Source organism: Chelon labrosus (genome assembly GCF_963514085.1).
Source record: "Chelon labrosus genome assembly, chromosome: 13".
NCBI lineage: Eukaryota > Metazoa > Chordata > Actinopteri > Mugiliformes > Mugilidae > Chelon > Chelon labrosus.
In genome coordinates, this window is record NC_140346.1 from 2,593,829 (window position 1) to 2,728,263 (window position 134,435).

Sequence of the window (134,435 nt, forward strand, 5' to 3'; positions counted from 1 at the left end):
GATTTGGGTTTATCTAGAAACAACAAGCAGGATAATAAGGGCTAAAGAGAATGGAGAAGATAGTACTGGGAGGACAGAGGTTAACGGATTAAGTTCAACTCTCAAATACTTCAGAGAAAAACTGAATGATAAGCCAATATTATCTTTTGACTGTTGGGGAAAGGACTTTATAATGGGAATATGAGGAGTTTTGAATAACCCGCATTTAAATAAATATGAAGCACTAGCTGTTGAGCAACTGGGACAATTTGCCTAGTCATTGTTAGGGTTGTTCTTACAACAGCAACGTGGAAAATAGTAACTCAGCAGTAACGCAGTGATTAATCACACTAACCGTTTGCACAAGCGCATACATTACGCAATTTTCAGTGTTTCAAAGGGAAGTGGTTGCTGTGTGTTTACACCTCAAGGTAACTGAAAATCTCGATTCAGATTTACTCATGAAATAATTAAAAAAGAGCAAAACAGATCAAAACAACATGTACAAACACACTGTTGGAAAAAAGGACACGTGAAGCAAAAGCTATTATTGAGACTAATAAAAGGCAACGCCGCTTCATTCAGCATCAAAGCTGTGAGTGGACAGCTGCAAATCTGCCTGCGCCAAGAAAGGAATAAAAGGCTGCACATTACTACAAGGCTAAATACTAATGAAAGATGAATATGTTGTTTGTATTTTCACCATTTAGGAGAACAAGACTGCAGCATAGCCATTAAAGCTGAGGGATCATTTATTATAATGTCAGGTTTGACCTGAACTGAAGTGTTAAGGTCCATTTAGTCTCCAACACATGTTTACTCCCGTAACCCCAGAGAAAGGCAATATGCAGAGCATGTGGGATCAATGCTGAACAACACCATAAAACTGGCCCCCTAACACAGGCTGCTCTGCGAAGTGTAAATTCCTGATCAAAATTTAAAACAAGCCTTTGCCCTCCAGCCCCAGCATTCCTAACAACGTGAGATCTGTCTGAACTGTTATCAGCCCAGACTGCCAGCCTCACCGGCCCCACGGCCACTCAACAGGGAGCATTTTTTTTTGCGCTAATCAGACATCAGCAAAGCAACCGAGTTCAAACTCTGCACAGCACCTGATTACTGTTATAATAAATGCAAGTATATCAAGCACATCTAAAACTAAAAACTTAGCCAATACAGGATTTCTTCATCACCAAACCAACTAATGGCACCGACAGGATTTCATTCGAAACAGCCCACTCTCAAACTTCTGTCCATTCCTTGGTCATTTCCCAGTTTGATAGTTTTTTTTTTTTAATTAATTTTATTGCATGTATTCCTAATGAAGAATAAAGTAAAGTAGATTTTAACTTAAGCACCCGACATATTTAAAAGCCAAGAAGTAGTTTCATTATGTATAATGAACATCATCTACACGGTTTGCATTGCTAAGATATGCCCCTAAAAAAAAAAAAGAAAAAAAAAAATACATAAATAAATCTGCAATGGCTTTAGCTCTACATAAAACGTATCTCTGACATCTTGGTATTTAGCTATTGTTCACAATATTTGGACCAAACTGTAAACAAACCTCATGTTTCATACACTGGAAACTGCATCAAAACTTTCCGTTCATTCATACGTACATAAACTAATCCTTTCAAACAAGCACACTGACTCAGTTTAGTCCTCCTCTGCAACACGGGCTCAATTAAACACGGCCATGTTCCTATGATGTAACAATTAAAGACATGTTTTTCCCCCCATTTTATGACCAGACTAATCATTTAAAAGATAAATAACATGGAAATCAAACCTTAATCTAAGTTTGTTTAGTTAAAAAAGGCTGGAAACATGAAAGTGGCATGCAAGGTAAATTACTTCAGGCTTGCAGAGGAAAGGAAGAGAGAAAAACAGAACACTCAATAATTAAATTGCCAAATTGTGTTTGTAGTCGAACAGATTTTATCTCCATCTCTCACACAACCTCCTGAGAACGTTGCATGGTTGCAGATACAACCGTCTTTTCAGTGTTATGGAAACAAGCCACTAGCTCAACACTTGCAATTTATTTAGATGGTGTGGTTAAAAACTTCCCAAGTGTGATCTGGGCTATTTAACTAAATAGCAGGATTAAACAATAGTTGGTGGTAAATGGTGAGGGCAATTCCAAGCAAGCATTATTAAAATATACTTTACTGTACTATGAAGCCATAAATCAAAGACTTTACTGACCTCTCAGCAGCATCTCTCCTGTCCTCTGGCAAGGAGAAGACACAGCCCATGGCATGCAGCCCTGTTGCTCACCACTGCCACTAGCACCACTGGCTAGGCCACGGCAGGAGATGCCACAATCAAAATCAAAAGCAGGACGTGAACGCTCCCAAACAACCACGGGATGGAAAAGTAATGCCAGTTGAGAAAGGCAGACAGTCACTTTCAGGATTAGAAGAGCTGCCTTCACCTTAAGGGCTCCAACACGATCTGAACTCTGCCTCTTCCTGTGCTGCTCTCTGAAACCAGCAGCGTACGCTCTCCACACACACACACACACACAAACACACACAGAGCACAGCAGTCTACGAGCCCTGTCAGTGTCTGGCAACCGCTGAGAACACAATGGTGGGAAACTGACTTTCCCATAAAATGTAGCCGAGCTGCAGACGCACACTTTTCACTCACACAAATACACACTGGAATGATCTTGGGCCTAAAATGCCTTCCTCGTCATCCACGCCCCTTTTCCTCTCCAGTCTGAAAGGTGTTAGGAACGAAAAAGTCTACAAGATCCATTCTGAGAATTTGGCTAGTTATCAGAGCAACTCCTCTGTGGACCACTGAAGAAGGGGGAAGAGCCGTGAATGGTAGTTTTTTTTTTTTTCTGAAGTAACCCCCGCCCCCTCCTCACTGGAGGAGAGAGGGGAATGTCATTGCTATGGCAACCTCATTTATCATAAAAGGATTCCATTTGTGACATGGCCCTACTCCAATAGCAGAGCAGCTCAGGCTGCGCGCTCACACACACACATTAAAAAGAAAAACAGGGGAGTGGGGAAAGAAGAATGAAAAAAGTAACTCAAGGCAAAGAAAGGATTGCTTGTCTTTTGCCTCAACTTTCCACCTTTGGAGAAGGCTCACAAAAGGAACTTGGCTCGCCGTCCACATTTGCTCTCCAGGGATCTCTGGAAATGGGTTCAGGGCCAAAAACAAAAGCACAGGAAAGACATGGAGGACTACGCCCCCTTCATAACAGTTAGGTAATCACTGCCCCTTTAAGGGGAGGGGAGAGCAGCTTGGTGCTTGTGTTGCTCCATGTTCCCTTCCTGTAACCCTGCAATCCACTGATACATACTCTTCTCCAGAGGTCTGTTTTCACACAAAGGGTCGGAATCCCTCTCACCATTCACACAACCACACAATAAGCGTTGCTACCACTGCTAGTGTCTGCTGGTGTTAAAAATGTGTGATTAATTCAGTGTGCACTGAATTAAGCCAGGCCTCCACACCTCCATCGATAAACGATGAGGAAAGCACACAAGGGAAGGAGGGAGGGTTTGCACACTATCATAGACTGTACAAGGAAGTGAATGTAGTCTCTACGTCTGTCCTGGATTTGCCAGACAAATGCACAGATCCGATTAGTTTGGAGTCTCTTTCTTTAATCCACGCTGGGGTGCACTGGGAGCAGTGTCTTGCTCAAGGGCACTTCAGCATGTGATTGAACTGCTAACCCTCCAGGAAAACCTTCAACCTGCATTATCTGCAATGGCCAGCAGGAGTAGCTCCACAACTTAAAAAAACAAATCCAAGGAAAAATTGACATTGACTAAATACGTTAACATTTACCTGAAACAGGAACTTTGTCTTTTTCCAATAACTTGACAAATAATCGTCCCATGTAGAACTAAACTAAACGACAATGCAGTGACCTATAAACCAGGATAGAAGTAGAGCACTGTGTACCCTCCAATAGCCTTTAACCCATTACAGTTTTCAGGTCACAAAAGTATAACATTTTTGTCTTGTTCAGCATGCATTTGCTCTGATACTACATTAATAAAAGGCAAATTAGCACAAGCTAACAACACAAAATTCGAAATGCTGTGCAAACTCAAGGCTTTCGGCGGTAGTCCACTCAACAAAGCAGCCAGAGAGATCACCAGAGTTTGTGATAGGACAGAGAGAGATTGAGTAAAGAAGAGAGCGAGGGACAACAAAGGTCACTACTGGCTAAACATTTACTAGTTTTAGGCCCTGCACTGTCACACACTTGGTTCAAGGGCTTCAAAGTGTCTATATGCGCAACTTATTTAGGCCCTTTGTTACCGACCCGGTATTGACATGCGTCCAGAAGTGGTGGTCCTGACACATTTGAACACAATGTGCAACACAATGCATCCTTTTTCTGCCAGCAATGTGGTCCTTATGGAAGCTGAGTGGAGGGCCAAATCATTGGCATGCATCAAGCAGAGAAAACATCTAAGGAGATTGCAGAAACTACTCAAATTGGGTTCAGAATTGTCTAATTATGTGAATGCATAATTAAAAACTGGAAGGACAGTAGGGAAACATCGTCTCAGAGGAAGAAATGTGGTTGAAAAAAAAAAAAATCCTGATTGATCGTGACGGGCAACCACTTAAAACTTTGGTGAAATCAAATCAAAGAAAAACAACAGTAGAACTCAGGGCTATGTTTAATAGTGAAAGTAAGAGTATTTCCACATGTATAATGCAAAGGGAACTCAAGGGATATGGACTGAACAGATGTGTAGCCTTAAGAAAACCACTAATCAGTGAGGCTAACTGGAAAAAAGGCTTCAATTTGCTAGGGAACATAAAGATTGGACTCTGGAGCAATGGAAGAAGGTCATGTGGTCTGATGAGTCCAGATTTACCCTGTTCCAGAGTGATGGGTATCAGGGTAAGAAGAGAGCCAGATGAAGTGATGCACCCATCATGCCTAGTGTCTACTGTACAAGCCTGTGGGGGCAGTGCTATGATCTGGGGTTGCTGCAGTTGCTCAGGTCTAGGTTCAGCAACATTATGTGCCCAAAGAATGAGCACAGTGGTCAGACTGTCCCATCATCAATACAAGATCTTGGTGAAAAATTAATGCAACACTGGATGGAAATAAATCTTGTGACATTGCAAAAGCTTAATGAAACAATGCCACAGCAAAAGCATGTGCAAGTGTGTGTGCGAGTGTGTGCGCGAGTGTGTGCGCGAGCATATAAAAATAAAACTGGATACCAGGAAGTTCGACCAATGCCAAATATATGCAAAGTGGCCGCATGGTGTTTACAATATATCAGATTGTAGCTTGAAACAAAATTGCTGCACCAAAGTACAATTGTACTGTAGCCAGAAGCTTAAACGTGTACCCTAGTGGATACTCACGGTGTTTCAAGCTTCTTGAATTCAGGGATGGGCTCTGGCTTCTTGCGGGACATGAACCAATAAATAACAAGGCCAATGATTAGGGAGAAGAGGAAGAGGTCCAGATTGCTGAAAAGAGGCTCTTCTTCATCCGCCATGGGTTCGGTGTGGGTGGTGGTCTCAGTGTCCATGTCTGCAATGTCGACACTCTACATGGGGATGGAAAGAACACAACTAAAGTGAAACTGGTGAAATATTAGACTTAGACAGACTTTATTTGTCATTTAGATTTTCGTCAAAATTTAATTTCGGTGCAAATATTTTATCACTCAAACATTAGAGCATGATTAATCTTAACTAAACATTTTGCCTGTTGGTTAGACATCAGGTCATATGCTCTGGGATGGATATTTGTTATTTCCCAAAAAATATATACATTCAATAAACAACTATAATATAACCATTCACTACAGTATCACAGTTCAGACAGTCTTTCTTTTATTGACCATTTTTCATGAATTTGCATTTTAAAATGTCCATTAAAAAGAAAAAAAAACTGGGGAATTGGTATAAAACTAGTCGCTGTATAGAACAATGTGGCTGCCAACATATGCAAGTAATATTCCACATGCTGTATCCCACAATGACAGCTTTTGTGCAAGCATTATTGGACAATGTGCTTACATTTTGCTCAACATACTATAGCATTGTCACCAACTTTTTCAATGCATGAGGGATTTCTTATGCATCAACAACATCAGCTCTTTTCACCCTAAGCACGATAGGACTTGGTGTTCTGAGCACTCAGGTTTCAGTTTGGTTCAAGGACTGAAAACAATGAGCTCAAGCAGTTTTTTCTGATCCTGTAAACTGGCTAGTCCACAACTAGAGAACGAATTGAACCAGTCAAACAGACACTCGACAAACACACTGGTTACTACTAGACATCCGACTCCCTGATGTATTAAGCAAAGTACTTCTTGAGTAGCAGTGGACCAACCTGCCAAGAACACCGAAATAGCAACACAAATGATCAATATAGTGTTTTAAGCTATATAGTAAGAAACACTGTTTAAAAATACAACTTTTTGCATGGACTCATGTGACAAACATTCTGATAAGGATTGCTCATTTTGTCCAATGACTAATGCTCATTTATCACTGGTTGACAAGCTATGTCATAGGAACATGTCAGGTAGAGCTAGCTAAAATCCTACCATTATGAAAGGTATTAGTATCAGTTTTAAAATCTCTGACATTGCTGACAGGGTTAGCCCTAAACGTTTTATCAGCGAGCTTTCATAGATGTACCATTTTTGCAAACCTAGCTGAAAATAAAACATTTGCAAAAAAACAAGAACCAAGCTGGGGCAAGGGCTTAAAGCAACATCACTTATACAGTACCATTGTTGTGATACAATATCCATGCCACCTATTTGCTTAATGATCTCCCAGAAGATCAATTAGAAGAGCAACTAGAGAACAAAAGTGACTTCTGGCTTCAGCCCAGGATGAGCACCCACTTTATTAGGTAAACCAGTTACAACTAATGCATTGTAAAGTAACAGCCCTGCGCTTTTAAGCTTAGTGTCATGAATGATCCAACTGTCATTTTGAAGCCCGTGCCTTGGGGCACCATTATTATTTAGACAAAATAACAGGAACACTTTGTGATGCTGTTTAACTGGATTGAATGAAACCCTAAACTACATCCTCCAAAATGACCACCCAGCTGAATGACCACCTTTTTTCACATATTAAGCTAAGATTTAGTGTTATATTAGGATGCATTTCGTTAGCCTCATAGCATAATTGCCTAAGTCATTTTTTGGCCACTGTTACAATATCAATATAAAAATACCGATGTGCTTGCTTCATGTTTTCCGAAAACGTTAAAATATGACTTAGGCAATTATGCCATGAGGTTAACGATTTGTGTTCACTAGTGTACTTAATGTTTTGGTAAGTTTAGTTAGCTGCTAAATTCTCAGTGTCTCTGATTAGACATTAGCCATTAACAAACTCATATAAACGCCACAAACTTTATTGGTGTTTTCCTTGTCGAACACAGGAATTCAGTTATTTAAATAATTTAAATAATTCTTCTTGCTATTTTTGTACTATACTTAGTTAGCTAATTTTAGTCTAGATTTATACTTTTTACTATTTCTGCTATGGCTTGAATCGGGACCAGAGAAACTAATTTTGTTCCATCCCATGTACCAACATGTGTTGAAATGACAATAAAGAATCCTTGAATCCTAATAATGAATGAATAAATTATCTCAATACCTTTGCCACAGTAGATAAATATCCCTGGAACATCACTCATATCTTTGAATCACTCATAGTACCGCCCACTGCTGGCTAACAGTGAATAACGTGAGACTTCGGTAAACTGTCAAATAAAAGAAGGTCTAATAGCTGGAGGCACTGCTGGTAGGCCTATATCAGATCAATGTATGAGAAATAGATGAGGTGTACCTGAGAGCCCTGACAGCTCAGCCGGCTCTTCTGATTAAGACAAATTATGCAAGAGTCGAGGAAGTAGCACCGGTTTCCAACAGGGTGTGTGAACTCACATTACACACCACTTCCACTCCATTTAAGTGTCTTTCAGCTCAATTATGATGAGATTTTATTTCTTTTCCTGTTATCAAAATAACTGGCGGTCAGCTAAAATGAAATTGACAGCCAGCTGGAGTGGGCCCAGACTAAACCCTGGTCCGTGACAACACAGGCTAAAACATGATACCTCACAAAAATACAAGTACATTTAGACACATACTAGTGTTTTTCAAGCATGATACGTATAAAGCAGATTGAATCCTACTTTATAATAAACGCCTTGCTCCAAAGTGACAACGTGAGTTTGCGTAACAGTGGAGTCAGCACTTGTGTAAAGCTAATGTTTGACAAAAAAAAAGCTGTATATTTCCTCTATATTTACAGTTTCTTCTTTCTGTGTGAGTCTATTATCATAGAAGTGTACTTCACAGAGACTGCCACAGACTACAGCAAAGCGTAAAACAATTTAAAATGTGAGTTCGGTCTGCAACTTACCTTCGCCTCTTCTCTTTGTGTGTCAGGCTCACACTGCCTTCATTGCGGAAGGAAACTTTACGCCATGTGGGATCGTACCAACTCCAGCCTGGCAGCGGGGGAGCATGTTCTTGGTTCCAAGGGCAAATACACGAAAATTAGCCGTGATTTTGTTATTTGCAAAGTTACAGGTACGTTTTTTAAAGCAAACAATTCAGTTCAAGTCGAGTGTGAAACTAAAGCGTCTTTATTTTTAATTACGCCATTTCCTTTTTTTCTTGGGCCGATCTATAACATCACTGCACATGTAACCGTTTAAAATAAACAACTGGAGGTGCAGCAGGCGAAGGGTCATGGTTATGTAATTCAGCTGGGAGGACAGACCCATGTATTTCTGACAGACTGAAAGACAGACTTATCAAACGTGTCCTCAGTTATTGCGGATTTGTTACCTGCATGTTCAGATCCTTCAGTAAAATCTGATTTACAAAACTTTTAAGTATACTCCTACAAGTTATAAAGGCACACATTGCAAATCTGTGGCAGAAATTCAGAGGTTGTAATTTGGGATTGGGTGCACAGTGACTTGTAACATTTACTCAAGTGCTATACTTATGAAACTGAGACACATAATCAATGTGACATCTGCCCCTCTCCAGGCGTCTTCTTCTTCCACCACTCGTGTGTTTAGGTAAATCATGTGAACCTCTTTTGCATTTTATTATTACAATATGTACTGTGGAGCAGCTGTTCAATTTTGGACTCAAATCTCTTCTACATCCACGGTGGAGGTGCCAAAAACCCCCAAACCCCTCCTCAGATGCTTCATGCTTGGCTGCCCACTATGCTCACCACTGTGCGTACCATTGGATGGGTTAATGAGATGAGTACAATACATGAGTGACTTCAGTTACATTCCAACGCTGTTTTGTCTTTATTTTGGCTGTTTTTTTGTTATTAGCTAAACACAAGGAGACGAACACAACAATATTCTATTATTGCATAATGTGATACAATCTGATGAAGTTAATATAATGAATAATGTATATAATGAAAGCTTTAAAAACTACTAAAAAGGCAATTAAAAGAGACTAATATAGCTTTAAAATTATACACTTTATTGTGGGGTGATTTTATGGATGCATTGTTTTTTTTCCCCTAATTATACAAATATACAAACATAAAGGCACTGTGAGTCATAATTTAACTTTAACGGCAACTGATTAATCATAACACAGTTTTATACAGTATGTATGTATATGTTTTTTAATAACATCTAAAATAAGTTGTATCAGCATATAATTTTACTGAAAGTCATAATGTTGCAGTTTTCATTTGACAAGGAACATGTACAACAAGGTCATGTTATTCATTTATCTTTATGTATCACAGAGTCTTTGGTTTCTGGTTCCTGCTCTTAAGCTTCTGACGAACGACTGCAACAGTGGTGAAGAAATTTCCCATGAACAGAATAAGGAAGCAGAGACCACACGTCAAGACCTGACATCACATGGGACATAAGAACATGAGTAAGCAAAACAGGCATTTCAGCACATCATATTTATTGACATACCATACGCAGGGGCTCAAGTGATGCTAAAGAACGTAACTGCTAAATAGAGTACATTCTTAACCATCTTGAAAGCAGGAACAGAGTGAAACAGTAGACACACTGCGAGAGCACTGACCTGCCATTCCTTACAGTCTGGTAGCTGAGCCATTCTGAATAGAGAAAGGGCATTGAGGAGCTGCCAGAACTACAAGACAAAACACAAGGCCTTGTACGGGGTTTGTATTGTTTAAAAAGAAATGGATGTAGTGTGAAACTAGGATGGCAAACTGAAAAGCAGATGGTTAGGGTCTAATACATATTAAAAAAAACTGTCTGAAATGCCTGAGCTTCTAGAATGACATCAGCATTTTTATCGAAACCATGACACAGTATGACATTTTTTATGCAATAGAGGAAACTTTGCAGACTGTACTCACATGACCAAAAAACAGGAAGGGCAAAAGAAACGTCAGCCCTTTCCACATCCAGGACTGAAATCCCTCTAAAAAAAGAAAGCAGACAAGAGTTTGATGTGTGTGTTTATTATCTCCCCTCACAAATTGACCACAAGAAGTTTCAGACAAGCCAAACGATATTTTCACAAAATATTTTATGTGTTTAAGCTTTTGGTTGTATGTGCTCATCTCTTTTATTATTCTGTGTCCTTCGCGTGTCTAGAGCTATCTCACCCACGGTCAGATCCATGTTGTGTCTTTCTCCCAGGGCTCGCAGCCTGTACAGACACCCACTCTGATAATAGCACTGCAGACACTGAACAAAACCTGTGGATTCCAGACGAAAGAAACACTGTTCACATTTCAGTTATGAAAAGTTTGAACCATGAAACTTTATGGCACTTTGATCTTACTTTGATACAAGGAGTAAGCAAGGAACTGGCTCCTGAATGTGTGGTACAAGTTCCCATCAGGCCTTAGGGTGTAAAAAGGACATTTTGAATGATATTTTATTTTGTTTTTATGTATTGAAATATATAGTTTAGATCTGTTATTTAGGGTTTGTAGCTTTCTCTACTCACCATGTCAGCATTACGCCAGACAAAAAAGCTGACACATAGTGATGAAAAACCCACCATCCTTTGATTCTGTAATGGAGGACACAGTTTAAATTCTATGTTTGTGTAAAATTATGACAAAAAAAGAAAAAAAAAATCAAGCGATGTTGTGCTGACCTGGAGCCATTGGTGATTAGGATGCTCTCCCTGATAGTCAATGTACAATAGTACCACAACAGCAGGAAGTTGAGGATTGCATCAAGAAATCTAAAGCCAAGGACGCAAACTGTGTTATATTTAGATATATAGGGTTGGGGGTCGGTGTAAGGTGATGCACATATCAGATATCACAATATGCTGCATAAGAAGTTTTCTCTACCTGTAGCTCACAGAGAAATAGCATATGAAGGAGAACAGCAGCAGGAGGACTGTGAGGCATAGCTTGAACTTCTCATATTCATCTTTGTAAGCAAATCTGTCAAGGATGAGACACATTCAGAATTCAAAACATCAACTAAGGAAATAAGGAATGATGGCAGCAGCTGAGTAAACATACACCTGTAACTCAAGTGATTAGTGGCTTAAACTTTTTTTTAAGTAAATCACTTTTACTATAAAATAAAAAATGGCTTATTTATTCATCTTACTTTGACTGCTTGCTGAGGAGAGTGACATTGACATTTCCAAGAACCAGACTGAGGTATAAGCTGCAATAGGACACAATTATTTTTATTTTTTCTCTTTTAACTTCATAGATAGTAATGCAGTTCGTATATTATATATTAAAACAACAACAACAACATGTATTTGGGGAGCTTTTTTTCATTACCCATTTTTCTTGGGAAGGAAAGCTTCCATTTCAAAGAAAGCATTTGGTCGCGTCTTGATTTTCTCTTTTATTATGTCCAGTGTCTTACCCTCTTCTTCTGATGGCCCTTTGCTGCAACTGATGAATGATATAACAGCATTTACATATGTGTGTATTTAAGCTGAGGAGGCATTTTGTAAGTGTACGGTATACGGTATATTACATGACATAGTATTTATCTATGCCTGCAAAGTGGACACTTACTTTTTCACAAGTTGGGATATCTCATTCACCCTTTTCCGCTGTCGATGAATGGAGGAAGAACAGCTGTTTTGTAGTTTGGATACTTCATCCAATTTCTGTAAGTACATTCTGTGTGTCTCCTGGATAGCATCAAGAATGGGGTTAAATAAATAACTAAGAACATTTCAACCCTTTAAGCACTTTAAGAAATGTCAGATCAAATCTGTAACAGAACAAAGATATCTGCCATGGAAATAAGAACATTGAGGTGTTCAAGAGGTTGAATTACTGTACATTAAAAACATTTCATCAGGTGATTAGAGAAACACTAAAAAATTGCACACAATTTGCTAACTGCTTTACGTAAATAACCTGATACTGCGAGCGGGTCACAGTTAATTTCTTACCTGAAGTTTTTCATAATCTTCCTCCAGGCTTTTCCACTCTGTGAGAATGTCTGTTAAACCTTGAGGCATTTTGTGTAGGTTTAAAGCAAACGGTGTGATCCTGTTTAATCACCCTGCTTTGTCGAAGTATCCTCGGGCTGTGTCTCACATCTCCACAGACAGTTTATTGCATAATGTGAACTTTGACTGGTACAAATGTACACCTTTTTGGCATGGACATTGTTCTGTGAAAATCTTCTGGTTATCACATTGTTCAGTTATCAATCACAGACCTAAATGCACAAGATTCATTCATTCATTCATTCATCTTCTGTAACCGCTTGTCCTGTGAAGGGTTGTGGGGGCACAAGGTTATTGTTGACTCTATTATATCCAGAGTAAGGATAAGATATCTGCATTTCTAGCTTTACTATGGTATGCCTTCCTCCCTGCTGGCTTGCTTTTGTGCATATTTCGGATCTCTTAGTAGAGTTACACAGCTGCACATTAGCAGTATCTAGTGGAAAAGAAACACTTCCCATCTCACTTTCCATTACAAGCTGGATGGATGGGCGGTAATAATTACATGAATCGATCGTTAATTTAAAAACAATAATTAATTTAAAAATTGTTTGTAATTTATCCAATTAATATGGAGCTTTTATTCTGAAATATCCGAGCGGATATTAAATGTTTGCGTCCTGAAGGCGGGAGTAGACGTGAGCGCATGCGCGTACAAATGACAGCGGCCGGTGTTGTGTGTTTTGTTTCAGCTGGTGCGGAGCTGGAGACAAGAGACCAGCTCAACTCTTTATCTTCATATAGAGTAGTATCTTGTACAGAGCCAGGTCGTCAGTAACTTGGTCAACACAAAAGAAGAACGAAACACAAGAACAATTTGATGACAAAGGTAGGAGTTCATCTTGAGAGTTCACCTTCGTCTCAGCTAGCGTTAGCTTTGTATAGCTAGCAGTAAGCTAGTCCGCCTTATTATCATTTAATAGTTGTTGCATGTGTCTTGTTAGAGATATTATCTGTGCGAACTGTTTGTTCAGTGCTGAAAATAAGACAGTTCAAACTGTTCACTGTACAATAGATGCGAGTCTTCTCCTCAAGTGTCTCTTTTTTTTTATTTGTTTTGATTTTTAGAGCTAGACTTAGATGGATAGATTAGATGTGTAAAGGCAAATCTATTTACGGTGGAAATTGCCCCATTTAGAAATGACATAAATTCCTTTTGTCTTTTATCTGGGAAACACAAACTGGTCCTGTTGGTCATACAATGTTATTTGTTTCCCACAAACTTTATTATAATGTTTACAATTGGTATATAATTCTGTCAGTTCTTCTTTGGAGTCGAGTTAACAAGATTTGTTGATTTAACATCAACAACAGACTGAAATGACTGAATTGTTAAGGGATGTTTTAGTACACAGCTTTTGATCCTGCCTCCCTGTTGACATTACCTGTGTGGTGTTTGTTTTGCAGTTGACTGACAGGAGATGTGTGCCGCTGTGTATGTTCTGTCGACGGTAACGGGCTACGTGCTCACCTCTGCCCTGCTGTTAAAATGCCCAAATCTTTTGCACCGGAGGAAGCGAGAGGTGTTCATCAGCAGGCACATTTCCCACCGAGGAGGTGAGTCAGTGATGGCACTAATTTCAGTTTCAGCATTTAGCCTGTATGCATTAACCATCCATTTCATGCCAAGATCCTCATTTGAATTCAATTTGTGCAAGTTTGTTGGATTTGAATATTTGTATTGAACACATTTATTGCTCAGAGAGCTAGTTACTTAGAATACGAGTGGGTCAGCTGTTCAGTGTTTAACTGCTTTTCCTGCATAATAATAATTATGTTGCCAATGTCTTTATAGTCCTATTTGCATGGCTTTAGTATATTTGAGTGTATATATTACTGTGCTTCCATCACAATGAATAATCATCAGCTATCCATGGGTTCTGTGTTTGTCTTCTCTGCTCTAGTAATTACAAAAACCTAATTGATAAAAAATAATAATAAAAAAACACTGTACCGTGCTTAATATTTATTTTTTTGTCTTGCAGGGGCAGGCGAAAACCTGGAAAACACCATGGCAGCATTCAAGCAGTGAGTACAAACCTTAGTAATAATGATACAGCTCTTTTATTGGATCTCTGGAAATAACTGTTTTTTGCACCTACAGTTGTTGGCAGTGTGAGTCATCTGAGCTGTTGCATTTGTCCTTTTACCCACAATATCATATGCAGGCGATCTTGTCGAGGACATATATGCCATACTTCTGTTACTGCATCTGCATTTGATAAAGATAATAAAGCAGGAAGTTTATAGCTTTAAGTTTTTATTGAATGTGAATGTTATGTTTCACAGTGTAAATGTCCAAATGTCACTGTTGGTGTGTGTTTGTTTGAACTCAGTGACCACAGTCCTGTGTTTAGGTAAATGGACTAAAGTCAAGGGAGGCTCTTAGGTAGAGTAGCAACTAAATACAGTCTGGGTACTGTGTGTTCGTTTGTGCAGTGCTGTCGATCTTGGGACGGACATGCTTGAGTTGGACTGCCACCTGACAAAAGACAACCAGGTAGTGGTTTCACATGATGCCAACCTGCAGAGGGCCTGTGGCATCAACACCAACATCTCTGACGTTGCCTACGCTGTGAGTTATTGCATCTTTTAATTCTTTACAGCTACAGAAAGGAAAGTGCATAAATGTAATACAACCTTGGATGTTATATTTACACACCACTGTCAGCTGTTGATTTTGACTCATTGTGAAACCATTAAACCGTTTTGAGAACTCAAACCACAGTCATATGTGGTGTTTGTGCACATGAGGAACATCATAATTGGATCATGTGCATTGATCAGATGAGTTCTGTACAGGGCCACCTGACTATGTCACATGATGAATTGAGAAAAAAAAAAAAAAAAGTCTATAAAGGGTTTAAGTTCTGTTCTGTTGTACGTGTCTACATTTTCAGTGTACAATGAAACAAATATCATTATTTTGCTGAGAATCCATATAAACTATAAACTATTCAGGTAGTCAGCTGACCTCATTCTTTGGGCACATAATGTTGCTGAACCTAGACCTGAGCAACTGCAGCAACCCCAGATCATAGCACTGCCCCCACAGGCTTGTACAGTAGGCACTAGGCATGATGGGTGCATCACTTCATCTGGCTCTCTTCTTACCCTGATACCCATCACTCTGGAACAGGGTAAATCTGGACTCATCAGTCCACATGACCTTCTTCCATTGCTCCAGAGTCCAATCTTTATGTTCCCTAGCAAGTTGAAGCCTTTTTTTCCAGTTAGCCTCACTGATTAGTGGTTTTCTTAAGGCTACACAGCTGTTCAGTCCCAATCCCTTGAGTTCCCTTCACATTGTACGTGTGGAAATGTTCTTACTTTCACTATTAAACATAGCCCTGAGTTCTACTGTTGTTTTTCTTCCATTTGATTTCACCAAACCTTTAAGTGATCGCCGATCGCAATCAATCAGGATTTTTTACCGACCACATTTCTTCCTCCAAGACGATGGTTCCCCACTATCCTTCTAGTTTTTAATAATGCGTTGGACAGTTCTTAACCCAATTTTAGTAGTTTCTGCAATCTCCTTAGATGTTTTCTCTACTTGATGCATGTCAATGATTTGACCCTTCTCAAACAGACTAACATCTTTTCCACAACCATGGGATGTGTCTTTAGACATGGTTGTTTAAGAAATTAGAAGCTACTCATTGCATCAGTTGGGGTTAAATAACTTGTTGCCAGCTGAAACATACACATCGCCCATGCAGTAATTATCCAATAGGAGGCTCGTATCTATTTGCTTAGTTAAATCCAGGTGTTAACTTTTTTTTTTGGCCAGGCAGTGTATATGGTTAAGTTTTTGGTGGTCATTAGCCTTTGCATTAAAGAGAAGAGCAAAGTCATATGAACACCCTTCATTTCTCCTCTGGACCTGACCTCTCAGGCTCTGACTATAGATTGTATTCTCATCTGTTAACCGCTGACAGCTGTTTTCTCTTTTTAGGAACTCCCTCCATACCTGTGCAAGCTGGGAGTGACTTTTCAGAGGGGTAAGCATCACATATCCGTGACTGATGTGATTAATGCGAAGCTAACACCGTTTATGCATTCTCATCAGCATCTGTAGTCATTGTTCTTTTTCAGTGATGTGTGACATGCATGTTGCCTATTAACTAGAACAGGGGTGCCCATTACGTTGATCGCGATCGACCGGTAGATCGCGAAGGTAGTGCAGGTAGATCGCGTGGCAATGAAAAAAATGTTTTAGATGTTAGTCTGATCATTTATGTGCTGCACCTCCAAAACAAACAGCTAGACAAATGTTTATCTTGATTTATTTTTACTTTATACTTGCAACATGCCCTCAGTTCAGCGGCACACATCCACACCCATGCACAACTTCAACAACAACAGCTCAAGACTACCGTCTTAAAGAGACGCCGCTATTTTTGTAAACGTGCAGTGCACCAGTTTTTCTTGATAAAAATAAAAACAAAGATGGATAGAGCTTTTAACACTGTAGCAATGATTAATATGACTTAGGATATATATATATATATATATGGGTCGATCACTTTGACTTGGTCATTGTAAAAGTACGTAGCTCGCAAGCCAAAAAAGTGTGGGCACCCCTGGACTAGAACAATGGATCTAATTTTTAAATTGACAAAGATCAGTTTAATTTAGTTGGCAGCTGTAATGATTCATGCCCATGGACCAACACAACCCAAGCTGACAGTGTATTCAACCTGTCCTTGTCTCTGCAGAGTTTTGCTGCGAGGGAGGAGAGGACAAACGCATCCCTCTCCTCAGGGACGTTTTTGATGCCTTTCCAAACACCCCTGTTAACATTGACATCAAGGTCAACAATGACACGCTCATCAAAAAGGTGTGTATTTATATCACCTCACGTTATTTTTCTTTTAGTACTTTTAACACCCTTATAAAGCGACTCTGTCTTTTAACTTAGATTGTTTTTATGACCTGTATGGCCTTAAAAATGTCATTAGTGTTTACCTCACAAAACTGTAAGTAACAGACAGGCATTGAAATCATTGTCACTTTGCTCCAGTATCCTGAAAAAAATAATAGGTTCTAATAGTGCAGTTGTTACTCTTTTACTTTAGCGATGGTCGTTTTCTCAGAATCCTCAAAAAGAAAACATATTGTCAATAAGCAATAAAAATGACAAGACAAATGTTCTGAATAATATTTGACACTTTTGTTCTTTTTAATCCTTCCAGGTCTCTGAGCTGGTTGTTAAATATGACAGAGAGCATCTGACTGTTTGGGGCAACGCCAGAAACCAGATTGTCAAAAAATGTTACAAAGAGGTATGTTTAGTGACATAGGTTGTGGTCACATTTAGGTCCAGTTATTTCAGGAGGTAAGTGGGGTGGCTGTGGCTCAGTAGGTAGAGCGGGTTGTCCACGAACCAGAGGGTTAGCAGTTCGATCCCCGGAATGTGTCACATGCCGAAGTGTCCTTGAGCAAGACACTGAACCCTCAGTTGCTCCCTGGTGTTTGAATATGTGAGTGCTTGTGTGAGCGAATGGGTAGATGTGTCTGTGTTTGAATAGGTAGAAAAGCGTTATATAAAAGCAAGGCCATTTACCATTTAAGTCTCAACTGAGTAAAGGAACTGCTCCCTGATAAATACATTGCATGCTTTAGGTGTATCAAAGAGGTGGATTCAGAGATCCATCCATCCCATTGTCTATTACCACTTATGCTTAGAGGGGTGGAGGCTATCCAAGGTCAGGGTGAGAGGCAGGGTACACCCTGTCCTAGTTGCAGAGGTCCCAGTCTTTTGAAAATCCTTTTAAGCGTTGCATTGCCTCACTTCCCACAAACTGAGCCTAAATCAAAATTGTTGCATGTTTTTGCAGAATCCTCAGATTCCAGTGTTGTTCAGCATTTCCAGAGTACTGCAGCTGTTAGGCCTCTTCTACACTGGCCTCCTGCCCTTTGTTCCCTTTAAAGAGCAGTTCCTGGAGATCCCCATGCCCTCTATTATCACCAAGTAAGTATACAAAGAATAACTCAAATGGTCTCAAGTAAAGTGTCCTCCTGCTTTTTGTACAACACAACACACAAAAGTCCTTCACAACATTTTAATAGCAGCAGGACAGAGGGGGAGGTCGTGTTTTACTGTAGCTCAAAGTGGGGCTCAGGTTCCTTACAAAATAACTTCTACATGGCAGGATTTAGGGGGTTCCAGATGGGTTAAAATTCTCAAAACTTCCTCTCAAAAGTTTAGTATTAAATGGAGAACATTATTTCTAATGATTCAAACTGCTCTCCATTTGCATTTAAAATGTGTTTAAATGAGGTTTTCTTTAAAATCTTAGAACAAGGTGTGCTTACAGGGGAATTTCCTGACCTGTCAGTCATGTGTCTCCATCAGCCACCAGAGACAAACTTTGAACAGGTCAACATACTTAAGAATATGAGTCAACTCTGTACACTGGTGAAGGCCATGAAATATGGTGCAAAGTTTACGAGAGTTTTCAGTATGTGTGCCTGTGCTTTTTAGACAAACCTCTGAAGCTCAGAGCTTGAGAGGAAATTGATTCTGTATTTTATAATTAGAATACATTTTGTTGCAGACTGATTTGTATTCATTTTATGGCAGTATTTCACTGCTTGCAAAATACTGATGTTATGCTGGATTTTTTAAAGTTACATACGGGACATGAATTTAACTTGTTTTTTTCCTTTATCTCTAAATTTGTGTGTATATCTTCACTTTGTTCACAGTTTGATGTTTGTGCCCTTTCGTCTGTTATCTGGGTCACAATGGTGCATGAAAGATGAACTAATGCACTAATCAAGTCATTAAAAGAACCATCGACCCTTCTTGTCAGGTTCTTTCCAGACAGGAAATGACGCGTGTTAGTGGATCATGTAGCTCAAGGTCAAAGAGTAGATTACACATGCCAAACATTCATCAAGGATTAAGTGATTTCTTTTATTGAACTCATCTCGTACTTGCTTTAATACACCCTACCCCCCTTACATCTGTGCTTAATAAGTTATTTTTAAGTTAGTAACAGCTGCTGTTTATATGTATGTACTTTATTTAGGGCCACTTTAGTTAATGATTTCCTTCTGTGTTGAGCTGGTTCCATCTAGCTGTTGTGACTTGAATTTGATCAAAGTCAGTTTAGCTGTATATTATAATTTGAAAGCGATAAAATAGAAATGACTGATTATATCAACAATTTTCATCAAGTATTTTACTTTTCTGTGTGAATTTGCAGACTGAAAGATCCTAACAGGATAACTAGGGGCGAGCGATTCATCGCCTGGTTGGCAGATACGTAAGTAACTCATTTGTCTGAATCTACACCGATCAGGCACAACATTAAAACCACCATCTGATGAAGTGAATAACACTGATGATCTTGTTACGATGTAATGTTCGTCTGGGAAACCTGGGTCCAGGTTACCACCACCTGACCTTTGTTGCAGACCAAGCACACACACAAGGGCGTGTCTGTTGCATCCAGGTGGCGTGTGTTCCCCAGATAAGCGATGTTCACACCCAGCAATTCCCATGATGTAACAAGAAAAACGTGATTCATCCGACCAGACCGCCTTCTTCCATTGCTCCGTGGTCCAGTTCTGATGCTCACATGGCAGTTGTAGGCACTTTCAGCAGTGGACAGGAGTTGGGACAAGCACCCTGACTGGTCTGAAGCTACCCCAATACAAAACAAACTGTGACGCACTGTGTCCTCTGACACTTTTCTGTCTGAACCAGCATTAACTTTTTGAGCAATTTGAGCAACAGTAGCTCGTCTGTTGGATTGGACCACATGACCGTGTCGCCAGTTCACTACTGTTCCATCCATGGACCACTTTTGATGGATACTGTCCACTGCAGACTGGGAACGACCCACAAGATCTGCAGTTTTGGAGACGCTCTGACCCAGTTGTCTAGCCATCACAATCTGGTCAAGGTTGCCCATTTTTCCCTGCTTCTAACACATCAACTTGAAAACAAAATGCCTGTTTGTTTCCCAGTATATCCCACTCACTGACAGGTGCCATGGTAGTAAGATAATCAGTGTTATTCACTTGACAAGTGATTATGGTCATAATGTTAAGGCTGATCAGTGTATGAAGTCCCCCTTTATTTTAGCTCCAAAGTGGTCGAATCATTGAAGTAGTTTTGTATTTTTCTATGGCTCTGATACTTGACTGTGTGACCATGATTAATGCAAAGCCTTTACAATTGCGCAACTAAAGCCCTTTCTCCCTTAGCTATGCTTGTGGCTTCTCTCTGCTGATGAGTAATTGTTTTTCTATTACAGTTTACTGATGAGGAAAGCTCTTTTTGATCATTTGACTGCCAGGGGAATACAGGTAAAACTGCTCTTAATATACAGTAGTGCTCACAAATGAGAATAAAACACTGTTGCGTCTCTTGTAAGTTTGCATTTTCTTGAAACTCCAATCTTCTTGTTTGTTTTTTATCATCAGCAAATCCAGTGTTGGCATGCAAGCCTTTCCTTGTACTATCTTTACTTTAAGAACAATTGAAAAACTTTATATATTATTTAAATATCAATACTAATCCTGTATGTGTGCTGAGAGCTGTTTGTTGTAGCTGCAATGTTCTGCTGTAGTCAAAAGCAGGTACTGCGAAATGTCCAAGGTTCCTGTAAGCTCAAATATAGGTTTGAGTGGCCGCCAATACTACAGTCAAAGTACAGAAGCATTCTTGTGTGACTCTCTTCATTGAGTGTGTATCAACTGTACGACTCCTACATGTGGTTTCAGGTGTACGTTTGGGTGCTGAATGACGAAGAGGACTTCCAGAGGGCGTTCGACTTGGGAGCCACAGGAGTTATGACAGATTTTCCCACCAGGCTCAAAGACTTCATGGACAGGAATGGCATTTCTAAGCCCGAGTGACCTGCCAAAATCTACCTCGCCCCATTTCACCACTGATTATTCTTCACCCTGACTGACCTGCCAAACCAGCCCCCCACCCACTTTTACTGCATGCATTCCAGCTGGGCTACTTTCACTGTGTTGTACAGTCAGGAGGCGTCTCAAACTTCTGTGTCCAGCATTAGAATGAGGAGCCCTCTGTTCTACTGTCATTTATTGGTAATACAAATCCCTTTATTTAAGTCACATAAACACTCTTAAAGTTCCCATATGGTACATGCTATGTATTAGTGTTCTCTCTCTTTGTCCCTTTGTTGCAGAAGTACACACCTGCACGTGCAATATCCATTAGTGTGACACACCTATTTAAAACCACACAATCTTTTTAAGTCAAAGGTTATTAGTCTTGAATTTCTGCATACGGTCTCTGTAGGTTATGAGTTAGAAGTTGTTGTTTGTTTGTTTTTTTTTACAAAGGTTACTTCTGTAAAGTTTTTTTTTTTAATGTGTTTAAGTGACAGTTTTCAGTATTATTGTGTTATAGTATTGTGCTTCTAAGAACACCAGCATATGCAGCTTGATGTTAACATGATGGCATGTTAATTCACAAGTTACATCATTTTTTCACTTGGCACATGCAATAATAAACTAGCCTAAGCTGTTATCAGATCACTTTTATATGTGCCTGATGCCATTACAAATTCACTACGTTTAGTTTTTTGTTGAAAGTGAGTGGTGTGACAGCTGAGGTGGGCAGCACCACTTCTCCACATCTACAGGAAGTTCAGGCAGAAGCAAATTTAAACAGTTAAATGTACTGTAGTAACCACTGTTTCTTTTTGCTGTGTCGTGAAGTTTCTTGTTATCTAGCTTTGTACTTGAATCAATTGAAATGAGAGGCATTTTTTGCCCTCTTTTGCACAAAATAAGAAACTTCCTCTTGTGTTTTCCACATGTGTCTTTGTGACTGCAAACAGATATTAATTTCATATTTAATTTCAATATTTAAAGTATTTGAGCAATCCAGCTGGAGGTAGAGATACACAGTGATTAAATGCTACATTACACTTGTTTGGAAATGCATTAAACAATGTTCAAGCAGTTCCTCTCTGTGTGATTCACAGTTTGATTAATCTATGGGATTATCAAATCAGTGTTACAAAATGAATGTCCTTTTGGTTGAATGTAATATTTGTTGTTTGGTATTCAAAAGAAATTATTTGATATTCTTTAAGTTGGATGTAGGGCATTTTTATTAGTGCTGTTAGTGAGTTAAATCTGAACATGTGATTCTTTTTACATTGTTTTCCAATTTAATCTATCGATCATATTTCTAATATTATGAAACTTTTTTGATTATATTACCTGTACTTTGGTTTTGCATGCTCAAACGAAGCTGCCATGTTTGTAAACGATTTGTCAATTGATTTGCCGAGAGATTATTAAAAAGTAAATTTTTATCAAAATCAGTAAACGCTAGATGTGTTGTTATATATTTGGTGTGTGTTCATAGTGGCATCGCAGCTTTATGTCGTTATTTTTGACGATTTACAATTATATGTAAATTTAAAACGAAGTGGTATTTTATAAATACCTACAGAATAACCAGAAGGTGACGCTGCAGACCAGGCGGATTTCAGTAGTTTTCGCTGTACCGGAAAAGTTAAAGATGCTGGACATTTTTTGCTACATAAAAATAATCTCCTCGGTATTTTTTCTACTCAGTTTTACACGAACCTGCGAGCTTTTCCTGCTCTTCTCCATATTTTTTCATGATACTGAAATCACAGGTACCTAACGTACATTCTAGAGAATTCATTGAAAACTATGAAATTCCGCGGAGTTTATTGGTTACTCCCCTCTTCCGTCGACCAATAGGCACAGTGTTGCTATGCCTTATCGGATTTCTGATTGGCTGATACTCCTGTCAGTTATTCATCACGGTAAGTTATGACAAAGAGTTTCAAGTCAAGATGGTTGATTATTTTGTAGAACGAATTCTTTGAGATTTTACCACTGCTTCACTACAAGGTAGTTAAATAATAAATGTAAGTGTTCCAGCAACCGTGATATATAAAATAAAAAGCCTGATAGGAGATATTTCTCATAAATGCGGGGTCGTATTTATTTATTTTTTTTAGTTTAGCTTTGTAAGCGGGAAGTTAGCTTTGTAGGTAACTTGTAAAACACGCCTTTAAAACACTGTAGCCTATATTAACAATATTATCAAACAAAACAATTACAGCCGAATTCATGCACTTATTCATATAATAATAGATTAATAATGATGCGTTCACCAAATGTTAAACAAAACTATGCCCATACTGAGCATGCGTGTTAATGCTCTTTAAAATGTTTAGATATTAATATAAATAATCGTTTAGATATGTGATGTTCACAATTCTGATGTTAAATTTTAAAATGAATCCTAATGAATCCGACGCTTGTCAAAAACGGACTTACTTTGTCCAGTTGAAAAAGGCATGTTGCTCGTGTAACGGGCTTACTTCGAACGCGGAAGTGAGTAGCGGGGAATGCTCTCGCTCCTGCTGTCCGTTTCAGCACTCTCTTTCTCTCTGCCTTTTCTAAACTCTGCTGGGCATCGTTGCGCGTCAAAACATTGCGTCTCCTCCAGGACTTGTCAGGGCCGGGGAGAAGAGGAAGATTTGCCTGGGACAAGGAATGCGAAAGATTTAGGTTTAGAATTGGGCACTGCCACGAGGATAACGAGGACGTGCGGCATTTTCTGTGTGAAGATCTGTGTTTTCTTTCTTTCAAAGGTAAAATGATTTCCTCTGCGTTATTTCTCCACTCTGGTGCATTTTGTTGTGAAGCATTGAGGCATCGACTCAGTCATGTAGAGTCCGTCTGATACTTTTTATTAAAGCCAACTTTTAAGTTAAACTACAGGCACATGTTATATTATTACTACATAAAAGCCTAGTTAATGATGTTCTGGCAACATGCGTTAGAAGGCATTTTTAATGTCTGGATAGGATGGTGTGATCTTCTCTGCAGTGTATGTAGTGGTTGTTTTCAGGACACATGCTGTTTGTGGTGGCAGCCCTGCGCCATCATTCGTGTGCGCGCGCCTGACCGTAACGGTGCACGCAGCAATGATCAATGCGGGTTATTGTCCAATTATCTCACGTGATCACATACTGACTGCGTTCACCTGTCATTCAATCATTGCGGATCTTAAAGCTTTGCGGTGTTGTGTGTATATATATGTGTGTGTGTGCGTGCGTGTGTGTGTGTGTGTGTGCAGCACTGTTGAGCTGAGGCATCCCCGCCATCTGTGCACCGTGTGGTGGCTGAAGTTCTGCCCCAGATAAAGTGCGCCACTGCCTGTGACCTGATTCATAACATTAATCACACACACACACACACACACAGAGACACACACCCACACACTTATTGCAAACCGTAAGCCTTCATGTATACGTGTTTTTACTGATGTGTCACTCCAGTTGATGATGAGGCTGTGTACTCCTACTCCACTGCCCTGTACCTGTACAAGTCTATGCCTGTCAGACCTGCAGCCAACGATGCACCATCAGGGCAGGCAAATGTAGCAATTGCTCGGGTGGCGGGCGGGAGAGACTCACCCACGTGAGTTCATGTGGACAACTGAAAAACAGACACCCTCATCAAGTCACAACCTTCCCCTCTCTCTGCACTCTATTTCCATTGCAGAGCGTGCCTGCAGATAGTTATTGATCATGTGAGGTGGTCGATACGCAGGGATCGAAGATGGGGGACAGAGAGTTGCAGGCCTTGAAAGGTGATCCTTCGCAGACTTGTTTACAAAGCGTTGTGTACGGCGTGTTGTGCCTACAGTTTAGTAGGTATGAGCCTCTTCGTCACATCACCCACTTTGTTTACAGATGGTACATGAATAAGGAATAGAATAGGATAAGGTGATATAGTGACATATGTACATGTTCATGTTCAGCTGCTCATTATTGTGAACATCTAGTGAGCCAATCACACAGCAGCAACTGCAGGCACGTCGACATGTGTATGTGTGTTTACAGCCGACAAATCTCCATCAGTTGCTGATGCTATCATGTCAATATGAACCAAACGTTCTAAGGAATGTTTACAGCAGCTTGTTAAATGTATGCCATGAAGAATTAAGGTCTAACAAGGTGTATCTAACGAACTGGCCGCTGAGTGTAAGCGTCTATAAAGCTGGTTTTCTCGTCCAAGGAAACAAAACAAATGGAGACTGAAGAAGAAGTACAGACAACAGTAACCCGACACGCGTAGACTCGAGAAGCAGGAGCATCTCTTCATCAGTGAGATTTGATCTGAGGTGGGAGTGGAGTGATGTCATCCTGCTGTGTGCTGCTGGCCTTGGAGAAACACTGAATGGAGAGCGGGATGAAAGTACATGAAGTACAGAAATTGTGTCGGTGCAGCTCCTGGGCAATATAAGACGCAGAGCTCAGGGGACACACTCTGTCCATTTCTGTATATTGAATGCGCTCTCTGACGCTGTCTGACTCTCATTTTCACATCGCTTCTTCCCCTCTGTCTTTCCCCTGCTCTTGGTCGCTGTCAGAAACAGCAGCGGCAGCATCAGTGAGTTACATAACAAAGGTTTTTTTGTTGGGATACAAGGGCCCTTTTGGCTGGTGAGACTCGTGGCACGTAGCCTTTTGTGATGACACCCAGAAATGACCAGAATGGACAGCCCGGTGACCTCAAATGACCCGCTTGCAGGCTCGTCTGGTGAATAGATGAAGAGACAGCAGGAAAAATAAACAAACAGGCTGAGAGGCAGACGAATAGAAGACAGAGGCAGTCAGAGAGAAAGATAAACTGATAAAAAAAAAAGGGACACCGAGCAGACAGTCTTGGTCCTGACTTGGTCACTTCTAATTTCCTGCCACTGAAGCCCTGCGATCAGCATTTCTGGTGATCTGATCATTTATGCAGTTCATTTTCTCTGTCAAAGCGGGTTTTCAGCGCGAAGTAGCTCCTGACTGACACTTTGAGTCAGCGTTTTCTCTTGCGTCAGCGTCCTCGCCTCCCACAAACAGTGTTGATATGCAAAGTGATGTCCATGCATGTCCACCCACCAAAATGAGTGGTGCCCTGTTTTTGGAAGTGAATGGAGATGGTTTGAAAATGTCAATTTGCGTCATATTTGAGCCTCGAACAGCTAAGGGACATTTACATCTGTTTGGTGTTGTTCCCCAGTTTGTGCCTGGTTTGTCTCATTCACATCCTGTAAGTTTGCTGTAATTCTTCTTGATTCACAGTAACTTATTTCATTATGAATGTTTTTTCTTTTTCTTTTTGGAGTCAGTCAATAGAAAATGTGCTCCTTAGCATTCTTGTTATATAGTGCTAACAAAATGTCTTTATCAAATTAGAGGTTTTATTCCTGATAAAGCCTTAATATCTCCTGGGTTGCAGCTAAAGATTTTTCATCTGATGATATTTTTGTTTAACTAGTCTATAAATGTCAGTGTGATCAAATGCTTGTCATGAGTTCTCAGAGCCAGGTTTTCCCTTGAAATGTCTTGTTGTATCCTGTAATTTCTTAAAAACTCAGTACATCTAAACAATGGTATAAACCTGAAAAAAACTCTCGCTAGAAAATGTTCCATGCATCATTTGACATCCCTAATTTTCTGATGATCAACTGACCTTAATTAAGTTTCTTGGACATCTATAGGCTCATGAAGCCTAACCTGTAACACATAGATTGTGCTGCTGTGTATTTTTAATCACATCACTGTTTTTATGTATGTCATAAAGTGGTTTCGGGCAGCAGATAATACACACAGAGCACTCCACACAGATTATACACGATCCACGAGAAGATGCGTAGCATGTGCAATACTATATTTCAGCACCGCTGTTGAATGTCAATCCACAAGGGCAAATCAGTATCATAATGCATGATATATGCTGTCAATAAACTGTAACAGCATCCCACGGACTCATGGTTTGATGTTTCTGGTCTCGGCCGTGATGAAAAGGTTCTCATTCATACGTCCTATGTGCGCTTTATACAGTTATCTTGTACTTTTAGCCTGGGTGTAGAGGTTTAAAGGAAGAAGCTTAAATTTAATGGAATTAAATTTGAAGCCTGAAGTTGAAGCTTACGTTTCCTAGATTACACACACTACCAAAGCTAATTACTCAGATGTAATCAGACGGCTTTGTGCAAAAGAATCTTGATTAATAGAAGAATAGTTTGGTTAGAAAATAGCAAAAGGTGTCCATTGCATTTCATTAAAGTCCAAGTTAGCGTCTTCAGATGGCTTGTTGTGTCTCCTCAACAGTTGTTGTATTCAATTTATTGTCACATTACACTTAGAAAAACATTTTAAAAGCTTATTATTACAAAATTACTTGTGTATTGATTGTGAATGGCAGGACGTTCCATTCTGAACACATCTAAGAGTTAAAGCTACACGAACTTCACCCACAAATGACTGAGAGGATAAAACATGGGTCAAACATCAGCCTCACGTCTCTTTGTGCGTGTGTCGGGGGGGGGGTCAGCTCTGACAACTGTACTGAGTGAGTCTTTGTGCCCCAATCCCACGCTGCTGGCATCAAGTCAGGGGAGAGGAAACAAGGGCACGTCTCACTGCCTTATTTATTTATATCCCCCGGTCGTTTCCATCAGCTCTGGAGCCTTTATCAGCCTCCGTCCGACACTAAAAAAAAATCATAATGCAGAGCAGTAAAGTAAAGAGGCCCCCCTCTCTCTCTTTCTCGCTCTCCTGTTTGTCCTGAACGCACAGAGGCCTCCAGCTCCCAATCAGTATTTTATTAGTTTTTCCAGATGGTTCCATGAAGACAGACAGGAAGGAGACAAACTGACAGTGGAACAACATATTGTTAAACAAGTCATAAAACAAGTAGTACAATTATAAAAGAATATGACTGAAGTCATATAAACGAAAGAAGTTGGTGTTTTTATTTAGTTGGAAAGGTCATGTTTTTTTATTTTACTGTAAAGCCTTTATTTAAATTAGTATAGAAGTTAAAATGGGCAGGTAGACAGTAAAGGTTGCTCTTTTGCTGAGACTCCTCAACATCTTTATAAAAAGCAGGGGAGTAAAACAAGATTAAACTTGCGACTGATAGGATCCCTTTAGCAGCAGTGTTAAAATCACAATTAAAGTTGCATTAAGCAATAAAACCACACAGATTATAACTGCACTCCAAGGCAGAGAGCACAGGCCTCCAGCCATTTAGTTTTTCCTGTGCAGTTAGTCAAGATAGTACATGCTCCTGTCCTCGCGGGCCCCTGGGACGGGCTCCCTGGCCGGCTCACTAATCTTCTCAGTCACCAGGGCACACCAGCAGAAGTATTTTAAGGGCTCGATCCATTTGGGTATCATGAAGCGAGCGTTGCAAGATCCGCCACAGTTGTGCTAGGCTAAGCAGATTATCTCTGCAGAGTTAAACACGGAGTGTGAGCTAGCACTGCTGCCTGTGTGTACTGGAAAAAGCATTCAACTGGAGTCAGGGTAGCTGGGTTAGGGTTGATGTGAAGGATATGATGTTCAATCCTTAGTGGCCTAATTGATCCCAAGCCAGCCGCTACCCATGTGGGGTGAGTGTCACAGTGGAAGTGTGCTTGACCAGTAACACAGACGTTGATGGATCAGAGCCATTTCTTTTTTGAGGGGCAACTGTGGCCTAATTGTTAGAGGTGTCGATTTGAGACTGAACGGTCACTAGTTTCAATCCCTTTTTGGAGCTAAGGTGCTTTGAGCAAGCGCCTGACAGCCCGAACCACTACCCACTGCTCCAAGTGTGATCACTACTCATTGGTGGATTTAATGCAGAGAAGAAGGGAAGGGATGAGATTATTATCTTTCCATCATCATTCTTGTCTTAGCATGCTGTACTGTAGAGTATGGGGATTGGACAAATTGCATTCTTGATGATGGCTCTAGCAGGAGAGCCAGGGCTCAGAAAGTCAGTAACATTCATCCTCTGAGAGCCATAAATGCCTCTACAAATTTTCATGGCCATTGATCAAATAGTAGTCGTATCTACAAATGACCATTTATCAAAACATTTAGCTAATAATTTTTTGTCTTTCTATCTGAATCTAATCTCCTAAAGTGCCGCGGGCTCATTAATAATCCACAATGTCTCATTACATCATAGCGTGCTGAGGTTTTGTGAGTTTCACAGATGGAAGTCAGCTGGAGAATCCTCTGAACCCTTGGAGCAGACTGTAATCCCATAAGCAATATACACCTGTGGCTCAGTTTGCAGCACCGCTTTAAGGAAGCAGCACAACAACCACGTAGCCGCCGGCTCTTATCTCTCTTACCCTCCCTGCGCTCAGGTGTTCGCCTCCCGACCCACCGCCCACCACGGCCCTCACCTGTGTGTTGCGGTGCTTCCCTTGTGAGCCGACCTGGGCTGGCAGTCCCTTCTTGCACCGCCCGCCAACTCCGCCCATGGTCAGAATGACGCGCTCCAAGACCTTCCAGGCGTACCTGCCGAGCTGCCACCGGACCTACAGCTGCATCCACTGCCGAGCTCACCTGGCCAACCACGACGAGCTCATCTCCAAGGTAACTGACGGCAACAGTGGCACCCGACTCATCTTGCTAACAGTTGTTGCCCCTGGTAACCACCAGGACACTTACATTCGAGGAGCTAATGATTACAGACATGAGAAGAGAGGATTGGAGTACTCACGCAGATGTACTTTACATCACTTTTTGTGTTATTTTAGATTTCACTTTTTGTCCCTTTCATTTTATAGTAGTAATTAACAACAATTGAAAGGTAAAGTAGTGAAGATTAAAAAAGAGGTGTAACCGATGAGGAATTATGAAAATCAACAGCAGACTGATCACCTGTATGTTTGTGTCTGCCACGCCTGTGGACGGATTATGCTATAAGCTGGTTAGTGAATAGGATTATGAATGCACTATCACTTTTTCCATGCGTGATTATGAAAACATGCTCACCTGTACACAAAGGCCTTGCACTGGGTATAACGCAGGCACACTAAGTAAATCTGTTTAATGTGTCTCTTTAGTAGACGCATCTGCAAATGAAGGTAATTAAAGGCAAGTAAAGAATATAACTGCACTGCTAGCAGTAGGGGGTACTAATTCACTAGAGAACTTATATTTAACGATATTAAAATAGATTTTCTTTAAAGGTTTTAAAATAAGAGCTTCTATTACAGTAAAGGCCTATCTCAGCTCAATGTGCTGACGCCTTTTTATAGGGAAACCAAAGCAGGGCTCTGGAGTCTTACGGTAGCATAATTGCATGCTTATGTGATTTTATAGTTATTACACAAAGTGAGCAGGTAGATTCTTGTTGCAGCCTTTTCATTTTCGTCTCATTTTGTCTCCACAGTCTTTCCAGGGTAGCCAGGGCAGAGCCTACCTGTTCAACTCAGTGTGAGTATTGATAAAAATAAAACAAAACTCTCGTGTTGCATGTCAGCCCACATGTTTTTGTAAAGCCTTACTGGAATAACATACTGTCCTGGTGGAGACAAGTGACCTACCATTAATAATACATGTTGCTCCACATAGCAGGTGTGTTGTAGACAGACAAGTGTGCCTCTGAGTGCTGTTATTACCAGATGAATTGACATTTTTGAAAATGTTTGTTTGAATCTATTCTGCACAGCCTGGTCCTATCTGTATGTACTCTCTGTGTGAGCTGTGTGAACATGTTATTTCACATTTTCTGTCTGTGTCTCTGCTTGTGTCTGCTTCCTCTTTCCTTTCAGGGTGAACGTTGGGTGTGGTCCTGCAGAAGAGAGAGTTCTGCTGACAGGCCTGCATGCTGTAGCAGATATCTACTGTGAAAACTGCAAGACGACCCTGGGCTGGAAATACGTAAGTGTCCTTGGCTGGTTCTTTGCACAGCACCACGAACTGCATCCAAGTTTGGAGGAGGATAAACTGGGAGGGTGTCATTAGAGCATACCCTCATTTTACTTGTATCCTAATTATGTTTAGACCTCTCTTCTCTCAGGGTCACAGCAGTAGCACAGCTGTAGGCTAAAGTGATGATTAAATACTTGTGTGGACTTTTCCATGTTTAGCAGTGTGGTTTTTATTTCTTCTACATGCTGCATACAGTATATTGTTTTATTTTAGCTTTAACACTAGATGTCTGCTTTATGCTTTAGCTGAAATAGCTGTTTCCATCACATTGCTAGGTGTTAATGCAAAAACAGTTACAGACTGATAGTGTAGTTAAACAGTTTCTGAGTTACAGCCATGTTCTGGCTAACATTAGCACGTATATCCAGCTAAAGCTGTTGTATAGATTGTCAACATACACATGCAGTGTGTATTTAGTGCATACAGTATTTTATTCTTCATGTCAGAATGAACTAAACAGGATCCACACATGGTAGCTGTCTCATATATCAACAGAGCTGAGCATGTGCAGCTGTCACCGGTGACCCCAGCCATGGAAGTGAGAGTTTACACTATAGGGCACGTGACTGTGTCCTTTAAAGAGTTAACTCAAACACACAGTCGGCTTGTTGTTTGACTTCTAAGAAGGCTCCATTGATCCGAGCTCTTTGCCTAACCTCTAGCTGTAGCATTCACAGCTACGTGTCTAACCTTAAACCTCATTCTTTGACCTCTCAGCCTAAAAATAACTGTTTTCCTTAGAGAGCCTGGTCAACACCTGGTAAACCAGCTTCAAAAGTAGCTACTTTTCTTGGTAGTTTATTCCAGTCAGGACCCCACAAGTCAGAGAAAACAGAGGTCACATGCACACATGAGCAAACGGGCACTAGATAGGGCTTAATGGAGGGCTGCCATTAATATCTGTGGCAGCAGTGTAGATTTTCTGCCGTCGTCAAAGTTCTATTGAGAGGCTTGACCTACTGCACTTCTACTCTGAGAAATCTGATAACAAGCCTGTGCAGCTCTGATCTAAAATAGCCCAAGACAAAACAAGTTACAGGCGCTGCGCGGTGAAAGAACATTTGTATCGGCCCACTCTGCCACTGTTCTCAGAGCCTTGCAGTGGGAGGGGAGGCATGAACACGAGATTGTTAATGGACTTAGAGAGTAAGCAGAGGTATTGTTTTATGTCCTTTTTAGTAGCACTATTTAGTAAGTCTTTCTTGTATGGCGTGTATTACCAAATGTGAGAAATAGACTTTTGTCAATTTTCAAAACAAGAGCCACATGGATAAGTCCCATAGTTGTAGTCTGTATTTGTAATTCAAAAGTTTGGGGGGCAAAACACAAAACTCCAAATATACTATTTATGAACAAAGCAGCACTTGGTCACCATCATGCTGATAAGTGGATCTTCCACATTTGTATATTGGAAAGTTCAAATGTTCTGCTCAGTCGTCTGTGTTTGCCCTCAACTGTGTCATTTGCTTGATTTTGTCAGTTCCATTATTCACGCATTGGTTCACGAAGCTGAACAGCCAATCAGAGTGATGTCCAACTTTAATTCAATACGCTCAATCTGCCAAAAAGTCGGCAATAGGTCCTGAGAGGCTCACCAACAGCCCAACATTAGTGTATGATGATCCTAAAGTAGAACACAGTGTAATAAGCTTCTTTGGTGGTATTTTGTTTTGAATCCCATTCATATTTTCCAGAGGAATGTTGGGTTGCGCACTTGAGAGTAGAAAAGCATGTGAATGCCTGGCAGAATTAGAGCTGCAGGTGTGATTCCCAAACTGTAGTCTCTTGGTTCTGGCGGATTCACATTCCTTTCTGTGTAAGGTATGACAATCTGGTCTGGTCAGAGTTTTGGTTGTGCAGGCTCCTCTGCAGTGTTTAGTGATTGATGGTTATATAACCAGCTTCCACAGAGCCAAGAGCAGAGATAGGCCAGAACTGAGTCAAGGATTCTTATATACAGCTGAAAAGACTGTCTTGTGCAGTCTGTTTTTTTATGCTGCTTGTAGCCTTTCCTGCAGGATCCTGCTCTCTGTCAAACATACATGTTTTAACTTCTGTCCATCATCTGACTTCAGTGCTGTCTCTCCTGTCCTCTTACACTCCCTCTAGGAACATGCTTTTGAGAGCAGTCAGAAGTATAAAGAGGGCAAGTTCATCATCGAGCTAGCCCACATGATCAAGGACAACGGCTGGGACTGAGGCGGGAGCAGCCGGGTGACAACCGCCGCAGAGGAGGAGGCAAAGGGAGGGACTGGGTAGAGGAATGGGAGGGAGGGAGGGGGGTTGTGTGTGGTGGGTGAGTGTGTGACTTTGGTTTGGCTGATTTACCATTAACCTCTGTAACTTACTGCCCATCCCTCCCTACTGCACCTCTTGATGTACACGCATACAAACGCACGCACACAACAAGGTCCCAGACACCCCAGTTTCACAGAGAGACAGACTAGGCAGGCTTGTGCACAGCTAGCAGGGCTAGGTGACTGGCCAGCAACAGTAGACAAGACAAGATGTCTAATTTCTGTGTTTTTTTTCTCCTGAAACACAATTTGATAGCTCGTAAAAAGGTGGCAACACTCAACTCTGTGCCTGCTAAGAGATATCATCAATGCCTAAAGTATTCTACCTTGTCTAATAACAATGATAAAACCAGGCATTCAGCGGAAGTTTAGCCAAATGGAGGCCAGTTGGTCCGGCCTGGTGGGGTACCTTGGCCTTGGTTGAGGAGCTGACGGGCATCCGCTATGTCCTCAGCGTGAATGAGATGACCTAAGGTGATTATAGCAAATCCAGCCGATCGGGGCCATGCCAGCTGGGCTAGTGATGAGGCCTGGCGCTGAGGCTTGGCACGGAGGCCCGAGCGCATGGGCATTGGTTTGTGGCAGGGGTTGGGTGCAGGGACGCCACCCACCAGGCCACTCACTGAAAACGGTGGGAAAGGGAAGATCCCGTTATGCAGCAGCTTTGATGACTTTTGGCTGGGTCCCACTCCATGTCTCAGTGATGCAGCTCAGGAAGGGCAGGGTGGACCGCGAGTGAAAGAGATACAGACGGACAGCCACCAGCTTGTCCTAAAACCTCACAGGAATTTGCCCTCACAGCAGCAAAAGCAGCTCCCCAGGGTTTTATTCATCCTTCAATACACAGAGTTGTGTAAAATGATGCTGCTGATCCTCACCCGTGTATGTCTGGTGTCGGCGGATACATTGCTGCGTCCACCTTTGTTACATGGCCAGATAGAATTGCAAAACATAAGCATGTCTCAGGTCAATAACTTTGTCTGGGATTCCCAAAGGTTTGCTAGCACTGTGAGCGTCTCTGCTGTTGTAGGGTAATGAGCAAAGGTGACAAGGCTCTGCAGGCTTTGTTCAGAGAGCAGCTAATGATCAGTCAGATCAGTCCCTGCTATCATGCAACTAACAGTTTGAAACTGATAAAGAAGAGGCTGATGCATGCCTGGTTTCATGGGCCAAGGGACAATAGGAGAACATTAACAGTGAGTTATTACTTTTAAAGAAGCGCTGCAGTCGCTCCACGACTATGAAGGTGTGTAATGTAGATTTATATGTATAAAAGCTGTCACTTAGGCTCTCTTTCAGTCTGGGATGACTGCTACTAAATTGCTGTTACCCTGATCTTCTAACAGGCCCTCACAAAACATACTGGGCAACATTATGTAGCAATGTGCTAGACAGATTCATCTATTTTGTTCCTGCCTAAGATTGTTCCTAGCCTTCAAAATATTCCTCCTACAGTATGGGCCTACGGTTTATGAAATCTGAGTATTATTAGAGGTAACATTACCATGGGCATTATTCAAGTACACTGAATCTAAATTTTATCTGTGAGGACAGGTTCCAACTTGATGCGCTGGATGTGTTATTCTCTGATGGAAATGTATTGTTTTCAGATGAGAGAATCGATTACGGCTGCCCCCATCCCATGCAAATGCAACATTAATGCATGCATGATAATAAAGTTTTCTGAGTAGTTTTGTGCTAGGTCCTCATCACGTTTTTGTGAAAAGAACATCTCGTGTGTGTAAGAGTTGAAATGACACCTTGCAGCTGTAATACAACATCTTATCGGTTTCATCTCAGTCCATTTGAGCCGTGAGATCCTTTTGCAGTGGCACAAAAGCATTACAGATTAAATGTGATCCTGGTTTAGAAAAGTCAAATTAGTTGCTCTGTTTGTCGCACACGTAGTTTCCTGCAAACATTGCTCCAGTAGTTGCCCTGTGCATTCCTAGCCCTTTCCAGTTACAACCAAACCTAAACGGTTAACTTGCTTCAGTAACTCTCAGCAGCTGACTGCTTGGTCTAGAGGCTGCAACAGTAAACCCAGCACAACCAAAGAACCCACCCATCAACAATAAATTGACCAAACAAAAGATTTAATTTTGCTTGGGCAACGTGTTGCAAAACAAGGGGTGTGTGTATAGCTGAAAGCCAAGGTTGTGGACAGCCTTTCTCTAATATATATATATATATGACTGGTTTCATGGGCCAAGGGACCATGAAACCACATATATAAATATAAATATATATATATAAATATAAAATGCATTATGATTTTGTAAACAAAAGATCTTAATATATGAATATATTATATTTACTGTATTCATCATGAGGATTACCATTCATGTCAACCTCTGTGCTACAGACTGTAAATAGTGTTAATGTATTGTGTTTTATCTATGATCCATACGATAATGAATGAATATGATTTAGGTCAGGTCATGCTTTCTCTCTGGTACCCCACATTGGCTGTACGATACTACTTTTTTACTGAAAATGTTTCCATTTTAATGTCTTTTGTAAAGGAGGATGCGGATGTTGACTATATATCATTGGATCTTCATCTAATAAAATGCACCTGGATATGGGATTCAGTGTTTCTCTATTTTTCTGCAACCTTATATCTATAAAGGGGCACTCCAGTGACATTCCATAAAGGATTGAAATTGTGTCTGTAGTTAGGCTCTTCCTGTCTGGTATGCCGTTTAAACTTCACCTCAAAGTTCCTAACTGAGGCTTTTTGTTGGAAGGTTGAAGAGAAATGCAAACAGTTTAGAGTTTAAAATCATGGCTGTAACTTTGATTGATCAGCAAGTAGTGCAGCAACAATTACAGAACAAAAATCAAACAAAAAAGCACTAAATACTGAGGAGGTACAACCACAAGAAATTAACTCCAGTCAGAGGTAGCAGGAAGGGCAGTTAAGCTACAGTCTGTAGTTAGTTTTTAGCAGGCCTAGCTTTTTTAGTTTTCTTCACTGTGAGTTTTAGCTACAGTTTCAATCCTAATCAATGACAAAATTAGTAAACGATTGTCAAGGACTTAAGCAACTAACTAGATTTTCATTTTAGTTCTGGGTAATGGGACAAACTGACAAATTGTAACCTTAGCTAGTTACGGCTACTGGAGTTTGGTGTTTTTAACTTAACACAATGGTGGTGCTTCATGTGTTTCCTCCAGTAAATGAAAACTTTATATGGTACAGTAATTTGTATGCTTCCAAAAAGTCCTATTTGGGTCAATTTCGAGCATTTGTACTACACACAGTTGTGATTATGTATTTGCGGAGTAGTCTAGTGAAGTTAGCTAGCATTAGCCACCATGAGCTACTCGTATACCAAAACAAGTAAGGCCATACCTTAAAAAGTGTAATGTATTTATGGTGGGAAAATTTCACATGAATTTTCATTTGTGAGATTAAGATGTGTAATTTATTCTTTCATAAGTAATGGTTTATTAATTTAAAAGCCGATATTACTCAGCGATGGTGAGTAATATCAGTGGGAACCTCTTCATATGACTGATTGATGATGGATGCAAGTGCAGTCTGTACACACTATTAACACTTGTCTAATTAAAACACACCAGTAATAACAACAGCAGTGAGAATGACTCATTCACGCTCATTACGAGGTGAATGTTTGTGTGGATTGACCAGCCATCATCAGGGGACGTGGGCATAAAGCCTGCTGCGACTGATATCTAGTGCTGACATTTCATTGTCCCCATGGTAACGAGTGCATCATCTGTTACTAGTGGGGGGTGGTGGGGGTACGGCAAAAACATCAGTGTGGAGGAGGCCTATGAGTGGGTGGTGCGAGAGTCACACCTATTAGCCATACATTAATCAAGCTCTTCGTCAAGCTTACTTTCCTCCCCTCCCTCCCAATTCTCTGCTCATTTCCCCTCCACTCTCATATTTCTCCTTTCTCAGTTTCAGCTTCCATTAACAGCCTGCATCCCGTCTTCTCTTTCCTCTGTCCTCCTCTGTCTCCCCCTGAATTGTTTCCAATGAGCCTCCTGGGTTGATATCTCTCTCGCTTTCTCTCTCTCTCTCTCTGTCCGACTTGGCTAACCCACTCCAAATCTCACTGCAGCAGATGGTGCTGTGTTTGCATTGGGCCTGGTCTCCTAGCAACCCCGTCTCTCTCTATCTCTCTTTCCTAAACCGGAGCAGTGGAGGAGTTGGTGTCATGCACTGTCTGGGTCTGCCATGCCCATCCCTCCTCTTTCACTCTCTCTCTGATTGACCTGACTGCCTCTCGGTGTTGATGTCTCTGTCTCTCCATCGGATGCAAAAGTAGGACAACGGCTGACTGTCTGGATTACTATACATGTGTAATGATTACATTTGCTGCGCAAAATGAGTAAAGCAGGACACAACGACCAATGTGACCACCCCTATCCCTGTGATTTGTAAACCTGCGGGACCTAGATTTTACAGATGTTCACATATGTCGTGACAGCAGGGAAAGATCACATCTGGGTCATGGTGGGTTTAAAGACAGTTTTGCCCATATTTGTGGTATTTTAATCTACTGAAACCAAACCAGTGTCTATCTGTATTTTCTTTAGTATCCCATGATCAAATATTTTAATAGTTCCTCCTGTCAGCCAGTCTTATAAAAACACACCATCAGGTCTACGTGCAGAGACATGTGACCCCGCCTCTGCAGTCTGCTCTGCCCTAACACACAGTCTGCTCTGCCCAGACACATACAAACACACACACACACACACACACATGCACACACGCTACACTTATACAAAGACAGGAGGGCAAATAAGGACTTGCATCCTTACATGGCATTAGTCCCTGTGCTTTCATGCCATCTCTGGCCTGCTCATACACTTCCACAGCTGTATCTGCATACATAGATGGTCCCTAAATAAAGCACTACCACACTACTGGTTAGCCTGGATACTTAGAAAGATGTATTGTTGTTATAATCAAGGAAATGAAAACAAATATGTATATTACAGGATAAAACTCAGTCTTAAGGTGTGAGTAATTAAGCAAATGCAGATGTAAATAAATGCTAACTCATAATATTAATAATATCTATAATCCTCTTTGCAAAAATAAAATCTCCATATGTAATATCATTTTATTTTAAGCGGCATAATAACAATGAAAATGTGACGCAAGATGTGTCTTTAACATTCTGCGTTTGACGTTTTTAACTTCTTGGCCCCTTTGTTTTTACGCTCACTCTGAAATCGAGTCATGAACACAAACCCTTAAAGGAATAGTTCCAAGATTTTCGGGAAATGCCCTGTGATAGACTAGAGACCTGTCCAGGGTGTACCCTGCCTCTCGCCCGATGACAGCTGGGATAGGCTCCAGCAGACTCCGTGACCCTTCTCAGGACAAGCGGTTACAGAAGATGAATGAATGAATGAATTTTTGGGAAATACACAAGTTGATCAATGTTTCACTTTCATATTTTCACATATATGGGATTTTGGAGACTGTAGCTCGTTAGCTTATCTTAGCATAAAGGCTGGAAGCAGATATCTCATCCAGCAGCAACAAAAACAGACTAAAAGCAACAATGTAAATGTCACTAAACGACACCTTAATATGATGAGTTATTTATTTTTATTTTTTTTATATATATATCAGTTGAAACACGCCCCATAATGAAATCCAGATGGTGTGTTACCAGAAAATCAAATCAGCAGGACTAATCATATTCCGATAAGAACTGAGTCTAGCTACACCATGCTAGTAATGAATCATTCCCCTTGCTTAAAATTTTCAGGAAAAAAAATCTAATTGCTGCTTTAGTCTTTTGTTTGATGAACATTGCTAGCTTTTTCCAGCTGTTTGCAGTGTTTGAGCTCAGCTCAGCTAACATGTATGAAAGAGCCACTGACTTTTGTTTTCTCAAAATGATTCCCTTAAGCTGCTCCTCCTTCTGTTGCTTTATTTTATTGCTGTGGCAACATTTGGTCCTCGCAACTGCAGCAGCTTCTCGGCACACTCGCACAGAAGTGTCTAAAGTCTCTAATGACTCACTGAGTAATCATCCATCATGCACAGACTACCAAACAGCCACACACACAAAGCCACCACCGCAACTTTTTAGTAGCGCCGAGGGAAAACACACACAATACAAATGGCAGCTACAAGCCATGTTATGAGCCCCTGTCCCTGATTAATTGCTTTAATTTTCTTTTACGGATGCATCACAGACAACATACATGCTTAATCATTCTCCTTGAAGTACACTGACTGGTAGAACAAACAACAAACGTTTTTTTTTTTTTTTGTTTTTTTGCGTACTTTCACTAAATAAAAATATCTCTAAAAGGTTCTGTTGCATACCTAAGCAACAACAGATATTGATGATCAATTAGAAGCCATGATGTATCCCCAGGGGATCGTCTGCACCAGCATCTAAAAGCTCCAGTTTTGGCTCTGCCTTCTTATTAAAGGGAATTATTGGCTCCTGGAGGAAGCAAAGTGCCGCCTGCTAGTTTGTTTACTTGGATGGAAGGTCCGACAAGCCTCGGCGGAGACGCTTTTTCCCCTCATTCCGTGACCTCATGTCTGTATCGGATGTTCAAAAGCATGGCAGAGCCTACACAGCAAGCACAAAAGGAAATATTCAAAGACCTCCGGTGAGGGCGGCCTGAGTGATGACACTTGCAGTTCAGAGGGCTGACACACTTTCAGATAAATCCTTCCTGCAAACAGCGAAACCTTTCAGACAGTATTACAATACAAGAACTATTCCCTTCAGGTATCCTCTACAGCAGGAATCCTACCAGAGTTTCTGACGGGGTCAGGAGGTTTTCTGTGACTTTCCAAATCATCTGTAAAGGGTTAGCTGAATTTAGTTGCTGTTTCCCACCAAAATTTTGAGAGCACCCATAGTCTCAAAGATTCCCTTAAAGGGAAGTCAGGAACAAATCTGCTTCTGTTGATGAACTTGTGTTTTTTTTGTTTAAGTATGGAGTACATGCAGAGATTTGTTAAACCACAGAAGAAACAGATCAAAAAAGTACATGAGGAATTTGTTTTCAGCAGCAGCAACCAAAATCACACATGTTCTGCGTATCGTTGGTCCGCATGTTTGTGCTTACCTGTGTAAAATGATGCATTTGTACCGTTCACCAAACATGTAGTTTCACTGTGCTCACCGTAAATCTGACTATGACAAGTGTAGGTATCTTGTTGGAAGCCAGTCTCACTTAAATAGTTATATGGACATTTGAAGGACACCATCTGTCCACTCTATCCCTCGAGTCTCAAGCAAATTGTTTTAAAGTCGACACGAATCACACCCAAAAACATGAACAAATAAGAATTCAAAGGTCAAAGGTCACAAAGCATATTTTTGGCCTCAACTCTAAAACATGAAAATAAAGTAATTTTCTAATTTTATATCCACTTTTTATATCCAAAAGGTTGAAGGTCAACTTTAAGATAATGCAATAATTCTGTTTTGAATTCCTTCAAAGTCTACACTATAAATATTATACCATATGAGTGTGGACAGAAGTGAATGTAAACCACAACTTGACTAGTAGGAGGAGGACTATAACAGTGAGATGCAATGTGTTTAACAAGTGTAGATTAAAAAAATAATAATAATAATAATACAGATATTCATTCAGTATCTATTAAAGCGCATTTAGAGGGTCGCGGGGTCACCCAGCTATCACTGGGCGAGAAGCAGGATACACATTGTACAAGTCTCCAATCTATTGCAGGGCTATCACAGAAAAACAAACAACCATTCACACTCACATGCACCTACGGCCAATTTAGAATCACAGATGAACTTAACAAGCATGTCTTTGGACGGTGGGATGAAGCTGGAGTACCTGGAGAGAACCCACGCAGACACAGGGAGAACACTGCACATAGAATTTCCCCAGCTGGTCGTCGGGTTCGACTAAGAACCTTCTCGCTGCATGACCAGGACCAGTAGATGTTTAAATTTCTGTCCAGTCACAGAGATCACCAGCACCAGTGTGTTGCTTAACATTGCTCAATGGACGACCATTTCTGGGGCTGTCATAACTGCTTTTAGAGTTACATCACCAGCTGGGTAATCCTCATAAACAGTATGACACTGTAAACTGTCATCCAGCCGTGTGACACTAAAACTGCTGCCACACTGAGGCACCTGAAATGTTCACTTGATCCTACAAACTCATCTCCAGTATCAGTGTCCTGGGCTGCACCTGTACCTCATTTCCATGACAACATCATCAGATGGTAACAGGCAAACAAACACTAAAAAACAGGCAGTTAATTTGGATGAAAGTCCCCTCTGACTCAGCAGTAAGCTCAACAGCTTGTATAATCAGCTATTTTCATTGGGATCAAAGTCCAGCTCTGTGCAGAGTGTAAGGAGATGGATGAAACCAAGGGGTAAAATACTGTGGGCCTGAATCCAGCTAAGAGCATCCCTTGACCTCTCATCTGTAAGTCCCAGCACACTGTGTAGCAACAAAACCATGCTGAAAAGAAGTGGGACACTATTTATTTTTCAGTAAAACTATAATAAGTCTGAAACGCATGTTTCAAAAGAATTTAATGTTAGCTAGAGGGTTAATTATAGATTTTGAGAGAGAAGATCGCATTATCGCCTAACACCCTTCTGTTCCGTTGCGATCATTGTGTTGTGACAGCTTCTGAGGGGGTCAGGAGGACTGCTGGGAAAAGCTGGGCTTGCTGACAAAGGCAATAGCACCACAGAAATAGATCAAGTCTCCTCCCGTGTGTTTTAATTTCAAGAAACAATAAATATGAAGCTAAAGCCAGCAGCTGGTCGCCCTACAAAAACACTGGAAACAGAAAAAGCTATTTAGGCTCTGTCCAAAGGTGACAAAATCCCATCATCATCACACCTAACTCTCTGTAAGAGGTGAACGAGTATCAAAGCAGTGATTTAGTACATTTTCGTGTCAAAGAGGATCCATAGTTTTCTTCAACAATAAGAAAAAATCTCTCATTATTGTCTGCAAGTAAATGGAAGGAGACAGCTCAGAACCAACTGTAAAGAAATTTGAAAGAGCATTTAGATGATTAGGAATAAATAACCACCCAGCAATTAAAAGAAAAGTCCAGGGTACACAAGGCCTTTAAATGAAGAGTTAATGAAATATGTTATAAAACAGATACAAACCATCAAGATCATTAAATAAGAAAGAAGAAAACTCCATCATTTGCACTGAGGGATGTAATGATTTGCACAAGGCTTTCTGCTGTGTATATATTATACTATATATATGTTGTTTCAGTAGCAACAGACACCTCAGATTCATCTTTATCGTCTCCTGTACGTTTTGTACATGTGTGAACAGTCATCCTGTACTTGTCACAATACCTGCTGATTTAAAGAAACTGCACACTGCATGAGGCTGGTTGTTCCTTGCTGGATTTCCTCACACAAGCAGAGACTCTGCTGTTGCTGTTGCTGCCAGGAGACCTGCTACGAGGCAGCCCAGCTCAGGACTGCAGAGGCTATAAATAGCTTAGCCTGTCTTTCTCACTGGCACCACCCACCACACTGCACATGTGACAGAACAGCAGCACAGAGCAAAACACCACAGCACCACTGCATAGTGTACCACATTTTCATCAGTTCAGAGGTGCTAATTTCAGTGAATCACAGAGGAAGAGGAGGAACTTTTGTGAAGATCAGCAGTGGTTTGTGCAGAAATCTGTTTATCTGAAATAAGACAATTCAGCACCAATAAAGACTATTCTGGGTCTTAGCAACCACTCTCAAAGCTGTGATTTGAGAGACTGATGCTGACAGCATTAGGTGGAGAACAAGGATCAGCCTCTGATGTGGAGCAACCTTTAACATGTTAAAGGGAAACTACGCTTCACTCATCGTTTAACAGCAAACCATCCTTGACTCAAAGTATTCTTTGGAAAGTCAGTTTCATAGACATTTCACCTGGAGTCCAATGTATGGAGGCTGAAAACAGACAAAAATGTAGAGGAATAGATAGACAGATTAAAATATAACAGTACACTGATTAGTAAGTACAACCCTGGCCTCAGAAGCTAAGCTAGTACCAGTCTATCTACTCTATATTTTCTCATAGCTGTTTTGCAAAATGTTCTGCCAGTTTACAAACTTCCAACAGCTGTATGATGTGTGAGGGTTTTCCTGCGTCCACTGACTGTTTCTAACTCCACTGCAACATTTCAGTGGAATGATTTTAAATATTTTAGAGAGCATTCAAATTCAAATGGCTGCCGTCCTTACTGTACTCAAGAAAAGCTTTTTGAATGACAGTCTTATGTGGTACTGACAACCTCGTAAGAGGAATTTATTTATATGGTTTATAACACTGTAACACATTCACTGACATTTTCAGAAATAACAGAAGTTAATGGTGAGTTAATATTTAGTTTTTCTGTAGTTTTATAATATATATGTATATATATATATATATATATATATATATATATATATATATATATAAAAAACAACGTCCCTCTCAGCCTCTTGGGGTGGTATCTGTGTCATCCTCAAGCTCGGGTCCTCCACCAGAGGCCTGGGAGTTTGAGGGCTCTGCGCAGCATCTTAGCTGTTCCTAGGACTGCGCTCTTCTGGACTGAGGCTTCTGATGTTGTTCCTGGGATCTGTTGGAGCCACTCCCCCGGTTTGGGGGTCACTGCCCCGAATGCTCCTACTACCACGGGAATCAAGCTCGCCTTGACCTTCCACATCTGTTCCAGCTGTTCTTTCAACCCTTGGTACTTTTCAACCTTTTTCTTGTTCCTTCTTTCTGATGTTGGCGTCTGCTGGTATCGCCACATCTATCACCACCGCCTTCTTCTGCTGGTTAGCCAGGACCTGTTTGTCAGTCTGGAAGCTGAAGTCCCACAGCACCTTGGCATTGTTGTTCTCAGCCACCTTCTGTGGTGCGGCCCATTGGGATTTGGGTACTTCTATTCCATACTGGGTACAGATGTTCCTGTACACTATTCCAGCCACTTGGTTGTGTCTCTCCATGCACGCTGACTGGGCTAGCATCTTACACCCTGCTACTATGTGCTTGACTGTCTCAGGGGCATCTTTGCATAGTCTGCACCTTGGATCTGACCTACTCTTGTAGATCTTGGCCTCTATGGCTCTTGTACCTAGGGCCTGTTCTTGTGCTGCCATGATCAGTGCCTCTGTGCTGTCTCTGAGTCCAGCCTTTTCCAGCCATTGGTAGGTCTTCTCGATATCAGCCACTTCTTCAATTTGGGCGGTGGTACATGCCATGTAGGGGCTTGTCCCTCCAGGTTGTCTGCTCCTCTTCCTCTGGTTTCTGTTGCCTGAGACATTCACTTAGCAGTTCATCCTCTGTGGCCATTTTTCTGATGTACTCTTGGATTTTTGATGTTTCATCCTGGATAGTGGCCTTGATGCTGACTAGTCCTCGGCCATCCTCTTTCTGCTTAGTGTACAGTCTCAGGGTGCTGGATTTGGGGTGAAACCCTCTGTGCATGGTGAGGAGCTTTCTTGACTTGATATCTGTGGCTTCTCTCTCTTCCTTTGGCCAGCTTATGATACCAGCGGGGTATCTGATGACTGGTATTGCGTACATGTTGATGGCTTGGATCTTGTTCCTGCCATTCAGCTGACTTTTCACGACCTGCCTCACTCTCTGGAAGTATTTGGTTGTGGTTGACTTCCTTGCGGCTTCCTCATGGTTTCCATTAGCCTGTGGGATACCAAGGTACTTGTAGCTGTCTTGGATATCACCTATGTTGCCCTCTGGTAGGTCAACCCCTTCAGTTCTGATCATCTTGCCTCTCTTTGAGACCATCCGGCCACACTTGTCCAATCCGAATGACATCCCTATGTCGTTGCTGTAGATCCTGGTGGTGTGGATCAGTGAGTCAATTTCTCGCTCATTCCTGGCGTACAGCTTGATGTCATCCATGTAGAGCAGGTGGCTAATTGTTGCTCCACTTCGGAATTGGTACCCGTAACCACTCTTTGTGATGATCTGACTTAGGGGGTTCAGGCCTATGCAGAACAGCAGTGGTGATAGCGCATCTGCTTGGTATATGCCGCATTTGATGTTGACTTGGGCAATTGGCTTTGAGTCGGCCTCTAGGGTTGTCTTCCACATACCCATCGAGTTCTGGATGAAGGCCCTTAGGTTCCTGTTGATCTTATACAGTTCCAGACATTCCAGTATCCATGTGTGCGGCATTGAGTCGTAAGCTTTCTTGTAGTCGATCCAGGCGGTGCACAGGTTAGTCTGTCTGCTCTTACAGTCTCGGGCGGCTGCTCTATCGACCAGTAGCTGGTACTTGGATCTTCTGGTGTTGCTACCAATTCCCTTCTGAGCCCCGCTCATGTATTGAGCTACATGCTTTCTCACTAGCTGCAATGATGCCTGACAGGGCCTTCCATGTTATGGAGAGACAGGTTATTGGCCGGTAGTTGGATGGGATGGGCCCCTTCTGAGGGTCCTTCAGGATTAGGACCGTCCTGCCCTGGGTTAGCCACTCTGGGTGGGACCCATCCCTTAGCAGCTGGTTCATCTGTGCTGCTAGGTGTTCATGGAGTGCCGTTAGCTTCTTCAGCCAGTAGGCATGGATCATATCGGGGCCTGGTGCTGTCCAGCTCTTCATCTTTGACACTCTTTCTTGGATGTCTGCCATTGAGATGGTTACTGGTTCTTGTTGTGCGAGGTTGCCATGGTCTGCTCTTAGGTCCACTAGCCATTGGGCATCTGGGTTGTGTGATGCCTCTTTTTCCCATATGCCCTTCCAGTATTCTTCCACCTCAGCTCTTGGTGGGTCTGACTGGTTGTTATTTCCTCCCTGCCACTGAGAATACACCTTGGCTGGTTCAGTGGAGAACAGCTTGTTTATTTTCCTGGCCTCTGCCTCCTTGGTGTATCTCTTCAACCGGGTGGCCAGTGCTGTTAGTCTCTGTTTGGCAGTTTCGAGTGCTTCAGGTATGGAGAGCTTGGTGTACTTCCTGGGTGCCCCTTTATTCATCATGTTGCCTTTCTGTAGCTCTGTTAGCTGGCTAACTTCTCTCCATGTTGCCCTTATCTTGGCCTCTAACCGTATTCTCCATGGTGGATGCTGCCTGTTATGGTTTGAGCCCATCTTGTATCCAAGCATTTCTAGGATTACTGTTGCTGTACTGTGTATCAGCTTATTGGTCTCAGTGATGGTTCCCGTAGGGATTGTTGTTAGTGCAGCATTCACATCCACTAGCAGATCTTCTGAAGGTACTTTACAAGTCAGCTTCGGTATTCGTCGGGGGTTCCAGGCTTCTAATTGTGCCATGATCTTCATTCTCAGGTCAGCAGCTCTTGTACTGAGGCTGTTGGTATTTGTTGGGGCTTGGTACCCAATCTCTGATTGTGGGGGTGATGGTGGTATCCCCTCGCTGACCTGTCGTCCTGGCGCCCCCTTGCCATAGCATTGTTGTTGTATCTCATCGATCTCTAGTTGTGATAGGAGTTTTCGATTGCAGATGTTGGAACACTGGGCTAACAGCTGTTTCGTTGTTAGCCTTGACTGTGGGTTTCGAAGTGACCATTGGTCCCACATTCGCTGCATGTATCCCTTCTTTCTGGGGTTGCTCATATAGTAGCATTCCAACAGTTCCGTGTTTTCCGCCCTTGTCCATCTATGCCTTGTTCCAGTAGCCCATTTCTCATCAGGTTGCCCTGGTTCCCTAGCACATGACACGGACCTTGTTGACCCGGGCGACGTCCGAACCAGTATGACCCTGTCATTTGTCTGTACTCTCATGTTCCTGAGGTAGGCCTGATACATTAAGGATCTTGCCCAAGCATCCTCACTGGATGCAGTTGTATTTGCCCCTCACTGGCAGCCGTTATATTATATTTGCCCCAACCTGGATTCGAACCCCAACCTCCCACTTTTTATGTACACAGCTTCCCATATCGTAACCACAAGTTCACACATACCATTTGAAGGCAATACTTTAGACTCATAAGCATGTTTTGATTTTTGGTGATTTATTTATTTATTTATTTTGCCTCATTCGTTATTTAAATTGTCCATTGCAGTGCATTTCTTGATGACCCCAATAAAGGCAACGAGCCGAAATGAGTTGGTGTAATAAAGTTGTTCCATTTACCACTGCTGCTAGTGCTGCTGCAGTCTTGACCTTTCTACAGACTCATAAGCATCCACAGCCCTATTTTTTTTTCTGGAGAGCTCAGCAACTTCTTTAGGTTTTCAGGGGATGACACCACAGTGTTCCCTTTACGTGGGACTGGGCTATTGTATTGTACACGATGGTTTATAGGGCTGCTAGTGACTCACTTTTTTTTGACACAGTTTTATTAATTATACTTTACTATCATGTCAGACTCTAGACATCAGAGGTTTAAATAAAACTCCTCCTGTCACTCCCTAATCAAGTTCAAATGATTGACTCCTGATCTGGAACTTGGGATCCTGATTTTATGGCTTTTAACTTTATCTCTCACTTGCTTTAATACACCCCTTTATTATGCAGACACTGAATTCAAGATGTTTCCTAAAATATGTTGAAGAAGTCAACACTGCATATGTGAGTCACATCAGTCCCCTGTATACACTGTACGGCATATCACTATAGCATCACTTTCAGACAGAGGAGTCTCTTTTTTGGATAGTCTGTGGTGTTGAATACATTTTAGATACTTCAGTAGCAGGATTTGAGGATCTGATGATCTGAATCAGCTAATGTCTTATCATTTGTTAAAGTCCATCTGGTCCTGTGACAATTCACAACTCTGGTGTTTCATTTTACCGTAGCCGCCACATTTGATTTATCCACAAACATCGCATGTCGTCGGTCTCTCTGCAACAAGAGTTCATCTGTTGTTGTTGCTCAACACTGTCAGCTCCCAGCTTACAGGCTTACTGCCGTTTTGGGCCTGGAGTCCTGCAGGTTTATGGTCCTCGCTGATAGTAAAAGAGACACACATGGTCTGTCTCTACCTGACAGGTGTGTCTCATGAACTGTCACAGGGGGAATGTGTTTCTGAATGGATGAACTGTGTCTGCAAGCAAAACAAGACTCATAACATGTTTAGGATCATTTATGGTTTTCTTCATTTACAACCTGCTGTTCATGCTCAAAGTTAAATATCCATAATAGCTAAATGGTAAAGCTGGATGTGTTGTGAATTAAGTAAGAAAGCATCACGTATATATATATAAAATATTCTTTGTTACTCTGTGTTGGTACAGTGGGACTCTGTTGTATTGCAGTTACGAGGAAATAAGACTCTTACCAGGAGATGTGTTTGATCCTGGAGCACACTTTAGCCCAGATTAGGGATTTCTGTAATCTCAGCACAGAGGTTTTAGATTACGCTGATTCATTTACTCACAAGTCCTGTAGTGCTTCTCAGTACCATATGTGTGTGTGCAGTCTTTTAGGCAGGTGGTATTGGAACAGACTTTTTGTAAAGTTTATTTATTTTTTTTTTGTCTCTCATTTGAGAATATTTAATTCTATAGTTGAATGCCAACAAAGCACTTTAAACTTCATGACTCAATCTTTTTCCTGGAACAGAATCTACACTCCTCCCCAAAAAGAAAATCAATCAGATGCATTAGGATTTTAGCTCGGTGTAGATGTGGGGTTATTGCTTCAGTAAAAGACAGTTATTGAGCTAACACACACACACATACACAGACAACATTTTTTCTCCATGCTCTCCCTCTCTCTCTCACACACACACACACACACCCACCCATACACAAACACACAAGTGTCCCATTGTGTGCATTAATGACATCATTCTACATGCTGTCTCCTCCAGAAAAACCCTCTGTGGAAATCCTTGTGTGTTGCATTAGCACGTGAAGGGAGAATAATACTTTGGAGAGCAAACAAACAGTGGAAGGACAGAGACATAACTGTGATCTAGTGGTACATTTACACAATTCTATTTCAGTATACTTTAGACGTACTTGTACTCTCTTACTTATTACTATTCCAGCAGTCGATTTTGTATTTTCTATTGCTACTTGTTATGTGTAACATTGTTATGCAGGGCAGTTGTCTTTGGCTGGTGCATGGGCATAACTGAGCCATTGTTGTTCCGTTGCTAGGTTAGCCAAACAATATTAATGCTACGAACCATTAGCATAGGGCTAAACTATACCGTTTGGGGGAGCTGTGGGATAGTTAGAGAAGCAGCATGGGACCGAAAGGTCACAGGTTCACATCCCCACGTGTCCATGGCCGAGGTGCCTTGAGCATGCACCTACCCCCCAAACTGCTCCTCGGGTGCTGCCCCAGTGGCAGCCCACTGCTCCCTGTGTATGCAGCACTGTGTGAATGGATAGAAGCGTCAAATGCAGAGAAAGTAGTTCCCTATGAGGGATCAGTAAAGAAATAGTTCTATTCTGTTCATAGAAGAACATCAATGTGTAATAAGACATAAGGTGGAGATCAGACAGCTATTGTTAGCAATCGTGCTAACGATAGTGGACAATGGAAAAGCTACTGGTCATTGCACTAGTTTTAAATCTTTAGGTATGGTTACTTCCTCCACTGTACCCACACTTGTTAACTTTTCTTTTGTTATGTTTCTGAATTTGGCTCATTTTGGCTTCTGATGTCTTACAAACAACAGCGTGTATATGGGGTCACATCCAGCTGTCTCTAAGCTTTTAACAACTCCAACAAATAATACGTTTTTCCTTTAAACTTCGCACATGGTTTTTATTGAAATAAATGCTCAAATGACTCAGATCGAAAAATAAGATTAGTGAAAAAAATATCTTTCCTCTCCTTACCCCCTCAGATTTATTTTAATTTTATTTAAAGCAGTCCTAACTAGCTCCACCTGCAGCTAGTACAGGTTGCATGAACACTCATACTTGTGATATTTAATAATGATTCAGAAGGACCAAAACAGCCTGTTCAGTTTATTACTTTGACATTTTGCTGTTAATGTAATATGCATGGAATGTTACATAAGTAAGACCTTTACCTGTGACGGAGTATTTTTATATCGCTATATTTGTACTTTTACTTAAGTAAAGGATCAACGGGCTTCTTCCATCACTGCCGGCTGAATGATCTGAAAATAACTTTTTTTGCTCATCACAGCCTCATCACTTCCCTCATCATATTTCATTGTCTCTGGAGTCCATCTAATGTCAGGGAAGAAAATCAAAAACCACAGTCACGTCTTCATGTGTATTAATGAGTTGAAATATTTATTTTAAAAACTGAAAAAATAAAATCAAACCCACCAACATAGTTTTAGTATATCATACAAAGACATATTTCAATGTTGCTATGTGAGTATTTGTTTCTCTCCGACTACAACGTGAGGCAGTTTGAAAGGCTGGCTGAGCTGGTAGAACTACAGACACGAACCCGACAGAGACAGAGAAGAGACAAAGAAAGGTTAATAAAGAGGATCTGGGCAAAAACCAAAACCATACATCACTCAAGGTGTGTTCAATTCATCTTTCAAGACACTTGACATAGCCCTCATTTCATCCTTCTTTTATGGAATTTTCTTTTTGTTGTTTTACATTTAAATTTCTAATGAAACCACTTTGCCCAGTTTGTGGAAGAAGTGACAGCACACAGCTAAAATCAGCATTACATACAAAGACCTGGAGACAACAGCACTGCAAATAATACTTGCTGTTTGTTTTAACTCAGATGGTGCAGCAGATAGGTGGTGTCAGAAAAAAAATAAAAAAGTCTATTTAACAACTTCCTTTTTTCAATTAACCGTCTGGGTGTGGAAGAATTATTGGCAATTACAATTTGACCAGTGTCTGTTAAATACCCAGTGTTGCAACTTTTCTTTAGAGATACACAGCTGAAGCAGAGCGTCGAAACCAGGTACGTTAAGACACAGAGAAAGAAAGTCGTCGCACGTTTGTTGGGTTGAAAATATCTCATGGTTTCCACAAAGGCATGATCAGTCCACTGGCAACAAGCTGAATGTCAGTTCATCAGTCTCAGCAGGAAATTCTGTTAAATAATAATCAAACCTCATTTTGGAAAAAAAACAAAAAACAATAACCTCCATTAGTCACGTGTGGCGTTCATGTGCACCATTTGAAGCTTTGAGATTAAAGGAAAGTGATTATTTCCAACAACAGAAGGCTTGTCGTTTACATATATACACAGCTACTTGGTCTTGAGGAAGCTATTGAAAACACTGTGTGTCGCACACTTCAGAGTCCACAGCGGTTCTGGCAATGCAGGCTGTTAGTTATTGAAGGATTCAGAAGACGACAGTCAACCGTCAGTCCTGTGTGTTTTTGAAGAGGCAGGTTCTTGTGAGATACCATTGAACACTCCCGATGTGAGTTCTCCTTCAAGTTGGATCTCAAATATTCAAACTCTTCTGGATTAATCTGACTGAGCGGGCGGCCCTGGACTGCTGCTGGCGGGAACTCTAGTCCAGGGACAGACAGCTTTATTTTGTGACTGGATCTCAGTTCTACCTGTGATGTCTTGGTTTGTAGTGCTGCTCGACCACTGACATATCAAAAGAATCAATGAAACAGTCTTGGATTCAGGACAAACTTTGCCTTTCAGAACTTGTTGTGGCTTTTTATACATATATAAAAACAGAGGTTGCTTCCTGTTACCCGGTTCCCTAGTTGTAGAGGAACTAAAAGAGGAAATGACAAAAATTAAGACTGTTTTATTAGTGTTTTAAGCAGCACTTCACTACTCATCAAACCTCCCCATGATGCGCCGCTACCTGCCGACCTCCGATGACGTAGCGTGAGGTAGTCGGCAGTCTCAAAGCTCACAGGGAGAAGACTGTTTTGTGTGCTACTTTACTGCTCTGAAACTACTTCACGAGTTCCCGTGAAAGCGTCTGTTAAGAATAAAAGAAAAGCAAAAAGGGGGTTTGCTCAAGTTAACAGTCAAGGTCGTTACAACGGTGAAGAGGTGAAAGGCAGAAAGTCCAGTGAACCAGCCAGTAAAGCGGCATGGACTTAATAAGGTGATAACTCACAGTGAGAAAAGAAGAGGACAAGACTAAGGAGGAGAGCTGCACCGACAGATAAAGAGCAGCTCCCACAGCTTCAGAAGCTCATGAAAAGAAACACTTGGTTTAACAGGAGAGCATGCATGCCATCTATGTTACACAGAGACATGAATTTGGGGCAGGGACAAGTTGAGCTCTACTCTTGCTGCTGAGAGTTTGGCCCTTGTGCAGAGCATCCTGGGTTGTCTCAAGTAGAACTCTGCTGCTTTTGTGCTCTGCTGCGACTCCTCGACAGATCGCCACTATTAAAGACCACGGAAAGGAAAGACAATAAATACTGCTGCGTTGCACCGACACAGTCCTGGGGGAGAAGCGGAGGGGTAGGTGGGGACGCGAGGCTGTGGAGTCGGGCTGTAACTTTTCATTCACCCCGATAATTACATTACATCCCTGTGTTCCTCCCTCCGATGGCCACCACCGCTGAGCCCTTGGTGCTGCCCTTTATGGAAGCTTCCGGACAGGGGTGGAGAAGCATGGAAGCATAGAAAAGAAGCACCTTTTCATTTGGCTTAGGTAACAAAAAAACAAAAAGTAAAAAAAAAAAAGGGAGGAAGAGACTGAAAAGTGTGTCTATAAATAGAAGGAGGCAGACAGAAGCCAGTCTTCAGGTGGGGGAGGAGGGGGTTGACAGCAGTGGCAGGTTTCACCCTGTGCCTGTGGAAGAAGGGGAGGAGGCAGATTTGAGCAACTTTTCCTTAGACACGCAGTATTTTAGGATGCATTCAATGAAATGTGGGTTTTCGTCCGTTCTCACCCTCCTCTTCCTGGCCCCAGCCCTCTGCCACACCAGCCAGCTCGTAATGTTTCTTCCTCAGCTCCCCGAGACGTTCTCGCTCCTTCTGCAGACGGGTCTCCAGCTCTAGAACAAGGACCTGAGGAAAAAGACAGATTCAGAGGACCCACACACACTGATCATTTTCCTGCCATCATTTATTCACCCTGTCAAATCATGAGAAATTTAAATCATACGCAGACTTCACTGTACACCAACTTCCTTTTAGTATGCAGTACATATATTTCATGTATGAACTACTATACAATATACAGTAATCCTATTGTGGGTGTCAGGGAGAATATTTTTACAATTCTGTCTTCTCTATGATCTGCTATGTGCCACAAGATGCCAGTTTTATAGACCACATAAACAACACATGTCTAGCAGGCTAAATTATTTGAGAGTAAGGTAAAGGTAAACATAGCTTAATTCATTTCCCCTGTGTTCTTGGACATGTCCTAAAACCCAGTTATAAACCATTATTTACACGTTTAAGTTTGCTTTAGGCTAAAAATACACTGAGCGGTCTTTAAATAGGAGCCCACAGAGCAGTTACAACAATGAGCTGAGTGTGTGTGCGTGAGAAGATCCAGGCCTTCCTGTGTTTTTCTTCCAGCGTGGGTGAAGCAGAGCAGGTCATATGTGAGTTCGTATGAGAATGATGAACAATGTACCTTCTGAGGAGTTTTAACAATCAACACATAACCATTCAGTCCTAAAATTAGATTTTCTGAGGTGAAGGGCCACACGGGAGAGACTATTTTTCTTCAAGTCCAATGAAAGGCCCACTGTTACAGCCTTCCATTTTCTTGAATGAATTTACAGGCTTGATTTAATTACCAAAGACTCATTTACACGGCTTGTTCAGGATTAATATTTTTGGTCAGTGCTGTCGGCTGCTTACCTGTGAGTCCATCTCTTGTCGTTTGATCTGGGTGAGAGTCATGCTGGAGAAGTCCATTGTATCTGGACACAAAGCCAAAGAACAAAACTTTTAGGGCCTTAAAGTTGCACTTGAATGCATCGCAAAGAATTCAGACAACGGCCAACTGGCAGGTACATTCTCAGCCTGCATAAAAGTAAATGACTCCCTATGGCAGCAGGTGGCTGTAGTCTGTATTCACCAAGATTTGCTAGGAGGCTAGGAAGAACTACCAACTACTCCACGGTGCTGGCCTCTCCTGAGCAATGCGGATCAGTTAGTCTACAGTCTACTCATACTAGATCATCATGTCAGACGAGGTGAAAAAACAAGAAGAGCATTCTCTGCGTGCCCTCTTGACTTTGTTGTTTCCTTACTTTTGCAGGACACACCACAGAAACTAATCACTGGCTTGGACTGTCATGGCCCTTGGTGCAATTATATTTGTTTCAAAACAACAACTTTGTGAATTTAAACCCTGTGATCCTTCAGTCCCAAGTTGTTCCTGTAACCACGACACCAAAGCTCCCCCAAACAGAACATCTAAGAGAGATGCCTTCCAATTCCTTCGGTAAGTAAATTTCAAGAATTATCTGTATGTTAGGAGTCTGTGCCCAACATGGCAGCAGTCAATGGCAGGCCCTCACCTTTCTCTTCAATTTGAGACTTCCCAGACTTGGTGGAGGCCACGACAGCAGCAGTGGCCTGTGTGACGCCACGGGACGCGCTCTGTAGACGGTGCAGGTTGGTGCTGTCTTTGTCTGCTTTTACCTGGAAAATACAAAAGAGAAATAAAACATAGAGAAGCTGCCTACACCTCCATTATTAGTTGAGCAAACACCAAAGATATCAGTCAGAAGAACTTAGCCGTTCTGTTGTATAGAACTCAAGCATACACACTTCCTTTTTAAAGCAGTGAATTCTTTGCTCACCTTGGAAGCAGCCACTAGCTGTGCAGTGCTGGCAGCTATTTCACGCGAACACACCATCAGCTCCTCAAACTTCCCTTTTCCCTGCACCACCATGTCTGCAGCATCCCTGGAACAAGACAACACAGCTCAGAATCACCGTTTTTAAGGTTAAATCTCCCAGCAAAATACACCTGTGTACGGCAAAATGACACACTCACAGGTTTTTATCCATGAAAATAATTCCTTCATGCCTTCCTAAAATAGCTTAGATGCATACATCTTTACTAAACAACGCTTCCATCTCCACCCACGGCTCTGGCACTTGCCAGCAGCTCAAGCATGCGGGTCTGCTCACCCTCAGCTCTGATCAAACACTGATAAACTACTCAAAACCACACAGTGGTACCACTAGGTTGTTGACTACATGACTGTGAAGCAACAAGTTTGCAGTGTAATCCTGAACTGTTTAAATTTTGCCACTGAAAAAATACCCTCATGTTGTAGTTAAACTTAATCTATAACTAACACTGAAACAACTAAATACTAAAAAAAATAATGAACACAAAATAAATAAAAATAGAGACTAATGGCAAAATACAAAACTATAATAACTCTGCTTTTATTTAGACAGTGCAGTGGTGCTCAGCCTTTGTTGCTTACTTATTTTGCTCATGGCGTGTCTAGCATGTAAAAAAAGATTTGGACATGTTCACTTTTTCATAGTTGGGAGATCACTTTGATGACAACAAAAGATTTACCGTCTTGTTTGTTCTTTCTTTATTTCCAAGTAAATTTACACCTTTCTTATGCATGGCTACTTTTATACTCAGATGACTTACACCATGACCGTGGCGCCCCATCCCACTGCTTTAGAGGCAGAGATCAGGCCCTCAGTCCAGCGGGAGTTCTTGACATAAAATTCCTTCATGGAGGCTGCCCCCTGTTGGACAAAAGTGCAAATGTTAAAATAAAATAATTATTATTGTATTGCACAAGGTTTATTTAGGATTTATTACCAATAAACTGTCAATTATTAGTCTATAATATGTCAAATTATAGTGACAACTAATATCACAGTTTGCAGAAGTGAGATATCGAAATTAGAGTAACCACGCTGATGATCTCATATCTCCTTAGTCTGTCAGCTTACCAGTAATGTCTCTATATTTTTGCTGCACTTCCTTGTTAACTTTGGAAATTAATAAAGTAATAAAACTCACCCTGCCGCTCTCCACAATGTCCCTTTGCAGATCTTTGGAAGACAGGACAAGCGCCTTGATGGCCTGCATCAGCTCTGTGCAGGAGGCCAAGATCCTACAGGGGGCGACAGAGCAGAGGACACCAACACTGACACGGTGGAGCTAATGTAACAGTGACATTTTTAATTGACAGGAAGCATAGCATCACATTTATAGTCGTGCAGTCTGCAAATATCGTGAATGCTGCTTGTTCTAATCAAGTCTGTTGAACTGTTGTCAACTTCTGAGGTGTGAAGCCCCAGTTAACGCATGACTGAAGCACCGCTGACCTAAATTCTCAGCATCGTTTTAGTGGCTGCAGTAGTTGTTGGTTTCTTTTCATAATTGCCTCCTACAGCAGCGACTGTTTTTTTTTACATTAATAATTTAATCACTGGGTGAGAAAGTTTAATTAGCACAGAGCAGAGACTGCTGCAGAAACTGACTTCTGGCCTGTATGCACGACAAAAGGACCTGTCCAGACAAAGATTATGCGCCATACAGCAACTCTATGACTGAATTGATGAAATTCTTCACACATCACTACTCACACTACACACTGCGTGACCGTCTAAAAACTCCTCTTCCATTTCTAGCTCACAGCTTTTGCTTGTTTCACTAACAAATAACTGGTACTTCGGTTTGCTGCACCTTTTGTTCATTAGACTTAGTTCCTCAATCTATGCACTTTCATTTCTCTTTCGTGGAAGAGATGGTTGTTGTTTTTCTAAGGTTTGGCTGCAGATACTTCCAGTTATGGTTTCATCTCCACTCTAATTTCAATTTGCCGCTAAGTAGATGAGAGAAACCAAGACAAAGCCATAGTTTGTTTGTGGGTCAGCTGTATTTCTATTTTGGGAGAATGGGCTATTCTTGTCAGTGTAATGAAGGTGATCTTGCTTTGGAAGATCTAGTTCAAATATTCCCACTTTTTAACTCATTTAGATTCTATGTATTCAGTTGTCTGGAAGATGTTACACTCTGTGTTTAGACTTTTTCACCTCAGACAGTCACTGTTATTTCTGAGTCTATAATTAACCACAAGTGACGTTTCAGACAGAAAGTGATTCCAGGCTGTTTTCCCTGCGGCAAACAAATGTGGCCCTGATCTGTTTTTACCTCTCGTTGACCTCCATCTTAATTCCTGTATCAACTGCTCGAGACTTGTTGAGCATTTCCTGTTGGGGTACACAGAGGCACAGAGGAGGAAAAAAAAGACACTTTGAAGTTAATACTGCTTTAAGTGAAACAGGGAGCAATGTTTTCACATGGCACACGCACAGAGCACACTTAAATAGACATCTGCTGTTTGAGCTAAACACATGGACACACACACACACACACACAGATGCTTATGGACCTCTATCCTGGCAGCCGCTGAGTCCACTGCAGCGGAAGTGGCAGCCATTTCCTGCTCCACAAGATCTCCCAGCTCCCCCTGCTGCAGCTCCAAACCCTGAGGACGCAGTTTCTGAAACAAGGAAAGAGCAAGACTGACTCAGAGGCAGCATTTACATGGACAGTGGTATTCCACTTATAATCAGAATAAAAACACTGATGTAATGATCTCAATCAGAACAGACGTCATATCAAGTGACGTGATGAAACATGGCGGCAGCAAAACAACTATTTGTTGTGAATTGATGTAACCCTGGTCAATAATGACGTGTAAACAATGTGCACGTCAAATCTTCAAATCAAAACAGTTCCATTCTAATTTATGTTTTGGGGCATGTAAACACTTATTGATTTTCATTTCAATTAGAGCTAGAACCAAATCTCAAATCAGAATTATTTCAACCAAGCTGTCCCGGTAAACACAGCCAGAGACAGACAGAAGTTGAAAACCACAGCAGAGATGAATCAATGAGTTCATCATAAACATCTTCCTACATCAACTCTGGTTGACGCAGTGTGTCTCACTTCATCGGTCGGCAGCATAATTCACAGTGTCATAGTACAGCTAGGAGTATGTATGAAGTATGGACCTCTGCAGTGGCCAGGATGGCCTCCAGAGCTGCCTTCAGCTTGCTGTTGTCCGCTGCACTCAGACTGTCCTGCTGCTTCATCTGTCCCAGCAGAGCCAGAGCTTCACCCCCACACGCCTTCACACTCTCCGACAGGGCTGGGAGAAACAAGGACAAGGAGGATGAACAAACTGGGCTTTAATTACACAAATAAACCCAAAGAGAAGCACTGATACACATACAGATAGGTACATACGCTGTACAAATGGATTTTTATTCAATTCCACACTATTGTAATACTTACAGTCTGTTTTCTATGAAAGTATCACATGGTGTCTTCTGTAAACTCTGATGTGTAACAGTGCCGCTTGTGGCTGCAGCTGCAGTGTTAATTAAACCAACATCCCCTGCAGCAAAGTGTCAACTAAAGGCTGAAACAGCCACTGATTGGAGGAAGAGGGGAAACTAAATCTACCTCTGCAGCAGCTGTCGGCCTGTTTTTTAGATGCAGGGCAGTACGCGGGCTCTCAAATGCTATACTCAGATATGTCAGCAATGCATGGAAAAAAAAACAACAACACTGGGTTGGTCTCACAGCTACACTCTGCAGCTCAACCCAGTTCCATTCTTACATGTTTGTTTTTAGTCACTATAACAGGAGCTGGCCAGAGCTCTTGGGCATGTTTAGACTTGCCATCTCCCAAGACAGCTAAAAAACATTACTTATGTATGAAGTCAGCAATTTTGTTCTATCCGTGTATGTTTTGGCTGCTTTCAAAACATGACTTAAGAGCTATTTCTGTTAGTAATGTGAACTCCACGGCAGAAATCTCAGATATTCAGAAGGTACTATAACAGAATCACCAGCTGCACTGGGGGAAGAACTAGTGAAAGAACTAATAAAGCAATATACTCCGCTTCCTCCTGCATGATGCATGAAAAAAATCCAGTCCTGCTGTACAATGTAGTTAAAATATACTAATCAATTAAAAGTCCTGTTTTGGTCCCTTTGACTTATACTATTATTATTTACCATCATTTGATTATTATTGGTGTAAACAGCATGTTACTACTGTAGCTGGAGCTAGTTTGAACTATTTTATATACAGTTTTATATTCACTGGGTGTGAGAGGTTGTGAGATGATTAATAGTGAGGAAAGAAGAATGGTTCTGATGTACAATCCATTTCTGTTTTTGGGCTTTCGCTCTAATCTTGGATTTTTGGTGGAATATTGAATCGTCTGAACATTAATTAAGATTAAACCATGTGAAAAGTTTAGAGGGGAGAAATAAATAATAATAATTTTTTGTAGTTGTTAGAAAAAATGCGACCCAGACTACGTGCTGTTTGCAGGATGTCAGAAGCCAAAAAGACCAGATTATTTCATTATATTGCAAATAATGCTGAATAATTTCCATTCCAGACAGTTATAACAGATTCAATTTGCACTGCCCGACCTCACATGAAAAACATCAGGATTCTCAGACATGTCCAAACATGTCCACGTCTGGGCTGACTGCCTCAACCGCAGATTAATATCATGACAGGCGCTGAGACAACAATCCGTCCATCTCTCGCTTTCTCTGGATCACACACTCACCATCAGCTTGATCCACAGGCACCATGTGGGAGGTGGCACTACCCTGGACGATGGTGTCGCCCACCAGGTGGCCACACTGGGTCACCACCCGGATTAGCTCAGACACGCCTGCACAAACAGTTCAAACAATCCATATGAAGCTAAACAAGAGAGATGTTCAGAAACAGCCGATGAAAACAACATCTCATTGCTCATGTTAATGAATGTTCTGGTGAACCTTATCTAGTAAGACTGCATCGTTTTATGTCTGCTCTTACAGACGATGGACGGTTATCAGGCTATAAATTAAATGGACAAAAAACACATTTAACCTTTAATCAGAGGTCCCAGAAATATTTTTTTTAAAAATCACAAGGCCTGATCAATTCAAATCTACAATTACAATCATTTACTCTACAAATACATGTTTAGGAAGCAGACGTTGGAAGTGGCAAGCAAATCTATTACAATAAAATGACTGAAGATAAAAGGTACCTAACCTAATATAGAGGACTGAGTTGAAGCAATTAAAACTCTATTGGTGTCTCACCTGTGTTGTCACCCAAAAAGGCCTCTTTGGCAGAATGTAATCGGTCCATACAGTCTAAAGAGGCTTGACATCTGGATGCAAGGTAGTCTGCACAGATGGATTAATATATTAGAGCATGCAGAGAAACATTAATTCACTACTGCATTTTACAGTATCAAGACATCAGTGTCTGACCTGCGGAGCTGGTGCAGCTGATGTGTGCCGGGTCATCTATCTGAGCCAGAGAGTCCTGGATGATCTTCTCTGCCTCCTCCACTGCTCCCTGCAGGCTGGACCAACGAGCCGCCACCAGCTGGCTCTCCAACGCCTGCTCCCTACTCTCCTGCGGACCAGAAACACACGTGAATGCTTAAACTCACCATACACGCCTGTGTTATGAATATAAATATTCACTGGACACGTGGTTCTCTCATGTTTGATTTAGAGCAGCTCATTGAGAGAGACAGTTCTTCACCTTCTCATTGAGCTGATTCTGCAGGGTTTCAGCCGTCTTCACCCCGCTCTCCCGCTCAGTGGCCAGTGAGATCTGGACTTGCTGGAGCTCCTCCCCCTGGACCACCAGCTCTGCCTCCACCTTCGACAAAGACTGCACCAGCTCGGCTTTCTCAGACTCCAGGGCCGCTAGCTGAGTGCTCAGCACCTCACTCGACTACATCGAGGAAATAAAAGAAGGAGCGATTAAAAACAAACACAAAAAACACTGACAATGGAAGGAAATGATTTTGAGGATATGGTTAGGATAATACATAGCTGTCAGGACATGTCAGGATGTGGTGTGATTCGAGTGATCTGACCTCACAATAAAAAAAACTCTTTATCTTCAGCCGCTGTTTATAACAATATAGACTCAGTTTGTGGAGAGCCGCACAGACTCTAAGGGGTTGAGGTCAAGCTTACAATCAAAGGAACACTGGGAAGTAGTGGTTGTGAAACTCACAACGCTTGCAATCTCAATGCAACCTCAGAGGAATGGGAAATTTGATGTAACTAACTCATCTATTTTTACAGGTTAGATAATGAGATGTATGCGTACAAAGAAACAGCTGAAAGACTTACAGCCTGGATGCCAGCAGGTCGCACAGAGAAGAAGAAATGAACAAGGAGCAGAATTAATTAAGAGAGCAATGGAAACACAGGACGGGAGCGACAGAAAACGTGGGCTGTGTGAGAAAACGGCTATGAGATTACAGAGAGATGGAGGAGGACAGAAAGAGTGACAGAGCTGAGAAGTGGTCGCTATACCAAAATAGAAGTTCAGGAGTGGGAGGCTGAGAAACAAATGAGAGGCAGAGGGAACAGAGTATGAGGGGAAAACATCGGAAACTGGAAGTCACAATCACTCAGTGGACTCATCGGGGATTGTGAGGGTTAGCAGCACAAATGATTGACTGTTAGACGGAATTAATTATCCTCTTGTAAATATTCCTGCAGATCAATTTGTTAGCTGCTCATAGAGGCACGTTTTCCCTGAAAGCAATGGCATAAATAAAAGTCATCCTTCAATGAAATGCTCCACTAATGGTGTAAAGGACACAGAATGACCAAATATCAGTCAAAAAGCAGCTGTTTGCAGGAGTACTCACTGCTTCACTTTTTTTAGTTTTTATTTTAGGCTCTTCTTTCAAATAAAAGTCTGTTATAAACAGCAGCTTCACTTGGCTCAGCAAACACACACAAAAGTACATGGGAAAGGGAACAGGGAATGCAAATACATGAAGGGTTCTGGGAACAGCCCATAGAGAGGATACGATCTACCACCTCTTGTGCTCGTAAATGGACTTATTCAATTAAAGGTCTTACACAGGGTGCATTTCTCTAAGTCTAGACTATCTGAACTGTAACCGAAAGTGGAAGACAAACGTGATAAATGGCCATGGCTCTCCTTGTCACCTCAGCCACATGTTTTTTTCTTTCTCCTGATCTGAAAGGTTTCAGGGCAGGTTGTTTTACTATTCTCTCCTCTGTTCTTTGGGTGAATCTCCAACCTTGCCCTCTGATTGCTATATTTGGGATTCCTGACCCCTCGCTTGCACTTAACTCTACACAAAAGGACATGACAGCTTTCACATCCTTCCTAGCAAGACGTTCCTTATTATTACATTGGATGTCTGCTAAATATCCTCCTATCTCCCGGTGGCTTAAAGATATCATGTTTTTTTTTTTTCAAACTTGAGAAAATGAAATACACGTTGAGAGGATGTACAGTCAAAAGTCAGGATTTAGCCCTGTTTCGAATACTGACAGCAACCAAGTAGAGATTTGTCTGACCAAGGATGTAGAATGATTTTTACCTGTGTTTAACTTTCTGTGTTTATTATTTTGGAAAAGAGTTCAGATTTCAGAATCTTCACCTTTGGCCTTCTCCTGCTAAAGTGGGGTGTAAGTGAGATTGTTCAATAAGCAGCCCATTATTAGCTCATATCTAGACTGTACTCCATTAGGATCACAGGTCTGTTAGTCGGGGCCACAAAAATTCATGTCATTAATCTTCCCCGTCCTGTAGCAGCTGGTACTTTTTTAAAATGCGCATTTTAAATTAGTTCTGAAACTCGTCACAGACACTCTGGGGTCTAGTTGGCAAATTTAAGATAATCTTTGTACGTGAGGAGAGTGAGAGAAGAATGACCTGCTGTGATGATGCCACGGTGGTCTTCAGGGAGTCCAGCTCAGCCCGGCTGGATACCAGCTCTCTCTGTAGCTCCTGGAGCTGCTCCAGCTGATCCCTCTCCTGGGAAAGACAAGTCAAAATCTAGATTTAGACAGCTCAGCTCAAAAAAAAAAATGTTTGTTGTTGGTTGATTCACCAGAGGACTGCGCAGTAGGCCACAAAAATTCACTGCTTGACCCTTTTTCTTTTTATCTCCACACAACTGCTGGACCCATATTTTCTGTGCATGTTCTGAAGTGGTCCGAAAATGTCCCTCATCCTCACCTGTCTGTCTGCAGCCTCCTGAGCAGCCTTCACCTTCTCTGTCATCTCTTTCCTCACTGCGTCCACTTCATCCTGTGCTGCCCGAGCTACTGTCATCTGTCGGGTCACTTCTGCATTCTGCAAAGGACACAGGACACAGAATAGTTAGGACGGAGACAAAGGGCCAGATGGAGGAAAGCAGGTAATCTCACTTAGAAATTCCAGGTTTTATACACTGAGCAGCAGAACATTAAAACCACTGAAAGGAGAAGTGAATAACATTGACCATCTTGTGACAAGACAATGTTCTGCTGGGAAACTTTTAGACCTGGCATTCATTGGTTACTTAGACATGTACCATCCCATCTAGACCAGACCAGACCAGACCAGGCACCCCCACCCCATAGCAGGATGCAGCCTGACACAGACACACACACAAAAACAGTTTAGGAACTCCTCAAAAAAACATAAAGAACAGCACAAGGTGTTGACCTGGCCTCCAAATTCACTAGATCCCAAACTGATCAAGTATCTGTGGGATGAACTGGACCAAGCCTGATCCACAGAGGCCTGTTATGCCTGATCGGTGTAGCTGTTACAAGAACACAGGGCAGAGGGTCACGAACATGAAGAAGAGCCTGTCTCACCTTCCTCAGCAGGTCTGCATGACTCTGAACCAGCTCGCTGTACTTCTCCTTCAGTTTGGTGTAGCGCTGCTCATTGGCCTGAGCTTTTTCTGGGGAAAGACACAAAGACACCATCAAATCTGCAGTAATTTACACAAACATGAAGAAACACCTGTCACAGTAAAGGGGTAGCTTGATAAAATAGTTTATAGTTTTTTATGTGACAACTGTTATCTTTCCCCTTCAGTATTATAAATATTGTAAAAGTAATTTTAAATCCTCAACTTGTTGTTTAACCTTATTTTCAAGGTTAAAACTTTTTAGATCAGTTAAGCTAACACACTAAACAGGAAGTCTTTACAGAATGCCAAGTGTGATGATGAGTTCAAAGACTACTTTATGTTATCAGCCGAGTGAAGTCTTACTCTCTATTTCAGTCAGGCTCCGCTGCTCCTTCTCCGTGTCCTCTCTGACCCTCCTCAGGTCGTCCAGCTCCGCCTTCAGGAACTCGCTTTCGCCTACAGCCTGCAGCCTCAAGTGGCTCTGCTCGGCGAGCTCCGCCTCCAGCTCATTGACGCGCCCCCTCAGCGCCTGACACAGCCGACCGCTCTGACAATGACCAGAGGAAATAAAATGAAAAATGGAAATGGAGCAAGAACCGAGACGCAGATAAACTTAGTGTAGAGATTAAGTTCTTTAAAAAGGTTGACACTGCTTGTCTCTTTACCTCTAGTCTGAAAGACTCCAGCTCTTCTTTGAGCGCCTGGATCTCCCTCGTCAGCTGTTCGATCAGACGGTCTCTGATGAAAGCAGATAAAATTATCCCTCATTAATACAATACATAAATACACTGTTACATAAATAAATCGTGAATTTTTACTAGCTGTAAATTCACAGTGTTCTCAAGACATATGTCTCATAAAAAAAAGGCCAAAATGAATATGGTCTTAAGGAGAAGTGCATACGGTATATATAAATGCCCCACATATAATTACATAAATATATTCACACAACCACATATTCAGTGCCATTTAGGTATTTTATCTAGAGCTGTGACGTCAGGTTAGACAAAAACACCTGACAGAAATAATGTGCACTGAGGGGTGGACTGGTGCAATCAAGTGGTCAAATATAGGAACGACTAAATATTAGAGCAGTGGGATGTCTGACACTGTAGGTTGTTAGCAAGGGAACAGGAAGTACAGGTGCACTGACGGTGAACGCTGACTCATAGTTTTGGGTTAATAAGCACATGTGAGGACACTTACTTGTCATCTTTGCGCATGCCGTTCTGACTGTTGAAGTTGAAGGGGTCGATAGCGGCCGAAGTACCAAACAGGTCGTCGAACTTGGTCTCAACGGCGGCCTAAAAGGGAAAAGTGTTTTTGTAAATATTCACTTTCTGTAACCGCTTGTCCTCTGGAGGGTCACGGGGGGGCAGAAACCTATCCCAGCTGTCATTGGGCGAGAGGCGGAGTACACCCTGGACAGGTCTCCAGTCTATCGCAGGGCTTTTTGTGTGTGTGTGTGTGTGTGTGTGTGTCCATATATATATATATATATATATATACACACACACACCAATCCCTGCTGCTCTCTAATCTATCAAAGGTTTACAGCTTTTCTCATTAAATCTTCAGAATACCATTAATTACATCTAAAACCCATGTGTTCAACAGCCAGGTATGTGAAAGCGTATATAATTAACACCATGACATACCAGCATAAACATACACCAGATGTTTAGAGTAGTGTTACTCAAAAAAATTTCAGGAGTGCATTAGTGAAGAGGTTACTTCCTGTTTTCATCTCCCTCTTCAAGACTCCCACAAACACAACGTCCCTCTTAAATGTTTGACTGCTGATTAAAGAAATGCAAGCCAAGGAGCCAGCTAGCTCCACAGCAGACTGACTGCGTTTGACAAGGTACCAATCATAAATGATTGTCTTGCGTAGTTACCGGCAGTGCGGGGACGTCTGTGTCCACCAGGTCGTCCGTTTCCACCACGTGCTCCGACTCGGGGGATGACGACTCGGCAGGGATCACGACCACGGGGCTGATGTGCTCCGACAGAGCTGACGCACGCAGGAAATTAGGAGGGTTCTGCAAGAAGTCAATCAGTGACTTATTTTCAAGCTGCATGGATGCATATTGTCAGTGACTGATGATACATGTTCCTCATCTGCATCAACGTGTGTCAGTGATTTGCCTTCAGGACTTTGATGTCGGTAGCAACTTGTCAGAGTGAGGTTTAGCATGTAAAGGATGATGGACTGTACTTAAAAAATGAATTATGAATATTGACATTTGCTTCTTATAATATATTATAAAGACCATTTATTTAATGTTTATAATCTTATTGCGCTTAATTGTGTGTTCATTCTTATTTACATAGTCTAGGGGATAATTATCCAGATCTAGGAGACAGTGTCAACAAGTAATAGTTACTGCTACTGCCAATCAGCTGAGCAACAGAAAATGAATGAGCAACTATCTGAACTTGAGACTAAATATGATTTAAGTAAAGATGATTTATCCTGTCTTAAATACCAGAAACCTGAAAGAACCGTCATCAGCCATCTTGGGGCTGAGGTGTGGTTAAAACGTGTGAAATGTAGCGATAGCGAGGGCCGTCCTCACCTCAGGCAACTGTGGGATCTGAATCAGCCTCTTGAAATACTGCAAGTTACTGGAGCGATAGAAGAGACTCTTTAGCCTGAAACCAAGAAAGAGATATGATGAGTAAAAAAAAAAAAAAGAGAACTGATGGAGAATGAGAATGGCAGACGGAACAGAAAGGTTTGAAAATTCATTCAGCACGGTACAGGAAGCCAGTCCTCTGGGTCACAGCCAGTCAGAGAGCACAGAGAAACTGTGACTGACTGGTTTTCTGCATGTGTGTGAAGTGCATACTTTTTAAACTGTTCCTGGAAGCGATCTCTGTGGCCCTGGAGAGTGTCAGCTGGAAGGCCTGCAAACACACACACACACAAAAAAAAAACACATCAGTCCCAGGAAGGTGCTCAGGAATTATGCACATGCAGTATGTTCTGTATACAAACAGCATTAATGCATGTCTGAATGCACACATGTTTGACGGGATTTGATGAAGAATGCATCAAAGCTGACAGGTGAAAGCTTCCACATCTTATTCATCTGAAACCATTTGAAGGTGCAGGTTTGAACGAATTTAAAGCTTTGAAATGTTTTATGAGCCAGAGGAAATCTTTGAACTCGGAGAAGAGCTTGTCATCTGTGAAGAAGATGTCAGAGATTTTAAATATTCCCACAAAATACATCTTAACTGCAGAGCCACAGCTAGAAATTCAACACCTAAATACAACAATGTCCAGGAGACCAAGACTTACTCTAAGAACAGGTTTGTCCTTAAGTGAGGAGTTATTCAAGAGACTTGTGGCATTCACAAAGAGTCTTTTCTCAAATGTAATAAGGGATTCCCCAAGTAGCTCAGACCTGCTGTCTTTTATTGGCATTTTTTGATATATGTGGGAAAATCTAACCTATGTTATGTCTTTGTTTCTGTCACTGCTCTAGAGTAATATAACAGACAGCTGGAACTGTTTCAGGTCCAGTAACAGAGCTACTGATCCAATCCACATTCAAACGAACAATCCACCATTTAGTAAAATCTATTAAATCTTTCTGTAATTTGTTATGCAAAAATAAAGTTAGTGAATGAAACAGCACGCCATTTTTGTTTTGAATTAATACATACATCATCACCAGAGATGATTGTTGAAACTGAAACTCACAAGTAAAGGGCTGATTTGACTGACTTTGATGATTGAAAAGATTTTTGTTGAAGCTCCGGTGTAAATCTGAAAACCTCCACTGATGACCAGAGATGTAATCAATGAACAGTGTGACTAGTAGTGGCACTGTGCTGCATGTAAACGTCAAAACACAGGTTGAATTTAAACTTGGAATAAATAATTAAAACTACCACGGCTGGTGTCAACAAGGTTTTCCAGTCACTACAGAAATAGAAATAGATGACTAAAATGATCGATGGTATTATTTATCCTGTATTTGTGCAACTTGCTCAGATGTGTTTGACTCACAGGAGTGCAGCTTAAACAGCAGCTTGACGGTGTAGTCATACAGGTGGCTGCAGTCCAGGATGACTTGGATGAGGGGGGCCAGGCGACACTGGCCCGCTGCCGTCACCGATACCGACCGAGACATGTCCAGGGAGCTGAACACTGTGAGGAGAGACACACACACACACACACACAATCAATAACTGTAGTCCTAAAATCGATATATACACGCGCAGACTTGTGTGAGCTCATCAGTTACATTATGCGGGCATCAGAGATGATTAATGCAAACACAGAGACACGGTCATGTACACTGTCTCATCAGTCATGAATTTTTCATGAGTCAATCAACTTGCGCTGCCACACTCTCTATTCATTTCGTTGCCTCGACCACAGTTAACTGCTTAAATGTCTGAAAGCAACACAGAGCTCACTCCTGTTTTTAAAAAAGCAGGGAAAAAGTTTTAAGTGGGGAGGAGAGGGAGCAGCAACCTGAACACTAACAGGATTGTCTGACTCCTTCTCTGACCTCATCATTACGCTCCTGCTTCATTTCCCTGCTGCTCTGCTCACACCATCCCCAAAACTCTGAGAGCCTCTTTGCAGTGCAGAGGTGTGGTTTCCTGCACAGCTACTACACACACACACACACATGCACCTCAGACCTGGCCTCTTTAGGCCCAGATGACGTGATGCTTTTAAAATACCCCGGACCAGACGAGGAAGCTGACAAGAGCTTTGAGATTTGGATGTCTCTGACTCTAATCTGAGGTGTCTCATGGAAAGCCTCAAAGTGAAGAGAGGAAAAGTGATAGGAAGAGATTTTTGGTCTGGCTTAATATTTCTAGAAAGGGGAGGAGGAGATTTAATCACCAGGACGTAGGAAGAAAGGAATGATAAATAGATAGCACAATGTAATTTCCTCCTGATCATTCAGGAATGGAGGTGCAGAGCTTTACCAGCATTTCTCCTTGGCTGCCGGTCACATCCCAGCCGTCTATTTTTAGCCCGGGCTATACTTCAATACATATTAGCCTAGGATGACTCGCACAGACAACAACAACAGGGCTAGAGTACAGTATGTAACAGCTAAGAGCGTCATGGCTGGCTGAGTCAGACGAGGAGGAGCTCTGGTGATATGGCTGATAACAGCAGTCCACATCTGTGTCTCAAACCGTTATGTGGTTATGTCAGACTGCATCTTTCTGTGTGAACTTGTATGCATTGATAAGCACAGCTGGTAGCACAGAGTCAGAGACAAACAACTTACCACCCAGGAAAAGGTTGAGCTCACACTCCAGGTAGTCAAACATCTCCACTGTCAGCTGGAAGCTGGGGGGGGGTGAGAGAGAGAGACAGAGAGATTACAAATATAAATTATTTCACTCACATTTATCTAGCACTTGGGCCAAGAATTACAAAAGAAAAGAAGTTTTCAGTTCCGTCTGGACAGTCTCATGATACACCAGTTTTCCTTTCCTTGTTTTTCTTGATCCATGCCTTTACTTTGAAATACTGGATTAATCCTTGCTTTCCTGAACCAATCTGACACTGGATGCAGGACTGAAGCCGATTTAATTCATATGAAAAGGAAATAAAACAATTTCGAACACACGATTCTTTTGCTTTGTTTCCTGACATGTCTCCATTTATTTCCCCTTTCATGTGAAATTCTACAAAGTTGACTGTGTCATGCCTACTGATGAGTCAAAGCCCAGACTCCTGCTGATGGTTCAAACTCATGTCCATTAAAGGAAAGCAGAACTGCACAGTTTGGTATATTCACGTCCCAACTGTCAGGTCATGATCTCAGTGTTTCATTTCACACATTTGTCCAGACAGCCGAGAGTCAACGCCGAAACTCATTAATAGGATGATGCTGCAACAACAACATTAACAGCAGCCCGAGCATCAGCACTCACAAGTTGTTGACGTCATTCTCTCCCGCCTCGTCCAGCTGTCTGTTTGACATTTGAAGGTTGCCGGGGAAACGAGGGTTCTGAAAGAGATGCCAAAGGATTTAGAGTCAAACTACAAAGTTAAAGCATCTTAAAGTCCATCTGAGATACAATTGTGACTACTGGTGACTGGGTATTAACTTACTTGTTAAATAGCTATGTAGCCATCAAAAAATATTACACTACTTCATATACTACTTATACTAATAATAATAATTAGTATGATCTTGAGTTTTTATTGACAGTAGCAGCGCCCCAAGAACACTGCGAGAACAGTGAGAGTGAAACAAAGCCTTAGATACAGAGCACCAGACAGGGACTGTGTTCTCATGTTACATTATCACATCGCTGCCATCCTACTGGGAACCAGAATGGTTAATGAATATGCAGCAGCTACATGCCAGAGAATTAAGATCCCCAAGATCCTGGGAAAATAAATTACCTGTAATTATCTTAGACACATACGTATATTACTGTAATAATAGCGTGTGATGTTATATCATGATTTTATGCACATTATGAAGCTTTATTTAACATTAGTCAATAAAGTAAATTGTTTTAGGAGTTTTAAGTTTATTTCTTTGCATCTGAAACTAATTTCGAGTTTTTGTTTCTGCTAAAAGAATCTTGTCTCAAAATGAAGAAAGCTCATAGATGCAAGGAACAACAAAACAGGGTGCCAAAAGTGAAGCCAAAGCAAGTAGAGCTCCCCCTGGTGGCTGGCAGGTTTGGATGGGACTTGGGCCAAATTAAAACACTAAAGTACACGTCAAAAAAATGTTTTAAGGATGGTTTCTGAAATTTTAGGTAATTAATATAATACAGATGCATACGTTTCGTTTTAGTTATTTTCACGCTATAGAAACAGGTCGTGACATCATGATGACTACAAGTTGCCATGCCAACTGCACCGTGAAGGGGCCCCGTAGGGCTGTGAGAGTTGGGAAAAAATAAACAAATAAATGAGAACAGTGTATAATCCAACATTTCCTCACAACTTGTGGAGGTAGAGCAGAGCACAATGTTAATTAAACGAAAACACGAGTGAGTCTGGAGGAAGTGTGGGCGGGTCATCGATAACGTGGCTCCACGTGGCTCCACTTTCAAACCGTAATGCGCAGATTCTGGTTCTAAACTTGTAAAGATGGTGTCACCCCGGGGAAATAGTGTCAGTGGAGATGTGTTGTCCATATTTATGTGCAGTCTATGGTTGCTACAGTCAATAAGAATCATGTATGAGACCATTTTATCATACCTGTCGTCATAGCAGCTTAATGTAAAGGATAATGAGTCTACGGGTAGGGTAAACGTATTGTCTGAAATTTGATCATAGACCTGTTTATCACAATGTTTTCTTTCCCTAGCTGCATGCGATCAAACACAACTCTGGCTCTGTATCAAGGAGATGGTGGCACTGGATGCCTGTTATGCTGAATTTACATAAAACTTTAGCAAGACTTCATACTGAGTTTAGAAGGAGAAGATGAAAAGAAGGAGTAGACAAAGAATGCATCACTATCAAATGTAACATCAAATGCAAACCTATTTGTTTGCTGCCCGGAGGGCTACCAACGCAATAACTCTATTTGAAAATGTAATATGCACATGTGAAATACATAATGGTGATTTTTAAAGTGTCTCTTTGTAGGCTGAATGTTAATATGAGACCATTTTTATAGGAGCTGACTGTAGGTTAAATGACCTTTATGGAAGTGGTATAAAGGTATTTTGAAATGCATGCAGCTTATAGTAGATTAGCCCGGATGCTGCCATATGATTCAGCAAATTTAGCAAAAACTGGCAACAGAGAGGGGAAGTCAAACGTCACGTTACTCCCTTGGTTCTCGAGTCATGTCTTGGCCAACTGTCCTGTAAGACTTCTCTCAGCCTTGGGTAAGAATTAACTTCCGGGCTTCAGCAGAGCAACAACTAACCACATTTTCCTGTGGTAACACCAGAACTGCCTGTCGGTCCCTCCGCTCAGCTGCCTCATAAAAAGCCTACATTAGAGATTCTTGAGAGCCCATTAGAGTAAAAGCTTGAGTTTTCTATAAAGACCCCCGCAGAGACGCGCCAGCACTAAAAAGAGAGTCTGACACGAAGATAATGAGTGATGAGGGAGACTGGAGCTGTGGTTTTATAGGCCAGGCCAACTCACTTTGATGTGAAACTCCATTTTAGTGATGAGCAGTTTGAGGTAGATGCTGCACAGCTTCCCATAGCCTTCACTCAGGTGACCCTGTGGGAGAAACATCAAGAGTAAAAAGGAGAAATCAAAGACGGAACATAATCTCTTCTCTTACTGCAGGACTAGAGGGTCTGCTTCTTAACGATCATGGAGGAAGAATATTCTTTGGCATTTTGAGTGAATTATCCATACTAACTAAATAAGCAGAGGAGTGCACAAGGCCTTTGTCTTTGTCAGCTCCTGAATTGTTGCTAAAAAAAAACACCATAAACGTATACAGTATCGAGTTCCCTCGCCCACAAAATGTTGGTGAGAGAAATTTGGTCTGGCACTGCTCTGTGCAGAATTCAACATGCCTAGTGAAGATCTGTGGGGCCAATCAACTTGTTTGGGTGGGCTTTATGCTGTGATGGACGGAAGAGTAGAGGGACGTAGTCACACGCACCATTTAAGCGCCGCTGACTTGATTTTGTTTACAACGAAATGGCTGCCGTCTGAGAAGCAAGATGTTTAGATTGCACTGGTTGAATGCTATATCTGCCTTTGTTAAGAAGCTTTTGTCATATAATTCATTGCTCTGATTGGTTGTAGGGCTATGTAATTGCGTGCAGAGGTATGTTTTCTCTGTATTGTTGAAACACGCCCCAAATGGCACGATACCAGGCTCATATTCTGGAAAGAAGCTGAAATTTTCTATGAAGACCCCCGTAGAGACAGAAGTGTCTTATATTCTGATAAGAATTGAGTCTGTCTATGCCAGGATACCGTGAACCAGTTCAGTCTAAAAGCACGGTTCACTTCAGTCTTTGTCCTGGGCTTGTGAGGAGAAAGTTAAATATCTGCAGCTTTTTGGCCAACTGCTTCTCGCTTCCTTTTTTCTCAAGATGGGGAGTGCAGTGGTAATGACAGGAAAAAGAGGTTGCAACCCCGGTCACAGCAAACCAAACTTCCCGTATCCTACCTAATGACATCAGCAAAAACTGAGTGTGACAGGGAATATCAAGGCCTCCGCCCAATTCAATGTTCCTTAAACGGAGAGTGACTCATCAGAGTTTGTGGCTAAAAGTTTGCTAAATAAGTACCGTGAATTTCATCAGAAGACTGAGATCGATGCAAATCTCACCAACAAAAAAAGCTTGTAGTCTACACACAGAGCCTTTCTGTTATAATGTTTAATTAGTAGCTGACTAAAAGGCCTCAGCAGGTGGAGCAGGGATTCCACTACACCATCTGGAATATCTGTGACTGTTAGCCACAACACGAGGCTGGTAGGTGACGTGTCAGGAGCTCTGACAATCACATTTGGCACGTTCTGCATGGCTTTTGTCCCATACACGCGAAAAAAGTCTGTCACTCTACTCTGATGGCAGCAGGCCGGAGGCAAACAATCATGTAATCTGTTGTGATGATAACAAGAAGTACAGCTGGCGGCTGTACTCTGGCGCTGATGAACAAAATCACAACTCCTTTAATTACTTTTCTCCTTAACTTGAAGTGTCTGATTGTGAAGCTAGAGGTGGGGATTATGAATAACTTTGCAGGTAGAAAACAATTTGTTGATATCCGACTTACTTACCAGATCGCATTTTCTGCAATTTTCTTGGCTATTTAATACACTTTTAATGATGAAATAATTGAATCACGGCAGAGCAGAAAACACCAGTAAGCAGTGCTTCACGTCTCAGTGCACTCAGTTCACTATGAAAATTCCTTAACAAGGACTCCGTCTAGCTCTACGCTGCACTTCTGGACACATTTCCATCTTTTTTCCCTCCGCTGTCATAACCTACTTGGACGTGATTAAAGGGAACAGGCTAATAAAATATTTCCTGTCCTCTTTGGTAATAAAAGTTGTGATCCCCTGAGCCATTTTAGGCACAGCCAACTCACAAGAGTGCCGCACAAGAAAAACATTATTAGATTATTACTTACCTCAACTATTTAACAATCATTTCAGAACAGATAAAAACAGTTACAAACTACTTAAAAGATTTTTTTTTTTTGTAGAACATAAATCCATAATGCCCCCATAGTTAATAAAACCTTTAATTCAACTGCCTAGTCATCAGTAGAGAAGATTAAATGAGACATAAAGTCCTTAGACATGTGCCTGCATGCTGGGGTATGAGGCATGACATAATGTGATAATCTCTGTGTACTTCCTTACCCACATCCTGCTCATATCGGTTAAATCAGCCTTGTTCCTCATGGAGTCCTTTATCACCTGCAGGGACAACGGTGGAAACAGAGACGAGAGACCAAACAGAGGGACAGCTTTTAGAAAATCATCAGGTACAGGAAACGAAACGTACACACAGTAGGCTTAAACTGAAGAGCAAAACGAGAGACAAGGCTGCTGATCTGAGTGGAAACGGTTACGTACGTTCGGGTGTCCGTCTCGCAGTAGCTTGTGGAAGACGTGGCAGAACTTCCAGCAGAGCACCGCGTTGCTGGAGAGAGGGAGCCGGTTGACCGCCGCCCAGAAAGTGTGGGCGCCTTTCTCATGATGGGTCCCCAAGATGCAAGGTGACAGGGACAGTCAAGGATCACCGGGATACAGCGAATGGCATTTCTTGTCTAGTGTTTGTCTGGCTGGTGACTGATGCTGCAAACTGATCATCATGCTTTCTTTTGTCTTCTCCTGCTATTCTTCTTTAGCCTTTTTCAACACAGTCTGGTTATATTGTTTTGTTTTCACTAGGCCAATCAAAGTTAATGATTAGAACGTGCTGACGCACATTCATACGCACATCGTTTGTCCATTTTTTGACACATGATTAACGCGTGCATGTTCTGTTATCATGACCATTGGCATGACCTGTAGTTTTGGGAAATCAGGGAGGGATGATTTTAGTTAGCAAGGGACTATGTCGAGTCTCAAATACTCCTTGCTGGCCCAACATGCCACTCCCCCTCGCTAAAGGCACACCACGCTGGAGAGTTTGCAGTGCAGATGCAACATATCCTCTGAGGTTATGTTGCATCAGGTTATTCTGGAGAATATTCTGGATGTCATTTGTCATGTTGTACTGATGCACTAATAAAACATCCTGCATATTATCATAATGTTAGCATATTTGTCCACTCCTATGTTGATAAGTATTGGAAACATTAAAAAAAAAACATCCCTTTCAGGTACATTTAGACCACATTAGAATGAGGCCAGATAAAAGGTTGTGGTGAATCATGCAAATTAAATTGGAAAATATTTTAAGTTCATTGACAGCCCTCATCTTTACAAACCTTTACTAATCTGTCTCTACGTGTAGATAATGACAGCTTAATCATGTGGAAAAGCCCAACCAGCCAAAATATATAAAAATAAATCTTTTTTAAAAACTCAAATCCCTCAAATAATACCATCCTTTCTGCAGAATTTGTTGTTATGTTCTTTTAAGTGTGTTTGATGAAACAGAAGTGGAAGAGAACTCCTCAATGCCTTTGCATTTTCATTTCACTCATGACTAAATCAGTTCTGCAGCAGGATCACGTGCAGAATATAAGGAAGGATACACTAAGTTTGTTGTTTTGCACTAGCGTAACCCTCCAGCCAAGGAGGAATGATTCTACACACACACACAGAAATTAACGCGCTTCTTTTCCTCTCTCACGCACACATACACACACACACAGACAATATGAGGATATTCCTGGCATGCTTCTCTTTGACAGCGACCTCCTGTGTGTTGATGGCCTTATTGATGCTGACAGCCTGCAGAGAGAAGGAGAGGAAGGGCAGAGGAGAACAGAGGACAGAAACAATGAACTCAAATCAGCCCACAGGTTTTTACTCACAGCTCAAATGTCAAGGGTTTCATTTTAAAAAGTGGCATCTTTCCACCTATCTGACGTTTTTTTTTTTTTTCTTCCCCCAGCCACCTGGGGAATGAGAAGCAGCAAAGTTTTTCGAAAAAGGGTGAATGACCTATTTTCAACAGAGTTAGTATTCAAGGCAGCAGCTGAGAGGCCTGTGCTCCTCTCTGCTTCTGAGGAGCTATACAGCCTCACAGGCAAACGGCTGCCTCATGAAACAACACATCTGCTGTCACATTCACATCTCTCTTTACACGTCTGGACTGCAGACCGAGGTGGCTCTTAAATTACAGAGAAGTGAGGGAGCATTTACCTTCATCTAAGAGGGAAGGGGGACAAAGTGATTTCTCTTCTAATGCTCCCACAAAGAAAAAATCCTGTTTTTGGTTCTCAGGTCCAAGCCAGAAGCCGGCATTCACATTTCCAATGAGCTACTCTTAGGTAAACTCAATTAACGTTAGGACGGTAAGCATACAGACTTAATGAGATGGCACTGACAACGGCACACATGTGGATGAGCAGGGGAGTCTGCTGTGAAACGTACCGAGGAATGTTGGCCAGGGTGAAACTGAACCCCCTCCAACTCCAGATCAAATTAAAGCTTCATCCAGCCAGTAGAACAGAAAAAACGAGAGAAGTGTCCTGACTTTTGAGTTACAGTTTACAGCAAATACAGTTTGACATTAGTCAGGACTGTTACAAAGTTGCTGCGATAGTGATTGTTGTTAACAGGTTGACATGCTACCACCAGTAGTTCTGATGGGAGTGTTAACTGCAGATTTGGCAGTGTTGACGATGATTCCCCTTAGTAGGAAATGGTGACAACTGACGGTGAAGTTTCTTATTTGATAAAGGAAAAATGTCTGAAAAACGTATTTATCACAAAATAAGCAGAGCCTACAGCCATGCTAGCAGCTTATTGGAACTCATAATTTCGTGTACACAAAATATTTGGTGTTTCAGCAGTAACATCGACCATGATTTGTGTCAATTGAGATATTTCATCCTGGATCAGAGTGGTAAACAGACTGACTGACAGAAATTAAGATCCATAGATCCATGACACTGGCATAGCTAAAAGCCTTCTACTTCTGAGATAAACTTTCTTTATGTCCTCTCAAGTTTACGTTGGACAGCCAAACAGGGAAAGCTGTAAAATGAAACAAATATGAATACGAGCCCACAAATCGTTTCTACTATAAGTTCCTGTCTTGCACTGAGAGTTTAAGCCATTTCAGATGGACTTCAAAACAGGGTGATCTGGAGCAGCATCTGGCCCACGTATCACATTGCACACAAGAGGAAAATCAAACCAAGACAATCATACATCTGAACCGCAGACTCAAACAGAGCCTGAAATGCCAACGTTCAGTAAATATAGCCCAACATGCATTCTGTCACAATTGTTCGCATGTTATCATGAAGTGTAGCTGCTGGGGTCAGCAGTGGACGGGAGGCCTGTTTCATAATCTCACTTCCCACAGACGTCCTGCTCCTCCTCTTCCAGTATGTGAGCCGTCAGGACTGGAAGTTGACCGTGTGGAATAACAGGAGGAGGAGCTGGTTAGGAGAAGGAGTGGTGTGGGGAATGAAGGACAGAGGAGGAACAATCTGGGAGCAATGGATGTGGTTAGTCTCTCTAGAATGACACAAGCAAACACACCACACTGCAACCAGGTCACGTAGATTATTTTGAAAATTAAACGTTCAGAGACTAAATCCAGAAGATAGTTTCTTTCTAACCATAATCTACTAAAATGCACAGCCTGCAATGAACAACTAAGTGCAGATTGGACAAAAAATCTGGTTCATAATTCAGCTCCTGTCTTGTCAAAACAATAGCAGACAATAGACTGCATCCTCATCACCAGCTCCAAGAAGCAGGCAAACACAAGTGTTGTGTTCACAACAATTTAATTTGAGTGACATTCAAGTTGAGTCACAGGATTCAGAGGGAGTGTGAGGACAAGAAGAATTCAGGACCTGACTGGCATTTTACACCAATCAGCGCCAACATTAAAACCATTGACAGGAGAAGTAAATAACATCGACCATTCTGTGACAATTCAATGTTCTGCTGGGAAACTTTTGGACCTGGTATTCATGTGGATGTTACTTAGACATGTAGCACCCACCTAGACCAGACCAGGCACCCCCACCCCATAGCAATGACACTCCTTGATGGCAGCAGCCATCCCCAGCAGGATGCAGCCTGACACAGACACACACACAAAAACGCTTTAGAACAACTCAAAAAAAACAGCAAAAGGTGTTGACCTGGCCTCCAAATTCACTAGACCCTAGGCCTTAGACCCTAGACCCTGATCCACAGAGGCCTCTCCTCTCAACCCATAGGCCCCAAAAGGCCCCCACTAACAACATTCTGTTGTCAGACACCATTATGCCTGCTCAGTATGCATATCTGACTCTGTATTTCACAATCCTGCCAGTGACAAAAAGCTGCGATGTAAAGATAATGACTGACCAACATGGATGACGTTCATTAAATATGAGCAGAGCAACTACCAGTCCAACACCTGTCCTGTTGCATCAGCAGACTGGTGCTGTATGTGTGCGAGTACCGTAAAGGTCAAGCTGTGGGCTTTATAAAGTCTTATTTAGGTTCTGCAGAGGAGGGCAGGACTAGGACTGTGGTACAACCTGCAGTCATTTCCTCAGTTTGAGACCACAAGTGAAAGGTCACAGAGTTAAATTTGGGCATACTCTATTGAGTAATTACACTTCTTGTTTACTAAAGGGTTTCTCAGCAGATAGCACAAACTCAAAGGTAGACCGATTACTAAGCATATTTTTAATTAACTATTTGGACTGCATGCAACTGTTAACCTCTGTTTAAATGGAATTTTGGCTGCTTTCCAGAAACCATCAGACTCATAAATCTATACACTGATTCTTATTCTGAATACACTTTTTACAGTATGTGGTGCTAGATTTAGTTGGGCAGCTACTGCTTATCAGAAGTCAAGTCACTATAGGAACAGGCTAAGCTTATATATAAAAAAAGAAAAAGATAATAAAAGCTAGGTATTCTAGATTTCCCTTTCCCTAGCTACATTTTATAAGTTCTCAGAAGGGATGCCAAAGTGTTCTCAGGCCAGACAACATATGCAATTCCTCCATCAAATTCTGGGTCTACCCTGGGGTCTTCTTCCAGCTGGCCGTGCGTCCAGGAGATATCCTCACTAGATCCTGAACCACCTCAACTGCCCTTTTTTTTGTTGAGTTTCCCAAGCACAAAAAGCTATTTTCTTTTGTAGACCAGCATTTCCTTCACCCATAAACACTGCATATTTTAGAGTTAGTTCCTGTTATGATTAGGTTATGTTGTCACTCTTGGTATTGTTACTGGTGTAGAAGCCAACATTTAGCAAGATGCAGTTGCAGACATAAAGAAAGAACATAATTTAACAAACCCGCATCATTTCCAACAGCATATAATGCTCAAATTACAATTCAATCTAATTCAAGGTATAGGTTGGCCAAAACATTTTATTTAAACTGGGGCCACATCTGGCTTGCATTAGTAAATTAGGGAAGTGACTTTTTTTTGTCATTTCCTGTCACTGTCTCTGGTCGTTAATGTGCAGTGAAGATGACACACAGGCCTTTTAGCTGTAACATCATCTGGTGTCCAATGTTAATGTCACCTTTGGGCCACAAGATCAATGTCGTCATTTGGTTTTTTTTCATCAGTTCAGTTCGTTTTGCTTCCCCTTTGTCTCCCCATCACTCACACAAACAAAAATCAAGGGATGATTGAGAAACCGCCAGTGCAACTGGTTCCCACATGAGGATGACCCAATTAGTCCACAGTGAGACTTTGTACTTTGTGTTTCGGTTGAATGAGAGTGCCAGCTGCCGAGGACTCCTGGCATTGGCCGAGGAGTCTTGCTGGCATCAATAAATCAATGGCCTGTTAGCGGCCGCGCAGACCAGCTGATGAAGTCAGACAATGAGAAATTAAATCAGAGGTGAGAAGAGAGTGATTATGAGGATGAAGAGCAAAGATCAGCCTCGAGGGGGGACTCCTGTTAAGATTAGTTAATATGGACAGGTCCTACGTCACTGCGTCCACAGGAGGTTAAACTCAGCTATCTTCTTTTGCCCTTCCTTTTTCAACCACTATAATAAGGGTTCAATCAATTACCCGTCAGCATAAAAAACCCCTTTGCTACTCAGTATCAACAGAAACATCTTTTTTTCCAAAGCTTTGCTCTAGGACAAAGTGTTATTGATACAGTGTTGAAAGCATGTTAAGTTGGGCCTGGCAAGCCCCAATCAGCCTTTCTGTAGAAAGCACAGCATTGATATGCTGATAGTAGCCTGGCTGTGTCCACTGAAGGGCCAGCGCACACAGAGAAAGAAAGGAAGCATCTTCTGCCTGCTAAATGAAACAGCCTTCACTCATTGACTCATTTCCCCATCCTCTGCCTCCCTTCTGAGCAACTTCTCTGACCAGTCCACAAGAGCATGTGACTAACAAAAGCTAGCAAAATTCAATTTTTCACATCAATCCTGGAGACATGTCCCATCATCACTGCATGATGCTAGGATGAAAAAAGACAGAGCTGTTGGGTATTTTTTTCTCTTTAACGTCCAGATTAGTGACGAAACCAACCCGTAGTCAGTAGCATTCAATCATGGGAAAATGACAGTGGTAAACCTCAGCAGGGCCAAATGAAAAGGGACAAGAACATTCGGAAACACTTGTTCTCCCTGGATTTTAATTCTCATGGCTGAGGATAAGGTGTCCTCACATAACCCTGATGATTTAGTATGGGAGTGAAGCGATTAATCTTAGTTACAGTACTATGATTATCTGGCTCCAGTCATTTAGGTGTAGCAAGCGGAGGACAGAGATGAGAGCACTCATGACAGACTGCAGTCCTTTTAGCTTCACACATGTGTCTAATTATCTCTTGGTAAGTCCAAACCCTGGTCTCAAGACCTTCATTGGGAGTAATTTCTGCATCTTAGTATCTGTAATGGCATCAAGTGTACACATTAGACACATTAAACTCTCTGTATCTGGTGAGATTATATGGTTAGGGAGTTATAGAGGCAGTTTTATGATGTACAGTAAGTATTTAATGGTCAGAGATACGGTACTTGATCCTAATGTTTTTGTAATATTTCCTTCCCTAGATCCATCTTCGCAAGATAAAATGATTAAACAACCGCAGGCAATTAATCATTTCAGGGATTTGTCAAGCTCCAGTTCTTCAAATATAATTATCTGTAACAGTTTGCTGTTTTTTGTTAGTATAGATAACTGCATATTCACTACCTTTGGGTGGAATTTAGGACTTTATATGACTATGACAGACATCACCCAAATTATTAAAGCATTTGTCAATGAAAGTCAGAAATGTTAACATTAACATAGGTTAAGATGCAGCTATGTCAATGAGTCCATGTCCTTATCCAGACTGCTTAAAAAGGTCATGAATATTTCACTGATCCATTTCTGTTAAAACATAGCAATCAAGAGACATGCACAAGGATTTTTTAATCCCAGATTAAAGAATCCCTAAATTAATGAATAATGACAATATACACATGTTGTTAACCTTATTTGGACAATGGGAACTACAGTTGCAAAGCCTATGTCCCAGGCATAATATTGCACAAATATTTACTACTACCACTACACATTGCATAAAGTGTAGTAGTATGGGAGGGAAATGACATTATTTAAATCTAGAGGGTATAACCTGTCTAACATGTGTGCCCTTTCTGAAGCCATTATAAACCCAGATTCCATTTTGTCTTGATGGAGTCAACTCTTGACTATCAGAAGGTAGATCTACACGCCAAAGTTTTTGCATGGTTTCTAATTAAATGTTGTTCCTCAGCACTGCAATGCGAGTGTGGTGATCTCGCCCTTCTTATCAAAACTCATCAAAACCAACAGGGCTCAGAAACACTGAGCCTTTTCTCTATTTCACAGTTGTATCTGACGCCATCTGTCAATAAATAACTCCAATTCCACATTCCCCGAGCAACAGAGAGGACATGAAACCACTTTTTACACATTTACTTGAGCAAAAAAGGATGGTTCATCATGGAGGCGGGTGCTGCTGCCAAGACATGTCGAGCTACTGTAAATAGGTAAACAGTGATGGGATGGCGGGATGAAGGAAACCAGGAATTATTCACTCTTATTCAATGTGGCAGCACTGTAATGCTGAGGTGCAGTGGGGGTGGCATGGTCACTGTGGCTGACGCTCTGGGGCGGAGGTGCTGGAGAAATAGGGGGGGCGCAGGCACTCAGTCAGGCTTCCTGTCTTGGCACACCCTGCACTGCCCATTTCCTGCCTGCCGAAAAATACCCAGCTCCACCTCCCCCTTCAGCTAAAAATCTTGCTCAGTCAAGCCAAACAGGCAGCGGCTGAGACCAAACACTCTGCCCAGCCCGCTCACATTTCCTGCCAGACTCTTCCAGGTGTCTTTGTGTGAATACACACAGCCCTCTGCATTGAGAAGCAGGAATATTGATAATTAAAGGCATTCTCGGTGAGACAAATGGAAATGGATAAACTAAAGAAATGAGTCTGGACCACCTATCAGATAATTCAATCTAAAGACAACAACTTATGTCATATGCCTATTTACACATCCAGTTCACACAGAATAACATTTATTAGCATTTATTTGGAGCTGGGCTCCTGATCAACTAACCTATAAAGTATATTCACTCTCTGTTTACATCTGCACCAACTGAGAAATCGATATGTATTTTGAGCTGATAAATGTTCACAAGCTAGATGCCAACTATGGCTGTCTGGTGTTTGGTATACAAAGCTGGAGTCCTCCACCCCATAATGTTATACTGGGATAACTTCGGTCAATTCATTATGCTGAAGATCTGCCAGGCCAATCAAATTTAATTTGTGCTACAAAATGGCTGCCATCGCAGAAGCCATTGACACATTTGTCGCTCAGCATGTGTTACCAGAACATTCCTCTGGTTGGTTTTTGGACTACCCAATGGCGCCCCATAATGAAATCTAAATGTTGTGTTACCAGACAAACATCCAGAATGTTTGGAGCTGAGTAGAAGACATTTGTTTTCTGAAATAGCTACCTCTACAAACAGTGCTAATAGGAGCTGTGATAGAGAACCAAAAGTGTGAAGTTGTGGGCTGAAAAATAAAAACTAAAAGAGCTATGTGTCTATCCTATTGGAATTGTGAATATACATCCTCAAATAACATGTTGAGCCTTTAATGTCAGTGTTTCTTGTGTACTTAGTATTTGGGTAAAGCAAGATTATCTGACTAAAAATATGCACCTATTGAAATTAATACAACTCCGACTATAAATAAACATGCTGAAACTGAAAGCTAGCCTTACAATTTTAGACACATTTTAGACAAACACATACACACCCTTCCTCCCCACCAATCACAACGGTATGAAATGGCACTTTTTACAAATGCATTGAAAAATCTGATAATAACTGGAAAAGCGTTTTGGGCCCAAACATTTTTCCAAGCGCAGCTCCACCCAATTCAGAAGGTCACTCTTGTGAACAGAGCCTTCTATGTTGCTTATTTAAGGACCGTTTTACGTGTTGCATCTGACACGAACATCCGCTCTCATGCAACATTCATTCCATGTCTCCTAAAAACTAGTCTGGTGGTGGAAAAAGGTGTTTGTAGAGTGATATTTATCCTGTATGCCTGCATGTATACGCAGGGAAAATTCTCAGAAATCATGTTATACAGGCCTCACTGGAGGAGTTTGCATTCTGATCTCAATCACAATTATCAGACCTGTGCACTGAATCGGGGTTGCAATACATAATTCTATACTTAGTTGACGGTGAAACCGCACATTAGCCTAATCACAACGGTCTGGAAGGCCTTCGGTCACGTACAAACCTCTCAGACTGTAACTGGAAGCTTGTTTTCCACAGAATGCACAGAGCATCTTCTGTCCCATTAATAAGAGAGCGTTTGGTGATGCAGATAAGCCCAGTGGGACGAAGCCGTCTCTTAAGAGCCCATTAAAAAAGCATGACAACATGGAGCTTCAGGATGTTAGGAGCGTGCGACCTCAGAGCACCAGGCTTCTGTTGCTGAGGGCAGAGGTGGAGGGCAGCAGCTGGCAGAAGACACACACAGACATATGCTGAAGGCAGGGCTCCAGGATAATTAAACTATCATGCCTACACCCCCATGGCAGGTTTATGAGCCTCTCCTAACAGGATGGCTTTCTGCAGCTTTGTGTGAAGGAACTTCAGCTCTGAAGCTCAACTTCCTGAACGGCCAGTGATGTCATGAAGACCCATTATAAAAGAAACATCTGTGCAGCTCAGCCCACTTGCTCACAACTCACCAATACTGAAAACACTAACACATCAGAGAGTTGGTGTGTGTGTGTGTGTGTGAGGGTGTGTTCTCCAAGAGGCCTTGATGATGGCTTATGAAGCAATCCGACACCAATTAAACAGTAAATCTCTTGCAGCAAATAGACTGTTGTCAGTGTTGTTTATGGACAAAAGTCTGTTGACTGGCAAATGTGTGCTCAGTGTGTTAAATTTGTAACAGAAATCGTTTGATGCGTGTCTCCATGGGGACATTCCTGTAGTTATGTGAAGACAAAAATGGGAATGTTATTACAGAATGAAACACACACACAGGCACAGATGGTGGCACCAGATAAACTACCTCTGCTCCTTGCTTACCCATGTCTAATCAATAATGGTAAAGGTGTACAGTATTAGTTTCATTTTTAGCCTGGAAGCCAGACCAAATTCCCCGCCCATATTTTTTTGTGGTCTGGAGTCGCACTGTTGAGAACTGATTATGCGACGGTAAAGATCTACCAAGCCAATGAAATCCTTTCGGTGGGCTTTAAGTGGTGATGGACAGACGAGTAACAGCAATGTATTCATCCACGTCATCTAAATGCAGATGAGTTGAATTCGTTTACAACACAACGGCTCTGATTGGTTGTAGGACTATCCAATTACTTGTAGAAGTATTTCTTTCCTTTGCTCATTGTGTGGTTTTCAAATCAACAGGGCTGTGATGACTACCTGACTATGCGATACGTATCATGATACAGGGGTTACATCTAATTTTAGGAAAAACGGTCCTAGTGTTAAGAACATACGAGCATATTCATATTCAAATGCATCAACCCTGTAACATCCAAAATCGTCGCGCTACTTTTTGTGCCATCTGAGTGTTGACACAGTAACACATATTTAAGTGTATCTGTATGTTTTTTTTCGTACCTCAATAGATGCAAAAATGGAAACAAGTTTTGCCATAACAAAACTACCAAAACATCCAATGCAGCTTCAAAATTGTTGCCAAATGATAAATTATTTCAGCTTTCGTCAATTTGCCAATTTAATATTTAAATCTCTATGCTATTATAAATTTAAATACCATTTAGATGTCTACATTTGAGCTTAGGTCACAACTCCAATAAGGATAAATAGCATAGCTGGACTCTTGGACACTCTTGTGAACACCCTGTTCTTGAAGCATTTACAGAGACCACATAGAAAATGAGATGCTCAACGCTACAGCGGTAAGACATAATAATCATGTCAACATTTCAGCATCATGTGTTGCTACACAATGATTGCATTCCTCGGTAAGTATTCATCTCTACTTTGCATCACCAAATCCACTGCACTGAGGGAATGTACAGTACAGTCTGGAGTCTGTTTTCATACCACTGCATGGCAAAGTAGCCAAAACAGAGTGGCAGGACAAAGAAATCATGTGGAACAGCCTTGGGGAGTTCCGTTACACACACAATACCAAACAGTTTCTCACCAACATCTACGGGTTTGTCTGAAAAGTGCAATTGAATGGAGATCCACTAGAAGAGATTTCCATCGCTACACCTACGCCGTGTCTGCTCTATGTGCCCCGACTGACTTCACGTGGGCAGTTTGATTTCACAGCTGAGAGTGCTTTTCCTCTTACAGTTATCAAAAGGCTGTCTGCGGTGCGTCTTTATCAATGTGTACCATTTCATTTATTGATCCCTCGAGTATTGCCTCTACAAACTTCCCTCTGGCTGAGGATTACCGGAAGAAAAGAGGACTCCGGGCTTTCATCGTCCACCCTCCCCCACACCTATACAAGGCTTGAAAGTACACCCATCCATCCATGCCGGCAGTAAAAGGCCGGTGTTGTTGCTCTGGCTTGCGTGCACCTGCTCCAGCACACTTAGCCTGCCTGTTAGCCTCCTCTATGGCATCATTCACAGGAACTCTGAGCCACAGGAAGATAAATGCACTTAATTAGACAAATTTGTTCAAATGTGGATAACAAATCATCCCGCTTAAAATTCACACCAACACAGGGTTATATATACAAAGACTAATCTAGCTTAAGGTTTGCCTCTGACGAACTTCAATGCCTCTGTAATTGACATTCAGGGCGCATTTGCTGAACGTTTTCCACTAACCTGTGGCTGTAAATTAACAGACCTTGACAGGAGGCATTTGTGTGTGTTTATACACATTTAAAGCTCCAAAATGAATTTCCTGTATGCAGTATAGGATGATTTTAATTGAATAAAGCTGAATCCTAAAGAGAACATTAAGAAAGCATGTTAACATGGAGCTTCATGGTGTTTGGAGAGTGGGACCTCAGAGCACTGGGCTTCTTTTGCTGAGGGCACATTTAAAGCTGTAGAATGAATGCAGAGTCCCCAGTTACAGGAGGATTTAAGTTGCAGGTTTATTAGACACGCATACTGAAGGCTATGAGAAAATAAGTTTGTTCATTTTGATCACCTCCACCAAATGTGGCCGTTTGAGCAGGGGCCGACCCCCTTTCAAGGACCCCGTGCCTCATCTCGGAAACCGCTGGAATAACCACTGGAATGACTGGCTGCCTTTAAGACCGTCATGCCTTCTTCTCCACAACAAAACCCAAACTTCCCACGACCACGTTGAGCTACATAATCTCCTCACAACAAGTCCCAGCTTGCACAGAGCCTAACTTGCGGTGTAGTCGCCCTGATGTGTGAAGCAGGACTTCTTGGATACCACCCCCACCTCCATTTAAAAAAAAAGATTAAAAAACACGCAAACCCACGGTGATCGTTTTTCCCGTTTAAATAAAGAAATTCTCTGAACTTACAATTTTACTCAGATCCATGGTCGTCTCCCTAAAAGCGGCGAGCGAGGATCCCTCGGAGCCGACCAGGAAGACCCGCTGGATGTATCCTAACGCCGAGTAATTAGTAACGGGAAAGAGATTGAGGCAACAAATGCATTTGGGAGGAGGAGGGGAGGTGGAGCGGGCCGTTAGCTCAACATGTGTCCCGATTTGGTATTAAAACGCTCCTCTATCCCTGCTTCCTTCCTTCCTTCCGCGTCCCTTCTGCTTTCTATCCGAGCCCTACGTGCTCCCTGATCGGCAAGGACTTCCAGCATCCGACTCCAGAGAAGCCGAAGCAGTGTGGGAGGAACAACGCGCAGACTACCGCTGATCCCAGCCGCTCATGTTACGTTAAAACCAGCCCTGCTGCTAGTGCGGATCAGCCCACCACCGATAGTGGGCTACCTTTAGTTTGCAAATAGCCCGCTCTCTTGTTAGACAATGGTAGCATGGAGCCCGCAGAGTGGGATGGCTCAAACCCGGTGGTTCCCAAACTGGGGTCCGGGGACCTCCGGGGGGTCCTCCAAGAGGGGGGTGGGGGTGAAAGGAGAGTCCAGGAAATGCTTGAACAGCTTCCACTGTTGATCCATCCAGTTGTTAGTCCTCCTGTGGTTATAAATGATCACCTGATCTCAACAATAAACAAGGCCTCAAATCATCTTAGTCCTCTGAGGATGCTGCACAATAAAAACTACGCAAAATGCAATCATAACAACAAATGTCTGCCGTAGAAAATTCTTCTATACAAACATCACATATAGTGTCTAGTATTTCCATGTCTTTGTATAGCAATGAGGCCAGTTTCAGATTCATTTTTTAGGTTTTATTTTTATTCTGACTGCAGTGATGTTGGTGTGTATAAAGAGAAACTTTCAGAGATGAGAAAAGCTCAGCTGTGGAAGCTGAGCAATTCTGGGTACCTAACGCCCCCATCTGGTTTCTCTGAGACTGCCATATCTGCTGTGTTAGTGTCAGCCTGCTGGATAAAGTAAGAACATTATGTTTTAGCAGGAAAAACATTTAAAAATGTGAAAATAATTCAATCAGTTAATTCACAAGTGATTACACTAGAACTGAACAAATCCACTGATAATATCATTAATTAAAGCTGTGTTTCTATCTCTGCTATGACAAACCAAAATGTGAACTTGTGAATACATAAAATGGATGTATAAAAACTAGTTTTAAAACTGTTGAGTTGACATATATCAACTTGTTTGATTATTCGTAATCAGAATTGTAAGATAGTAATAAAATACCACAAAAAGACACTTATTTTATTGAGTGATGTAATGTTGGAATGATTGGAAAAATGTATTCCCTACATTATCTGTGAACCTATAGGGCCACAAGGGGCCAATCTCAGCTGGCACTGGACGAAAAGTGGGGTACACCATGGAAAGGGTGCCAGTCTATCACAGGGCAACACATTAGACTGCAATCGTGAAAATTCATATGAACACATCCTCAGGTCAAAACTACAAGAAAGTTGGCAATTCAGGTCTACGACTTGCTTATATGCAGAAACATGGCAGATGTAAGTAATCCTAACACAAACGTGGCAAATGTTACACTTTTGTCACACTTTTGACAATTAAGATGGAAAAAATAATATTGTTGTTCTTTGGCACTCCACGGATGACAGAACAACCTTTTTGTATGTGAAAAAAATCCTATTCTGATGTTTTGGGTTGTGTAAAAGCTTATAGGATCATTCATTAAGAGTCCGCAGTTAAGGCTGGATCAGAATGACTTAAACTGGATCAGTTTTCTAGTTTTGTGTGCCACGGTCACACAAAACTAGAAAAAAACACGTCTTGATTGTAACATCCATGTAGTTTCCACATTCTGACTTGAAGGTACATGAACTTGAAGTTAGCAGCACATCCCAACTCAAAAAAATAACATGAATGAGTCAAACCCATCTCAACCTTGTAGAGATAATAATTTCCTTGTGGACATAGGAGATTTTTAAACTGTCCTCTGCCGTAAGTTCTGTCTCTTATGTTGAACATATGCTGTATTGCTGGCCTTCATCTCCAGTTTACGTTTGTGATTGTCAGGCACATTTTCCAGGACATGACAAGTGATCCAGACAGGACCTTAACAGTTAAATGTTTAAAGCTGCATGCTGGCAAGTCTGGCAGTGTCTGTATCTGAACTCAGTACCAATGAATGTCTTACTAATTCAAATAAATGATAACTATATGCTCAGTGACCACTCTAGTTCTCAGTATACTTGCAGATCTAAAAACAATTCTAGAATATGCGTCAGATCTGTCACGAGGGACTGCATGAGATTGTGTGAGTGTACCTAATAAACCGCCCAGGGTGTGAACAGTACTGTCTAGTAATTTTCTTATCTGTTGGGAAGGCTTCATATTGGTCCTCACTTCATTCTGCAGCAGAACAATGACCCCAAACTGCCCACAGAGTCATAAAGAACCAAGATCAGGGAAGGCACGGCCTCTGTAGAACCCTGATCTAGGATTACATGGACAGACAGAAGACCATGAGACAGCCTAAAACCACTGAAGAACAATAAGCCCACAGGATCAATTTGTAAATCCAGGCCAGACTTTTCTGTATTATCACAGGGCATCAGCTGACTGAGCGAGGCCAGGCCAGCCCCGACAATCAATATGCTACTCATTAGACTATCTGGGCTGTGCATTATACCTCCAGACTGTTCAACAGTCCCTCTCTAAACAATGCCGGTTGTTTTTCCAATGAGTCTCTTCACTTCCTGGTACGACGTGGGCCCTTCGCCGAGGGCAGAGCATTTCTCGCATACAACGGTCCCACTCTGTCTCTGTCTGGCTCTTCACTCTGAAACTCTGTTCTCATATTTCATAAAGCCTAACCACCTGGGATAAAGGACATGTCTGAGCTTTAGTCCCAAACTTAGGTGTACAAATTATTAGTTTTCAGAAGTAACGAGTGAGTGCAATTTAATAAAGGCTGCTGTCACGGGCCATCATCTCTCCAGCATCTTCTCAAATGAACTTTCTAAAAATTAAGCAGTAATGGCACAGAGCATCTTCATATTTTTCATGGAGGGCAAGGAGTGAAAATCTGTGACTTTTTCACAGATCAGTTAGTTTCAACTAACCTGCACATTTAGTCCAGGAGATGGTGGCAAAATACACTCTAACTGCGTACTGATGAATGTTGTTTTATGCTTCATTCAAAAACAAATGAGGAAGACTTATGGTTCTTCTAAAAATTCAAGTGCTATATCTTAAGTAATACTTTTTCTAACGTTAAGGTATGACTTGAAAAAGCTAGCAGTAGTCAGTAGTAGTTATCTGGAGTTGCAAAATCAAAACCATAATCTGTGGTGAGTAAATGGGCAAGAAGAGGTCAAAGTCCACTGAAGTGAACGTCTCTTCCTGTCACTTATTCACCAACATTTTCAACGGCGCTGCCCACACTGATTCGTTTTGACGATCATTTGAAAACACTTATTTGAACAACTCATTGTCCCTGTCCCTGCAAGAAACTCATTACGTCGACTGATTTTGACTTCACACGGAGCAAACGGATGCTAAAACAATGTATAACAAAAATATTAGATCAAGTGTTTACACACTGTAAACTTTCCTGTTAAACAGATTACCAAAGGTTTACACCTCTCAGTCCAACTTAAAAATTCCTTCCAATCGAGTCAGTCTGTTCTGATTGAGGTGGTTACATGAGCCATTTTATTCCGGCTGAGCTTTCATTCTGATTATCACTGGAGTCAATGTAAATGTAGGCATGTCTTCCTCATGTGTAGAGGCAACAGGAGTCAATATAAGAAGTTTATTTTATCCGTAAACAAGCTTCACTTTGACATGTTGTTGAATTAACAGTTGGCATGGTGAGTACTGGGGCTGGAAGGCAATTCAGTTTTACTGCAATTATATCCCGATAATAGGATCATATGGTGGTTAAGGTTTTAAGGCAAATAACAAAAAACTGAGAACGATTTAAAGTTTTGTTCATTTCCTAAATAAATAGCATTAAGTAATGTCGAGCAGTAAGAACCTGATCAGCACAAATGACCATCAGATTGATTAAATTATGGTCCTGCACAGTCTATACACCGATCAGACATAACATTATCACCACCTTCCTAATATTGTGTAGGTCTCCCTTCTGCCTCCAAACAGTTGTGACTCATCAAAGAATGGACATGAGCCTTCTGAGGGTGTCCTGTGGTGCCCGTCAACAGAATGTTGTCAGTGGGGGCCTTTGGGTCCTATGGGTTGAGAGGAGGGGCCTCTGTGGATCATCCCACAGATACTTGATCCGTTTGGGATCTAGTGAATTTAGAGACCAGGTCAACACCTTGTGCTGTTCTTCATGTTTTTTTTTTTAGTTTTTCCTAAAGCATTTGTGTGTGTGTGTCTGTGTCAGGCTGCATCCTGCTGGGGATGGCTGCTGCCATCAAGGAGTGGAGTGTCACTGCTATTGTTATTACTCAGTGGTCATGATATTATGCCTGATCAATGTGTACAACATATTCATTCTTTAATGTTTATTTCACCAGCCTTGGTCAGTGCTGAATGTTTTTATCACGTAGCTGACATTTGTATTGTATTCATCATTTAAAAGGTCGGTCACGATTTAGCGAGCTAATTTGCATACCACACGCTTACAGCAGTGATGCAGGTTTCAGTATGACTCTTGACCTCTGCAGCGAGTCGAACAAAAAGCGACGCTCCATCTCTGTCTTGCTCCCTTTCCACTTTACTGTACGATAAAACTCAGAGGAGAACTCCAAAACAATCTGTAAATCAGAACCATTGTTGGTGTCGCCAGGAACTCATCGGTGCACTTTGTTCCACTTACTAACCTGCCACTCATGTCCAGCCCTATTGTTCCACGCACAGTCAGTGAAATGAGGCCACAAACCACCGCCTGCTGTTTCTGCTGCCTCAGTGCTTTTAATGGTCTCGCTTTCATGCCCACATGCTTGTCTGCATGTGTACGTCATATACGCGGATATCCCTCAGTAACTTCCCTGCATTTTGAATAGCAGGATGTGAAGGAAGGCAAAGTGGATTCAAGACAATGAGCAACTGAGAGCAGGAGAATGAGGCAAAGAGAAAGACATAAAACAGGGGCAGAAAGAAAGGGTGATTTAAAAAAATAATGTTTGTCTACATCCGCCCTGCTGAGTCCTGCTTGTGCCTGAGGGCCATGGATCTGCTCCTCCCCTGAATTCCACAGCTGCCAGGACACTAAGCAGCAATAAGAGAGGGTGCAGGCCTGTGGGGCGAGGGCTGTCCATTGGTGCAGGCATCAACCAGTTCTTCTACAGTTACCATGAAGTAAATGATTAGATTGAGAAGATAATTTAGTACCACAGCTGAAAGTGACAAAAACTGCAGTTCCTCAAATGTCCAGGCTGGCTCCAAAAGAGAATAAATACCCACAGAGGTCCAGGTTAAAATGTCTTTACTGCAAAAGTAAACATGTTTACAGCCTGTAACAAAAAGCAATTTTGATCTCAATAGTGTGAATTTTTAGATAACGCACCCATTGGGATTATACAGAGACTTCAAATTATGTATAATTAAACTAGCCCATCACAGGATGCAATCCACCTCAGTGCCACCCAAGCTCCATCTCTTTGCCCTTTTAGGAAACAGCCAGGAATTAGAATGGGTCAGGCAATGCCAAGATGGCGACAGCCCAAGCCACAACACTGAGCTTCCATACCGCTGTTCAGGAAACCTATGGGTGATGTCATGGTTCGTCCATTGTTACATACACCGATCAGCCACAATATTAAAACTACTGACAGGTGAAGTAAATAACATTGACCATCTTGTGACAATTCAATGTTCTGCTGGGAAACTTTTGGACCTGGAATTCATGTGGATGTTACTTAGACATGTAGCACCCACCTAGACCAGAGCAGACACCCCCATCACCTAACAATGACACTCCTTGATGGCAGCAGCCATCCCCAGCAGGATGCAGCTTGACACAGGAACACACACACAAAAACAGTTTAGGAACAACTAAAAAAACATGAAGAACAGCACAAGGTGTTGACCTGGCCTCCAAATTCACTAGATCCCAAACTGATCAAGTATCTGTGGGATGATCCACAGAGGCCCCTCCCCTCAAGCCATAGGACCCAAAGGCCCCCACTAGCAGCATTCGATTGCCAGACACCACAGGACACCCTCAGAAGGCCCATGTGCATTCTCTGATGAGGAACAAGGGGTCACAATGTTATGTCTTGGTGTACAGTCCATGCATATATGCATGTTGAGTCAGCTGCACACCATGTTTTTTAATGAAAGTGCAGAAAACTTGACCAAAACACAATATTGACAGAAAAGATCAGGAATCACCACTGCACACAGCCGGGCCAACAGTCCAACACACATGCACTCAAATGCAAACAGGAGTGCTCTCAGTGTGGACAAGTAAGGTGGAAGGAGGAGACTGGCAGGCTAATTTTAAGGCCTTAATTATGTAACACACAGTGTGGTGTCACTCAGTGGTTTAAACTGCATATCCCAGCTGAGGAACTGGTGCCCCAGAAGTTTTCCACAAGCACTAATTATGGTTCCTATCGGTCCAGAGACACCAGCTTTCAAATGAGAACCTCTCGTGGACTCACAGAACAGGAGCTGGCATCGCTGATGTTTTGGAGCCTGAAGATAAAGACTGTGAAAAGTGTAGCATTCTGTACTAGCTTGTTATTAACTTGTTGGTTTCCTTACGGCTATTGAGAATATAATTTAACACAAAACCAAAACATGCAATGACGCTGGAGGCGAACACAGCCAAGATTAAATCTGCCCCTTAAACTCTAAATGAAAGAGTCAGCTGCTATTATGAGGCTAAACATGTCATTAAAAAGCAAGAGCTGTGCCATGGTTCAGGCTTTTTATAACACAGACGCCATGACAGAGAGGGTTTTGAACGGACTGTGGTTGTTTACCCAACTCGGCAGAGAGATAGGCTCAAGGATGTGCTTTTTACAGGACTTTGGTCTGAAAGCCAACATGTTCAAATGAACAACCAGTGTTTAATTTACCCTGAACTTACACTGTTGAACTTCTCTATTGTAATGGATTACAAAAAAGTTCTACATCTAAAGCTAAATAACAGAAACAGTTTAGTGTTTATTTCAATCCAGTTTAACAGCACCACAAACTACATCCTCTGAAATGATCATACAGTTGAATTACCATCTGTTTCAACATAGACTACTTTATAATCATCTTGAAGGGGGACTTTTTTGTGCAGAACTGTTGTATTAAAACACTAGTATTTCGTCAAGTGAGTGTTGCATACGTTTATATTTAGCTTGATGAAAGGAAACCTAAAAATCTAAGAAAGACAGCCTGATATGTGGACAGACAGCAGGTTTTCTATAGAGGAGGTGAAAGCCAGCCACCCAGCAGATTTAGGCAGCTTTAGAGCACAACAGATCAGATGAGATTATCGCTTGCTGATCCGCTGTAAAGCAGACAGCAGCTTCATTGATTCCTGCACCTCCCACAACAGCTCTGGATCAAAAATCAACCACAAGCGGAACCAAATCATATTCTGTGATATCAGCTTCAAAATAAACAGATTTATAGAGGAGGAAACTGGCACCGTCGATCTGACAAACAAAACAGATGAGTGTGTCTTGCTGCACGCTAATCGTGTTAGAAGTCACTAATAGGAGATCATACATGCCCCGTCTTGCCTGAATATTTTTCTTTAACAACAGCGGCAAGCTAATCAATGGCAACGCTTTCACATTAGACGATCTCAGGTAGCCGAGAAGCTTTAATAGGGTGGGCTCATAAAAACACAGCAAGACAAAATTCCACTAATCCTTTATACTTTCAGCATGTGCTGTCTTGACACACTTCCACAGGGTGTGATCTCAGACACCTGGCAGTGACCTAGTGACCAGACTTGTCTTGGGACACATAAAGCTACGCATGTGCCCCCCCCCCCATACCGTTACTGTCCCGGGTGGAGTGGGGGCATGCATGGTCAGTAGGGTGGGGGCAAACTGAATGCGACCATCTCGACGTAGAGTTGCCAAATACACAGTGCACATTTAGGCTGTGTTGACTGTGCCGTCGCTGTGGATGTGAGAAGCATGTTGCAGCACTACTACCATGGCAGTTTGGCTGCCTGGATTTATCTGACCTACTTTCTCCCCCGTTCCCTCCCCCGTGCCTGGTCTGGGGAGAGGGGAGAGGGGAGGAGGGAGACCACCAGGCAGGAAGCAGCAGGCTCCACAGCAGCCTACATACATATGCTCCCTGGGTTAATGCAAGTAAAGCTCCAACATTAAAACTCAACAAACATCCAGTCTGCATCTCCTCGGCTTTAAAATAATGGAGGATTCTTCTCTAATCATCATCACTTGACTTTAGGCCTTGTCACACATGATGCAGCTCCAAGGAGCTTTGGCTCTTGTCTGGTTTATTCAGCAGATAGGCTAAACAGCACCGTTATCTGGGCTCAAAAGGCCACTGACCCACATCTGAACAGCTCTATTGTTGTACACTGGGCTCATTTGTATCTGCTGATCACAGACATCCCGGAAAGTCACAATAAGCTGCATCAATGTAAAAACTCACATACAATGCAATCACATACAAACAAAACAATGTCTGTCATTTTGCTTCTTACTTCACACACAGAGCAGTTTTATGAGCTGACAGAAGAAAACAGGCTGACATGACTATTAATCCTCCCACCAGCGCATAAAGCGGCTCTCAGCCAAGGACCTCCATCCCACGCTTCCACGAGAATAATGTTATTATATGAATCTGACCCCCCTGCGCTCCGTACCTGCCCTCTCTCAAAGTTTTCCTTCTCCAGCTCCAGGCTGTTGGCCCCTCCAGTCCGCCGGATCACTTTGGGGATAGCGTTAGGGACTTGCTGCATGGAGCTTTTCACTCGATCCATTGTCGTCTGTGACAGAAAAAAAAAATACACCAGCGAAAAAAAAAAAAATGTCCTGTTCCGCCGATAAAACGGCGACAGGCTGTAAATAAACTAACAATAAAGAGCTGCTCTAACTATGGCGGGCAGCCGTCCATGCTGCGCTGGACTTGTCGCCCCGTTCACAGGAGCATTTGGCCTCTCTCTGTCCAACACCCAGTCAATGACAGGAGCAGTCTGAACGGCAACAGCGTAAAGCGAGCAGACAGGAAGAGGACACTTCCGCTTTCCCCTTTCAAATTAAAACTACCAACTAAATAACATGACGATTCAGAGGGGAAAATATTTAGCAAAATATAACAATTAATATATACATGTAACTCTTTAATACACTTTGAGAATGCCTTGACTCCTATAGCCAATACAACAGCATTAGGTCAAATGTCTCTGACAACTTGTTGACGTTTCCCGTTTTGTTAATGTGTAGCTATTTTTATTGTCATACATTTTATCACCACAACAAATTCCTCATATGTATAAACATGTCAATAAAGAGAATTCTGATTCTGTTTCTGTTTCTGTTTCTGATTCTATGCCCACCTAGTTATGTATGAAATATATGACTATATACCGACATTATATTGTGTTTTTTCTTACTCTTCTTTTCCCATCTCATGCAGCCATTCACATAAAAATGCGCAGTATAAGAGATCTCCCCCCAAAAGTATGAATTTGTGTTTTATTCACAATAACTGCCCATTGCCACAACAGTTTTATAATTTTAAGTTTTGCATATTTATGTTTTTATATAGCATTATATGTCAAGTTCTCCATATGGCCCTGTTTGTCTGCCCCTGTAACCTCATTGTCATTGCTGTGCAAAATTGGAAAAAGTGAACGTCCATTACAACCAGAAGGGAAGTGTACCAACAACTGCAGGGAATTTACAGAATTCACTGTGTTTATCCACAAACAACAATTTTCCACCACTGCTGCATAAAACCCTCCCACCACTGTGTAGAGCTTTTACGCACAGTGTCCTCACAGGAAGTAAAACTTGATGGCACCTTTCAGCTGCATGCTGAAATATGTTGCTGTTATTTGGATATTTTCTCTGGCAACTGTCTCTGACTCCTCCCAGCGGCATCAGCCACTGGCTGAAGCTCCTGCAGAGTCCGCCCTTCCTATTAGTAATATGTTGAGATAAGTGTCTCTCTAGTCTGGTGCTCTTTTGTTATACAGTTGTGCAAATATACTTTAGAGGTCATATTATCATCGAAGATAGGCCTGTATATAGGCCTACATGTACATGTTTACAAAAAGTGTCCCTTGAGCTTTGGTGGATCACTTTGGGAAACGTCAAGCACAATAATAATCATCAGTCTTATACGGTTGATTAAGAAATGAAAAAGCACCAAGTGAAGTGGTGTAACAAGACAGACCACTGTCAGTATGTCTCACATAGAAACAATCACAGTTACTTCTTTGTTCCCTAACCTTCACTCCAGAAATATTTTGACAATAGGCTACTATTTAGTTGAGTGAAAAGTCGGTGCTCAAAGACAACTGACCCTTTTCCTCTAAGAAAAAAAAGACAATGTTTTACCAGAAATGATCCCTACCACATCAACATATCTGAATCACAACACAGTGCCAACTATTACTCATAGTCTCTGCTAGAAGGAGCATGTTTGCTGTGATTGACTCAAGGCTGCACTCTGTTGGTCAAACATGGGAATACTAATGTAAATTTAGTCAACCTTTTGTCTAGAAAATGTTATTTATTTTTGTTTTAGAAAATTTGCTTGGAGTGTTTACTCTGGTACATACAAATATGTGCAGTAAAAGCACAATGTAAAAATACAGCATTAAAAGTCATACATTTAAAATCTCCCTTAGGTAAAAGTAGAGAGGCATAAATGAATACATGTATTTAAGGTGCTCCTCCTGGAAAACTTGCAATTGTGAGAGACATTTGCAACATTATAAATGTTGAAAAAAACTATGATCTGTCTGTAAAGATTTCCGTCATGGTATATCAAAAAAAAAAAGAAAGAAAGAAAGAAAGAATTATAATAATACCACTCACACAAATGTTCCTAAAAGAAACCTTAATTCCTCATGAGTCAACTGAAGAAGCTACTTGGATGTGGTGGTCAAGTGTCTTCAAGGAAACTGAAAAAGTCCAGTTGTCTTTGTTTTTGCTTTGTTGTTTTAGACATAAATCTGCTGTGCAGTTCAGATGTGATTAAAAACAAAACACAATATTCTACCCAAGTCGGCATTCATTTATGCTCTAGTCTGGTGCTTAAACAATAATTTAAGTAAATTAATTTGAGAGATTTAGAGATTTGTCCAAACAAGAGACGGATTTATAATAATAATAATATTTTATTTTATTTTATTTTATTTATTTATTTATTTATTTATTTAAACAGGGACACAAGAAATGGTGTAGGATTTGCTGGGTTTATTTTTAGAAAGGCACTACAATCTTGAGTCAAAACCTAATCTGGAAATAACTCGAAGCTACACACCACACAGAAGATTTGGTGGAGTTAAAAGTACAGAATTCCTGATAAGGTAGTATAAAATGTAATTTTAAGTAAAATTGTGTTTCAGAATTTAATTTAGTGTAATACCTGAGATAAATAATGCGTTAAATATAAGCTTTAAGTCATTGCTGATGAATAAATAAATAAAAAAAAAATGAAGAGTGTCTTCCGTTTCAGTATTATACATAGTGTGGAGCATGGACGGTGAAGCCAAAAAAGGAGAGAGAAAAAAAAACGGTGACTCTGGAGTCTCGCGAGATCATCACTGTAACGGAGAACTGGGGCTTGGTCTTGAAGTTTTCAGATGCATCTGTAGATGAATCATAACACCATCAAGATGTCGGGACGATCAGGCCGCGCTGAGACTCGAAGTCGGGCTAAAGATGACATTAAAAAGGTGCTGGCGGCCATCGAGAAAGTGCGCAAATGGTATGTAAGCTGTCCGGGGACAATATGGTGGGAAATGTATTAGTCGACCGCAGTCTGATTATCTGCTGCGTCGCTCAACAAACTTCAGTCGGAAAAGTTACATGATTGACAGGGCCGTTGACCAATCAGCGCCCTTGTTTGACAGGAGGGGCGGGGCTAGCTGAGTTTTTCCGCCGAGTGCTGTCAATATGGCTCCAGCCTCACATGCGGATGGCGGGCTGTAATTTACACGACTGTCCTGTTCTTATGTTAGTCACATAACAATGAAATGACTATAAACCTTCGGACGGACTCTCGTGGTATTTACATGCTCCTGTAGTGTAAGCTAAGGCAGTAAATGAGTGTAAAAGGATATTTGATTAGCTGTCATCTGTGCTATGGATAGAGAGGACATGTATATATATATCATGTTACAGATTAATGCGGGATTATTAGACACAGGCTGGATTCCTCTCTAATCAACTAATTCGATTCCTCTAGGGAGAAGAAATGGGTAACAGTTGGAGACACATCCTTACGCATATTCAAGTGGGTGCCAGTAACAGAAACAAAGCAGGTGTGGGCCTTTTGTCATACACATGTTTGCTGTAATCTGTATTCCACCCTCATGAATTTGACAGTCCACTTTGTGTTATTAGATATATCGCACCAAATCCACAGGTGGAGATGTTAGAGGGTTGAAAGATGTGGTCCTGGAAAACACAAACTCTTTACTGGATTTCACCGGTGAGTTCTGTGGCTATAAAATATGCATAAATAAAGGTTGATGCCTGCGTGCCAAAAGAGAAGAGAAACGGTGGCGTGATTTAACAAACAGTCCTGTGCCTCAGATGAAAACAGCAACCAGAGCTTTCTGTCGGACGTATACCAGCCTAAAATGGACAACAGCAGCAGCACCTCCAGCTCGCAGCAGGTCAGCCCTCCACATACCTCCAGCCTCCGGACTGAAGACTCTCAGCCGCCAATGCTCGGCCAGGAGAGTGTGGATGGTATGAGGATGGCTTTCTGAACTGCATTCACAGATATATATGGCAAAGTCATACATGTTTACCCTCAGTTCTTTGTGTTTGATAAGTAATAACAATGACAAACAGGTGTCATAGCTGGATTCATAAGGATATACTCTCACTTGTCAGAACATTAGGTAAAGACAAGTGCATGCATTTTAACAGTCCTGCACTAATTCCCCTTTCAGTGTTCAGTTTATGTCGTTTTACAGGATGCAGTTTGTGGTGCTGTTAAAATGGACTGAATTAAAGACAAAAGGATTTCTGTTATTTAGCCTAGCCCACTGATGGGGTGGCCAAAATAATAGAAACATGTCAATACAACTCAGTACAATTCAATGGTTCTACAAACCACAGTCTCTGAAATGAAAACACAGTTGAATCAAGAGCTCTCTCTGTTATTTGAAACAAATGCTGAATACCATAAAGTTCGTCAAGCTAAGATTTAGTGCAGGACTGCTGTATTAGAATACATTCGATGTCAACAGTGTACCTAATGAACTGGCAAGTGTCTAAATTCCGTGTCTAATGCAGAGCCAGTTCATTCAGGACAGGAGGCGGCAGATGAGCCACCTACTCTCATCAAGGAGGACCTTCTTTCATCAGGATCTGTTAGGCGGAGCACTCCAGACATACAGGTCTACTTCACAAATATGGGTTGAGGAAGACCGCACACATTATCTCTAATAATTTGTTTGGGTCTGTTGCATGAATATAATGTCAAACGTGATACTAATATGCTCCTTTTGTCCTTCAGGAGGAACTGGATGAATCAGGAGCACCTCCTTTAAAGAAGATTTGCACAGGAGAAAATGCTGTTCTGAGATAGTTTATTTAAAATTACTTTGTCAAAATGCACATGATACCTGTCCTCGGGCTGTTGTAAAATTAGCTAAGCTTTCAATATTTTTTGATTCTGATTACATGTGTATGCAAATATTATTCATTACTTTTCAGCTAATGGCAAAAAAAGTATTTACTGCAATTTTAAAGCTCTTTCAAAAGTCAGAAATTTCTGAGAAGAATGGAGAGGATTTTCCAACCTTTGTTATGTGCTGTAAATGACTATATTTCTGGCATCTGTTTCTGATTTGCTCTTTATGCAGTTGGACTTTTGCATGTCTTCATATGGTATTGCTTTGTTTTGAAAGTTTACTTGCAATTTTTAACAGGTGTTACGTGTGTAGCTTTATGCGGACTGATGTTTGGTTGTGCCAATGTGAATGAAATCTGATGCCCTTTCTGAAACAAGTCTTCTTTCGGCTTATCACATGGAACATCAAGATTTTTTTTAAAGCTATATAATATAATTTGCCCATGTTTATAACTGAAACATATTTGTAAACCATAATAAATGCTACCTTTCATTTCAAATCATTGATGCTGTAAGGTTGTAATTTATTCATCATAATATCAGGACCCTATTGCGTAAACCCATTGTTTATTCAGGCCTGTCTAAAATGGAGCCCAGACAGTGGGTTTAAAAATGTATTTGATCATTATTAGTATATTAGTTTAAATATGTATATATAGCCGATACAACTTTATAAATCTATTTTGTATTTATGAGTTAAATAGCCTATACGTTGTAATTTTTTTTGTCACTCGCTGCCCTCCAGCGTCTGGTTGATATTCTAGGCGGGCGTGGTTTCCTCGTAGTGAAGTCCCTAGTATGACAATAGATTAGCTGTTTCAGCCAATCAGAGGCTTTAAATACACATCGGTGAACGCGCTTCACTGAGCCAGCCAATCAACGTAGAGTAAGGGCGGGACCTTCACACGACGCGGCTTGCTGCCGGGGAAACGGAGTTCTGAGGGTGCACGGAATTTTGCCGGTGGACTAGAAACTCCCGCCATTTCGACCAGGAATTAACCTCTTGATTGATTCAAGATACTTTCCCCGAAGACACGCTAACGCCGTTATCTGATAACAAGAAGTTTTGACAGCACTCGCGTGCAGCAGATACAACTTAAACGGGAACAGGTCTAATTTGCAAAGACTTGGTCGGGACTGTACAGCGCGCCAGACCTCCTGCTGAACTGAGCTTGTTGCCGCGAGTTTAATTTCGGTGTGGTTTGCATCCTTTCGTGCTCATCCAAAGGAGCTAAAAGTTCACCAACTATCCCGGGAGATAAGTCAGGCAACGACTTTTTACATCCAAAGGCACTTGTAAAACCGGCATGAAACCGCTTCTAGAGGAGCGAAGACTGGTGCGATGAGGCCGGCGGCAAGAAGCGCACTATTATTGTTTTGCAACGAGATAGCAACCCAGCCTGCTAGCTAGTCTGCTACACGTTGAGTGCCGGGCCTGCCGGCGGTAGCGTGAGACGTGCTATCATTCGGCATTGATATTTCGCTCACTTGGATAGATGCTAAGGACATATCATTGTGTATTACTGTACTAGTCGGTCACTAGAAGATCTAATTTTACCTTCGGCACGTGTGCCATCTCTGGTTTTGAAATGGCACCGCTTCTGGGCCGGAAACCGTATCCACTGGCTAAGCCGCTAGCCGAGCCACCAGGCCCGGGAGAGGAGATCTACATCATCGAGCACACCAAGGAGGCCTTCAGGAACAAAGAGTATCCTTTAACATGATGCTGATGCTCAGTCTCGACTTATCGAGCCAGTCGGTAGGATTGGTACCTGCCTTTGTCGACCTGGCTAGATAAACTGAATTTCCCATAGCCGCATGGCCATATACATGGTGTTATGAAGCAGGCTAAAGTACTGAATTTGACGTTACCTGACATTTCTCCTCCCTTAAGTGTTTGTACACAGTTTATACTGGATGACAAGCTTGTTAGCTAACATTCACATAGCTTTGTTAATCAGGTCATTGTGGCTATTAGTTGGATGCTTAACAACGCTAGCACAATCATAAGCCTTTAAATGACATGTTTCATTAAATGTAAAGAAGCGCTAAAACGTTTTCGCTTTCATCTTTAACGGCCGCGCTGTCAGCTACTAATGCTAACAATGCTAGCAGCTAGCACACTGCTAACGGTAGGCATCCCATTATGTCACAATAGCTCGCCGCCTGTTTCCACAGTCTGAAGCCTAGCTTGAGTTAGCTGGCAGCGTTAGCACACAAGCATCTGTGGAGTTAGCTAGCGTTAGCTGTCGGTAGCTTTGTATTTCGAAGTTTGTCAAGAAAGTAACAGTAGCTGGCTGATTTAACACAGTAGTTTTTGGTGGAGGGGTTACTTCTTCTGTAAAAGTAAGATAACTTTACCCTCTTGTTTAGAAGGTTTTTATGTGAACGCTTATGCAAGGTCCGTTGCTGTCAACAAGGTTATGAAGCCAGTTGTGTCAGTTCAATGTGACACACGTAACTAGAGATAAAAAGTCTTAAGATGTTGTTATGACTCTCTACGTTACTTGTAGTAGATTTTGACTAATGCAGCGACGACTACACATATACATTTAGCTGTTTGAGTCTGTCTATACCGGTCACAATCTTTACTGCTTAAAGGAAATGTGAAGCTCAGGCCTCCAAACTATTGTAATACTGAGGATTTTATTGGGAACACGTTTTCTTTTCACTGTTTTAGCAGTCATCAGAGGTAGCTCTGTCAAACCTCAGTCTCATTGACTGTCATGTCTGCAATCTCCCCATTGCGAGACTAATACAGGTTTTTCTTATTCTTATACAAGTATGTTTTCTTTTTAGATTTCATTTGGAGGCGATCCAGTTCTCATTTCCCTTGCAGTCATTATGCTTACGCAGTCCCCAGACAATTTTACAGACTTTTACGTCTTGTTATTAAATGTCTGTGCATGTTTCATGGCCTCTCATTTTGTATGTATCAGTGACATTAATTTATTGACAATGGCTGAAGCACATCTTGCTTTTATTATTATTACAGCAAAATTTAACATGTTGATATGTGAATGTTTTAATTTCCTTGACAAAGTTTGTACAGAGAATATGAGGCACGCTTACAGAGGTATAGCGAACGCATCTGGACATGCAAGAGCACTGGAAGCAGCCAGCTTACTCACAAAGAAGCATGGGAGGAGGAACAAGAAGTCACTGAACTGTTAGTATTACACCCAGTGCTTTGTATGTGCATGTTAAAGAACCATAAGGAAATAAGAATCATTAGTCAACTCCAATCGTTGCAGCCCACGGCGTATTCAGTTCTGTAGTTCATTGCATTAAGATGTTCAGTAAAACTTTGCTTTGCACACATTTCTGACTATAAAAGTCACTGCTAGTTATTTATATGTACAGGAATACAGGATAGCCACTCTAACAAAAGTTTAGCAGTGTCTACAATAAGAGCCATACTCTCCCAGTGAAGGTCACAAGGCTTACTGCTTTGCTATGATTGGATAGATCTGGTGCTCCTCCTCTCATTCTATTTAGAGGGTGTGTGATTGAGTCATCCTTGAAACTGCAGTGGCCTGATGAGTTCCTAATATCCTGATCTGCAAAAGGGAAAGCGGCTAGTGGAAAAAATATAACCGGTCAAACGAATTCATTCAGTCCACTAATCACAAACCAGATGTACAAGTACTATGTCTGTATGTGCTTGTAGCAAAATGAAGGCAGACAATATTATATATGTGGCCCAAGTAGATGTCAGAGCAAAGACCGGTGAGAGTGGTGCTCAGCTGCCCAGAGCTCAAGTCACTTAGGATCATGAGCTGTATTTAAGTTCTGTCTAATTATATCAGCCAGGACATTTTACTCCCCCTATTGGCCACACTCAGCTCTTTGTTCTTTAAGGCTTCATTCCATAACAGAAATCCAAACACTGTGTATTTATTTTCATTGATGCAACATAAGTTACAATCTATATTACTGGCATGTTAATGAACCTTTTTGAACTAGTTGCTGATCTCTTCCTGTGTACAGACTTCAGGAGGAGTATCCCCAGTGGTTTGAGAAGCCTGTCCTCGAGATGGTCCACCACAACACAGTGTCCTTAGACAAACTGGTTGAAATGGCCTGGGTGGAAATCCTCACCAAGTATGCTGTGGGAGAAGAGTGTGACTTCCTGGTCAGTTTTACCTCATAAATTTATGAGCTTGTCTGTTATTTAACATGCACCCTGTCTTATTTATTGTATCTCCAGTATTTTTACCCCACTGAGTTACTCATTACCACCATAAATTTTAAATGGTTATGTATTTTCAACAGATAGAATTCCACTGTAAAGTCTGTTTAATGTCAAAATTACTGGATTCGAACCCAGAACATTCTTGCTGTGAGGCATCAGTGCTAACCACCACACCACAGTGCTGCCCAAGTGGTAGTTCAGTGTACTCATTTATATAACAGGTGTATATCAACTCACACGACTGTTTCACTTCAGGTGCGGAAAGACAAAAATTTACAAGTGAAGGTGGTAAAGATCCATCCCTTAGAAAACCCAGAGGGTGAGTCAGGGGAGAAGAAGCTTGAAGGGGCCTGCGACTCTCCATCCAGTGACAAGGAGAACGCAAGTCAGGAAAACCAGAGGAAGGAGCCTCCTCCCCGAGAGGAGGAGAACAGGAGGGAGAGTCTGAGTGAGTATCATTCAGTGTGGATATCAGTTTCAGTAGCAGTAGTTTTGCAGCATGGGTTAAATCAAGAACAACTGGTTAACGTTTGATAAATCAGGCCCAGAAAATGTGTTTTTTGGTTGAGTTTTTTCCCCCACTCATGTCATCCTCTTGTATTCTACTTCAAGGCTCTTACCGTCTTTTTAAAATTTTGTTTGCTCTCAGGTGACAGAGCACGACGTTCTCCAAGGAAACTTCCCACTGCCATGAAAGAAGAGAAGAAGAAATGGGTAATGCCCAAATTCCTTCCTCATAAGTATGACGTGAAGCTCATCAATGAAGATAAGGTATGTCATATCATTAACAGTCAAGTCCCCCTTCCTTATATATATATATATATATATCACAGTTTTATGCATGCTCCACGATCTGTTGAGGTCTACTCAGACATCTTTTAGATAAAACTTACCTTAAAAAATTTCCTCTGTGACATCTGCTATAGGTGATCAGTGATGTCCCAGTAGACAGTCTATATAGGACAGAGCGTCCTCCAACCAAGGAGATCATGCGCTACTTCATCAGGCACTATGCTCTAAGGTTGGGCATGGGAGAAAGTGCTCCCTGGGTGGTTGAAGATGAACTGGTGAAAAAGTTCAACTTACCTAGCAAATTCAGCGACTTTCTTCTCGATCCGCATAAGGTAATTCACTCTGTGTTTCACTGTGTTTTCTTTTGTAAATTTACAAATGTTGCTTGTTCTTGGCTCATACGCTTGTGTTTAAAGTTTTTGGCAGAGAATCCCTCCACGAAGCGTAAGAGCTTGACATCTCCAGAGGGTAAACCTAGCAAGAAGCTTAAGACTGCTAACACTCCAGGAGAAGATTCGGGAAATGAGAAGGGAGAGAAGAAGAGTAAAAAAAAGAAAGATTCTTTAGGCATGCCCCTTAGTCCCACTATCTGGGGCCACATGCAGAAAATGAATGGTTCTCCACTCAAGGTAAAGAACTCAGGAACTCCTAAGAAAGAAGGAAAAAGCTCTGCTCCCTCTACTCCAAAATCTGGCAAAAAGGGAGACAAAAAGGAGGGAAAGAAAAATGGAAAAAGCGGTGATAAAAAGCTCAATGTTCTCAAAGCCTCTAAAAAGGATGGTAAAGCTGGTGCGAAGACACCAAAGATGAAGCAGATGACTCTGCTGCATTTGGCTAAGAGCACCCCTGCAGGGAGCCCAAAGAAGAGAGCCCGTAGTACTGGCATGGGCACGCCTAAACTGGGGAAGCCACTGCACCCAATGGCTCTCCACCTCCTTCGTTATTACAAAGAGAACAAAGGCAAAGAGGATAAAAAGAACTCTCTTTCCTCCCTCATCTCTAAAGCTGCAAAGACTTTGTCCCCCGATGACCGTGGCCGTCTACCAGAAGAGCTCAGGGAGCTAGTACAGAAACGCTGGGAGCTTCTGGAGCAGAAGAAGCGATGGGCAGCTATGAGTGAAGAGGAAAGGAAGGAAGAGATGAAGAAGAAGCGTGAGGAGCTCAAAGAGAAACTGAGGGAAAAGGCCAAGGAACGACGCGAGAAGGAGATGCTCGTCCGCCGTGAACAATCTCGCAGATACGAAGACCAAGAAATTGAAGGTGGCAAGACTCTGCCCACATTCAAACTAGTGGACATGCCTGAGGGGTTGCCCAACACCCTGTTTGGCAGTGTGGCCATGGTCGTGGACTTCCTTCACTGCTATGCAGGGTTGCTGATGCCAGATGACCAGTATCCCATCACAGCAGTGGCTCTAATGGAAGCTCTGGCTGGGGAACGGTCCGGCTTCCTCTACCTGAACCGTGTATTGGTGGTCTTGCTCCAGACGCTGCTGCAAGATGAGCTAGCTGAAGGCTACAGCGAACTTGACATGCCATTGTCTGAGATTCCCCTCACCATGCACTCTGTGTCCGAGCTGGCACGGTTGTGCCTGCGGCCATGTGACGCTCACGGTGAGGACAGCGGCCAGGGCTCAGAGGACTCGGGAGCCCTGGGCGGCTTTGATGATGTAGTGACTAGTGAGTTCCTGGAGAAGCTTGAGACAATCGAGGTGTTTGAGCTGAGCCCGGAGGACAAAGTCAACCTGTTAGTGGCACTGTGCCACCGCATCCTCATGACGTACTCAGTGGAAGACCACGTTGATGCAATGCAACAGCGGTCAGCTGAGCTGTGGAAAGAGCGTTTGGCAATGCTCAAAGAGGTCAATGATCGCAAAAAGGCTGAGAAGCAGAAGCGAAAGGAGATGGAGAGTAAAGGTAGGCAGTTCAACAGAAATTTACCAGTTCATGAAATGTAACTGTGGCTCCAGTGACAAACTTTAATGTTGAGTGATTTCTGTTTTCTTGCTAATCATTACATTAAGAGTTAATTAAACTTAAATTAGTTAAATGTGATTATCATTTGTAAAACTAAGTAAATTATTCAGCCGTTCATCAGTCTTTTGGTAATATCCCTATATTGTGAGTACAAATGTAAGCATACATTATACCACATAGTATACACTACTCATACCACACCACTATACTTATTATTGTTTATTTTTTGTTTGTTTGTTTTTCCTGTGGTCAAAGGTGAGAAAAACAAAGAGGGGCGCATTAAAAAGGAGAGCAAGAAGGAAGTAAAGGTGGAACCAGAACCAGAACCAGAACCTGAAGACATGATCAGCTCGGTGAAGAGCCGGCGGCTGATGGCTATGCAAGCCAAGAAGGAGAAGGAAGAGTTGGACAGACAGAACAAAGGTACTCTTTGTTGCAGGGAGTAGAGCATTTCAAAATGTGCTTGTTTGAAAATTGGGGGTTGCAAAAAGTGGTGACCTCACAAGCTTAATTGTAGGTGTATTGTTTGACACAAAAATGTTCTTTTCTTGGTATTTAGATGCTCCTACATTGACCTCTTAGTGGGTTTTGGAACAAAAAGTCTATGGGCCAAAAAGATTATCATTGTTTCAGTATACTTCATGATTTTGTTATTCCTCTCTAGAGCGCATGGAGAAGGAGGCTGAAGAGGAACGCATGCGTAGACAGAGGGCTGCTGCAGAGAGGGCCTTTCAGGATGGAATAACCAAAGCCAGACTCGTGATGCGCAGGACCCCTCTGGGTACTGACAGAAATCACAACAGGTTGGTGCTGCACAACACAAAATGTTATGTCCATCCAGATGGGACAAATTATGCGGATTAACTTAACAACGCTGCATTTCAAGTCCTGGGATATATGTAGGACAGGAAGTGAACAATTGGTTGTCATTGTCAACATGTTGAGGGCTAGAGAATGAGGCAGGTGTACAGACTTGACATGGGTCAAATCATTATGATCAGATGACTGAGTCACAGCATCTTCTAAATGGCAAGGTCTCACAGCTTAAAAGACTTTAAGGATCTGCTTTTCTGTTCTTCTTTTTTTTTGTAAATTTGTTGCATTACTTTGGAAAATAATAACCATGGTCGCTTGATGTTTTTCTTCAGATACTGGCTTTTCTCTGATGTGGTTCCTGGTCTGTACATTGAGAAAGGCTGGGTGCATGAAGGCATCGACTACAACTTCACCCCTCCACCAGAGGACAAACCAGCTGAGCCCGAGGTGGAAGAGGAGGAGGACGGTGAAGTAGTCACTGCCCCTGAGTCACAAGGTACAGTAACGGTTTTAAGTTTACCTTGTTTTTAAATGCTCCTCAAAATATCTGATCTCTTCTCCAATTTCACGTCTGTGTGTTTTGGTTGGCTTGTTTTTACATATAAATGGTATTTAATGTTTTGTGTACTATTTACAATTGTGATTGTTTAATAGTATATCGTTGTTATTGTTGCAGGAGCTGAAAAGGATGATGGAAGTATAGATGGTGCTGTTAGTGAAGGAGCCCAGCAGGGAGCAGCAGCAGATGTCTGTATAGAAACTACTGTTCCCAAACAGGGACAGAACCTCTGGTATGAGCTTCTTCTGTTTAGATTCATTTGATTCACTTCATGCTATGTTTTTCACTTGATCTTCCCTGCATTCTAACCTTCTTGCCTCTGTGTCAAGGTTCATATGTGACAACCCAGCTGAACTAGAAGAACTGGTGGAAAGTCTTCATCCTCAGGGCGTCAGAGAGAGTGAACTGAAGGCAAAGATACAGAGCCGGTGAACAGACTCTTATTAGAGGAGATTACCCATAAAACTATCCAGTCTTATGGTTAAACAGCTCTCGCCAATATGATGAATTAATGTTATGAAACACAGTACAAAGTTTTGTTTTTGGTTTCCTTAAAATTGGACCTTGCATTTGAATCAATACCAGAAAAAACGCAGTTCAGTATAGAGACTAAATTTGTCCTTCCACTGTTTCAGGTACCAGGACATTGTCCACTCCATCCATTTGACTCGTAAGAGCAAACTGGGCCTCAGGACATGTGACGGCTACGCAGAGCTGCTCAAATATCTGCGCAGTGACATCCAGGAAGTAGCTTCTCGTCTGCAGAAGGGAGGCCTGGGATACCTGGATGACAACATAGACATTGAAGATCAGGTGAGTAGTTTGCCTGACTGCAAACAGTATTTGCAAAATTTACTCGGCCATTAACAATAGGCCGAGAAATGTCTCATTTTATACAACATTTTGTCATCATCTAAGATCTTAATCCTTACTAGGCTGTAGGCATGAAGCACATTTGTTCAACAGGAAGTGGCGTTTTGATCATACAAAATAATCTGACAAGAAAACAAATAAGATTCATTCGACTTCTGCTTCTTCTTTTCTTCACAGTTGAAAGACACGGAGAACTTGAAAGACTTTGGCGAGTGCATCATCACAATTCAGGCCTGTGTAATCAAAAAGTTCTTACAGGGGTTCATGGCCCCTAAACAGAAAAAGAAGAAAAAGCAAGCAAGCGAAGAAAGCGGCAAAGCAGAAGAGGTGGACGACGAGAAGAGACTAGCAGAAGAGGCCAGGGTAAGAGAGCAGAGCTGTTGAGTATTTATTATGAGTCTTAGCCATGTTAGCCACCCACTTGTCATCTGTTAACTTCTGTTCACCACTGAACTTTTCCTTTTAGGTAGCGACAGCGGTTGAGAAGTGGAAGACAGCTATCCGAGAGGCCCAGACCTTTTCCCGCATGCATGTGCTGCTGGGAATGCTCGACGCTTGTATAAAGTGGGACATGTCTGCTGAGAACGCACGATGCAAAGTGTGTCGCAGGAAAGGTGAGGAATGTTTTCCACTGCTTTCTCCCTCTTTTGTTCTGCCAGTGAGGATATATGTAAACATGCATCACAGTTTATTTGCAGCTGTAAAGTGTATAGGGATTGTATACACACATTTAAAATAAACAAAAACACCTCAGAGATGTAACTGAAAAAAGCACAAAAGCCAGTTACTGTGGCTAAAATACAGTTTGACATATTTCTTATTTACTCCAGGTTTGCTCGATTATTAAGTTGGTGGATGGTCGGTCCTGTTTGAGTTTGGTTCTCCGCTATCCAAATGGTTTTCTGCTCCCTGTCTAGTCCTCAGGCAGAAACCATTGGTGCTGAAGCTGCTGGAGTGTAGGCCCAGATGCAGACAGAGCAGCAGGGTCAGAGCAGCTCAGACTAGTAGTGTCAGGCAGGTCTACATACAGAGCCGACAGCTGCGCCTTGCAACAGGTGAACCTGTAGTGATAAGACGGTAAAAACTTGGTTACCTGCACAGCAACACAGATCCACAAGATGAGATTTTCAGGAAGTGGAAATCAGGAAAGAAAAACTCTGGAGAAGAAAATTTGTAGGAAACCTCTTTTAACTCAGTCTTCTGGTTCACAATGGTCTCTTCCAGGTGACGATGAGAAACTTATCCTCTGTGATGAGTGTAACAAGGCCTTCCACTTGTTCTGCCTGCGACCTGCCCTGTACCGTATTCCTGACGGAGAGTGGCTGTGCCCGGCCTGCCAACCCACTGTAGCCAGACGTGGCTCCCGCTCAAGGTAGCTGAACACCCCGTTCTCCATATTCCATGGAATTAATGACTCTGTAGCATTAACATAAACTTTCTCTCACAGAAGTAAACCTTTACTTTCCACATGCACACTCAATAATACTGAAAAATGGAATCAGCCAGGTTTTGCTGATGACAACATTCATGCCCTGCCCATAGACAAACAGCAGAAGAGAGTCTGTCATCAGTATCACTGAAACCAGTTTTGTTAATTGTTTTGAATGTCAACCTGTTCATTGTAGGAACTATAACCAAGACACAGATGAAGAAGAGGATGAGGAGGACTCTGAGGAGGAGGACTCAGAAGAAGATGAGGAAGATGAGGAAGACAATGACTACAAAGCCATGGGACACAGCTGTGAGTATTGGCAAGAGAAAATCATGTTTAGGTTTTGATGTCTCAGCCCAATGACCAAATGTTTTACTCATGAGCAAATAGATGACTGGTCAGTCTATCCAGATTATCACTTGCTGCGTTTACATGGACACCAGTAGTCCAGTAATAATCAGAATAACCACAGTAAAGAAATTTTATGTAACTACTTCAGTCAGAACATCCTTCTGACTCTATCAGAAGGATCCAGATTAAGAGGGGTTGTGTAAACCTTGTGGTGTCATATCATAAGTTAAAAGAAAAATCATGTGCTGGTTGTAACGGCACTATCGTTAGTTGGATGGAAACTGTTGCCCGATACAAGAGTGTAGTGAGCAACATAGCAACGGGCCAACGTAGTAATTTTATGATCCTATATCATTATTACATGCATAATATCATCATCAAATTCATAAATAGATGACAGCAGCATACCTTTTATCTCTTGAACGTTTTCCTTCTCTTTTTTTCCTGTCTAAACGGGACAACAGATGACTTTGATTTCTTCTTCTCCATTGCGTTAATGTGTCAGTAGAGAATAACTACATTACCCATCAGTCAAGAGTCAGGACTAAACCAGTTCACCTTGATGGTGTACAGACTGCTTTAGCATTAACTTCATTATTTAACACAAACCAGAGAATTCTGCTGGTGAAATAGTGGGTCGACATTAACAGTAGAATTAACTCATTAGTGGTTTACCTACAGGTACAGCTCTTTTCAGGCAGGGCAACCTGGAATCAATCCGCCCACGTCCGCATCTCCCACTACGTCTATGACTGAGATCTAGTGGCCAGAAAGCAGAAAGCTGCAATCACATCAGACAGTTGCACCCACTTCAACCGGCAAAGTGAAATTAGAAAGCTGATGTAACGGATGTGCGCATTTTATTTATTTATTTTATTTACTTATTTGGTGGCTGTGCCATCCCTGACAATATGACGCCCTGGGCGGCTGCCCATGTCACAAATACCTAAATTTTCCTCTGAGTTGAAGTCTTTGAAAGGATGAATAGAACTGGAATTGATATGAGCTGCACGGTTAAAATGTGGGTTCATCTCATTCATCTTTCTCGACTGAATGAATTGAACGTTGACAATAAGTTGGGGGAAAACTAGTTTTTCTCTTATGCTTCCTGCTGAATTGACGCTCCACAGGAAGCAGAACCACTTTGTGTGTCAAGGTTTTATTCTAGTTTATGTTTTGGGGTTTATAAACCCACATACCTTGTTGATTCATTTTATGCAGTGTCCATGGAAACAGTTAGTTAAAATCTGTAATCAGTGTTTTCAGTCACATTGAAGAAATATTGTCCACGGTAACACAGTTTTGTATTTGGATAAGCAGTAACGCAAAACTAAATGAACATCCAGTTAATAAATTGAATCGTCCTAAAAAGACCCAAGTTTGGATTTTGATTCGGATGGCTGGGAGTGGGAGGAATGCTGATGGAGGAATTTCAATCATCTGTCTCCATTGTCTGTGTGTTATCATGTAGCACAGCTCAGGTCTGGACTTTGCTTTGAAGCTTTCAGTGTCTCACTCTGGCTTCACTCAGAGTATGTGGCAGGATGATCCCCTCTGTCAGTTCAGACCTGCATGTCAAGGATAAAGATTAAGAAGTTTAGCGCATCAATGCTGAACAGTTCAAGAGAGGATGGGGGTGCACCCAAGAGCTAATTATTTTTCTCACTTGTGTGAGGCTCTGACAGAGTAATGTTCAATATGTGGTGACTTGGGATTGTTTTCATCCACCTTAAAATGTCAGCAACGTAACTATTAAGCAGCAATTAAGTCACAAGTTCAACTCAAGTGCACATGTATCATACTTTACGTTTTTATTAACGTCCTTTTCACTTTTATTTTTGCTCTGCAGTGAGACCAAGGAAGAAAAATAAGCAGTCTTCATCTCGGCAGAAAAGCTCAAAAAGTAAATCTAAGAAGCTGACCCCTTCTAGTAGTCAGAGCAGCAAGCACAGGACAGGCCCCAGCAGCCCCGCAGACATCGATGAACTGGTAAGAAATCTCAAAGCCTTAAAGAAAGAAACGATTCACAATGTAAATGCAAGGGCAGGAGTTTTGTTTTTTTTCAGAAAACTACAGATTTCAGATGATTTCAGATCAGCACTTTCACTAACAGTGTGGTATAAGCCAGTGCTTTAATTATTTGTGTGGGCCTGTGTGTGGGATCTGTAGGTGCGACAGAGTTCCCAAACAGGAGTGCGCAAGCAGGTGCTGGAGCTGGAGAGGTGTGAGGAAATCCTCAAGAAACTGATGAAGTTCCGCTACAGCTGGCCTTTCAGGTGAGCAAAGAATTTAATCTTTGGGTTTGGGGACAAAAAAAACTTTAGTGTAGCATATGTCAGACAGGTGTCAGAAGCAGACATGAACATTTAAGGGGTGTGCACACTAGGGGTTGTACCGACTAGTCGACTTAAGTGCTGTGCCATGACGCTTTAAGCAGGAAGTCGACTAGTCACTGATCACGTGACAGTAACAACACAGATACCTCATAGAAGACAGGTGAGGAGCCCAGTGGGTCACTGCAGCAAACTAGCAGCAGTTCATCAACTGTGTGGAAATACTTCACTAAAGATGAAGCCCATTCTACCGTGACATGCAGAATATGTAAGTCAGTCCTGAAATACAACAAATGTACTACTGCACACTCGTCTGAAAAGGCGTCCGCTAACACTGGCAGAGGAACGGTCCAAATCCTCAACTGTAGTCAGTTAACTAAACGTAACTAAACGTCCTGCTAACAGAGAGATGGAGGCTGCACATCAACAATTAACTGTTGAATTTCATTGTCTAAAGTTATTAGACCTTTAGCTGCTATACATGGAAAAGGATTCTGCACCATACGAGAGTCGAATCGTATGGTAGAGATGAGAGTTTGCCGAGTGAGAGCGGCATATTAGAAGTGTCAGGCTGACGGTGTTTATGTCATCACATATCATAGTACTATTTATTATCTCAAAAAGAGGTGCTGATTTAAACTCTGTCTGAATCATTGTTGTAAAATTATCCTTGATGAGATGTAACAGTTACCGTAAATTCCGGACTATAAGCCGCTACTTTTGTCACTTGCTTTGGACCCTGCGGCTTATACAACGGCGGATGGATTTTTACAGCTAACGGTCACCAGGGGCGCACTATCATGTCATAGACGATGACACGAGGATTAAGAACTGACTTTTCTGGTATAGTAGGCTGGTTATTTTGATACAGTAAACCGTGTTACTGCACCTTTACTGCTGTGTTGGCTGTTTTCGAAAAAGATGCTGGTTATTTAGTTGAGCAGCCGGGTTACTGCACTTTTGCTGCCGTGTTACAGGCAAGCACTTTTAAAAACGAATTAAATTTAGCCATTTAACGTTATTGCCTCGTCAAGCGTTGTAAGCTTTGTTTTTTGTTATACTACTACTACGGTAGCTACTATGACTGCAGGAAGTGCGCTAGGAGCGCACCGTTGTAGTATTTGTGCACTGCACGAATGCTGTTTGTAATGTCAAAGATGTGAAAGTTTGATCGATAGATTTTTTGTTTGATTGATCGAAAGATTTATGTTTGTCAAATGTAAATAAATGGGACGCTTTGCGTTTCCAAACAGTCATTTCTGTCCCGACAATCCCCTCCGTGGTAGAAGAAACCCTTACGGTAATTAAACATTAAAACACCAGCGGCTTATAGTCGGGTGTGGTTTATAGTCGGGTGCGGTTTATATATGGAACAATCTGTAGTTTCCCCAAAATTTAGCTGGTGCGGCTTATATTCAGGTGCGCCTTATAGTCCGGAAAATACGGTATTTCATAAATAGTTTATTTTCATCCTGGAGGATTCTCTAGTTTCTGATAATTGGACAAACTAATTTGATGTTTTGTTTTCATTGTACATCTGCTTCAATCAGACTGAGTATCTTTAGACATCATGAATTATTGTAGTCCTTAATCTTCAGGCTAACGTTCTGTGTTGTCTTCTCAGGGAGCCTGTTTCTGTGGAGGAGGCTGAGGACTACCTGGACATTATCTCCCAGCCGATGGATTTCCAGACGATGCTGGGAAAGTTTAGCCAGGGCTCGTACCGCCACACTCAGGATTTCCTGGAAGACATTAAACTGGTCTTCTCCAACGCTGAGGAGTACAACCAGCAGGGCAGCACCGTGCTCTCCTGCATGGTCAAGACGGAGCAGATATTCACTGAGCTGCTCCAGAAGCTGCTGCCTGGCCACAGCTACCTCCGCCGGCGTTCACGCAAGCGTGTCAGCCAGGCCCCTGCAACGTCTGAGGAAGAGGAGGAGGAGGAGGAGGAGGACGAAGAGGAAGAAGAAGACGACGAGGTGCCAAAGAAGAAGATGCAGAATGGCAAATCAAGCAGGAAGACAACCAGAAATGGCAGGGGGCAAAAGAATGAGGAGAGCGACAGCGAGGGAGAGGAAGAAGAGGAGGAAGACGATGGCAGGAGGAAAAGTAAGCGGACCTCTGCCACATCAGGCAAGAAGGATTACAGGGAGCAGGATAGCGATGGCGAGCGGGACACACGGAGAACTCGTCAACGAGGCGGGCGGGGCGACGCCGGCAGCAGTGACGAGGACCGGTCCAGCCAGCAGCGACATTCCAAGAGACTGAAACGGTCATAAAATCCAGGGTGCTGCTTTGACGTTCGGTCATCTCTATTCGCTTTAAAAATTTGTGTCCTGCTCCTAAAATTCAAAAACCCAACTCCTCCTCCCTCAGCCAGCGGGACTCCATCCTCAGAATTTTTTTTTTGTGTTAGTGAATTTCTGTTCACATTTTGGAAAACTGCAGAAGAAAACCGATTTATATTTGTAACCTGTTTATATTGGTAATGTTTTTGTTTTTTTTTTCAACAAAGAAAAATGAGACATTTGAGATAATGGAGCTCTTAAGACTCTTTGATTTAAATTTCAGTTTCACACTGACAACCTCACAAGTGTAATTTGACTAGTTGTCAGGTGAACTGCTTTGTCTTTGCTCTGTCCAAACACCAGTTCAGTGTAATCAGAGGTCTGTCCTCACTCTTGACACACGGAGTTGAGCCATCATTTTACTGGCGTGTTTCAGGATGAGTAAAATCTAGCTGTCGGATGTTTGTCCCATACACATCTTTGTTGCAAGTCATTGTGTCTGAGATGATGTCCGCGTCCCCCGTAGGAAGCCTTTTGTCGCCTAAGAACTGGTGGCTATCACCTGTAAAAGTCTATAGATAAACATGATAGGATTTTACTAGTTGTAGTATTTTTGTCCCAGCCCAGGTTCAAATGTTTTTTGTCAAAAGCTGGGTTGAGCCTGGAGATTATACTTTGTAGTGTCATCACTTTGTCATCACAAAAAAAAAAAGTTTAATCTCAGCTCTGGGTGCCAAGATGTGTTCAGGGACCTGACTTGGAGTCTCACTCTTGGCTTGAGCTGACCAGCCTTTCCTCCTCTGTAGTGCCCTGCCACTTTAAACGAACCGGTACCTCAAGAAACATCCGTCAGTTTGCACTCCTTCTGTGTAAAGTGTACCTATTATGCCAGCAGCTGCAGGACCATAGTTTATTGAAATTATGTGCATAAGCATTTGTAAACCGTGTTTAAAACTACAAATGTGATGTTTGTTAAGAAAACGGGCATTTTTGAATATTTGATATTTTTTGCACATTTTTATTTGGTAATGTAAATGATAACTTGTTGAACACATCCAGCAAATTGCGAGATTTAACCAGGGCTCTGCCAGTCAACACGTCAGAGCTCTTCGTAGTCTCAGCGGGAATTGTGTCTTGTACATTTTTTAACAAACACGCAACAGTCGTCCAGTTAAATAAACTCAGACGTGAGTTAAAAGCAGCCCGGGTTTCCGCCTGGGTTCGGTCACTAGATGGCGCTCTACACCTGCACTATGAAGACTCTTTTCCCTGCTTTTTCCAAGTGGTTCAGCCTTAGCATTGCTAGCTGGACTGTTGTAACCCCTTGTTCTTGTTGCGTTGTGCTCTCACTGGTCATCAAAGAACAAGGGAGCTTGTTAGTACTGGTATAATTTGGCTCTTCAGTTTTATTTTTTTTATTTTTTTTTTTTTTTATAGTAACTTTCTACACATTGGGCAGGGATTGTTTGAGACGCCTTCTACACAAAAAATCTGAATGTGCAGAAGTTCCTGTGTAGTTCTTTTGGTGAGGTTGCCAGCAATGTGTGTGTGTGTATATATTAATATATATATGTATACTGATAAGGCAGTGGTTGGTTTGCCCTCTTCTGTCTGTACTGTGCTGTGCTGTTCACCTGTGTTTTGCTAGTGCTGTTATCATCCAGACTTTCCTGATTTCATTAGACCACTGTTTTGTTATCCTGCCCATTCTTTTTTTTTATTTTTTGTTCAAATTCGGCGTCGTTCCTGACATAATTAATTAATTCCCAAATCACAGTTTGACATTTCAGTGAACAAGCAAATGGCGACTGCCCTTATCAAAATGAGGCCTGACTGTAAATGCTTTCTTTATTCTCGGAGGAACTGCAAAATTCTTTTACACTTCTTTTTTTATATATATATTTATAGTCTCTTATGCTGGGTTTGGGCAGGTTCGGAGGATTCACATGTAAAGAATTTCCAATAAAGGCTATGGACGAAGACCGTAGTTCTCCCTGTTTTATTTGCGTTGAGCTGACGAGCGTCCCCCAGGTCAGACTGACAGACATCACTGCCATCTGTAAACCTTGTGACTAGACAATGAACAGGGAGGGAAACGGGCGAGACAGCTTGACAGCCCACTTATGTCTACTTTTTAATAAAATATCAAACTGATGTCTTACTCTGTGGTGTTGGCTCCTTTTTCAGAACATCTGCATAGAAGCAAATTTATCTGTTAAAATGCTGCGTTAAAGGCCAAAAACTGACATAATGGAGGATATACACCTTCGTTAGTCACAGAAGGATGAGCAACTTGGACTAAAAGTGGCCCACTGGAGAAGGTTTTTGGGTTCAGATCACACAACCTGGACTCTGAACTTATTTATCCAACTGTGGGGTGCAACTTATCATTGACATTTTTTTAAAAAGAATTTAAAAAAAAAACTTGGCGCACAAGTTAGTAGCAGAAATTTTGGATAATTCGATTAGACTGAGATGAGTTAAAGAAAACGTTGTGCAGTCTGATCTAGTCACAAAGGGATGACTCCTGTGTTCAGGTAATGTGCAGCTTTAACGATCCTAGGGCTCCCCAGCCAAAATGAGCCCCACGTCTGTGATGAATGTGACAGAGGAGACTCCAAGGAGGACAGAGGGCCCTTGTGAAATATCTAGTAGTGAGGCGGTGACAGCCTGTGAGCCATCTGTAATTTGGCAACAGGTGTAGAAGCTAAGATGGATCAGAGTAAAGGTCAGAGATGTGAAAAGTCAGTGGAAACGTAGCACTTGATTAGTGACAGTTCAAGCATGGCAGCAGCTGCAATCAGCTGTAATAAACCTAAAATTATCTTTCCCTTACATGTGTTGATTAGAACTGTACAACAGTTTAATTATGTGTATTAGAAAAAGCGGAAATAAGCAAGTTGTGCCATTTACATCAATCCCACCTCTTTTAGAGCATTTTGAGCTCTAAAAGAGGAAGGACGCTGCACATCCATGAACCCCACCCTTAACAAAAGAAATTAATGGCAGATTGTCAATATCATGAGTTATAAGCCTCAAGGTGTCTGAGGGAAGTCCTCATTGGTTTTGTTGTTAATTTATCACACTTCTCAGATGCCGACTCGGATTCCTTGACAGCCCCTGTAGACCAAAATGAAGTGTGCGTGATTTGAATGAACTTCTGATGCACTCTGAGAAGTAGATCACACCGCTCACAGGAGTCTGAGTGTCTGCAGCTTTCAAGAATTCATTGTTAACTTGAATACAGTGATGATATATTCACTTTATAGAAGTTTAGCGAGTCGTTCAGTTTCTTTCCAAGCTAGTCAAATGTGTGAAGTACTTGTTGTTCCTCACACAAGCCATCCCACACTGGGGAACGTACATCAATCACCAAACTTTTACTCCCTGTTGAGGTCAAAGCAGTCACTGACTGTTTATTGAAAGGATTTACAGGTAGCAGCGCTAAAAAGGTGCTTAAAAAGGTCCAATACAAATACATAATGTGAAAGAATCCCTTATGATGAGTTATCAGTAAGTGAGCGTATCTTGTTTTCGGCCATATTTAGTGCCTCATGTTAACCTTTCATCCATGGATCCGGTGCCTGTTTGTCCCATGTGGCCAGAGACTGAAATACCTTAATAATGGATAGATGATCCTGAAAGTTGGACGGAGAAGTTGCTGCCTTCAAATGTTAAAGTGTTTGCTGTGTTCATGAAAAAGAGAACAACCCAGTCTTGTGATATCCACAATCATGGGTCTCATCAAGTCATATTTTATGACTTGAGTTGGATGGTAAGTTAATAATACTCTTATTTAATGGTATAGAGCCAATTTGTAAGAGGAAAATGTCAATATTACCAGCAGCCTCATATATTCATGCCTCAGTGGCCTCTAGACAAAGACACATGCTGCCGTCAAATCGGGGTTTACCGATGTCAAGAAAAAGTCCATATGAACCACGCCCCTTGAAGTATTCCCAACCTTGTAACTGGAAATGTGTCTTTAAGGTCAGATTTGTGACATGTTTGCTGACACTTCAGAAATGATGGAAGTAAATGATAAATGAATATATTCTACTTCAGTTGTACAGAGCTTCCTTTGTAGCTGTATAATATGTTGGAGTAAAATATAGATATTGCCTTGCCTTTCCTTCTTTAGGTTATCCAGTTGGTAGCTTCCTGACTGTTCCTAGCTGGCTCCTCCATGCCTACCAGCGGCCTTGTCATGACTTTCTATCGATGCTACAGTTTTTTATGTCAAGAATTTTTTGTGCACATAATCAAAAACATTATATTTGAAGGCAGCGTAGTTCGTAGAGCTGCTAGCTGGTAATCTTGTTAAAATATTTGTACACTTTTTGTCTGTGTTAGTGTTATTTTGATGTTATTCGGGCTGTGTTTACCACCTCAGCGGGTTACGTAAACTTGTATAAGGTCAGCAAAATCTTTGGCCTTGAATGACTGTGAGGAGACTAACTTTGTTGTTGTTACTTGTTGCCACTGAATACATGAGTATTGGAGTACAGAAAAACTTTACTTGGAACTAATATAGAAAGTGAGAACTGTAGCAGGCACGTATAAAGTACTGTACTTGTTATACTAAATAGCAGACTATTCTGCTGCATTGAGTAATACTTTACTGTGTAAGAGTCAGATCAGTTTGAAGTGGAGCAGTGTCAGAGCCAAACACTGATGTGTTGTGATCTTATCACAGTGCTTTGCATCTTCTGACGTGTGCCGAGCTGCATGGGTCCACAAACTTGTAAATAATTCATGGTGTATGTTTTTAACTTGTAGTAGCACTAGGGTGTGGTTTGACAGGACAAATTACTGAGCAATAGAGGGTCAGCTCAGGACACATGTCACTGATGTAACATGTCTGAATCCATTAACTTCTCCTGTATTACCATTTGGTCACCTGTTGCCTCCGCGGCTATAATCATACATTTGATTTTACAAACCCACAAACAGCAGCAGCAGGTGATCATGCTCTCCAACAAGCAAACACTGGCCATGCGCAGACTAATCTTTGAACCCTGTGCAAACTGACAGGAGCAGCGTGCGACAGATCCATCCACACAGCATGTGTTCGTGTGCGAGCCGAGAGGAGCAACCCACCCGGCAAATATTTACCTCAGGTCCAAGTCAGTGCAGAGGGCATTTGGCAAGGAGCGAGCAAGCGTGTTTCTCGGCCTCATTTCAGCCGACGCAAAGTGAAACTGCGACCGCAACTGCAGCCGCGTTACAAGACAGCTGAGTCACTGGATGGTGTCAATGTTTGGTTCCACTGTTCATCAACGTGATAATCCAAGATAAAAATAATTATCAACTCTAATATCACGTAGTGTTTCAAGCACTCTTTTAAGAATTTGATTTATATTTTACTTTCTTTTAGTCATATTTTACATTACTTATCTAGCGACTACATTACAGGGGGGAAATAAGTAAAAAAGGCATTTCACATAAAAGGTTTTGTGCTCCTAAAATATTAAAAAAATAAAATTTTACTCTGCATGTTAAAGTAATGACACAGCGACAAACTATTCTGCTTAATGGCAATTTACCACTGGTTTAAAAATGTGTACTGAGGGGTGTGTGTCAGTGCTCTGGGACCACTGCTGGGCATGGTCAGAGGGGAAACAGCTTGGTTTTAGTTAGTCTTTATGCAGAAATGCATCTATTGCGGATGCTTCCATATGGAGCATGAAGTTCCAATAAAAGGTTTGATGAGTTCTGAATCTAGGGCAGCACAGTGGCGAGGTGGTTAGCACTGATTCCTCACAGCAAGAAGGCTTCATGGGTTCTCTCCGGGTACTCCAGCTTCCTCCCACCATCCAAAGACATGCTCATTAGGTTCATTGGTGATTCTAAATTGGCCATAGGTGTGCATGTGAGTGTGAATGGTTGTCTGTCTCTGTGTGTTAGCCCTGCGATAGACTGGCGACCTGTCCAGGGTGTACCCCGGTGACACAAGGCAACATCAGAGTCAGCCTTCTTTGCCCATAGTTCTCTGATGACAGTTTGGTGTGTCCGTATCTTAATGTGTCGGCACATCAAGTCAAGAAACCTAGCACTGTGATTCTAACCCGTTTTACTATTCTGCTTGTTGCAAGAAATCACAGTACAGACAGAACTGAGTCTTCCAGCACTGAGGAAGATTTTGTGGCCCTCTCATTTCTTGAAAGTAGAAAAAGAAGAGAAAAATCTTGGGTCTGTCCACTTCTGAGAAAACATCAAGAGCAAGGAGTTTTACCTGCTGACATAGGGGCTGCTAGCCAGGAAGCTAGCTTGACATAAGCTGGTATAAGTCACTTGGTTGGGAAATGATTATGCTCTGGCAAATACCTGCCAGACCAATCAAATCAATCAGTCATTCAAATCAATCAAATGTTCTGCCTATCATTGCATTTCATGCAACTGTAAGTGCAGTGTAGTTATGCATTTCATTTGAGCACTGTGGTGTTCTGGATCTGAAAGGTTGGAGGACTGTCTAATTGTACACAGAGGTATATATATATTTTTTTCAATTCAGTTCAATTCAATTTTATTTATATAGCGTGAATAACAATACAAATTGTCTCAAGACGCTTTACAAAACCCAGCCTGCAACCCCTAGAGCAAGCCTGAAGGCGACGGTGGCAATGAAATGTCCCTTTTTACAGGAAGAAACATAGAGCAGAACCCAGCTCATATGGAGGGACCCATCTGCCTGAGGCGGGCCAGGTAGAGACAGAAAAGAGAGAGAGAGAGCCATGGCTGTTAACATGCTATAGTGTAGTAGTACACAAATGCATGAGTAGTAATAGAGAAGAAATTAGAGGATAGGAGCTCATGCTAGAGGGAAACAAATCTAGGATAAGAGCTTGTGCCAGAGAAAAGAAATTAGAGGACAGCAGCTCGGTGTGAGAGAGAAGAAATTAGAGGACACAGCTCAGTGCATCATCCCCTGCAGCCTAGGCCTAAAGCAGCGCAACTAAGAGATGGTTCAGTGTCACCTGAGCCAGCCCTAATTATAAGCTTTATCAAAAAGTCTTGAGCCTAACCTTGAAAGTAGAGAGGGTGTCTGCCTCCCAAACCCAAACTGGGAGCTGGTTCCACAAAGGAGGGGCTTGGTAGCTGAAGGCTCAAACTCCCTTTTCTTTCAGTTGAAACGCCCCATAAAGAAATCTAAATGGTGTGTTACCAGGCTCATAATCAGATAAGAATGGAGTTAGGTAGGCTAAGGAGCTGCAATGGTTTCCAGGTCTATTTTAGGATCTAAGTGGTAAGTGGTCTTGTTTTTATATAGTGCTTTTCTACCTATTGGCACTCAAAGTCCTTACAGTCACATGACACATCCACCCATTCACTCACACAAGCACACACATTCAAACACCAGTACCAAACACTGGGAGCAACTGAGAATTCAGTGTTTTGCTCAAGGACACTTCGGCATTGGCATGTTTTTTTGGATTTGAACCACTAACCCTGTGTCTGAGTGGTCAAAAGGGCTTTGACAGGTGTGAAATGCAGAAAACTGAACTTGTCTGAAAAACATAAATGAGTGTTTCATAATGTGTAAATATGACTGACACCATGGGAGGTTGTATTTATTTTTAAACATGCAACATCTTTTAGTGTTTCCTTGGGTTTTGTCACACATCTCTACCTTTAGTAGGTATCACATTAAGACTCTAGAGAGAATCCTTATAAATATCCCTCTACATTTTGAACACGTCTTCAGCCTGAGATGAGGTTATACCGAGGCCTACTTGCTGCATTTTTGACATCCGTCCCACTGGTGCCATCACGCAAAATGACACCGCGAGTCAAGCTCTCCTGCTGGAGTAGTCGCTCTTGCGGCAAATGAAGGTAGTTCTGGGCTGTAAGCGTAAACTCGATTTGTGTCATATCATGGCACACTTCAGAATAAGCTCAGTCAATAGTCTGTCACACTGGCAGCTGCAGGAAGCCACACAGAGAAAATGAGGACATGGGGGGGAATGACAGAAAAATCCTGACAGGCTTCCAGAACAGAAAGAAGTGAAATAACAAAATCATCCGCGGAGCATAGAGGTGTCTTAAAACTTGAGTATAAAAACCAACTCATATGACCGCTGCAGCGACATGCCCTAAATATCTCTCCCCCTTCTGCTTTAAGTGCAAGTACAAATGATTATTAATGCATTATTCACAAAACAGAGTCTTCTCCCACAATTTTCTCCACTGATGTGCGTCCTCTCCTTTTGATGATATAACCAAAGTAAGCGGGGAGAAAAGCGAGGGAGCGCAGAAACGGAGGAGTTCAGAGGATGGCTTTTCTCTTGGGAACACAGAGCTCTCATCCCAAAGGGAATCCTGCACTCTGCTGAAACAGTTTGAATCTTCCTGTAGACCGGGCTCCAAACAGCAGCATTTACATATCACTCACATCCTCTCTGCAGTGACTGCAACTAGACACATTAGTGCCAAGACACACACTTGGCCTGCTTATAGTGCTCATATCCTGCGGCTGATTTTTCATCAGTAAATGTTAGGTATTTCTGCACACGTTTCTTTCTTCTGTTTTTTTTTTTTTTTTTTTTTTATATATATATTTTTAATTTAAGATTTACATGCAATTTGAAGAACGACCGGAGAGTAAAGCCTCAGAATCATCCAGAGAGTTCTTTGAACTCGGGGATCCAGATATGGCAGCCGCAACAATTGGATGAACACGCTACAGGGAAGATGAAAGGCAGTCAAACTTGTAGACGTAATAAGTGGGCTGAGGTCTTTCATGATTCATACTGGGGCTTCTTCTTACTGTTCAGTCGAGCTACTGATCCCAAACGAATAGATTCATATACTGTATATGGTTGGATTCTTTGTAAAGCTTATTAATGCAAAACCAATTAACTTCCTATTTTGAGGCACACAGCATATGGAGTGATTTAAAAAAATGCTTTCAACCCCTCATAGCACATGCACTTGTCATAGAGAAACACTTGTGAAAGAAAGAAGACACTACTGTGTTTTTACATATAAATGAACAGTCCAGCTCTTAACACGCTGGTAAATGTCAGTGTTCTGCTGTAAACTGTACTACTGAAACTCTTTTCTGTAGCAATAGTCGCATTCTAGTGCATCTTTACAGCAGAATTTGGTTCTATGAATTTGCTTCCTTTGGCAGTCATGAAGGAGAAGAAAATATCTTGCAAGCAATCAAAAATCATTTAGCAAGCTAATGGCCAGGTAACTTCATGTCAGAAAGGCTTAATGAAGGGATGAGCCCTTTAGAAATATCAAGAGACATTCTCAGACATTGTATAATACAATTACACTACAGTGTATTAACTTACCATCCACCTCCCCCGTTTCTGAAAATGTCAGCATAGATTAACAAATGTCAACTCATTAACTCAGGCCTTACTAAAAATTTCCACCTACGTCATGAATGCAGCAAGAAGAGGGAGCTCATATGGTCTCCTCTGTTGGTGAGCACTAAAAGAAGAGAAGTGACTGTTGTGCTGTATAGGCATACATTTCTGGTACAAGAAAGAATAGTTTTAGGAAGTATTGACAAGAGTGAAATGAGAAGGTTGGTCCCACTCTTACATATGTGCATTTTATATTCAGCTACAGCCAGGGAGCTGTTAGCTTAGCTTAGCTTAGCTTAGCTTAGCATAATGATGGAATGACGGAAACGGGTGGAAACAGTGAACCTGCCTCTTTCTACTGCAACTGCCTGAAGAATGGACCCGCAGATAACATTTTGAACAAATTAAATCTAGCATATTAGAGGTGGTGGAATGAGGATTTAGTTTTCATGTTTCCAGCTTTTTGAACTCGACTGACCTATCTTTGTGAAACGGTTTTAAAAAATATATGTTGCTATCCAATAATTTTAACCATCAGGGTTCTCTAACAGTGACATTTCTATCTGGATCATGTGGTCTTTTAGGTTTTGTATGGACAGAGGCAGAGCTAAGCTACGCTAACTGGCTACAAGCTTAGCATTCAGCGTAAAGATTGGTGTCATTATTCTAGCCTAACTTTTGGAGGGAAAGCAAATGAGCTGCTTTAGAATTACAGTGTGTTCTCATTTCATTATGCAACTTTTAAAAAAGCTGAGCTGGCAAACAAACACCTTCGTTTCCTGCTTGTAAAAAAGTAAAAATGTTCATTTTATAATATCAGGGAAGAAATCTGGAGTAATTCCCTGTCACACCAGAGCAGATTATGTTGTGTTTTTAATATACATGTAGGTATATTATCTCTCTTTTCTCTTCAGATCATATCCATCTAAAGTTACGTGACAGCCTCGCTGCTGTCACAGCTAATGTTTCTCTGGAGTGTGCATATGCCTAGTAAGAGCGATGTCAGCAATAAATAGATTAAAGTGTGTAATGGCCCAATAACCACCCCTGCACTTCTCCACCATGCATGGGTGATTCACTTTAAAAAATGGCTGCAGCTGTTGGGGCTGACTTAAGTTCAGAATTTTTGGTTTAGGAGAAAACAAGAGGTGGCTGTATACAAGGATACAGCATGAGTGTGTTTGCACGCAATATCTAACTCATAACAAAGAAACAGAAAAGGGCAACACACTGTGTATTTAAATGTATGTAAATGTAAAGTGCAAAAGTGGGCAAGAATACAAACCTGTGTTTGTGTGTGTGCGTGTGTGTGCCAAGTTGTGTAAGCGTGCTCGTGTCTCATAGGAAGCAGTCACAGTGCTGCTGACGGCTCCATAAAGGAGCCTTTGAATGGCTTGGCTCTGGTAAATTTGTAGCAGATGTGAGCGAAAGAATATCCACCCAGGTTGAGTGGCCCTTCACTGCGAAGGCGACAGGAGTCCAATCCAGGGGAGGCAGACGGACGGCAGACAGGAGCCAAGAGAGAGAGACACACACATACACACACGCATGTTGGGTGAACTCCAATCAGCCAGGAGGGAACTCTGCACGGCACCAAGCAGGAGACAATTTTTCTTTGTACCGCTCTGGCTTTTAAACTGAAAATAATTCTCGCTCTTATTCCCAGCAGAAAAAAAGAACCCTTGAGTTCCCCGTGTTGCTCTCTCGGCAGGTTTTCCATTCGAAAGTCTAGGCCAGGTGTGCGCCTCAGGGATGGCCTCCACAAACTGGATCATTCCTCCCCAGTTCCCTCTGGACCCAGAGAGTCTGGAGCGCTCAGAGGCCAGGCTTTATGCCACCTTTCCTGGCTCTGACTGACGCCAGTGGAGGGGTAGGGAGAGACTGGCGCCTCACCACCAATTAAGATCCTCTCGCGCTGAGAGCACGGCCAGGTAACACATGATAGGCCTTTCTGGCAAAGAGCTTGTCAAACAGTCAGGTGGGGTGACACTCATTAGCTTGCCCAGGCCATGGACATCTGTCAGTGATACGACCTGAGGCATGTGGGGGTTTTTTTGAGCGCCACCAGTGGGTCACAGCAATAAAAAGATTATGTGTGAGAGGATCCTCTAAAACTAATCATGTTGTTTTACAGTAAAACCCTCTCTGCACTGTAAAACCACAACTTGTTTAGTTTTTGTACACATAAATGTTGGCTAGATCTCTTTAAGTGTTGCAATCTAAGTTGAAAGGAAAAAGGAGCCTATCTGGAAAATAACAGTGACGACAGATTATTATAGAATTTAGAAACAATACTAAATTAAATTCAACTCTCAAGAAAGAAACCTGCCTTTGCATGTTTGGAACTTAAACAAATGTGAAAAAGTTATCTACGCTGCGTCAGCAAAACAAGGCCCCCCGGCTTTAATTAAAAGTCTGGAACATTTATCACATGGGGGCACTGAAGCCCATTCACACAGTTTCTGCCTCCTACAGGCAATTACAGCTGATAGATGGATGGTTGGGCTTTATTACCTGCGTTGCTATAAACAAGGTGTACGTACAATGAGCTTTTTTTAGTTTCAAGCATCAGCTCATAAATGAGGCCCCAGCACTTTGTATCCGGAGGCGATTGGTAAACACAACGCGAGCTCGGTCTCTGTTGCCTCGACTGTGACCACAATGCATAAGCTGCAGCAGTGTCTGGATTCATATCAATGAAAAATACTATGAAAACCATATGAAGACGACAACTCCCAAATGCATAAAAGTGCAAATGGGTGGATGAATGTCGTAAATGACCCCCCTGGACATGCTTTTCCCTGGTTCTGAGAGGAAAAGGCCTTTGTTGCTGCTGTCAGCCAGTTGACAGAGGCGATCTTGCATGCAAGGGTGCTTCTGGAAAACCAGACCTTGGAGAGCAAGCGGATTTCTCTGTAAGCAATACACCCTTCTCTCTATGTGTGTGGGGGCAATGGGCACTTTGTCTGTAACTCAGGCTGTTCCATCTGGCTGCGACTGAAAACAAACAGCGAGAGATGACATTTCTCACCCTGGGCACCTCCTGAGCAGATAAATGACTTTGTATCTCCTGTCTGACTCCTTCCTTTGAACCTGTCTCTGCATTTGTATGTCTGTTTTGTTCCTTTTTCTGACACATGCCTGCCTTTTATTCTGTCGTTTTGCCATTCTCTCCTCATTCCACACTCAGATTAACCTCGGGGATTGACAAAGCTGGGGTGGTTGGCCGGCGGGCATCGCTTTCACTTTTAATTAAAACTTCACACCCAAATAAATGTAGCCGAGTATCACACCCACTCATATCGCCCTATGAAAAGAGCCCGCCGGGGCCAGATGTTTGCCTTAGCGAGGATAAATATCTAAGTGGCAGCTTTCTCTGTAAGGGAATCTGCTCCCTCTGTCGTTTTGTCGGATTAGCTGGGGTAAGGAAAACATGAGGATCGTGTTCCGTGCGTTTCCCACTCGCTGGCTGTTCAGCATAAACACCATGAGTTCTTTGGCCTCCCTCACATCCGCCTCCTCAGCTCCTCCACCGCCACTCTCCTCAGCCCCTGGGGTTCCAGCACAGGGTTTGTTTTAGTAGCATAGCCCCAGAAGAGTGTTTGGTTGTGTTGTGTGTCACACTGGGTGAGTGTTTGATTATGTTGAGTGTTACACGGTGCGGGTGTGCATGAGCAGAAAGGCGAGGGACGCTAATCCCTCTCTGCTTTGTCCTCTGCTGCACTGCTGCACAGCTTTAGTCTTTGCGGGACACTTCACGCTGGATTCATGAAGCCGCCGCTATGAGAGGACCTCTGAGAGTCTCATAGTTGTGCACACACACACACACACACACACACACACACACAAAAAAAAAGAATGACAAATTCCTACTCGGACGTAGACAAGAAAGAAACAAAAGGAGGTATCAAGAGCACCTCAAAGTAATCAGACTGTTCACAATGGTTTGGTTTGCCTTTAGAGGCCATGCTTACACCATGCACTAAACTTCTTCATGAATGATAATCCCATGCTTTTGTTGTTACCAATATGTTCCAAGAAGGTACAAAAACCAACAAATCTTCCTGATGAGTTTTGTCTGTGCATCCAAAGTCTGATTGCTTCCTGCGTATTCCTCAATTCATTGTGATGAATGTGCGCACTGTAGCTTGAACCAGTTTCACCTTCTTGCAGCTGGAAATACCACCACATGTGTATTAATCCACAATTGAAATTTGTCCCTGACAAGTGCACAATTTACTACAGTTGCACTACAGTTGCATGATGAACATTTGACCAGCTGTTTTAAGACATAACTTAAGAAAACTAAGAAAACGTAAGAAAAATTAAAATACACAACGACCACTTATGTTATTAGTAGGAATATGGTGGTGAGAGACACAGCCAAGGTAGAGATGGGAGTATTATGGAAAGTATTGAGAGATGACTCTTGGTCCCGGTCTTTTCTTGGCATTTGTTAGTTGTAAGGAAAACCAGATAATTACTAGTTTTATTCTTTCATTCACGATAATGTATCACCATGAATGATAAAATATGCGGTGTTCCGAAGGGGGGGACTTTTGAGGAAATTAATAATGCACACTTTTCTAATGAGTCACCCTTGTTTTGTCCTGTTTGGCTGTGTTGTGGAAACCGGGCTGTAGTATGAAGCACCTGGCCCAGTTGGGTTCTGGTTTGGGGCTGCAGGCTGGCCCCACTAATAGGCACTTGTGCCCCCCCTCCCACATCCTCCTTGTACCATGTTCCACTTAATGAGGCTCTACCCCGGCCTGTAAACAAGCCCAGATGCAACCCCAAAACACACACAGGAAATGTCTCATGACCATAACAACACAAGGATCCTGCCAGCTCATGCATGATGGGGTGTGAACAGGAAGGCTGATCCGTGCAGGTTTTCTCCCTCTCTGCTCCACAAGCACTTATTTCCCTTAGGGAAAGGGCTACATGTGGTACTGCTGCTCTAGCTCTTGCTCTGCATGCCAAATCCTCACCGGCCGCCAAGATCATCACAGACCGTTGCCTCACTCCTTTTCCACAGCCTACGGTTACAGTATGTACACAAACCACAGTTTATTCAGCACTGTGTTGGACCTGGCACGTCAGCTTTGACACGCCACAATAGGAACAATGTCTGCCTCTACACAAAGAGTATCTCTCATACAACAAGGTTTTTATTTTACTTGCAGGGGAGCTGAGACCTTGACAAAAGCCCCACTGTTGGCGTGAGTGTGGCCCCAGCTGGTTCCCTTTACTACACAGACTGGCTAATGTACAGTGATCAGCCTGAGTCAACAGTGTTGGCCGGAAAAAGGGCTTAATTGATGATTGGAAAGTTTTTTGGCTAAATGCATTTGACCTGCCCCAAAATGTCCTGCTGAATTTTCTGTCTCATTCTGTGCGTAGAATACAAATAGTCCTGGACAACATCAGCAGATACTTTCATACTGTGCAAAACGTACAAGGTTAATTAGCAAGTTCATTCTGAAAGACTTTAAACCAGGACTGAAAAACTCCCACACACACACACACACATCCACAGGCACTAAATGCAAACAGCGTCACCCTAATTAGCCAATAAAGTCTGGTGGAGTAAAATCACTACTGCCCAACTCACTGATGCTAATTACAAAGGAATAGTTAAGGAAGTATGCTAGTGGTATTACCTTTCCAGGGGTTAAATGACAGCACTGATGCCACTTATATTTGGGTTTTAGTTTAGCTTAGCATAAACAGAGGAAACAGCTCACCTCATTCTTTTTCAAGGCGATGTAAACCACGTATCACCAACTAAACACAGGAAGCAACCAGCAACAACATGGAATGTTAATGAAATTCAGAAAACTGTAGAGATGGTAGGCAATAAAAACATGGAGCAATGCCGGGTATGCAGGTGAACTAATCTAAACTCTGAAGCAACCGGATTGAGGCAACAGCTAACGAGAACATCAGATACAGTTGAATGGCATATGATGCAAGGAAAGAGTTTCCCATATATTTACTCCACATTTACAACACCATCCATGACTTTGGTTCCTACCACCAAATTCACCACACAGATTGGCTTGGAGCCTTGGGTGAACCAAGAAGGAGAGACTGCATCATTGACAGTATTTTAAATAGAGACCGGTGACAGTGGGAAGAGCTAGCTCCATCCATACACCAATACATTACAATGTCTTTGTCTTTTTGTGTTTGTTTTACTCAAAACAATGTTTGGGTTGATGAAATATGTGAGAGGATTACCTAGGCAACCAGAGTGTGGAACGTGAACTATGAGCTTGTAAGCGAATGAAGCAAAATTGCTTCATATGTGGACGGGGTTTTAAGCTTGCATTTTATATCACATTTGTGAACACACATCTCATGTGGATGCACAACTTTGACCTTTGTATCTCCAGATAAAGCAAACCACTGTTACGCCTTGTTTCCATTCATTTTGCAAAGACAGCTAACTGTCTACCTTGTGGCAGGAAAGAAAATACAATTGTGAACTAAAATTGTGTTATATATACTTACAGTTGAAACCAGATGTTTACATACACTGTGACACATAAACCTTTTTTCCTCACTGTCTGAAGTCAAATCAGACTAAACCTCTCCTGTTTTATGTCAGGATTACCAAAATTATTTCTATTTGCTAAATGCCACAATAAAGAGAGAAAGAATTTCTTAGAGATTGTTTTATTACTTTCTTCAAAGTCAGAAGTTTACATACATTTCCTTAGTATTTGGTAGCATTGCCTTTCAACTGTATGACTTGGGTCAAACCTTTTGGGTATCCTTCCACAAGCTTCTCGCAATAGTCTACTGGAATTCTGGTCCATTCCTCCAGTTCCTCTTGTGGCAAAACAGCCCCACAACATGATGCTGCCACCCCCATACTCCACAGTTGGGATGGTGTTCTCAGGCTTACAAGCTTCCCCCTTTTTCCTTAGTCATTATAGCCAAACAGTTCCACTTTAGTTTCATCAGACCACAGGACATGTCTCCAAAAATTTAGGTCTTTGTCCCTGTGTGCATTTGCAAACTGTAATCCGGCTTTTTTACGTTGCTTTTGGAGTAATGGCTTCTTCCTCGCTGAGTGGCCTTTCAGCCCATGTCGGTACAGGACTCCTTTCACTGTGGAGAATGACACTCTCTTACCAGCTTCAACCATCATCTTGACAAGGTCTTTAGCTTTTGTTCTGGGGTTGATTCGCACGTTTCTGACCAACACACGTTCATCTGTGGGACATAGAACCCGTCTCCTTCCTGAGCGGTATGATGGCTGGACATTCCCATGGTGTCTATACTTGCGTATAATTGTTTGAACAGATGAACGTGGCACCTTCAAGCATCTGGAAATTGTACCCAAGGATGATCCAGTCTTGTGGAGCACCACAATTCTCTTCCTGATATCTTGGCTGATTTCTTTTGATTTTCCCATGATGTCAAACAAGGAAGCAGTGTGTTTGAGGTGTAGCCCTAAAATACATCCACAGGTGTGCCTCCAATTAACTCAAATGTTGTCTGTAAACCTATCAGAAGCTTCCAAAGCCATGACATCATCATCAGGGCTTTCCTTCATTGTTTAAAGACATAGTAATCTTTGTGTATGTGAACTTCTGACTTTGAAGAAAGTAATAAAAAATTCTCTAAGAAATTCTCTCTCTCATTATTGCGGCATTTAGCAAATAAAAATAATTTTGGTAATCCTAACTGACCTAAAACAGGTTTAGTCTGGTTTAACTTCAGACAGTGAGGAAAAAATGTTTATGTGTCTTTTAACACAGTGTATGTAAACATCTGGTTTCAACTGTATTATATAAGTAAGCTTAGCTATGCACAAAGACTAGAGCAAAGAGGAACAGCTAGCCTAGATTTGTTTGAAAGTTATGAAATGCAGTGAAATTCGCAGTTTGAGGTATAAATGTTTTATATGATATGTCTTACGCTATTCTTCACTATAGATGCCTGTGTCTGGGCCAGCAGTAACACAAAACAGTTGTTGCATAGGTATATTAAATAGTATTTTAGAGTTTATTATTTCCTGGAAAATAATTTTGAAATACTGATGACTCATCCTGTACTCAGGGGCGCATACTAATTTTCATCCAATGAAATGGATTCTCAAGTTCTAACATATATGCAGTGGCTGCACTCTTCATTGGAGCTGTACAATCACTGAAGTCTGTTTTTTTTTTGTCACACTGAAATATGTGGTAACAACTAGCACTTGAGTAGTTGCTTCAAAGAGGCAAACTAGGACTTCTACAACATAACTTTGTGACACTTCTGGTGGATTAAAAAAATAAAATCAATCATCAATATCTTTTCACATCGCCAGACTTGCAATCTCCACTTGTTTCCTGTCTTTGAGCTAAGCTAAGCTAATTATATCAAGCTTTATATTTAGTACACAATATAAGAGAGGTGTCAGTCTCTTCATCTAACTCTAAGCAAGAAAGTAATGGAATTTCCTAATGGATGGAGTGGCTCTCTTTGTGTCTGCAAATGTTGAATGAAAATCGTGCATAACACGAATTGTCTGAAAACTTCATGA

At 41.8% G+C, this 134,435-nt stretch overlaps 7 protein-coding genes across 8 annotated transcripts in view; 4 read left to right on the forward strand and 3 right to left on the reverse strand.

Moving 5' to 3' along the window:
- The window catches only part of porb (P450 (cytochrome) oxidoreductase b), a 15,426-nt gene extending 9,698 nt beyond the window's left edge, over positions 1-5,728 (reverse strand). Inside the window, exon 1 of the mRNA XM_084558238.1 lies at positions 5,356-5,728. Coding sequence (XP_084414364.1) covers positions 5,356-5,525 — 170 coding nt within the window. The 5' untranslated portion in view covers positions 5,526-5,728. The remainder of the gene's footprint in view (positions 1-5,355) is intronic.
- Positions 5,729-9,762: 4,034 nt separating this feature from the next.
- Positions 9,763-12,467, reverse strand: LOC311498470 (transmembrane protein 120A-A-like; the record flags this gene model as incomplete). Its single annotated transcript, XM_084559076.1, has 12 exons — positions 9,763-9,876; positions 10,065-10,133; positions 10,366-10,430; positions 10,618-10,710; positions 10,797-10,858; positions 10,965-11,030; positions 11,118-11,207; positions 11,320-11,415; positions 11,588-11,647; positions 11,770-11,886; positions 12,013-12,131; positions 12,399-12,467. The coding sequence occupies 12 exons, from the start codon at positions 12,465-12,467 to the stop codon at positions 9,763-9,765; spliced, it is 1,020 nt and encodes a 339-aa protein (XP_084415202.1).
- A 658-nt stretch (positions 12,468-13,125) lies between these two features.
- Positions 13,126-22,868, forward strand: gdpd1 (glycerophosphodiester phosphodiesterase domain containing 1). Its single transcript, XM_084558476.1, has 11 exons — positions 13,126-13,287; positions 13,866-14,015; positions 14,444-14,486; positions 14,898-15,033; positions 16,417-16,462; positions 17,180-17,301; positions 17,657-17,746; positions 18,302-18,435; positions 19,676-19,735; positions 20,732-20,783; positions 21,201-22,868. The coding sequence occupies exons 2-11, from the start codon at positions 13,880-13,882 to the stop codon at positions 21,333-21,335; spliced, it is 954 nt and encodes a 317-aa protein (XP_084414602.1). The 5' UTR covers positions 13,126-13,287; positions 13,866-13,879; the 3' UTR covers positions 21,336-22,868.
- An 835-nt stretch (positions 22,869-23,703) lies between these two features.
- ypel2b (yippee-like 2b) lies at positions 23,704-33,464 on the forward strand. The gene is made up of 5 exons (XM_084559077.1): positions 23,704-24,094; positions 29,650-29,881; positions 30,684-30,727; positions 31,066-31,174; positions 33,335-33,464. The coding sequence occupies exons 2-5, from the start codon at positions 29,765-29,767 to the stop codon at positions 33,422-33,424; spliced, it is 360 nt and encodes a 119-aa protein (XP_084415203.1). The 5' UTR covers positions 23,704-24,094; positions 29,650-29,764; the 3' UTR covers positions 33,425-33,464.
- Positions 33,465-50,689: 17,225 nt separating this feature from the next.
- Positions 50,690-96,347, reverse strand: hip1 (huntingtin interacting protein 1). 2 transcript variants are annotated; one of them, XM_084559303.1, is made up of 31 exons: positions 96,003-96,347; positions 75,865-75,928; positions 74,600-74,742; positions 74,384-74,440; positions 72,187-72,267; positions 69,993-70,069; positions 69,341-69,402; positions 68,092-68,232; positions 66,923-66,980; positions 66,650-66,725; positions 65,969-66,112; positions 65,277-65,374; positions 64,736-64,808; positions 64,434-64,617; positions 64,030-64,118; positions 63,404-63,520; positions 63,098-63,199; positions 60,926-61,120; positions 60,646-60,793; positions 60,472-60,558; positions 59,943-60,050; positions 58,362-58,498; positions 57,734-57,844; positions 57,493-57,551; positions 56,356-56,449; positions 55,975-56,075; positions 55,157-55,262; positions 54,872-54,995; positions 54,207-54,268; positions 53,282-53,399; positions 50,690-53,181 (listed from the first exon to the last, which is right to left on the reverse strand). In XM_084559303.1, exons 1-31 carry the CDS (start codon positions 96,117-96,119, stop codon positions 53,171-53,173), a joined length of 3,144 nt encoding a protein of 1,047 aa, XP_084415429.1. In that variant the 5' UTR covers positions 96,120-96,347; the 3' UTR covers positions 50,690-53,170. The 2 variants fall into 2 exon arrangements, with proteins under 2 accessions (XP_084415429.1, XP_084415430.1); XM_084559304.1 differs by lacking the exon at positions 96,003-96,347 and adding an exon at positions 87,171-87,585.
- Positions 96,348-98,834: 2,487 nt separating this feature from the next.
- On the forward strand, positions 98,835-101,477 carry bcl7bb (BAF chromatin remodeling complex subunit BCL7B b). Its single transcript, XM_084559138.1, has 6 exons — positions 98,835-99,079; positions 99,560-99,635; positions 99,718-99,805; positions 99,910-100,068; positions 100,621-100,724; positions 100,844-101,477. The coding sequence occupies exons 1-6, from the start codon at positions 98,967-98,969 to the stop codon at positions 100,913-100,915; spliced, it is 612 nt and encodes a 203-aa protein (XP_084415264.1). The 5' UTR covers positions 98,835-98,966; the 3' UTR covers positions 100,916-101,477.
- Positions 101,478-101,884: 407 nt separating this feature from the next.
- On the forward strand, positions 101,885-118,728 carry baz1b (bromodomain adjacent to zinc finger domain, 1B). Its single transcript, XM_084558350.1, has 20 exons — positions 101,885-102,668; positions 104,013-104,129; positions 104,951-105,095; positions 105,411-105,603; positions 105,805-105,926; positions 106,082-106,279; positions 106,364-107,861; positions 108,177-108,344; positions 108,586-108,724; positions 109,070-109,233; positions 109,414-109,528; positions 109,626-109,724; positions 109,932-110,109; positions 110,347-110,532; positions 110,636-110,783; positions 111,394-111,541; positions 111,795-111,910; positions 113,802-113,941; positions 114,122-114,228; positions 115,910-118,728. The coding sequence occupies exons 1-20, from the start codon at positions 102,550-102,552 to the stop codon at positions 116,562-116,564; spliced, it is 4,755 nt and encodes a 1,584-aa protein (XP_084414476.1). The 5' UTR covers positions 101,885-102,549; the 3' UTR covers positions 116,565-118,728.
- Positions 118,729-134,435: the final 15,707 nt, after the last annotated feature.

Coding starts and splice junctions, on each gene's coding strand:
- gdpd1 (XM_084558476.1), top strand. CDS start 13,880: ATGTGTGCCGCTGTGTATGTTCTGTCGACGGTAACGGGCTACGTGCTC. Junction 15,034..16,416: donor TCTCTGACGTTGCCTACGCT/GTGAGTTATTGC, acceptor TTCTCTTTTTAG/GAACTCCCTCCATACCTGTG. Junction 20,784..21,200: donor TGACTGCCAGGGGAATACAG/GTAAAACTGCTC, acceptor ATGTGGTTTCAG/GTGTACGTTTGGGTGCTGAA.
- bcl7bb (XM_084559138.1), top strand. CDS start 98,967: ATGAATCATAACACCATCAAGATGTCGGGACGATCAGGCCGCGCTGAG. Junction 99,080..99,559: donor ATCGAGAAAGTGCGCAAATG/GTATGTAAGCTG, acceptor CGATTCCTCTAG/GGAGAAGAAATGGGTAACAG. Junction 99,806..99,909: donor CTCTTTACTGGATTTCACCG/GTGAGTTCTGTG, acceptor CCTGTGCCTCAG/ATGAAAACAGCAACCAGAGC.
- baz1b (XM_084558350.1), top strand. CDS start 102,550: ATGGCACCGCTTCTGGGCCGGAAACCGTATCCACTGGCTAAGCCGCTA. Junction 107,862..108,176: donor AAAGGAGATGGAGAGTAAAG/GTAGGCAGTTCA, acceptor CTGTGGTCAAAG/GTGAGAAAAACAAAGAGGGG. Junction 111,911..113,801: donor CAAAGCCATGGGACACAGCT/GTGAGTATTGGC, acceptor TTTGCTCTGCAG/TGAGACCAAGGAAGAAAAAT.
- hip1 (XM_084559303.1), bottom strand. CDS start 96,119: ATGGATCGAGTGAAAAGCTCCATGCAGCAAGTCCCTAACGCTATCCCC. Junction 74,441..74,599: donor TGCGAGACGGACACCCGAAC/GTACGTAACCGT, acceptor TTGTCCCTGCAG/GTGATAAAGGACTCCATGAG. Junction 66,981..68,091: donor GCTGTTTAAGCTGCACTCCT/GTGAGTCAAACA, acceptor GTGTGTTTGCAG/GCCTTCCAGCTGACACTCTC.
- ypel2b (XM_084559077.1), top strand. CDS start 29,765: ATGGTCAGAATGACGCGCTCCAAGACCTTCCAGGCGTACCTGCCGAGC. Junction 30,728..31,065: donor GCCTACCTGTTCAACTCAGT/GTGAGTATTGAT, acceptor CTTTCCTTTCAG/GGTGAACGTTGGGTGTGGTC. Junction 31,175..33,334: donor CGACCCTGGGCTGGAAATAC/GTAAGTGTCCTT, acceptor CACTCCCTCTAG/GAACATGCTTTTGAGAGCAG.